At 37.4% G+C, this 144,179-nt stretch overlaps 4 protein-coding genes and 1 non-coding gene across 5 annotated transcripts in view; 2 read left to right on the plus strand and 3 right to left on the minus strand.

The window, feature by feature from the left end:
- Window positions 1-16,564: 16,564 nt before the first annotated feature.
- On the plus strand, window positions 16,565-23,550 carry LOC131163124 (kinesin-like protein KIN-7F). Its single transcript, XM_058119865.1, has 14 exons — window positions 16,565-16,603; window positions 17,082-17,358; window positions 18,089-18,178; window positions 18,272-18,372; window positions 18,470-18,583; window positions 18,809-18,890; window positions 18,973-19,040; window positions 19,134-19,199; window positions 19,330-19,454; window positions 19,839-20,175; window positions 20,533-20,637; window positions 20,713-21,669; window positions 22,100-22,416; window positions 23,055-23,550. The coding sequence occupies exons 2-14, from the start codon at window positions 17,148-17,150 to the stop codon at window positions 23,371-23,373; spliced, it is 2,892 nt and encodes a 963-aa protein (XP_057975848.1). The 5' UTR covers window positions 16,565-16,603; window positions 17,082-17,147; the 3' UTR covers window positions 23,374-23,550.
- A 2,718-nt stretch (window positions 23,551-26,268) lies between these two features.
- On the minus strand, window positions 26,269-70,662 carry LOC131163125 (protein ACCUMULATION AND REPLICATION OF CHLOROPLASTS 6, chloroplastic). The gene is made up of 7 exons (XM_058119866.1): window positions 70,120-70,662; window positions 69,792-70,022; window positions 69,165-69,389; window positions 45,521-45,781; window positions 44,454-45,420; window positions 30,150-30,283; window positions 26,269-26,801 (listed from the first exon to the last, which is right to left on the minus strand). Exons 1-7 carry the CDS (start codon window positions 70,417-70,419, stop codon window positions 26,511-26,513), a joined length of 2,409 nt encoding a protein of 802 aa, XP_057975849.1. The 5' UTR covers window positions 70,420-70,662; the 3' UTR covers window positions 26,269-26,510.
- A 1-nt stretch (window position 70,663) lies between these two features.
- Window positions 70,664-70,736, minus strand: TRNAE-CUC (transfer RNA glutamic acid (anticodon CUC)). The gene has a single exon. It is a non-coding gene; the product is annotated as a tRNA-Glu (tRNA).
- Window positions 70,737-75,070: 4,334 nt separating this feature from the next.
- On the plus strand, window positions 75,071-78,794 carry LOC131162929 (probable LRR receptor-like serine/threonine-protein kinase At4g36180). Its single transcript, XM_058119550.1, has one exon. It carries the CDS (start codon window positions 75,124-75,126, stop codon window positions 78,631-78,633), a length of 3,510 nt encoding a protein of 1,169 aa, XP_057975533.1. The 5' UTR covers window positions 75,071-75,123; the 3' UTR covers window positions 78,634-78,794.
- Window positions 78,795-137,262: 58,468 nt separating this feature from the next.
- LOC131161629 (1-acylglycerol-3-phosphate O-acyltransferase) overlaps window positions 137,263-144,179 on the minus strand; it is a 10,696-nt gene continuing 3,779 nt past the window's right edge. Inside the window, exons 3-9 of the mRNA XM_058117529.1 lie at window positions 142,702-142,748; window positions 141,073-141,191; window positions 140,829-140,989; window positions 138,481-138,590; window positions 138,299-138,398; window positions 137,926-138,049; window positions 137,263-137,604 (exon numbers count right to left, since the gene is read on the minus strand). Coding sequence (XP_057973512.1) covers window positions 137,476-137,604; window positions 137,926-138,049; window positions 138,299-138,398; window positions 138,481-138,590; window positions 140,829-140,989; window positions 141,073-141,191; window positions 142,702-142,748 — 790 coding nt within the window. The 3' untranslated portion in view covers window positions 137,263-137,475. The remainder of the gene's footprint in view (window positions 137,605-137,925; window positions 138,050-138,298; window positions 138,399-138,480; window positions 138,591-140,828; window positions 140,990-141,072; window positions 141,192-142,701; window positions 142,749-144,179) is intronic.

Here is a 144,179-nt window from a genome sequence, read left to right on the forward strand (position 1 = left end):
CCACCACGACGCTTCTAGTGAAGTTCTTTGCAAGTCTGCCGGAGCGGATCGTTGGTGAAAGCTAGTAGGAAATCATCCCTAAGTTGAGGTAAGGCTTTTTAAGCCAAATTTGATCTTATGGTAGTTATAAGAAATGATGTACACATGAAAATACTGAAGTTTAATAATGGCAGTTTTCACTTTTAGGGTATTGGTCAGGAAATCCTACGGGAGTTAGACTATATTATTTTGGGGGCTTTCTCGGTAGCCAGGTAAGGGGATAAATTAAGTTAGTATTTGTTGAAATTATGTATACTGCTATAACATCTGGTTTCAGAAAAAGTAAATATGTGTATATGTATATATGATTTTATTTGGGAAATTATTGTTAAAATGATGATATATTGAATATGGAAAATCTGTTTAGTGTGGCATGAGTATAGAATGCTATGAAATACTGTTTCTGGAATTGTGTTTGATGGGGAAAATCGGCGTACGGGTTGAGATTTTTATACATGATATGATTTGCCGACGTACGGGCCGTGCTATGATGTGATTTGTCGGCGTACAGGCCGTGCTATGATGTGATTTGCCAGCGTATGGGCTGTGCTATGATTTATCGGCGTACGGGCCGAGCTATGATAAAATGTATAATACCGGCGTACGAGTCGATGATTTTCATGATACACATTTATACGCAAAATGATATGATTAATGTGAAAATAAATGATATGAAATATCCATGTATCACAGTTTCAGTATATGCTATATGGTATCATAACCTGGTTGGCTTGGTCTAGGCTAGCACTTGCACGGTACTGCTGCTATGTGTCCATGGTCTTCATGATCATGATATTTGTGTTAACGCCGCTGTACGGAGTGGTGTGAGATTGGATGGTCGATGTGGTTTTTAAAGAAGTGTGTTATGATCGCCCCTAGTGTACGAACCAGGTCTGGCAGATCCATCAGACTTACAGACTGTACGTTTGATTTGGCAGTGGTCAGCCAACCATTGTCAGGTCTCGCCTTCGGGCCACACAACCCAGTCATGTAGGGGTAATACATGACAATAGCCAACTAACCTACCAGGGTGTTTTTATGTTATTATTATTATGATATGAGGTGAGATATGTTATGAAATGCAGTATGTTCTGCCATGTTTTGATATATATATATATATATATATATGTTTTCCCAGATTTGACAAACAGTTACTGGATATGTTATGTATGGTATATGTATAACACGATATACTCATGTTGCCACATACTGATATTAGTTTATTTCCTTTACTAAGAGGTGTCTCACCCCTAAATCTTGTTAACTTTTCAGGAACCCCAGATAAGAGAGCGAGAAAAGCCCCGCTGGTCTAGGGCGGGTTAATTGCCCTTTTTGAAGGGTAAGTTTTTGTAAGGACAGTTAGATTTTTTGGGGAATGTCCCTAGATCTGATTTTTAGGATGTATATATACTAAAATTCAGTAATTGTAGTAACTTTGGTATTGTGATGTATGATATGATGGTATGTATATGATTGTATATTTTTTGCTGCTTAGGCTTCCGTTTTGTGTTCTAATGTATCCCCGGTACCCACGGGTCCAAGTGGATTGTGATCTGCTGAGCTGGAACGTATGATGTTGATTTTATTTTTTATTTTAAATGTGAAAATTAAGAAGGTCGTCACAGTTTGGTATCATTGCCTAGGTTGCTAGGTTATGTAGACTCTAGAATGTAGTGAAAACGATACTAGAGTCTAGGAAGAGATTTAAGGTTGTTCTACAGTCTAGAGGCAGGACTTCCATGGTAGTTTCTTTGTTTTTCCTGGGATGACGATTTCAGGAAAACCATAGTAAGCTATTGTCGGGTTATGTTCCTAGAACATAGGATTGGGGATTAGAAATGAGTTAAAAATGTTGAGATAAGTGGTGATAATAGGTGGGTAAATTATGAGGATAAGATTACTAAGTTGGAACTGCTATTTTTCAGGATGGATCCAGAAGGAAATAGTGCCCATGTGAGTGGCAGTGATGGAGCAGGACCATTAGGTGCAGTTGGGACCAATTCTGACCCAGTATTACGTAGCATGGCTCAGTAGGTTATGGCTGAGATCATTAAGAGCTCGAGGGAGCAGAGTGATCCATCTACATGTCATGGGTGCACTATCGAGAAGTTTGCAAAGATGAATCCTCCGACATTCTCGGGTGGAGTTGATCCTGCAACCACCGAGAACTGGATGCAGGAGACCGAGAAGATCTTGGCTGTGTGATAGTGTACTAAGGAACAAAAGGTCCTCTTCGCCACCTATAGATTGACAGGAGAGGCCGAAAGGTGGTGGACTGCAGTGAGACTGTATGAGCAGTAGAGGGTGACTCCTATAGCCATGACATGGGATCGATTTAAAGAATTGTTCTTTGATAGGTATTTTCTAGCTACTATCAGCGAGGTTAAGGTAGAAGAGTTCCTAAATCTGAAGCAGGGACAGTTAACCGTCCAGCAGTATGCAACACGTTTCATCGAGCTCTATCGTTTCGCCCCATATATTGTTCTTGATGAAGCGAGGAAAGCCAAGCAGTTTGAGAGAGGTTCGAGGCGGAGTATATTCAAGCAGGTGGTGGTGCTTCGAATCCAGGACTTTGCTGAGTTAGTCAACAGGGTAGCCTTGGCATAGATTGGTGAGCATCTTGATGTAGAGGATCAGGGACAGAGAAAGAGATCTGCATCTACAGGCTACCAACAGGGTTATAGACTGGGCCAGTGGAGGAGGGGTAATCACGGTAGAGGACAGAGGCGGGAGATAGGAGGACGCGAGGTACAAACAGGGCAGGGTCCTCCAGTCTGTTAGACTTGTGGTAGGAGACACTGGGGAGAGTGTCGAGCAGGTGGTGTGGTGCGCTATCGCTGCGGTAGATCGGGGTATATGGTGCGAGATTGTCCTACCCCACCAGATGTTTTGGTGTGCTACCGCTGCAGTAGATCAGGACACATGGTGCGAGATTGCCCTACCCCACCAGATGCAGTTCCAACTCCCAGACTATACCGGGGAGGTTACCTAGCGAAACGTGGGGGCTAGTAGAGGAATACAGCCCCAGCCAGGGTGTTTACTCTGATGTCGGGTGAGGCTGAGACGACAAGTGACGTGGTGACAGGTATGGTTGTTATGCTTTCTTTTAAAGTTATTGCATTATTTAATTTAGGAGCTACGCACTCGTTCGTGTCTTCGGGGTGTGTTAGATTATGTGGGGCGGAAACACAATCATTGGATGTTGAATTGTTGGTATCTACATTGATTGGGTCAGCGGTGAGGTGTAGTAGGGTGCTCCGGGGTTGTCTAGTCGATATTGAAGGAAAGACTTCATCTGCTGATTTGATAGTGCTGGACATGCACGAGTTTGATGTTATCTTTGGCATGAATTGGCTAGCAGCTAATTTTTACAGCATTGATTGTCAAGCACAAGAAGTAATATTCAGACCTCCGGGGAAAGCAGAATTCAAGTTCGTAGGGTCACGAGTGCAATCCCCGCCTCAACTAGTTTCAGCTATCCAGGCCAGAAGACTACTGTTGAGTAGTTGTCAGGGGTTTGTGGCTGTTGTGAAGGAGATGTCAGAGAATAAATCAAAACTTGCTAGCACGCATGTAGTAAAGGAGTTTATAGATGTTTTCCCAGATGAGTTATCAGGCTTGCCACTCGATCGTGAGGTAGATTTCCCTATTGATCTACTTCCAGGTATAGCGCCAATTTCTAAAGTACCGTATCAGATGGCGCCCGCAGAATTGGAAAAATTAAAGAACCAGTTGCAAGATCTACTAGATAAAGGCTTCATACGACCTAGTGTATCTCTGTGGGGAGCTCCAGTTTTATTTGTGAAGAAAAAAGATGGGACTATGAGGATGTGTATAGACTATAGGGAGATTAATAAAGTGACAATTAAGAATAAGTATCCTCTACCCCGTATTGATGATTTGTTTGACCAGCTCCAGGGTACACAGGTGTATTCAAAGATTGACCTCAGATCCGGTTACCATCAAATAAAAGTGAAGGCAGAAGATGTCTTGAAGACGGCCTTCAAGACCAGGTACGGGCATTACGAGTTTCTTGTTATGCCGTTTGGTCTGACAAACGCTCCTGCTGTATTTATGGACTTGATGAACAGAGTCTTCCACCAATACCTAGATCAGTTTTTTGTTATTTTTATTGATGATGTATTGGTCTATTCGAGGAGCTATGAGGAGCATGAGACGCACTGGAGGCAGGTTCTGCAGACACTTTGGGAAAAGAAGTTGTACGCCATGTTCAATAAATGTGAATTCTGGCTTGAGAAGGTCGTGTTCTTGGGGCATGTTGTATCTGGAGATGGTATTTCTGTGGACCTTGGCAAAATTGAGGCGATAGTGAATTGGGATAGACCGAGAAATGTTTAGGAGATCTGGAGCATCTTGGGGCTAGGTGGCTATTATCACCGTTTCGTTAAGGGATTCTCAGCCTTGTCAGGACCCTTGACAAGACTGACGAGGAAGAATGTCAGATTTGAGTGGGATGACAGCTGTGAGCAGATTTTTCAAGAACTGAAGCAAAGATTAGTCATAACACCAGTATTGGTTATCCCATCAGGGGGCGAGGGGTATGTTATTTACAGTGATGCGTCCTTGAAGGGACTTGGCTGTGTATTGATGCAGCATGGCAGGGTAGTGGCGTATGCATCCAAGCAGTTGAAAGAATATGAAAAGAACTACCCTACACATGATCTTGAATTGGCTACAGTGGTACATGCATTGAAAATTTGGAAGCGTTATCTGTACGGCGAGCAGTGTGAGATTTTCTCTGACCACAAGAGCTTAAAGTACTTCTTCACGTAAAAAGAACTAAATATGAGGCAGAGAAGGTGGTTGGAGCTGATAAAGGATTTTGATTGTACCATCAGTTATCACCCGGGGAAAGCAAACGTGGTAGCTATGCGTTGAGCAGGAAACCTAAAGAACCAGTGTTGGTAGCTATGAAAATCCAGCATCCGATCATGATGGATCTGGAGAGACTCGGCATAGAGCTGGTGGAGAGTGATCTTCCAGTGTATATTGCCAACTTAGTAGTACAACCTACTCTGCAGGAAAGAATTAAAGTCGCCCAGAAGGAAGACCCAGAATTGGTAGAGGTGATGAATAGAGTATAGAGTGGTCAGGGGGAGAAATTCAGCATTGCAGATGACGGAGCTTTGCGGTTCCGTTCCAGATTATGTGTTCCTGCTGATATTGAGATCAGGAAGACTATTTTAGAAGAGGCTCACAGATCCTTGTATACAGTTCATCCCGATAGTACAAAGATGTACAGGGATCTGTGAGAGTCGTACTGGTGGAGTGGCATGAAGAGAGAGATCGTCAAGTATGTAGCTTAGTGTTTGATGTACCAGCAGGTAAAAGCTGAGCACCAGAGGCCGATAGGGCAGTTGCAGCCATTATTTATCCTAGAGTGGAAGTGGGATCATATATCTATGGACTTCGTGTCAGGACTGCCGATGACATTACATGGCCAAAATGCCATCTAGGTGATTGTTGACCGTTTGATTAAGACCGCCTACTTTATACCTATCAAGATCAGCTACTCCCTCAGCCGTTTGGCAGAGATTTACATTTAGGAGATAGTTTGTTCTCATGGGGTGCCTGTATCTATTGTGTCAGATCGAGACCTGCGGTTCACGTCACGATTTTGGAGGAGCTTGCAGGAGGCTCTAGGGTCTCAGTTTTCGTTTAGCACGGCATTCCATCCGTAGTCAAATGGGCAGACTGAGAGGACGATACAGATACTAGAGGACATGCTCCGTGCGTGCGTATTAGATTTTGGGGGTAGTTGGACTCAGTTCATGCCATTGGTAGAGTTCGCGTATAATAATAGTTACCAGTCCAGCATTGGCATGGCACCATTTGAGGCTCTATACGGTAGGAGATGTCGATCTCCTTTGTTTTGGGATGAAGTGGGTGAGCAGCGGGTAGTGGGGCCAGAACTTGTGTAGCAAGTGCGTGATTAGGTTTGGCTTATTAGAGACAGAATCAGTACAGCTCAGAGCCGACAGAAGAGCTATGTTGACCATCGCCGCAGGAATTTAGAGTTTGACGTGGGTGATCACGTATTTTTGAAGATAGCTACGATGAAAGGGGTTATGCGATTTGGGAAGAAGGGTAAACTTAGTCCTAGGTTTATCGGTCCATTTGAGATTCTAGATAAAGTGGGATCGGTAGCCTACATACTAGCTTTACCACTTGCGTTATCTAGGATCCACGACGTATTCCATGTTGTGATGTTGAGGAAATACGTCCCAGATCCTTCTCATATCATCAGTTATGATGAGTTGGAGATTAGTGACTCATTGGGATATGAGGAGGTACCAGTATAGATTATGGATAGGAAAGTACAGGAGCTACGTAACAAGAAGATTCCTTAGGTAAAAGTTTTGTGGAGGAATCATGCAATTAAAGAGGCTTCATAGGAATCTGAGGAACAGATGAGATAGAAGTACCCGCATCTATTCCAAGAAGTTTGATTGGGTAAAGTGTAAGTAGTTAGGTAGTAGTTTCTTTTGCAAGTACATGTAATGGTATAATTAGTGTAGTATTTTAGTTTTGGGAGAATGGTTTTCTTTTGTATATGTAATCTCTCAAGACTCGAAATGTAACCACGGTATTCCTCCACCATAAGTGAGGGTAAGTAATAAAATAAGTAGACCCTTTTTCTTCTACGGAATGATGGAGAGTAATAGATAAAGATACAGCTAGTAAATTTCGAGGACGAAATTTTATAAAGAGGGGAGAATGTAATGACCCGAATAAAAATGGAATTTAAATAATAAAGAGGGAGGAAAAATGGAAACAGGAACAGATGGAAACCTGCCAAGCTTCGTCGACGAACATAGGGTTTCGTCGATGAATACAGGGTTTTGTCGATGAAGGCTTTAAGGATTTCTTCGACGAACATAGGGCTTTGTTGACGAGAAAATACCGAGAGGCGGTTTGGGCTGCTCTGAATTTCGTCGACGAACACTGGACTTCGTCGACGAATTTACTGAAGGATTCATCGATGAAGTGACGTGTCTCGTCGACGAATTTGGCAGTATAAATAGTGGAAAATCGGGATATTTTGTCATTTTCAGCATCCCTCTCTCTCTCTCTACGTCTCTCCCTCCCTTCTCTCTTCGATTCCGGCCCCGACAGTCACCGGATCGACGATCCATAGCCACCACGACGCTCCTGGCGAAGTTCTCCGCAAGTCTGCTGGAGTGGATTGTTGGTGAAAGCTAGTAGGAAATCATCCCTAAGTTGAGGTAAGGCTTTTTAAGCCAAATTTGATCTTATGGTAGTTATAAGAAATGATGTACGCATGAAAATACTGAAGTTTAATACTGGCAGTTTTCACTTTCAGGGTATTGGTCAGGAAATCCTACGGGAGTTAGACTAGATTATTTTGGGGACTTTCTCGGTAGCTAGGTAAGGGGATAAACTAAGCTAGTATTTGTTGAAATTATGTATACTGCTATAACATCTGGTTTCAGAAAAAGTAAATATGTGTATATGTATATATGATTTTATTTGGGAAATTATTGTTAAAATGATGATATATTGAATATGGAAAATCTGTTTAGTGTGACATGAGTATAGAATGCTATGAAATACTGTTTCTAGAATTGTGTTTATGATACGGATTTTTATGATAGGGAAAATCGGCGTACGAGCCGAGATTTTTATATATGATATGATTTTTCGGTGTACGGACCGTGCTATGATGTGATTTTCCGGCATACGGGTCGTGCTATGATGTGATTTTCCAGTGTACGGGTTGTACTATGGTAAGTTTGCCAGCGTACAGGCCATGCTATGATGTGATTTGCCAGTGTACGGGCTGTGCTATGATTTGTCGGCGTATGGGCTGAGCTATGATAAAATGTGTACTACCGGCTTACGGGCCGATAATTTTCATGATACACATTTATACACAAAATGATATGATTAATGTGAAAATAAATGATATGAAATATCCATGTATCACAGTTTCAGTATATGCTATATGGTATCAGAACCTAGTTGGTTTGGTCTAGGCTAGCACTTGCACGGTACCGCTGCTATGTGTTCATGGTCTTCTTGATCATGATATTTGTGTTAACGTTACTGTACGGAGTGGTGTGAGATTGGATGGTCGATGTGGTTTTTAAAGAAGTGTGCTATGATCGCCCTTGGTGTACAGACCAGGTATGGCAGACCCATCGGACTTACAGACTGTATGTTTGACTTGGCAGTGGTCGGCCAACCATTGTCACGTCTCACCTTCGGGCCACACAACCCAGTCATGTGGGGGTAATACATGAAAACAACCAGCTAACCTACCAGGATGTTTTTATATTATTATTATTATTATTATGATATGAAGTGAGATATGTTGTGAAAATGCAGTATGTTCTGCCATGTTTTGATATATATATATATATATATATATATGTTTTCCCAGATTTGACAAACAGTTACTGGATATGTTATGTATGGTATATGTACAACACGATATACTCATGTTGCCACACACTGGTATTAGTTTATTTCCCTGACTGAGAGGTGTCTCCCCCCTAAATCTTGTAAACTTTTCAAGAGCCCTAGATAAGAGAGCGGGAAAAGCCCCGCTAGTCTAGGGTAGGTTAATTGCCCTTTTTGAAGGGTAAGTTTTTGTAGGGATAGTTAGATTTTGTGGGAAATGTCCCTAGATCTGATTTTTGGGATGTATATATACTGAGATTCAGTAATTGTAGTAACTCTAGTATTTTGATGTATGATATGATGGTATGTATATGATTATATATTTTTTGCTGCTTAGGCTTCCGTTTTGTGTTCTGATGTATCCCTAGTACCCACGGGTCCAGGTGGATTGTGATCTGCTGAGCTGGAACGTATGATGTTGATTTTATTTTAAAAAAAAAATGTGAAAATTGGGAAGGTCGTCACAGAGATGGCACCATATGAAGTGTTGTATGGTCGAAGGTTCCGATCTCCGCTGTATTGGGACGAAGTTGGTGAACGACGGGTTTTGGGGCCAGAAATCATACAGCAGACTTTCGAGAAGATCAAACTCATCAGGGATAGAATTAAGACAGCTCAGAGTTGGTAGAAGAGTTATGCTGATACTCGCCAACGAGAGCTAGAGTTTGGAATAGGAGATAAGATATTTCTAAGGATTGCTCTTATTAAGGGAGTTATGAGGTTTGGAAAGAAGGATAAGCTAAGCCCTAAGTATATCGGACCATTCGAGATACTAGAGAAGATTGATCTGGTTGCTTACAGGACGGCGTTACCCCCAGCTTTGTCTAGGATCCATGATGTCTTTAACGTGTCTATGTTGAGAAAGTACGTTTCAGATCCTTCACACGTGATAAGTTATGAATTCTTGGAAGTCATAGATACCTTATCCTATGAGGAAGTGTCGGTTCAGATATTAGATTGGAAGGAACAAGAACTCCGTACTAAAAAGATTCCATTAGTGAAAGTGCTCTGGCGTAACCAAGCAGTGGAAGAAACTTCATGGGAGTTAGAGAAGGAAATACGTCAAAGGTACCCACAACTATTCAATGAGGTCCAATGCTAAGAAGGTAGGTAAAGCGCTTCAAGTAAGAATTTGATTGTAAATATATTTGTTTTGTGTAGGTGGTTCAGTTAGGTTTGAGTGATTGTAAATCTATAGGTTTTGGGTTTTGTGCTTTGAGTGGTTTTGGGAGAATTTTTTTTGACTATTTGTAATCTCCCAGAAACGTATTATGTAACCACGGTATTCCTCTACCATAAGTAAGGGTAATTAATAAATTTGGGACGAGGCTGCTATATGGGTGGCCGTCGGTTCTTCTTAGAGTCGGATGATCGATTTGGTAATTCTGAGAGTGATGATAAGTACAAGTTAACAAATTTCGAGGGTGAAATTTTTATAATGAGGGGAGGATATAGGAACCCAAACCGAGAAAATAAAAATTAAATAAAATAAAAAAGAGAAAGAAAAAGAAAGGAGATGGTTTGGTACAACACCAAAACACCGACGGTTTTATAGGACTTAGGAAAATCGTCGATGGTTTCAACAACTGAGAGCTTCTAACAAGAGATTTTGGTTTGGTAAGTGGCTAAACCTTTCCTCCGAACTAGCTTACCTATAAATAAATGTAAGCTCATTTTTTTACAAAAATGATTTCTCTCTCTCTCTCTCTCTCTCTCTCTCTCTCTCTCTCTCTCTCTCCTAGGGTTTTGGAGTTCTCTCTCTCTAAAGCTCTCCCGGGTCTCCCTCGTGCTCTCCAATCCTCTCTCCTTCCTCTCGACTTGCCAGTTTCTCTTTTCGCGGTGAGTTTAAGGAAAAGGTAGGATTCGTTCCAGGGAACATGGTAGGCAGATTTTCAAAACCAGGTAAGGGATTAGATTATACCAGTTATTTTTGAAATGTGAACCGATTAAACTGTAGTATATGGTACGAGAATGTTATGTATGATTTCCTGATTTAATCAGGCGAATGAAAATGCTATTTTGGTTATTATACCTGGATTTGGAAAAAAAAAAACTAACTAAAGTGAGTGGGGTGATCATCTCCATTTTACCAGTAAAATATGTATTTTGAGTTGAACTAAATTTTATGGATGATCATACCCTTATTTTCAGCAAAACATATTTTCCCCGGATAGTTTATTATATTATGATTTAATATTCAAATAGTGTGGCATGAGTATGATTATTTAAATGCATAATTAACCAGTGGATTAATTGATATGGTATTGCATGGAAAAATTGGGATTTTCATATTGAATTATGATTTAATATACGAAATATGGGTTTTATACTGGGACCCGGTTATAATGAGCTTTGAGCTTGGAAATGTTGCAAATAATGCAAAAATTGTGAGTCTACGGTGATATACTGATCACGTGGTTATTGAAAAATTATCGCTGAGACGATGGGGTGGAATGCTCACGATATATGTGTTGAGAATTATGAATATGAAGTATGTATTGAGAATTATGAATATGAAATATATGTTGAGAAATATGAACAGATTATCTGTTGTATTATGTAAATTGCAATGTATGTTCTAAAAACCTTGATGAACAGTGGATGTTCGGTACCGTAGCTACAGACGATATATATATATCAGTGCAACCACACTATGTTGAGAGTGTTGGTAGTGGATGTCGATTTGGCTTGCGAAGAGTTGTGGACTGCCCCTGGAGTCCGAACCAAGCTGCGATAGGCAAATTAGACTACAGACGCGTTATGTTTGACTTAGCCTAGTGGTAGGCCAGTCAGGGTTAAGTCCAATGTTCGGATCGCACAACCCGATCTTGTGGGGTTATTACATGATGTGATTATGATAGTCCAATCATGGAGGTTCTTATTTGCATAACTGTAGATTTATATAATGGGGCTACTGCTGAGCTGAGTTGTGAACTAGAAAGAAAATATACGTATTTTTTTTAAATATATAGGTGTGAGCACAATTTATAATACTTTGCATTTTAATATAATTGGATGGATATATTTGCTACACTAAAACTCATGTTAGCCACACACTGGTAATAATCTAATCCGTCTTACTGAAAAGTATCTCACCCCAATAAATATATCAATTTTTTAGGGCCTACAGGAAATTGAGTCTAGGAGCTCTAGGGCGGGATCTAGACAAGCTAGATGAGAGTGAGTCTTATAGAACACTATTTTGTTTATATCTAAAGGTTTTTAGACACTTTGGGCTGTAATATATTTTGGGAAATATTGATATAAAGGTTGAGAGTTAGTACTCTGGTATGTATGATATTAGAAGAATATTTTGCTTCCGTTGTTTGTTTGTTTAAATTAATTATGGGATGGTATTACCCTGGACCCCTTTGGGTTCGTGGATGTTTCGTTTGTGGTATTAGAGATATCATATGATGATATCATTATTATGTTTATTGTGGATTTATTTTTGGGGCGTTACACCAAGCCTACATCCACACCTTGAGACCAACTCAAGGATTCCACAATCCACTAAGGAACTCCTTCACCGGCGGAGAAACCTTACAACGAGAGAACAAATCCCTCAACGCTCACCAAGAGCCTTCACACGGGAATGAATTCCACCGCTCACCAAGAGCCGCAAGGTTCACCAAGAAGCCTTGCAAAACGATTCACCAAGAACCTCCACCAAACGGTTCACAAAGAACCTTACAACTTGGTTCACAAAAAACCTTTACAAGAAGTTGGGTATACAAAGGAATGCTCCACAAATGAGCTAATATCAAATACAATATAATCCTCACACTATTCTCTCAAGGAATGAATCAAACAAGATTAGAGAGTAAGAGAGACATTAAGCATTTGTGAATATGAACTAAAATGCAAAGTGCTTAGGGTTGATGTATGTTTATCACTAAAAACTTGTAAACCCTCAAAAACTTATTTAATCAAGTCTCTGGACTTGTATTTATAGCCAAAGAGCTAAACTATCCGTTAACTAACCATTGGGAGTGATCCCCCTTTGATTGGCTCGAGAACTAGCTGTTTTCTAGTCGTTGGTGTTCAAGTCTCGATGTTAATCATTGACGAGTGCCATCCAATCGTCGACAAGTCACCCTCAATCGTTGACAAATCATGCCTTTTTGTCGACGAGTCACTTGGGCTGAAAACTCATTTTGGCTACTAAAAAAGTTTGTCGACGAGTCAAACCCATTCGTCAACGAGTCTCCCCATTCATCAACGAGTCAAGCCTATTTATCGGCGATTCAACTGGGCAGAAACTCAATTAGGATTACTAGATTAATTAGTCGATGAATACACCCTATTAGTCGACTAATGCTCTGTTTTTCATGCTTAATAAGCCCTTTTATGACTCAGAATATTCTCGGATAAAACTATATGAAATATATTAAGTCTAATAAAGATTTATACTTGTCCAAATGAGTTTCCCTTTGAGTATAAGATATCTTGTTTATGAAAATACATTTGAAAGCTCATTTTAATATCTTATATGCTAGTATGTCCTTTATAAAAATATACTTGACTTTCTTGAGGTTTTAGGACATAAAACATGTTTTGATCAAATTGGGAATAAGTATGTAAATGTTCAAAGATGTTGAAAACTTGTACCTTATGAAAACATGTTTTGAGTATAGGATTCTTTTGTCAAACTCATTGAGTTAACTTTAAAAACCATGAATGTTGAGTTTGTGAGTTTAGTGAAATCCTATAAACTCATATTTCCTAGTATGAATGTGCAAATTGCTCAACTCTTGCTCAGAAATCATGCATGAAACAAAACCGCAAGTGTTACAAAATATACTACCTCAAACATTCCTTATTACACAAGTTTACATTAAGCTTCCCTGGATGTGCTTTAGTCCTTTCCGAGTGAGTGTCTTTTTGATCTTTCCTATTCGAACATCAACTCGGTTCAATCTTTGCCTTTGATCTAGTACTTCATGCATTTGTCATTTGTACCTGAACTAAACGTGATCTGCAAAGATGGAATACACTTGGAACAACAAATAGGTTAATATAATCAAACACATTAAACATGATTATATAGCCACCAAGGCTAACAATTTTAGGTCTACCCCTACCCCTTCTACTACCTCTCATAGTAACTAACTCACTTTTTCTCATTGGTACACTATGTGGCCTACGTTGCAAGTATCCATACCATTTGAGTCGTCCCTCCCTTATTTTCTATAGGAGTTATACCTAACTTATCATGAATATGTTCATTTCTTAATTTATCTTTCAATGTTATACCACTCATTCATCTAAGTATTCTCATCTCAACAAGTTTTACTTTTTGGATATTATGTTTTTTCGTCGCCCAACATTCCGATCTATATTGCATAACTGGTCTTATAGTTGTCCTATAAATATCCAATAAGGTGGTTATAATATTTTCTTTTGGAACAAAGTATAGCCATTGCGTATTTATAAATATATATATATATATATATAGGTTCAAATAAATTTTTTTAAGAGAGAGAAGAAAATTTTTTTTTTGAGTGAATAGAGGCAAATGAAGTTTTATATTCAAAATCTAATGAGAAGTATTATTTATCTAACAAATAGCATTTGATAATGTTCACTAGGAGACATTTAATGTTGGGAATTAACAACAAATTCCTGAAACTTGTGAGAAACAAAATAGAGAAAGAATACATGCCAAAGAAAAATCAATCACACGCACAAGACAGTATTACGTGGTTCGGCAATTTTGCCTACGTCCACGGAGTTGTAGAGATTTCACTATTATCAGGAAAAATACAGAGAGTGCGGCGATAAATGCTCTCTCTCTCTCTCTCTCTCTCTCTCTCCCCCCCCCCTCTCTCTCTCTCTCTCTCTCTCTCTCTCTCTCTCTCTCTCTCTCTCTCTCTCTCGTGAAGTGTGACCACTTACTTTAATCATCCAAAAAATAATCATTTTATATGCTGCGCACAGGGTTCCGAATGGGCTACAAAATGGGCTCAAAAAATTTTTTGGCTCAAGCCACAGCACTCATGGACTAAATCTTAGGATAAAAATCTCTCATTAAATAAAAAAGTCAGGCCATCGTTTAGATTGAACGCCACTAAGCTCCACAAAAGCCCAACATTTAAGTAATGGCACCTTGAGACTTTTAGGTTAGGTATTAAATTCAAATTCTGAGTGTGGGATGGAAAAATGGATTAGGTCCCATTGTATGGCTTAGGCTAGTGTGGACTTCTAATTAACTCAAAAAAATGGATAACTATAATGTTCAATTTAATATTTGATTACTTCACTAAAACAAAAACACATGCTAGATTATCGAAGTGAATAAACTTATCTCATGTTTGAGAGTTTCGAGTTCATATCTTGGATTTGAGCTAGATAAAATACAACATAACACGGTATTGAATTTCATTCAAATTCATATAAATTCAAGTCTAAAACTTAAAATTCATGTTTTCAAATATAATTTTACTACCTTTTATCTTCATACGTAATTACTACTATATCTAGAAGAAACTATTATTAGTACAATATGAATGATTCACATCAACCAAATGATTCAAAAATCAAGAAAAAACATAATGGAAGAAACTATTATCACATCATATATATTAAAATTTTCGAAACAAACTACTATCACATCATATATATATATATATATATATTAAAATTTTCAAAACAATCTTTTTTATAAGTCGTTTGAAAGACAAACAAATTTTACATTTCAATTTTAAAATTAGGGTTAAAAACATTGATCTCCCTTGAGGTTTGAGAAAAGGATATTGATCTCTCTTAAGATTTCCAAATTTCAAAAATCTCTTCTAAAGTTTCAAGAATTTCACAGATTCCCTTAGGTCAAGTTTGGAACTTGAAAAGTATTAAAGCAAAAAAAAATATATATATATATATATATATATATATATATATATATATATCAAAGAACCCACATTTTCATGTTTGGTTATCGATGAAAATGAGAAAGAAAGTAAAAAATATATCAAATCTATGAATAAAATTTTAATTTTACAAATCAATTATATTTGAACTTATCTAATTTTTAATCATATTAAAATAATTTTTTTAACTATATTTCATATAGAAGGAAAATATAATGGAAAATAAGTTTCTAATTTTTCTTTCATTTTTTTTTCTCAAATAAAATCTTTAATTCAAAGGGACTCTTAATATTAACCAAAAAAGCACAAAAACCTTTTCTTACTTTTCGCAAGAGGACAAACCTCTTAACAAGCAGTGTCTCAAATATCAAATGTCAGGAAAAATTTGTGGGCTTCTCTTAAAAAGATCTTTGAGACTTTTGAAATCACAAAAAATATCTAAATTTTTTTACCAAATTTCAGAGAAAATCAGTATTTTTAACCTCAAAATTATTATTTTTCGGATGTGATCAAATGATAATTCGTTTTATTTTGTTTTTTCTAATCTTTCAACTAAAAGGGGCCGGGCCCAGCACAGTAGACAAATAGTTGGCCAACTTAGCCCAACACAGTTCCTTCTTCAAAGGTTGCTTCAACGATGTCGTTTTAACCCATGTTACTCTACATCCTGACAGCATTTGCACATGGAGGGAAGCTCATCATATCATACGATTCCCAGAATCTATCCATAATAAATTTATTTAAAAAATTGAGACGAAATGATTGGCTGTTGGCGGGTCCCACCACGTGGGAAGTCTGTCTTGCCTTTTAACACCCCGGTCCAATTCGAACCTTTTACCTCGAGCCGGTTTGGTTGAGACAACCTAGACCGGTACCCTTTCTGGGGACGAACTTGAGGTTAAATTAGTAATTTCGTATTATGCCTTCGTTATAACGGTTGGCAATTTGGCGGTAGTAGTTTTATTTCAAAGGTCGGTACAGAGCCAGGTCAGAGAGAGAGAGCCATGCGTTCTCTCTGCTCTTCTCTGTTCATATCTGGAAGATCCGTGGCCGAGTTTTCGCCGGATTTTTCAGATTTTTCGGAATCTGATCTTGCTCTCTCTCACGGCTTTCGCGCTTCATCTCTTCTCTACAACTTACAGAGGAAAAAAACTCCCTCTCTGTCTATTTTCTCTCTCTAGAATCCGTAGAGAGAGGATGCAGGCGCAGACATTATCATTCCTTTGGTGTTTGTTCGTCTCTTGTTTAGGGTAAGATCTCTGGTTCTCGCATAATTTGAAGTTCCGAAGCTTGAATTGTTCGTGAGGTAAAGTAGTTTCTCTGACGATAATGTCATTATTTATTACCGAAAAGAGTTATGGACGTTAGAACATTACAATTCGGAAATTTACGATGAGATTTTTGGTGATGTTTCGGTCACAAGACAAATTTGAATAACTGCATTTTAAATTTTTTTAGAGAAATATACTTTTCGGAAGTCAAGAAAATCGACAGGTTTCATTTGAAAATCTTCGCGCCCTTTAATCCTGACATTGTTGGGGATTGACGCGAAATTTAATTTCTGTGAAATTTTGGTGAATACTTTTCGGTATTTAAGAAATTCAAACAATTTTCATTTGAAAACCTTGCAATATGTTTCGCCCTTTAATCCTAACATTGTTGGCGATGAAGAATAAACAATTGAAGAAGAGAATGTGACGACTCACAATGGATCACTTGCTGTTGCAGATATAATTGAACCCTATCGCATTTTTTGTATTGGTTCTGGAAGAAGAGCAAACAGGGGTGGGAAAAATGGGGGCGAGCGGCGGCGAGGAGCTAACGCTGCAGGGAGGGTCGAGCGGCCACGAAGAGAAAATTTTCGTTTCAGTTCGGATAAGGCCTTTGAGTGAGAAAGAAATTGCGAAAAACGATGTATCGGATTGGGATTGCATCAACAATAATACCGTCATGTTCAAGAATAGTTTACCAGAACGATCTATGCTTCCCAATGCTTATAATTTTGGTAAGGAAATGCTTTATCCCTTCATATGGTGAAATTCTATTTCTCTTAAAAGTAATGAATGTCCAGATTTGTGTGTTCCAAGAAATTAGGAAGCCGTAATCAAACAATGTGGATCATAGATTTTTCACATTTGATCTAGCTTATATACTCATTTCATTATTTTTAAGGTATATGCCTGAATTTGAGTTCGATCTTTGGTTGTCATTTGGTTTTCAAATGAGGCCATTTTTTGGGTTTTAATAATGTTATAAGATGCTCCTCTCCAATCAGTCATCAAATGCAAAGTTTTTGAAACGGATCATTTTCTCTTTTTGGTATTTTTGGGTATTGGAGGCTGTACATTGACCAACTATGAGACACTTAGCACAACAACCTTGATTGTCCGAATTAATGGTTCATAGAGCAGCTAACCTATGCGAGCTACCTTACAAGGATACCCCAAAATTTTTATGAAGCTCATAAACCTCTCTGGTGGTTTTTGGAGTAATGTCGGTGCCCATTTGTATGTGTTTTTCCAATTTGAGTCTTGATGTTCAAAAAAGAGTTCAAGCTCGGGTAGGACTTTAAGCATTGGACCCGAGTTTTTCAGGACAAATACCAATACTTTTTCAGCTAAAGTAGCTTGCATCTTCATCTAAGGGCAGTTCATTCAATAGGAATTCCTGAATCATGTGTTTCATCTAATATTGCTTCGCTCCCTTATGTTATTATGGCCAATGTGTTGGCGCAGATAGAGTTTTTGGGTGCGACTGCAGCACAAAAGTGGTGTACGAGGAAGGAGCTAAAAAAGTAGCTCTTTCAGTTGTCAATGGCATTAACAGTGAGTAATCTGTTCGTCCACCTTTTTTTGTTTCCTAAAATTTTTCTTCTACAGTAGCTAATATTTCTTTGCAACTATGCAATATTTTTGCAGCAAGCATTTTTGCATATGGACAAACAAGCAGTGGGAAGACTTATACCATGAGTGGGATAACAGAATGTACAGTTGCAGATATTTATGACTGCATACAAAGAGTAATAAAAAAACTGAACATCTCCTCCCAGTTTAGATTGTCAAGTCATTATTACCTCATTAGCATTAAAATTAACTCTCTTTAATTATTAATTTTAGCATAAAAGCAGAGAATTTGTTCTGAAGTTTTCTGCCATGGAGATCTACAATGAAGCAGTCAGGGATCTCCTGAGCTCAGATAGTACTCCTCTTCGACTCCTCGATGATCCCGAGGTGAATTTTGCACTTACATAAATCCATTTACACTACATTTGAGAGCATGGATTTCAGATTTTGAACTTTAATTTGCACGAATTTGGACAAATTTTAATATAATTTTATATTTTATTTTATCCAAATCTTTTACAAATTCAAATCCAAGGTCTCTCCATGCATAGGCTAAAGTTTAGAAGGGCAACTGATATCATCTTCAATCATACTATTTTCTTACTTGGACAGAGGGGGACTGTTGTTGAGAGACTCACAGAGGAGACTTTGAGAGACGAGCACCATCTGATGGAGCTTCTTTCAATTTGTGAAGGTAAGGGTGTTACAATACAGTATTTTTTTTTTTTTTTTTCAAAATCAGTGATATTTTATCCAAATGCACTGTTTTTTATCAGCACAAAGACAAATTGGGGAGACTTCCCTGAATGAAACTAGCTCCAGATCTCATCAAATTCTTAGACTGGTATACATACCACTAGTTAGTTCTCAATGTATTTATCAGACTAGTACTTGAATATAATTTGCAACTTTCTTACCAAATGATCAATTACTGCAGACTGTTGAAAGTTCTGCTCGTGAATTTTTGAGTGCAAATAAGCCGAGCACTCTTTCAGCTACTGTGGTATGCAACGGTTATTTCATTATCTGTAGTTGGTGATTAGTGAATTGTATTTCTTTCTTAGGATTCTCGGGGATAATTCATGTTTTAAAAGATGTGAAATTCTCTTAACAAAATTAGTTTCTTGGCGCAGAATTTTGTTGACCTTGCAGGAAGTGAGCGTGCTTCACAAACATTATCAGCTGGTGCAAGGTTGAAAGAAGGTTGCCACATAAATCGCAGCTTGCTAACCCTCGGAACTGTTATTCGCAAATTAAGGTTGGTTAATTTTTTCATTTTATGCTTTTAGCGCACAAACTCTTCCAATGTGAATCCAAAGAGTTGACACTATTTTGACAAATATGCATTCTTGTTATTATCCTTCATCAGAATATTGCAATTATTATGATCTATGGAAACTCATTTTGCCCTTCATGCGTTCACTCTTGAAATTTCTTCTTAAAATCAATCTTGCCCAACTATTAGGTTGTCATATTCATACGAATAGGGTTTTCATTGAGTTTCTATATCTTTTGCTCATGGACACAGCTTATGTTGCTGTTTGGGCATATTAATAGAGAGTCGAATGTTTTTTATTCTCGTGTTTTAAACAGCTAAAGCACTGTTGATTTTAATGGCTCTTTTCCATATAATTGGATGCAGCAAGGGAAGAAATGGACATGTTCCTTACAGGGACTCTAAACTAACACGCATACTGCAAAACTCCTTAGGAGGCAATGCCAGAACCGCCATCATTTGCACCATGAGCCCTGCACGCAGTCACGTTGAACAATCAAGAAACACACTCTTGTTTGCAAGCTGTGCCAAAGAGGTGGCTACAAATGCACATGTCAATGTAGTGATGTCAGACAAGGCATTGGTTAAGCATTTGCAAAGAGAATTGGCTAGAATGGAAAGTGAATTGAAGAGTTTAGGTTCGCCTTCTGCCATTGGTGATTCTGCTGCATTACTGAAAGAGAAAGAAATTCAAATTGAAAAGGTGATCAATTCAATTTTCGTGCTGTCACTTCGATTAGATAACATAGACATGCTTGTCTGCCTACAAACAATAGAGGGGCATTTAAACAATGATATTTTTTTCCATCTGCATTTACCGGCTCTTTTCTTCAGCCTCTGAAGTATTAGTTGATGAATGGCACATATTTGCATTATGTTCAATTTGCAAAATGGAAAAGGGTAGGAATGGAATGGAATAAAAAAATTACAATTGAGAACATGAAGAAATGAAGTGATAAACTCAAACTTATTCCATTCCTACCAAATGTGCAGTTAGTTTCATATTTGGCAAGTGGCAAAATTTGTCAATCTTCTTCACCTTGCCCTTTTCTTGGTGCAGATGAACAAAGAGATACAAGAGTTAACTAAGCAGCGTGATCTTGCTCAATCACAGGCTGAGGATTTTCTGCAATCCTTAGGAGTGGATAAAGTTTCACGACCATGGGTACTTGCCCTTGTCTCAAAGATATTATTTCATCTCCTTGAATCTTCACTTGCTTGTTCTTTTTGCTTCTTTTAGGCTGAATCTAATCAACCCTTGGATCCCCAAGTACAAAATGCATGGAGAGATGAATATTCAGCATCAGAATCATCGGATGCAACTGACTTTTCACGTTTGGATGGAGACATGAGAACATTCAATATATCTCAGTGTCCTCAAAGACTTCCGCATCTTAATTCCAACAGGGACTACGTACAGTTTCCTGAAAATTCTGAAGCGAACTTCCTGTTTGACGGTACCTCTCCAAGGCTGTTACTCACTACTCCTAGGTTTCTCAACAGTGATCCATACCAGTGTTGGGAGGAAATTCCTCAAAGAATGGATGAAGATTCCGAAGATCTATGTAAGGAAGTTCGATGTATTGAACCAGAAGAACAAAGCACAAATAAAAACATAGAAACTGATCCTTTATCACCTGGTACTGAAGAAAAAGGAGGAAATCTAGCCCCAATGCTCACTGGGGATGAGTCTGCATTGTCCGCACTCAAGGGTGATGAGGAAATGAATCATATGCATTCAGATCATATTTATGATGCTTTGAAACAAAAAATTCAGGACATGCAAAGGACGATTGACCATCTTGTCAGTGTCTACCCTGCTGACCAATCTCCTTGTTCAACTGAAGCAGATTTGTCAAGCTGTCAAAGCATGAAACTAACTAGAAGCAGAAGCTGTAGAGCAGTTTTTGACAGCAGCCCTTCTTCACCTTGGTTCTATAGGGCAGAACAGGGTGAGAAGACACCCCCAGATGGGTTTGAGAAAGATTTCCCTGGAAGACCAGAACTCTTTCAGCTAAGGCCTACTGGATTAAAGCACAGTGCAGACACCGAAAACTTTTCTAGAAAAAATTCTGAGGCTTCTATCCAGAGTGTTTCTGCGGAGGAGAAAGTAGAGAACACCAAGACATCATATGAGGAGGTTACAACTGACATCTACAATTCCACTCAAGGAACGAATAAATTGGCCAAACCCCAGGTGAGAATGACTTCTCTCTCAATAATTCATTTACTTCTCATGGAATTGCCTTGATCTTCTGTGAGTATGTTTTCTTTCTCATAGAAGTCTAACATTCTCCACCTTCAAGTGCTCTTCTGTTTCTCCTTTCTCCCAATCTTTTAAACCAAATTATTCTCATCAAGTTATTGTCTCTGGGAGTCGCAGACAAGAAGAATTGATGAAGAGTATGCATTTTGAATCTCATTTCCAGCATCAAGATTATAGTGCTAATGCTGATACATTGATTAAGAAATTTGCCTGATATAGTTTTCATTTTCAATCTTGATTTCTTACAAAACAACTAAATTCACTCAAGCAGATATATCCCTTGGGTAGGCAAATGACTGCCATCCAATTATATTTCCCAAGGTATTTCATTTACCATGGTTTGGTTATTCCTGATGTACAGGAGAGAGTGGTTAAAACTGATGAATTGGAGGAAAGTGTAAAAGGAACTGGCTTTGAAAAGGTGCAGGATGCCAATCCGCAGTCCCCTTCCAATTGGCCTGCAGAGTTTGAGAGACAGCGGAGAGAGATAATTGAACTATGGGATGCATGCTATGTGCCATTGGTCCACCGAACCTACTTCTTCCAGTTGTTCATAGGTGAGCCGTCAGACTCTGTTTACATGGAGGTGGAGCTCAGAAGGTTGTCCTTTCTCAAAGACAAATTTTCAGATGGCAGCAAAACTGTAAAAGATTGTCAAACTCTCACATTAGCTTCAAGGTATCGGTTTTTTCACTCCATTGCTCAGGGAAATTTTACTCACAAACACACAGTATTGATTTTGGTTAAAATGCTTTCAAAATTGCACAGTTTGGATTTTCTGAAATCTTCAAATATAGTTTTCAACATTAACTTCAAAAAATGAAAATGTGTTGAAATTATCACTTGATGAGTGTTCAAGATATAAAGGTGTGTAATTTGTGGACCTCGATACAGTTGGAACTAGGTACATCTATCTTCATGATTGAAGATTGCCAATTTTCCATAATATTTTTTAACTCTATAATCCTCTTTGGTAATGTTGTGTCGAGAACATGAATTTCAAAGTTTAGATTTAGATAAAACATAATATAATTTATGTTATATCTCGTCTAATTTCACATAAATCCAAATCCAAGTCTAAATTTCAAACTCTCAAACATAGTGTAAAGGGTATCTAAAAACTTAACTGATTTGAAATGGAGAACATCAATTTTGTAATAAGCAGTCACCATCTTTTTGTCAACAAAATATGACATGTCTACAGAGATCTTGTTGAGTTTTCTCTTACCATGTAACTAGATTCTGTTCTTACTCCCAGACTATGGTCTTAGGAAAGAATTTTAACATCTCTCTTTTTATTTTTGAGGGAGAAACAGCAGGAGGGCTCTGAATCGAGAGAGGGAGATGCTGAGCAAGCAAGTGATGAAGAGGTTCTCACAGAAGGAGAGAAATGATCTTTACCAGAGTTGGGGGATTGGGCTGGGCACCAAACGGAGGAGGCTGCAATTAGCACGCCGCCTATGGACAAACACCAAAGACATGGAACATGTAAAGGAGAGCGCTGCCCTCGTGGCCAAGTTGGCGGGATTTTTATTGCCCGACAAGGCCTCCAAGGAGATGTTTGGACTCAGCTTTTCCCCTCGACCCCTAAATCACAGATCCTATAGCTGGAAAAACATGTCTGCTCTGTTATAATCTTTTGCTGGAGCTGCAGAAGATCAATGTAATTAGAACATTTGGTACTAATTCTTAATGTCTCAGATCAGCTGCTCTATCTTAACACAGTTATCAAAATGCTTTCTTCTTTCTTTTTTTTCCCTTGGTTCCGATTGTAAATTGAGATAGTTTCAATTAAATTTGATTATTTATTGTTAATTGACTTCAATGCATCCTCTTTTGATGGAACTACAAGTGAAAGACGACATACTTTAGGGACAATAATGTGATGGTTAATGTGGGTGCTTATACAAAAAATATAGACGACATCGTTATGGTTGTAAGCAGACAATGTGTATGAAGATTCAAGGGTATAAATTCCCTAACATGTGCAACCCGATTACATGTGGAAAGATAAATGAAGTATAAATAACATCCATTACATGGAATAAGAAGATTATTAACCACCACAAAATAAATGCAGGCACCAAGACAGTTAGGATCATCATACATCTTGTGCTTGGTTTGTCGAAAACTTTTTTATTTTCTATTTTTAATTTTTCAAAGAATTATCAAATACCAGCTTTTTTCAGTTTCTCAAAATTTATATTAAAGGTTAGAAAATAAAGAATTTGTGTTTAGTTGCAGAAAACACTTTTCATTTTTCATTTCTATATTTCCAATTAATTACAATATCACATATTACCTTCAATTTTTTCAAAACTTATATAAAAGATCAAAAATGAAAATATTAAAAGGATGTTTTCCAATTTTTCTGCATAAATTTAAAAATTAGAAAATGAGGTGACATTTTTGTAATTAATTGATTAATTAAAAATAAAAAGCAAAAAAAAATTCGACAAGTGAATAATGTCAAAACTGTTTATTATTCTCTATTACTTTATGCAAATGTTGCAAAATTGAAAAAATAAGTTAAATTTTTTTGTAATTCTTTGAAATAGTAAAAATGGAATGTAAAAGCTATTTTCACAACTATATAGGCCCTCAGATTTTCTATTAACAAATCTCTAGAGCTCCAAGGGCTCAATATATAATGGCGTAAACAAGATTAAATGGAGAAGAAAACAAGAAAAGAAAGAAGTTGGTTAGTGGCTCATGAACTTCTAAATAGCTATCATATCAACAGAGAACCAGGTAGAATTGATTTAAAGGTTGATTTGATGAAAGCTTTTATTTTATGCACTGGGCTTCTATTCCAAATATGCTTCATTGTATTGACACTCCAGAAGTTTTTACTGTTATCACCCTAAATGCAGGTATAGAGCATGCTGTAAAAGAAGGGCAGCTCTCTTATCACCCTAAATGCAGGAAATTGGTCTTAAAAAAACTCTGCTATGCTGATGATTTGCTTATTCTAGCTAATGGGGATATTCGATCAGCATCTTGTATTAAGCATATTCTTCATATCGGTAAAATTAATGGTCTTAAATGTAATAATTCAAAGTTTGAGCTCTTCCATTCAGGGCCAAATGTAAATGAAGCAAGAGAAATTGCTCAAATTCTTGGCTTTTCATTGGGTGCACTTCCTGTGAGATATCTTTGGCTGCCGTTGGTTTTAAAAAAAAAGGATAAATAAGGCTTATTGTGGGATACTTCTGGACAGAATATCAGGAAAGATAAATAATTGGACTTCAAAGCGTTTAGCTTATGCAAGAAAGTTACAAATAGTGAAGTCTGTTTTGCAGAATATTTAAATGTATTGGACTTCTGTTGTTCAACTACCTAAGGGTGTGATAAAAGACCCTGAAATGAAGTTCAAGGCATTTTTGTGAAAAGGTAATGACTGAAACACTAGATCTTGTGAAGTTAAATGGAATGAAGTTTGTAAACCTACTATAGACCCATTGTGGTCTGCCCCTTCCCCAGACCCTGCAGACGCGGGAGCTTTGTGCACCGGGCTGCCCTTTTTTTAAAAAAAAAAAAAAAAAATTTTATAGACTATATGGCTTCATGCTTTTGAGATAAAAGGGGAGATGTATTTGAGATTTAAAAGAGTTACGTTCTGATTCATGGCTATGGAGGAGGGTTCTGAGATTCAAATCTGTAGTTGATCCCTATAAAGTACCAGATTAATTCTGGCTGCTCTGTCTGTCTACCATATGATAATTGACATCCTCAAAGCCCTCTTATACAGCATTATGGAGCTCAACTCAATCTGACTTTTGTATTCTTAAAGTTGATAAGTTGGATAAATTCATTCAAAATAGTGTTAGGAGATGGCCGAGGAGATTGACAAGAAATGATCAAAAATAAAGAATGGATTGTTTTCTCTCCAGCATATGAGTATATCAGGGATAAAAATGAAAAGGATTGGGCTATGATAGACCAAGCATGGAATTCCTAGACATGACTTATTTGTTCACTGACCATTTTTGATAGATTACAAACTCTCGAGAAACTCAGGAAATGGGGAAAGACTACTGAAAGTTGCTGCAGACTTTGTAATCTCAATAGATCATTTGTTTTTTGGGTGTTCTTGTTAAAAAATGATCTATCATAAAGCTTGTGCTGAATTAAAAGGAACCATCTGAAAGCAGGAGAAGAAATATTGATGAATTGAAATGCTCAGCTGGTGGTAATTCAAAGAAAAGTGAGGTTGCAAAGCTCACATAGTCAGCTGTTGTGTATCACAAATGGAGAATTAGAAATGCAGTGGGAGGATTACAAATGCAGTGATCTATTCTGATGCCGAACCAGGCTTTGATTCAGGAGTGAAGGCTATTACCAGTGATGATAAGCTTGATCTTTAAAGATTTCTGGTCTTTAAAGTTTCTTTCTGTCCTTGTAATGCTTTAAAAATATTGAGCAGCTTCTGTTAGCTGTGCCTTCTCTTTGGAAGTATTTTTTCCTATTGATTATATATGAGCTTAATTCTTACTAAAAAAGAAAAGAAAGAAGTTTCACAAGCAGAAATTGGAAATCAAAATTTTCTTATGCTATTTCTGGGTTAGTTGCCCAGATGCTGAAGGAAATAATATATCAGTATATGCTCAAGACAGTGAAAGCCTCCAGGCTCACTACAACCTACTTATACATGTGAAAGAAAACAGAGAAAGAGAGAGAAAGAGTCTTATTTTTTTTTTGGAGAAAAGAGGGGTGGGGTGGGGGTGGGAGGCTATGGAATTTACATGAGAGCATTATTTTCACGCGCCTAATTATGATCTGAGCACAGCTCCTTCCATGATTTTCCATCCTGAATCAGAATATGACATCTCATACCTTGTCGTGTAAGTCGTGCTGTATGAGTCATTGTGCTCTGGATGAATCACATCTGTTAGGTGGGCAGACTCTTCAAGAGTTGCTTCCACCATGGCACGCTGACCATCCAACGACACAGTTACGCTGTCAATAGTCAGGTTTAACAATGTGTAGTCCCAAAACCAACCGTGTTGTGCAATCTCATTTGCACGATCTGCCCATATTTTCAACATCTGACCGTCCAAAACCTGATGATTCCAAGTAAAAATTCAAACGAATATGCATAAAGCAGGTGCCATATTCATAGCTATTGAAGTTAGTTTAAGAGACTAAGATTAGATTAGTAACTTAGAATATAGGGACACTTACAGGTAAAAGCATGGAAATTGTGCACACAATTATTAGAAGAAAAATTAATCTATTCTGCCTTCAAGAAACTAAGTGGGTGGGGGAGGAAACTAGAGAAATTGATAAATAGGGATTTAAAATTTGATACACTGGAAAATAAAAATATAAGAATTGGGTAAGAATCATTGTAAAAAAAAAAATTAAAAGATAACATTGTAAATGTCAAAAGAGTAGGGGATAGAATTATAAAAATCAAAATGGTCTTAGGTCAAGAGATAATAAATGTTATTTGCGTGTATGCACCTCATGTAGGCTTAGCAGAAAACCTTAAGAGGCAATTTTGGAAAGATATGGATAATATTATATAAGGCATATTAGAGACAGAAATTTTTCATAGGAACAGATTTGAATAGATACGTTGGAAGGGATAATAAAGGTTATGAGAGGATACATCGAGAACATGGAATATAGAGACAAAAATGAATCTGAGGAGATGATCTTAGACTTCGTTATGTTATATGGTTTTCTCACAATGAATACTTGTTTTAAGTAAAGAAAAGAACACTTAATAACCTTCAAAAGTGGACAAAATAAAAGTCAAATAGATTTTTTCTTAACTAGGAGGGTAGATTGTTTACCGTTTAAGCATTGTAAAGTTATCCAAGGTGAAAGCTTAACCACACAACATAGAGGTTTAGTATTAGATATATTTATTAAAAAATGGAAGAGAAATGATAAAATAAATCAGTGTAAGGGAACTAGATGGTGGAACCTAAAGGGATAAAATATAATAAAATTTAAAGATAAAATGATCAAAAATGGTGATTGAACTATAGAGGATGGTGTAGATACAAGATAGAAAAAGAGATTTTGGGTAAATCATGAGGAAGATTCTCGACTAGCAAAGAAAGTTGGTGGTGGGATCAAGATGACCAAAAAGCCATAAAACTAAAAAGAATTTGGTGAAACATGGCAAAAATGTAGGAACATGAATAACTTTGAAAAGTATAAAGAGACGAAAAAAGATGCAAAAAGGTTGTTAGTGAAGCTAAACAAAAATCATTTAATAATTTGTATGTCAGATTAGATACAAAAGAAGGGGAAAGAGATAAATTTAAACTTTCTAGAGCTAGAAAAAGAAAGAGTAAGGATTTAGGTAAATGGAGGAAAAGCGCTTTAATACCTATTTACAAAAATAGAGATATTTAGAATTAAAATAACTATCTTGGAATTAAACTTATGAGTCATATAATGAAATTGTGGGAAAGGGTAGTTGAATAAAGGTTAAGGCTAAAAATGAAGGTCTCAGAAAATAAATTTGGATTTATGTCTTGTAGAACTACTACAGAAGCTATATATCTATTAAGAAGATTAATAGAAAAGTTTAGGGAAAAGAAGAGGGACTTGCATATGGTATTCATTGACTTAGAGAAAGCATATGATAGGGTACCTAGGGAAGTTCTATGGTGAGTTTTAAAAATTAAAAAAAAATGTATGTAGTAGGTATATTGATGTAATTAAGGACATGTATGATGGAGTCATGACCAGTGTTATGACTATAGGTGGGGAGACTAGAGAATTTTCAATCACAATAGGTGTACATTAAGGATCTGCTTTGAGCCCTTATCTTTTTGCTTTAGTGATAGATTAACTGACTAGGAGTATCCAAAATGACGTTCCATGATGTATGTTGTTTTCAAATGATATTGTCTTGATTGATGAAATTAGGGGTGGAGTAAAGTCAAAGTTAGAATTATGGAAAGAAGCTTTATAATCTAGAGGCTTTAGGATAAGTAGAAATAACACAGAATATATGAAATGTGATTTCAATAATAGTAGGAGGAATATTGGAGATAAAGCAGGTTGGGTAAAATGGAGAAGTGCTTCAAGTGTGCTTTGTGATCATAGTATATCCTTAAAATTGAAAGGAAAATTTTATAGGATGATTGTAAGACCAGCTATGCTATATGGATCAGAATAATAGGCAACTAAGAAACAACATATCCAAGAAGTAAAAGTTGCCGAGATGAGAATGTTTAGATGAATGAGTGGTGTTACGTCAAAATATAAATTAAGAAATGAACATAGTCGTGTTAAGTTAGGCATAGTGTAATGATCTTGGACCCAACTTTGGAAAGGTATTGTCCAATTTGGCCCATTGACTTCATGAGTTTGTCCTATAAAAGGCGCCCCACATAGTACGAGTCCAAACCATCCTTACAAGCCCAAGAACTCCCTAGTACACCCGTCCAATCTCTGACGCCCTTGTCAAAGTGGTTTGCACCTCTATGTAAGATCCACCCACGTGATAGTACCCCCACGGTGGCTCTGATAGCAAATATAACGATCTTGGACCCAACTCCGATGAGGTATTATCTGCTTTGACCAATTAGCCTCACAGGTATCCATGATCTCATAAATTGGAGGAAAATGATTCATGTAGCCGATCCCAGCTAGAGGGACTTGAGCCTTGGTTTGTTGTTGTTGTCATTGTTTGATTTGATCCAATAGACACAAATTGATAAAGGATGCACTCCGCACCCCGTTATGGTTCTGCTTTCAAACAACAACCAAAGCAAATGCTTGTCCAAGACTCCAACACAAAATCCAAGTTAAGTAGGACAGTAATAATAGAATCAGCGAGAGAGAGAGAGAGAGAGAGAGAGAGAGAGAGAGAGAGAGAGAGAGAGAGAGAGAGAGAATTGAGTGAGACAATAGAAAGAAGAAAAGATGAACCAATGAAGAAGAAAGAACAAGGGAGAAGAAGAGAAAGTAGTAGGGCAAAACAAAGTTAAGACCAAACAGAGATGGAGAAAGAAAAAGAAGGAAGGAGGGGAAGAGAGAAGAAAGATGAGTAAATTCTTAACTGGACATGAGTAAAGTCTTAGTCACATTTTTCTACAAGAAACAACAAAAAACCTTGATTTGTGTTGGTAGCTTTTCTTCCCAAGAAGTAAAACTAATTGGCCAAATAGATGGGAACAACCTCATTAAGAACAAATGCTACAAGTGCACAACTACAAACCATGCTAGCAAATGCTTCTTTGACACATTAGAGAAAAGTTGACAATATCAAGTCCATATAGTGACCGAAGAAAAATGGCAGGTAACCTCATTTGAAGAATAAACATTTTGCTCAGTGATGGGACGTTGTGGCTACTATACCAAATGCATCTTCAAGGAAATGATCAATGTGCTGTGCTCTGATTACAATTGAAAGCAAAAAAATACGCCAGGAATTTCCTCACCTCTGGCAATTTTACAAGGCAATGATTGGGTCCAAGAGCGTCTGATTTAATGTTCTGCCACCTGCGAACCAGACTTTCAGCCAACCTTGCATCCATTCTAGGAATCTCCTCAGATTTCTCAATTACCGAAGATCCTGCATGGTTATATTTGCATTGGTAAATGGCATGATGCTAAATCAATGAGCTTATTATAATCCATCATATGTCGCAACGATGCAAAGGTAATAACACCAGATATTGCACATATTGGGAAGCATTTGACATCCAATTTGCATTTTAAAAACAAAACTCAAATGAATTAGCAAAGACGTAATGAGTAATGCCATATATTGCACATAGTGAGAAGCATCTGACAACCAATTTGCATTTTAAAAGCAAAATTCAAAGGAATTAGCAAAATGGGTAATGAGGGTTAAGCAGAAGTAAACAGACAAAATCCAAAGGAATAACCAAATAGACGATGAAGGTTAAATGAAAATAACTTTGCATTTTGTTGGCTTTTTTTGTGAGGAGGCTGGGGTGAGGAAATTGTAAATTTGAAATAACATTTTTGTAGATGGTTCTACGATGTAATTCTAGACAGAGAAAAGAATGCATAAACTTTAAGATATGTACAGTTGGTGTCAATTGATGGATGAGTGCATGATGAAACTTTTTTTGCTACTGGTATCATCAGATGAAAGCTCCAACAATTAACAAATAGATCTAACCGAATGGTGACAAATGCAGACATGAACAAAAAAGATAATTCACAGCAGATTAAGTAATTGACCATGGTTGGGCATAGCAAAACTTCCAACATTTATCGGAGTACCCGCATATTCAAATAAATATTTAACCTTATTAGAGACAAAGACAATTATATATTCAAATAAAAGCAACAAACTTCTAACACAAAACAGGAATATTTACATATTCAAAAAAATATTCAACCTTCACGCTAGTTTCAGATATAGAAAAGTGATCAATTATTCAACATGAACAGACAGTACACTGCTTGAAACAAAATTTGGTCCATCAAATTAAAACATTAATAACTCCAATAAGAACACACAAACACACACAGAGCATCCTTGCAGAACATTCACAAAAAGAAATATGGCTTCCTAGAAATACTTAAAAGCCCCTTTTTTTTTGGGATAAAAAATCAGCTAAAATTTTAAACCTTCATGAAAAAGATTCTCGCTTCAAGTGATTGAACAAATTAGAAGGGAAGAATTTAGCATGCAAAAATTTTTATAGTTATTTAAAAAGACGAAGAAAGCAAGCAGCTAATAAATGAATAAGAATAAAGACCAGATAACCAAGATAGATGCCAACGGAAAGTTAAACTATAGAAGCAAGACAATGGATTCCAAAGCAGCAATAATGCAGAATCATTCTGCACTTGCAATAACTAAGAGAGTTGCTGATGTAAAACAGAGAAGAAACAGTATTCAAGAGAGAGAATTGAGGGAGAAGCATAGAATGAAGGAAGAGAAAAGACAAAGAAGAAGAAGATGGAAGACGAGAAGAGATGAAAACAGCAAGACAAAAGTAATAGACAGAACAGAGGAGAAAGTTTAGAAACAGAACAGGGGAAAGAAACAAAAAGAGGACAAAACAGAAAAGAAAAGAGAAGGCAAGAAGGAAAACAGAGGGAGGAGGAAGAAGGTGGAAGGAGAAGAAAGGGAGGACTGCATGAGAGAGAGAGAGAGAGAGAGGGGAACTGAACTGCTTTCTGATTCAAATTGATAATTTTCTCAAACAACTTACAAGACAAGTATCTATACCTACAACTAACTAGAGACCATTCTCTTAAATGTCCACGAAATTGTCAAAATTTCCGATTTCCATCACCCTCGAAATCGAAATGGCAGTCAATTTCCATCTTGCAAAATTTCCGCCGAAATCTCAAAGAATCATCTGAAATTTATCAAAATCTCAAAATTTTGGTGAAACTAAACAAAATTTTAAATATACGATGAAATTTCATTAGAATTCAAATAAGAAATTTATGAGTGAAGTGAAATTTCTATCTCAATTTATTTTATTTATTTTATCGAAACAAAAGATTATTACAAGTGATTTTGAAATTATATGAAAAAATAAACTTACAGTAACATTTTATTTAACCATTCATGTCTAAATTATCATTATTTGTATAATAAATAATATTTAAATGATTTATGAATTTCATTTGTATTAACTAAATATGTTTAATGTACATTATCTTACAAATATGTTTGATACACATACTATTTCACAATTTTTCCACCTCATACAAAACATAGATGTATTTAATTTGTAATATATTAGTCCTAAATCTTACATTATTATGTTTGTTAACCATTTCTAAAGCTTCACAAAGAATTTCATGCTTTACTACTAATTTCTGTTATTTTTTCTAATCAAAATCAAAATTGACATTGAAATCGAAATTTTCCATTGAAATTTCCGTACTTTTGGACCTTTGAAATTTGAGTTGAAATCAAAATTTAAGACCTTGCTAAAGACTAATTACATAAAAACCCCAACCAAAAAGCAAAATACATAATATAAAGAAAATTTTAACACAAACATAATTTCCTAAATCTATGCCTAAATAAGTATGCCAAATTGGCAAAAGATGTAAGCAGACATCCATCATACTCCCCCACTGTGAGGAACTCAGCACTGTTGTGACTCTTAACACAATAGCACTATCATGAACAGCATTCTCAGCAAGTCATCTGAAGTGAGATGACCTCTCCATTGAACCAAGTACCTTCGAAAACCATCCTGAGGAGACATCAGAAACTCATCCTCCAGAATATACTTTGTCTTGTGGCTGAGAAATGGATGGAGCCTGAAGAATTGCTGACCCTGCATGAGTGCCAGATGACAATGCAGGAGGCTCAAAGGTGCCTCCCAAAGGTGTCAAATTATTAAAAGCTGGACTACTGGTTATATGCGTAGGCGAATCAAGTAAATATGTGTTAGGCCCAAGCTTCTCAAGAATGGAAAAAGGGCAATCGCACAACCCATGACATGGTCACCCACATTAAAGTCTCAAGCTCTACAATGCACTACTGCAACAAGCTTGTAATCCACTAATCCATATTACTGATGGCAAGTTTTCATCTAACCTTAGCATGCAAATCACGGATATGATGAACAAAAGATTTGGGCTCTAAGAAACAGGCATCTGATGGCAAAGAAACAAGGTTAACGGGTGACAGCATTTGTAACCAAATACACACTTTAAAGGACTCTTACCGTGGACCTACTCACAGAATTATCTTAAGAACACTCAACTAGCACCAAGTCCCAATAGCTCTGTTTTTTTTCTCACTAGACATCTAGGTAGGTAACAAAGACTCTGATTCACAACCTCTGACTATCAATTTCGGGGGCAGCAGGCATATGAGAACATCAAATGAATCCCACACATTTTCCAAAGTGCCTTTCAAAAAGTAACTACAGAACTTGATATCACTATCAAACACTATGGAAGTTGGAAAACCATGCAATCCAACTACCTCTTTAAAGAATAATTTAGCCACATAAGAGGCATCAGAAGTCTTTTTTACATGGGATAAAATGTGCCATCTTGCAGAACCTTTAAGAAAAACAAATATGAAATCACATCCTTGAGCTATTTTATGGAGTCCAAGAGCAAAATCCATACTTGGGTCTCCCCAAGTTATGAGTACCAAGGCAGAGAGGGGTTACAAAAACCAGTTTATGTCTCCTAAATTTGGCCAACGTACAACAATGAAACACTATCCTAGAAACATCCCTCTTCATGGAAGGCCAACAAAACCAGTCCTCAATGCAATTGTTTGATCTCTTTCCATATGACAAGCTAACACACAGGCATGCAACTCCCAAACTCAGAGATATCTAAAAGAAATGCATGGAATGCATAACCTAGCATCCCTAAACAAGTAACCCTCATGGATAAAATCTACAAAATCTCTACTATGCCCTCATTCACCTCCTAAAAGCGGGACAACTAGAATACTCATCCTTCACACAATAAAATCCAATGACCTCAGCTCTCATGATATGGAAAACAACTGCTACTCCACTGAGGCCATGAGCTACCTTATTCTGAACACTGGAACGATGTTTAAGAACAAGGTATACTCATCAGCATGCTTAGGACTCAACTCCTTTTGAAATATTAAAAATCGCAAAGCAAGGAGCTCAAAAAAGAGTACAAACTCCAGGGGTAACAAATAATATCTTAAATGTTGTAGAGATCTCACCATAGCATAAAACTCTTTATCATATGTGCAATATCTATTTTTAGTATATGAGAGTTTTTCACTAAAACATGCTATAAAGGTGTCCGTCCTAACTCAAAATTCCACCTGTACCTACCCCAGAGGCATCACAAGCAACCTCAAAGACTACTAAAGTTCAAATGCCTAAGTACAGTGCTTGACTCATCTTTTTCTTGAAATCTCTAAAAACTCTAAGAGCTGAAGGGGTCTAATGGAACTCCATTTTCTTTACACAATTAGTGTTGGGAGCCATAATGGTGCCAAAATGCCTTCTGAATTGCCTATGGAAAGTAGTTAGGCCATGGAATCTAAGAATCTCAAAATATTCCTAGGTTGGGGTCATTCCCTAATGGCTCTATTTTTATCAGGATCACAAGCTATTCCTTGTGAAAAAACACAAAACCAAGAAAGAGCATATTAGATTGTAAAACTCTACATTTCTTGAGGTTAGCATACAACTTTACTTCACTCGTAGTGACGAAGACCTTGTGAAGATGTATCCTAGTCTTACTATAGACTAGCATATAATTGAAATAGACCACTACGAATTTTCCTATTAATGGGTCAAACATGTGTCATAACACTAATAAAAGTGTTAGGAGCATTAGAAAGTCCAAAAGGCATGACCAAACCACTCAAACAAACCATCCTCATCTCCTAGTCTAACTCTGATTTGGTGATATCCACTAAGCAAGTCAATCTTGGAGTACTAACAAAAGCCAGCTATCATGTCAAGTATATCCTCAAGTCTATGTATAGGGAACTTATAATTGATGGTGATTTTAGTGATGGCTCTACTAACACACATCCTCCAAGATCCATCCTTCTTCGAGGTTAGAAGAGTTGGCATTGCAAAACAACTGAGGTTATGTCTCACAAAGCCCTTGCCAAGGAATTTTCCTACCTTTTAATTCAACATGCTCTTTTTTGTTCATTCTATAGGGAGGCAAATTAGGTAATTGAGAACCTAGAATGAGATATGTAGTGTGCTGAACGTCCCGCTTAGACAGTAGCTCGCAAGGAAGCTCGCCTACATTACATTTGAGAACTTAACTAACAAATTTCCCTTCCTTAGGTGGATACTCACATGAAAACTCTCAAGACTTAACAAGGAATTTCTAGGGCAATGATTGCTAAGAGACACTTTCTTTTCGCTAGGCAAGATACCTATTTTCTAAGTTTTTTTGCTCAAAAGCCCTATGATCTAACAACCACATGCTTTTTGAACTGGGACTAAAGGGGCTATCTTGTTCCTAAACTTGGGATCCTTGTGTGTGGGCTTAGTGTGGATCAAAATGAGATTCTTATCTATATGCCTAAACACATGAGTTTTCTCCTTACCATGATTGGTCACATTATCACCATATAACCACGGGCACCCTAGCATGACATTGGTTAACATCCATTGAGAGTACATCACACAATAAACCTTGTCTTCATGATCTCCTATTTGGATAGGTACAAGGCACCTCTCAATAACAAGTACTTGGCCTGTTTACCCAATTCACTTTAGAAGGATGGGGTGTGGCTCTTCCTTAAGGTTCAATCTACCTAGAGTAGCTTTCGAGATCACATTCATGCTACTACCCCCATCAATAACTAGCTTGCCTTTCCTATCCCCATATCAAATGAAAGTGTGGAAAATAGTGATCTTCTTCTACTACTCACTATCCATGATAGTGGACAAGACACACCAAAACCACATTAACATGGTTATCATCCTCTTGGATATCATCAATAAGCTCACCTTCATCTCCCAAGTACTCAATAGCATCTATGATCCTTACAATAAAGCATGACATCAGTCTTACAATCCAAATCTAAGACTCATTGGAGACAACAAGCAGCTATGTTACCTCTAGGATGGCAAAGATTACACTGCACATATAAGCTACTAGCTTGAGGAATACTAGAACCACTAAAGTGAGCAATGTGATGGGACTATTTTCTTTGTACTACTCTCTTGGGTAGACTGAGGAATGATAGACCTAGAGTTAGGGAAGAATTTGGAATACTGAGACACTCAATTGAGATGATGACCTATGAGGTATTTGAGATACCTTTTTTATGGCAATGGATTTTTTATAAGCTGCCTCTAAAGACCCAAGTGAAAACAATTTTACCTCTCTCCTAACATCCTTCTTAAGACACTCACAAACTTGGTCACTATGTGATGTGTGATCTCAACAATACCACTCCTAAGCAATAGCTCCTTAAGTTGCTCAATATAACTTGCTATAGTAGTGGTTTGTTGATGGCTCAAAAGGTCGCTAAATACTTGGTTCTTATAGGAGGGAGGGATGTACTCATGTACTTCTCTTTCGGTTTCACCATTCTCTCATCACTTCTCAGGTGGTAGGATGTTCATCAAACTTTTGGAGGGTTTGTTGAATAGTTTGCCAATACTTCTTCGTTGGTCCTACAAGTTTCATCTTGGCCTACTGAACTTCATCCTCACCTAATTACGGTACCACCCAAAGTAATCCTCTGTCTCTTTTACCCAATCCATGAAGGAATATTGATCTAATTTCCCATCAGGTACACACATCTACCTTGACCCTCCTAGTAGCATCTCCATAGCCCTCCCAAGCATACCTAGGAATGGGGAATATGCCTGCGGTTACATTGTCAAGCTCATCAAAACTAACCTCATCAAATCTTAACTCTAGGTTAACTCAAGGTCGGGGCTCTAAACTAGTCTGCAAGTCTGTCTTAGGGCCTGACTAATCTTGTTAGGTTCTATAGGAACTCCTAGAGTGGGAAAAATGCCCTCGGCTAACCATATGAGACTCATTGGGGCGCAAGGTGTTTACCCAACAATTGCATGACTTGTGAGAATTGTTCTATGAGATGCTCAAATTTTTCGTCTAAGTCCTAGAAAGAGTCTAACAAACAAAGATTTGACATATCAATTGGTGCAAGTTTAGTGAAGAAAGTTTCAATGCTTTTGTTCGTGGCCATGAATAACACAACATTGTAGAATGATATTGATGAAGAGTAAACTTGTAATATATTGATGAAGAGTAAACTTGATTACAAGTGATATCAATCCGAAACTTACTACAATGCACATACATTAAGTTGACATGGTCCTATTACTCCTATATAATATGAAAACAACGGAGTATACGATAAAGGATAGAATTTTTTAAATGGAGATAAACTTGGAATTATGAAATTTACTAATGCTTCCTAGCCATGCAAGCATTAATCAAAATTAAGCACAAATTTCAATGATTATCAAGCTCTCAGGCCTCAGCATGGTCATGCAATTTCTCAAACTCCCAATTTCTCAAATCCTCAAAAAAAAAAAAAAAAAAAATACTTACTTCAAACAGCACCAAATAGGTTTGAATCCAGTGTTGGTGTTGAGATTCTCCTCCAAAAACATGCAACCAGTGTTTTAAAAGGTGTTATTGGGGTGTACCTCAAGTACTTGTTCTGCCTAAAAAGCACTAAGGCGCAATTAGAAAGGCAAAAAAATCCTCAAAAGCATATGCTCCAACAAAAAAAACATGCCTTTTGCACCTTAGCCATAGAAGCATACACATCATGGACTGTTTACAGAAGGAAAATATTAGGGTTCTTCTTGTTCGTTCATAGACACTCTTTGAAGCACAAAGCCTTCGTTGACGAACACTAATCTCTCACGACCTTTAACAACCTTTTCAAACAGTCAATTAGCTCCAAATCTTCCTACACCAGCAACTTTGTGTTTTGAATGACAAAAATCTGATTCCACAAGCAGCAACTACTGTAGGAAGCAATGTTTTAAAAGGCTCAATCGAGGCTCACCTCAAGGCAATGCATGCCTAAAACGCCTAGAGGCTCAGTCTGAAGTACAAATCCCAAAAAAGGTCATTGCATTACATGCAGAGGTTGATGCATTTGTACAAGAGGCATGCCTTTTGCACCTTTTTAGCTAAAGCCTATCCATTTTAAATGTGTGATTCTCAGGTTAGATTTGGTGAGAAAATTTTTACCTCCATGTTTATATAAATGGAATGTCATGTTACCCAATAACTCTTAAAACTCAACCTCCCCAAAGTAAGTGAGAGTTGTATCTTAGATCTAGAAAATAATTTGAAATTTGTATTGAAGGCTATCTCTTATCACAATTTATGAAATGAATTCAAATTAACAATTTTCTTGAATGGCCAACAACAATTTGCAAATTATATTCGCTATTTTTTTTAACATTATATTTGTGATTTTTTAATATTTCTTAATTCTTAAACTCTTTGTAATTTATTTACATATTTTCATCTAAAAATAAAATTCTCAAAGGACTTACACCCAATGCCTTAAGGCTTAAGCCTTGCCACTTAAGGGTTAAAATGCCTCACCTAATGCCTTCACCTTTTGAAACATTCGTAGGAAGAAGCACGGAGATCTAATTTAGACCCTCAACACTTGAAGTACTTCAGGTCTTCTCCAAATCTTCACATTTACTTCACTCATCTATGCCACCTCTCTCATTCCACAAGCAGCAACAACTATTCAAGGATCTATAATGACCTCTCTTCCATTGCATTTGAAGATTGTTTAACAAAACGACTAAGGGGATTTAAGAGGCAAGGAGAGAAAGAGAGAAGAGAAGAGTCAAGAGATGCTGAGATGAGCGAGACGAGAGGGTAGAGAAAGATAGAAGGGTCTTGCTATAGGATATATATAGCATGAATATCATGAATCCTTATAACACGAATCCTTACTAAATATTCACTAGGGTGTTCCTTACAAGTGAAACTTTGCACTTATACCACTTGAGTGCAATGAGAAACGGACAAGGGTGGAGTAGACGAGGTCAATATAGATGGGAGAGGGCCAAGAAGTTAGCACAGGAAACTAGGATTAGATTAGCATCTTGGAACATAGAAACACTTATGAGCAGAAGTATGGACATAGTGGATACAATGATTAGAAGGAAAACTAACTTAGTCTACCTCCAAGAGATGAAATGGATAGGGGAGAAAGCTAGAGAAATTGACAATTCAAGATTTAAACTTTGGCGCATTCAAAAAGAAAAACATAAAAATACGGTGGAAGTCATTGTCGGGAAAGACCTAAAAGATAATATAGTAAATGTTAAAAGAATAGAGGATAGGGTCATAAAAATCAAGATAACTCTAGGCCTAGAGATGGTAAATGCCACTAGTGAGTATGCTTCGTAAATAGGCTTAGTAGAAAACCTTAAAAGACAATTTTGGGAAGTATTAACAGTATACCCACGTCTGAAAAGACATTTATAGGAGCTTATTTGAATGGACACATTGGAAAGGACAATATAGGTTATGAGAGAATACATGGAGGCCATGGATATGGTGATAAAAATGAGGCTGGCGATGCAATTATAAATTTTTCCATGTCCTACGATATGGTTATATTGAATACCTACTTTATAAAAAAGAAGAACATTTAATAACTTTCAAGAGTGGCAAAATAAAGCCAAAAAGATTTCTTCTTAACTAGGAAAGGGGATCATCAATGATGTAAAGATATCCCAAGTGAAAGCTTAACTTGCACAACATAGAGTCCTAGTTATATACATACATACATACATACATACATACATATATATATATATATATATAAAAGAGAAATAGCAACATAAATCAATGCAAGAGGACTAGGTGGTTGATCTTGAAGAAAAAAATATAGTAAAATTCAAAGACAAAATAATTAACGAGAGTAATTGGATAATAGGGGATAAAGTTTATGCGAACACTATGTGGAATAGAAGGCTAACTCTATTATAATTCATAAAGATAGCAAAAGAGGTTAAGGGTGAATCCTGAGAAAGACACTCAAGTAGCAAAGAAAGTTGGTGGTGGGACCCAGACATCCAAAAATACCGTCGAGACAAAAAGAAACTAGTATAAAATATGGCAAAGTTGTAGAAATATAGAAATCTTGAAAAAGTACAAGGAGGCAAGAAAAAAATGTAGAAAAAGGTTATTAGTGAAACTAAACATAGAGCTTATAATATTTCATACTCTAGACTAGATACAAAAGGAGAGACATTTATAAACTTTCTAAAGCTAAAGAAAGAAAATACAAAGATTTAGGTAATATAATATGTATAAAGGACGAGAATGATAATGTCTTAATCAAAGAAAAAGACATAAAAGAGACGTGGGGAGATACTTTAATAAGTTGTTTAATGAAAACCAAACTGAAAACTTAAGCTTCGAAGTGACAAATGCGAAAAAGACTAAAAATAGGAGATTTATTCATAAAATTAAAGTCCTTGAAGTTAAGATGGCTTTAAAAAAAATGAGAAGTAGAAATCTATAGGACCAAATAACAAACCAATAGAAGTTTGGAAATTTTTTGAGGATAAAGGAAGTATATGGTTAATTAATCGATTCAACAATATTATAAAAACCAAGAAAATACAAGAGGAAAGGAAGGAAAGCACGTTAATACCTTTATACAAAAACAAAGGCGATATTCAAAATTGCAATAACCATTGCAGAATTAAGATTATGAGTCATACATTTTTTTTTTTAATAAACAAAGGATTTATTAGAAGAGAGAAGAACGTACATTAAAAAAAGTTAGGAAAGAGAAAAGAAAAAATGGAAAATAGAACAAGAAAAAATATGAGTCAACGATGAAACTATGGGAACGACTAATTGAACAAAGAATAAGCCTATAAATTAGAATTTCAAATAATCGATTTGGTTTTGTCTCGGACATCGACAACAGAAGCAAATTATCTTTTAAGAAGATTAATGGAGAAGTCTAGGAAAAAGAAGATGGACTTGCATATGGTTTTTATTGACCTAGAAAAAACCTATGATAGAGTACCTAGGGAAGTTCTTTAGTGAGTTTTAGAAAAGAAGTCTGTAGTAGATATACTGAGATCATTGACAATAAGTATGATAAAGTAACGATTAGCATTAGGATTGTAGAAGGGGAATCTAGAGAATTTCCAATCACAATAGGTGTCCATCAGGAGGTTTGAGTCCTTATTTTTTACTTTAGTGATTGATGAACTTACTATAACAACAACAACAAAAAAACTAAGTCTTAAGTCCCACTAGGTGGGGTCGGCTATATGAATCCTTTTTCGCCAATTTATGCGATCGTGGACCATTTCTTTTGATAAACTTACTATGAATATCCAAAACAAGACCCCTTGATATATATTGTTCACAGATGATATTGTCTTGATTGATAAAAGTAGGAGTGGTGTGGAATCTAAATTAGAACTTTGAGGAACTATTTTAGAGTCTAAAGGTTTTAAGATAAAGTAGGAGTAAGACAAAATATATGAAATATAATTTCAATAACATTAAGTGGGCATTTGAGAGAAGATTTTTTTTTTTTCTTTCGAAAGCAAAGTATTTGAGTAAAGATTAAACTTGATAATCAAAAAATTAAAAATACTAATAGATTTCAATATCTTGGATTTATTATGCAAGCGGAAGGGGAAATTGAAGAGAATGTAATACATAGAGTTAAAGTAGGTTGAGTAAAATGGAGAAGCGTGTTAAGTGAGTTGTGTTATCGTAGAACACCCTTAAAACTAAAAGGAAAGTTCCATGAGATGTCTATAAGGTCAGCTATGCTTTATAAATCAAAATATTGGGCAACTAAGAAACAACATATACAAAAAGTAAAAGTTTCCAAAAAGCGAATGTTAAGGTGGATGAGTGGTATAACATTAAAATAAAAATTAAAGAATGAACATATACGCAATAAACTAGGCATAGCACTAGTTAAAGACAAGATAAGTGAGGGACGGCTTAGATGATTTGAGCATTTGAAACGCAGGTCTAGTAGTGCAACAGTGAGGAGGAGTGATTTATTGTTTTTGTTATCAAAAGAAATAGGGATAGACCTAAAACAACTTGGAGTTAGGAAATGAGGAAGGATTTAATAGCTCTTAAGCTAAAGGGGGAAAATTATCTCGATCGGGTGTATTGGTGGAAAAGAATTCATGTAGCCAACCCCGCCTAGTGGGATACTTTAGGCTTTTTGTTGTTATTGTTGTTGTTGTTACGTATATCTATATATGCATGTATATATTTAGGGGCATGTGGCTCTTTTTAACCAACAAATGTATGGTGAGACTTGAAGTTCCAACTTTAGCCCCCACTTTAAGCTATCTAGGGTTAAAAATAATATAAATTTTATTGTAATTATTTAATAAAATTTATAAAGTTTAGTGTTTATAATTTAATTAATTATATTTTAATAAAAAAATTAAATTCCCAAAAGCCTCAATGCCATGAGGCTTACACCTCGTCTTGCCTTACACTTTTGCCTTTTAAAACATTGCATGCAACATACACTAACACTTTGAAGTTCCTCAATTCAGCTTCAAAACCTCAGGGAGAAAAACAAAATATCATGGCTGGAAGCAATTTCTTGTCAATCTAGAAGCAGCAGATGATTCTAGTTCAGCATGACACGTGTCACTATCGTGTGCGCCACCAGCGAGGCTCCTCAAGTGATGATTCTTACGCTGACAGTAGATCGAGGGGAGCTGAGCGTCAAAGCAACTCCAGAAAATGTGGGGTTTCAACAGGTGGTAGCTAGGAAATTTTCTAGGGGCATGTGGGGCCATACCCCTGGTTGGATGAAGGTGAAATTGCAGGGAAAGGTGTTTCACAGGGTTCTGTTTTAATGGAGGAAATGTCATGAATTGATGCCTGGAAATTAAAATTTCTCTTGGAGGGGCACAACTGTAATTTTTAAAAAAATTACAGGTGATAACAGACTCTGCTGCATGGTGATCATGGTTCACTCAGACACCAAATTGATGTAGGACAAAGAAGAAACAGAATTAAAGAGATAGAATTGAGAGAGGCGCACATAATGAAGAAGATAAAAGGAGAAGATAGGAGGGAGAAAACAACAAGACAGAAGTAATAGAAAGAACAGAGGAGAAAGTTCAGAAGCAGAACAGGGGAAAAAGAGAGGAGAAAAAAAAAAAAAAAACAGAACAGAACAGAAAAGAAAAGAAGTGAAGTAAAAGGAGAAAGGAGGGGGGAGGAAGAACGAGAGGATATGGAGGGCAGCATGAGAGAGAGAAGGGAACAGAATTGCAAATTTGATTCAAATTGATTATTGACACTATAAGCCAAGTATTTATACCTACAAAAAACACATATTTACATAAAAACCCCAACAAAAAAGGAAATTACACAATACAAAGAAAAGTTTAATACAGACGTAATATTTTATATATGCCTAAAATAAGCATGCAAAATTGGCAGCCTAGAAGATGTAGGTGGTCCACCCTCAGTTGCAAGTTATACTATTTGGCTGTATCCCAAAACAACTTTCTTTGGATTCAGAAATCAATTGACTTGCATGTCTAAAACAAAATTTGTCTCAAAATACATCTCTTTCAAATGGAGAACATTTACAGAAAGAAGCAAAGCATCAAGGCCAAAAGGTAAGGTCTCCTTTAAGTAAGCAGCAAGTGGATCTCTGAGGCTCAGAATATATACATATATATTATATGTATATGTGTATGTAAGTTCACATGTTCTGAGCCTCAGGTCTGTATGTCTCAGTGTGTGCGCGCACCTGTGGAAAATAATATTTGGGCACCCCAGTTATATACTCCTGAAGAGGGCATCTAGCTGTGCACTACTTTGTGAATTGTATAGCTAGATGGCCTCCTCATGCGTCGCAGCATTGAGAATCATACAATCACTTAACAGCTAGATATTCTGTTAAAGTTTTCACTTGGCTGAATGTAATCATCTTATTCTTGTTATGTGTGTCAAAGTCAAATATTATGATTATCAGAGATTGGAAAATATTTCTTCCAAACACAGCTCATAGATAGCATTTTAATCAATACTTTATTTATAATAAATAACAGTTTTATGATCAAATGGCCATCAATATGTGATCAGCACAATTTTTGGCAAGCATTACAAGCAAGTTAGTGAAACTAATCAAACAGAACAGCTGCCAGAAAAAGGACTGCACAAAAAACTAATTGAGGTGTAAACTTCACAACTTCTTACACCAGATGTAAATGGATGCCTCATACACAAAAAACACATACACAAGTATCATTAGATCATACCGACATTTACGACATCAGATGCCATTGCTGAACCAATATCTTTATGTATAACAGATGAGCCATTTCTAGTTTGTAGATACTTTAAGCCAACCAAAGTCAGTAGTCCAACAACAACCCCAGCACACATGATCTTCACACTAGTATCTTTAATTTTGTCAGTAATCAATTCTTGGTCAGATAACTGATGGGAAACATTTGTTCCAGAAATCTCAGCCACTTTGGCAGAATCAACTTGATTGCCTTTCTCCACAGGCACCTCACTTTCTATGACAATAGCAGAGTTGTTCATCTGATCTTCTTCTTGGCGTTTCATGTTTTCACCCTGGTGGCTAACAGGAAACACTTTCTGCAGTGCCTGAATTGCACTAGCCTTTACACTATCAAGCACTGTAGTTGCGTCAGCCCCAATTCTCACTATGGCTGCTGCTGCTGCCAAGGGAGAACCACCAACTCCGTCTAACCTTTCTAAGTATCTCAAAACTGTAGGATCATCATAGTAATCCCCAAGCTTTAACTGTATGTCTTTAGTATCTCTAAATCTGGGAAAAACCACTTCCATCAACCAGGTCTCCAACAGTTTACAAAGCCCATGAAGGCACTCATTTTCCTTGTCGTCTTTGGAATTCTCCAAAATAAAATCAACAATAGATGGATCTTTATACACTGAGTTGTCACTGTCTAAGCCCAACCAAGTGCGGCAATCATCAAGCTCTCCTACAAGCAGAGAACAAAGACCCCTCTCCAAAGCAAAGTCTATTTCACAGCTCTCTCTGACAGGATAAACAGAGACATCATTCCTTGGAGCCGTTACCTTAATCTGCTGAAGTTGTTGGAACAGGTTATCAGCATCTTGAATGAGATGAGGTTTTTTACCCACAAAGGCTTGAGCAACAAGTGCAACTGCAACTCCATAAACTTCAAAACTTTCAGCTGGAATATTACTTGGTGTGGCAGCAAATAGATCAACCTTGTTATGGGGAGAACAGAGAATAGATAACAAAAGAGAATGTCAAAACAAGCAAGCACCACAATAAATCTGCTTAGACAAAAACAGGGTAGAATATCACCTGCTCTGCTGCTGTCATCCGTAAGAAGGCCTCATTCATAAAATCCTCACGGGTAAACCCCCCAGCAATGGCAGCAGCACCCCCTCCTCCAACGGCCCACAAAATGTTGCGCACACCTTGAAGGCCTTCTTCCCTTCTTTTCCTGTACTCATCACCAAGGGGCAAAGCCAAAAGCTCAAGAACGCAACGTGGGGTGATCTCTTCCAATGTTTCATCAATCTGTGATTGTAAATCTGGTGCAAGACTGCTTGCTCCTTCTTCCTACGATAAAAGATTCATGATCCAGCATAATTATACACATAAACTATATGGCCAACATGGGCCCCTGACCCATTAGCTTTTCTATCCTTTTCTTTTGTCCATAAAGTAATGATTCTGGCAGATTGTAGTGATACTTAATTTCAAATCATAGACCATTTTCTGATTAATTTGTTCCACAAATTTTGTTGATGTTCTGTGGACAGTACATGAAATTTCCAGCTCAGAACTTTTTCTTGTTTTTATTTTTATTTTTTGCACAAGGGGGTCGGTTAACAAGTTTTGCCTCAATAAGCTCAAAATCCAAAAAAAACATTGCAAAATTGCAAAAAATAAAATAAGATTCACTAAAAATGGCCTTAAATTAATGCTCAGAACCTCAACTGGAAACTTTTAATTCAAGAATCAATGCATTCATCTCAAAGGTCTCCTAGATCCAAAGAACCTAACAGTGGAATGAGTCAATCAACCACCTTATTATCATTATGCCATGAGATAAATGAATATGTTCAACACACACAGTTATATGGTCACTGAAGACATTAGGAGTTAGGAACCAAACAAGATATGTCAACAAATTATCTTTGGGATTTGATCATTTGATACTGACTAGGGGATAGGATCATAAATAATAAAGATAGCTCTAGTCCTAAAGATAGTAAATGTCAACAGTGCATATGCTTCCTAAATAGGCTTCGCAAAAAATCTTAAAAGATAATTTTGGAAGATATGGATAGTATTTTACAAGGGAGACCAATACTTGAAAAGACATTCATAGGAGCTGATTTGAATAGACACAATGAAAATGACAATATAGGTTATGAGAGGATACATGGAGGCCATGAATATGGAGATAAAAATGAGGCCGGTGATACAATTTTATATTTTCCCATTTCTATCGATTTGATTATATTGAATATGTAATGATCCCAAAATATATAAATACATATAATAATGATAATTGATACAAGGTTAATATGGGTCCCCTTGGATGAGGGATGAGTGACACGTGTCCACTCACTAATGTGCTTTATCCTCTCACTAATGTGTCTTATCCTCTTACTAATGTGTCTTATCCTCTCATTAATGTACCCTATCCTCTCATTAATGTGCCTTAGCACATTCATATAAAGGGAGGAGGGGTGTCATACATAGGAATTGCAAGAGGGAGAGAAGGAGAAAGAGAAGGAGAGAGAGGGGGAGAAAGGGAGGAAGAGAAGGAGACAGAGAGAGAAAATAAGAGAGTTCAAAATTTTGAGGATTAGAATTTTGGGCCCTGAGAAATTGTAGCGTGAAGGGTAGAATCAAGGTATGTTTCTAAATCAAATTTTGGTGGTATACTTTGATTTTTAGTATGGTATAAGCAGTATCTTAGTTGTCCAATTTCTGAATTTTGAAGGTATCCTAGTATGGTCTTTAGAATTTTCAAGATTTATATTTTGAACCTTGCTGGAATATTGAGTGTCTAAAAGATGAGGATTTCTCTGGAGCTGAGGTCATCCCAAAAATTTTGAAATTTGGTGGGCTTCTAGTTAATATATCAATATTTTTTAGGATTAAATTTCTGAATTTTCTGAAGTCATTTGATATGGTACTTGATTTTTCAAAACTACAGTCGGTATGCTGTCAGTATGCTGTTAGAGCTACAACCAGACTTAGGTTCCAAATTTATTTAACTTCTACTTCAAATCTGACCACAAAATTTGGTAGGCTAATATAAAACATATATAGGAACATATGGATTTAATTTTGTGATTTTTGAAGCTTGAGAAGATGGCTTTTTGATTTTTCAAAGTAAGTGCTGAATTCTAGGATGCCAATTCAATTAGCAGAACTAAAAGTCAATTTCAAAAATCAACTTTAGTGACCAAACAATGTTGTATGGATACAAAATTTATCTTTAAATTCTAAGCATAAAAAGAAGATCATTTCGAGATAAGCCTCATATTTTTTTTTAATAGCGGTTTATTAAATACAATTGAATTTAGAATTAGACCCTTAAGAGGGTTCAAAGCGAAATTATAACTCATTTTCTAAATCATGGATTTGTGGTTATCTTGCGATACGTTAAGGATTTACTAGAAAGTTTTCAATTCCAAAAGAAATCAAGGTAAGTGAGTTTGATTATGTCAGCTTTTTATAAAATATACCCGAGTTTATTTTTAAAGAAAATATTTTAATTCTCTCGGGTAATTTACAGCATTATGATGTTCTATTGAAAATAAATGTTTTGAACACGAAAACTGTGTGACGTGAGCTTATTTTTATTAAAGTACATTACATATTTTATGAAAATGAGCAATGACGATATTTTTATGATGCTATATTTATTGCATGATTTATATATTAGTATGTTTTAAAAACCCTCATAGCTCAGAGATTACAGAGTTACAGAGAGTACACCCACACTGTTCTACAGAGTAGTATTCAGAGCAGCGGATTCTCTTGAGTGCACACCTAGCTTCAGACTAGGACTTAATAGGGAAAATCTCACTTACAATTATAGTTTGACTTAGTTTGGTTGGCGGCCGGCTAAGTCCAGTCTTTGGACCGCACAACCCTGCCATGGGGGTAAACATGGCCCACAGTTTATAGTTTTAACCTAAAGGATGTTTTATAGAACAAGTATCATATATATATATATATATATATAGGTATGTATGTATATATATGTATGTATGTATATATATGTATGTATGTATGTATATAAGTATTACAGTTACAGTTCACTATTTTAAAAAGCAATTACAGTCTACAACTAACAGTTACAGTGTACAGTTACAACTAATTGTTTTCAATTTACAGTATACATTATACGGTTACAAAAGTTACAGCTATAGTTTAATGGAAATAATTTTATGCAGAAATTTATAAATATTTTACAATTTTACAAATGCAGTTTTGAAACTACAATAATAAATGTTAATTGTTACAGAATTATGGTACAGTAAAGCTCATCATAGCTACACACTAATATAATTTTTCTTACTTACTGAGCAACGTCTCACTAATTTATTCTCCTACCTTACAAACAGCTTTGATGAGCATATTGAGAATTAGGCATATCAAGCATGTGGGAGGGATTAGAGAGAGCAGTTTAGAATAAATACTAGTATAGTACCAGCTGGAAATGCTTTTATGTTTTGGAATTTTTTAAGAATGTTAATTTTGATGTTGGATATACTCCTGTAATGCAGTGGTATAAAAGTTTATGAGGTTTTACTTATTTCCGCTATTTCTATTTCATATGTCACATGTGCAATTTTTATAGAAAGTCGCACCTTAGACCCTAACAGGTTTGGGGCGTGAAAGAATACCTGCTTTATAAAAAGAAAAGAACACTTAACAACTTTCTAGAGTGGGCAAATAAAGGCCAAATAGATTTATTCTTAACTAAGAAAGGGAATCCCCTATCTTGTAAGGATTGTAAAGTTATCCTACAACATAGAGTCCTAATATTATATATATGCACTAAAAAATGAAAGAGAAAGAGCAACATAAATCAATACATGAGGTCTAAGTGGCGGAGCTTGAAGGGAGAAAATATAGTAAAATTCAAAGATGAAATTATCAAAGAGCGTGATTGGACAATAGGGGATAAGGTCGATGCAAACATTGCTTGGAATAGAATAGAATTGCTAACTCTATTATAAAGATAGCAAAAGAGATTTTAGGCAAGTCCCAAGGAAGATACTCGGGCACTAAATAAAATTGATGGTGGGATCAAGAAGTCCAAAAAAACCATTAAGACAAAAAGAAACTCATATGAAACATGGAAAAGTTGTAGGAATATAGAAAACCTTGAAAAGAATAAAGAGGCAAGAAAAAAATGCAAAAGAAGCCATTAGTGAAGCTAAACATGGAGCTTATGAAACATTATATACCAGACTAGATACAAAAGAAGGAGAAAGAAACATTTATAAATGTGCTAGAGCCAGAGAAAAAAATACAAACGTTTAGGTAATGTAAAATGTATAAAGGACAAGAATAATAATGTCTTAACTAAAGAAGAAGATAACAAAGAGATGTGGTGGAGATACTTTGATAAGCTATTTAATGAAAACCAAACTGAAAGCTTGAACTTGGAAATGACAAACAAGGAAAAGACTAAAAATAGGAGATTTGTTGGCAAAATTAGAGTCTTCAAAGTTAAGATGGCTTTAAAAAAAGATGAAAAGTGGGAAATCTATAATACAGATAACATACCAATTAAATTGTGGAAATGTTCACGGGATGAAGTATATGGCTAACTAATCTATTCAACACTATTATAAAACCAAGAAAATGTTGGAGGAATGGAGGAAAAGCACATTAGTACCTTTATACAACAACGAGGGTTTTATAAAATCAATTTGGTCTTATGCCTGGGAGATCGACAACAAAAGGTATTTATCTTTTAAGAAGATCAATGGAAAAGTTTAAGGAAAATAAGAGGGATTTGCATATGGTTTTTAATGACCTAGAGAGAACCTATGATAGAGTATTAGGGAAGTTCTTTGGTAGGTTTTAAAAAATAAGGGAGGCTTTAGTAGATATACTAAGGTCATTAAGGATATGTATGATAAAGTAACAACTAGCATTAGAACAGTTGGAGGGGAACATAGAAAATTTCCAATCACAAATGGTACACCTCAAGGTTCTATTTTGAGTCCCTTTTTGCTTCAGTGATTGATGTACTCACTAGGAATATCCGAAATGAGATCCCTCGATATATGTTGTTTGCAAACTATATTGTCTTGATTCATGTAAGTAGGAGTCGAATGGAATCTAAGCTAGAACTTTGCAAAACCATTTTAGAGTCTAAATGTTTTAAGATAAGTAGGAATAAGACGAATATATGAAATGTAATTTAAGTAACGTGAGGAGTATCAGAGAGAAGATCAAACTTGTTAATCAAGAAATTAATAGCACTAGTAGATTTTGTTGTCTTAGATCTATTATGCAAGCAAAAGGCAAATTGAAGAGGACATAATATATAGAGTTAAAGTAGGTTGGATAAAATGGAGTGCGTCAGGCGTGTTGTTCGATCGTAGAATACCTTTAAAATTAAAAGGAAAGTTCTATAGGATGGCTATAAGGCCAGCTATGCTTTTTGGATCAAAATATTAGGCAACTATGAAACAACATGTACAAAAAGCAAAATGCAAATGTTAAGGTGGATAAGTGGCATAACATTAAAAGATAAATTAAGGAATGAGCATATACGCAAGAAATTAGGCATCAAAGGGACAGCTAAGATGGTTTGGGCATGTGAAACGCAAGCCTAGTATACAGAAAGTTAGTTATTGTTTCTAGTATAAAAAAGGGTGAAGGTAAGCCTAAAATAACTTGGGATAAGAGTGAAGAAGGATTTAATAGCTCTTAACTAATAGTGAAAAATGCTCTCGAACAGGTGATTTGGCGGGAAACAATTCATGCCCCACCTAATGGGACTTAAGGCTTGTTGTTATTGTTGTTTTTTTTGTATCATTTGATACTAACTGCACCTAATTTAGAAATTTATGGGTCAAAAGGGCTACATGCAAATGCACGAAACAAATGGTTAGCAAGGAGAAACTGATGAAGAAAGAAAATTTTTAAGCTAAATACAAAACCAGTTTGCCCAAATAGACTAGCAAAAAATATGCTATCTATGCAAGATAAGATTATTAAACGCATTGTCATTGTAAATATATATATAAGGTTGATAAACGTGTTGCATTCTTAAATATTTTTTGGATAAAATTCTAAAATATGTTGCACTTCAATGCAACTCCAGTGTTGTATTGTCTGCTTTGGCCCATCAGGCATCAAAGTTTTGCCATATAAAGGGCACTATAGAAGATTGAGACCTACTCCATCCTTATATGTTTAAGAAAATGCTATCTTTTCAGGATAAGATTATTAAACACATTGCATTCTTAAATATTTATAAGATTAATAAATGTGTTACATTCTTAAATATTTTTGGATAAAATTCTTAAATATGTTGCACTTTAATGTAACTCCAGTGTTGTATTGTCTGCTTTGGCCCATTGCCCCTTAAAGTTTTGCCACATAAAAGGCACTATAGAAGATTGAGACCTACTCCATCCTTATAAGTCCAAGATCTCCCTAGCACACGTGCAATGTAGAATCATAAGAATCTCCCCCTTTGACATCTAAATCCCTCATCATAATGGCACATTACAATACCCCCAGGGTGGCTCTAATACCAAAAGTAACAATCTAAGCCCAATTTTAGCGAGGACTATAATAGAAACCAAGCAACACAAGCTTGCCTTGAGGTCAGTTGAATTTAGGAGCCATTCGACATAGTTTGCTGGATAAATTTGTCCAAAATGACCTTATTTTGAAACCCTTAAACTTTTCAACGTGAGCACAAAAACAGCTTGAGTTGGCTGTTGAGCACTCCATGCCCCTACAAAAAACATGCCATTAGCCTTGACACAAACTTGTTTCAGATCATTTCTATATATAAATGCCAGGATGGCAAATTGGCATTGCATGTGCCAACTATCTTAGTCCACAAGCACGTGTGCATTTTTCTTTCCTCCAACTTCTGTCCCCTTCTTCTCAAGCCCACAGCCTACCCCCCAAGCACTTGATCACCATTACTGTTCTTGCATCGTCCAGAGCAATCATTGTTCTTCTCCTTTTTTCTCTAAATATGTGCGCCCTCACAATCGGTATTAGCTCTGGTGGCTGTAACGGGCTTGTCTGGGGTTACATCAGCCTTGACAAGAAGACGATGAGAACCCCAAGGCCAGTTGTCAAGACGTCGCCCAAGCTCAGACATTCAGCAGCAGCTATGGGCCTATGGCACGCTTAGGAGGAACAATGTATCATGCAGCCACCAGGAACAGTCCCTAAAACAATTGCAGCTTCAGCCAGAAGAGCTGCGGAAGGGTTCCTCTCGCACCATATCAGGAAGAAGATGCAAATCTGCAGCAACTGGCAATTGGTGGCTTGGCTGCAGACCTTTGGTGCGGCTGCTATGGGGGAAAAGAGACGTAGACGAAATGGGGTTTGCGGGCTTGAGGGGGCTATGTTGAAGTGGAAAAAGAAAGTCGGGAGACGATTGACTAGGTAAGGTTGCTGGTTGGCCCTTCAAACCATTGACCTATCCAACCTCCCTTTTTACTTATTCTTTTCGTCTTTTTTTACCTCCTTCTATGAAAACCCATAAAACAATAACAATAACAAGTCTTAAGTTCTACAGTGTAGGGTATGAAAAAACACAAATCAAAATTTTAAAAAAAAAAGTCTTTAAAATTTAAAATATCATACAAATTTCAAAATTCATTAACATTTTCAAAATATTATAAAAACTCATTGAATCTCAAAAAATTCATAAGAAATTATAAAATTCAAAAAATAAAAAATCTGAGAGGAGGGTCAGAATGGGGAAATGTAGACTATGTAATCATCCAGATTTATTGCAGCAATCCAAGAATTTCCATGTTAAAATTGAGAATTTATATTGCTAATGAAGCCATTGCATATAGGTTCCAAGTTATGCTATGGCAAAACTTTATTTATGATATTCAAAAAAAATCCCCAATATTTCATATAAATTCAGAAATTTTCAAAAGTTACATAAAAATTCTAAAAAATTTCATAAAATTTTCAAAAAAAATGTTCATCAACTTGTTATAAAATTCAGAATTCCATAAAAAGTTAAAAATTAAGAAACTTTCAAAATTATTTTAAAATACCAAAATTTCAAAAAAAAATAAAAAAAAATCTATAGAAATAAAGAAAAATGAGATAGCCCAAAGATCCTCATTCATGCACTTTGAGCATTGTTGACACATTTGAGACTTATTATTAAAGGGGCAGCCCGGTGCACAAAGCTCCCACGTATGTGGGGTCCCGGAAAGGGGCGGACCACAATGGGTCTATAGTACGCAGCCTTACCTTACATTTTTGCAAGAGGCTATTTACGTGCCTCGAACACACACACGGTGACAACCTTACCATTGCGCCTAAGCTCCCTTTCATTTGAGACTTATTATTGCATGCTTTAATTTCCCGTTATTGCATGTGCCTATATTGTGTGACTCCCATACAATGGGTGATGAGGGGATTGTTCATAACAGATATCCAAGTAGATATAGCATAATCTCACTCACTCAAGCGTGCACGCGCGCGCGCACACACAAAGAGAGGAGAAGTATAAACAAAACATGAAAACAAAAACATATGTAGAATCAAAACTATTGCATGCTTTACTGGGCACGAGAGAGAGAGGGAGAGAGGGAATGAGCAATTAACTACTAATGATATATATATATATATATATATATATGCACACACAATACATATGAAGAGACTACGTGGACAATTGTAAACAAAACATGAAAACAAAAAACAAACAATGAAAAACATGTGGATGAAAAAAAAGCTTGAGAGAGAGAGAGGGAAGGGGATATTTTACCTTCCATTCTCCAATTTACTTTTACTATTTGAAGGGATCATTTGGAACCATTTATAGAAAAGTACTTTCTAGAAAAAGTACTTATCTAAAAGTAGTTTGAGATTACTTATTATAAGTACTTTCTCAGATAAGTACTTCTTTAAATATATATATATATATATATATATTAAGAAAATACTTATTTTTCCTCAAAAAAAGTAGTTTAGAAAAGTACTTTTTGAAATACGTACTTATTTAACTGTAAACCAAACACTACTTATTGACACAAGTACTTATAAAAAGTATTTTTTTAAAGTAGTACTTGTTTTTTAAGACGTTCCAAACGAGGGCGAACTCTTGAGTAGTGCAATTTCTCTATCATCAATACCGACAATGGAAAAATTCACAAAAAATGTTGAACTAAAGCTCTAGAGTCACAAATAAAAATAAAACAATATTATTGCCAACACTATGAGAGAGAGGGAGAGCGAGAGAATTCTTTGGTTTGTCGGCACTGATGCCCGTACAGAGGCAGTGCTCTTGAGCTGCCATAATCCTATGATGATGGTAATTTCGAAAAACTATAAACAACCTCATAAGCCCACTCAATGAAATCTCCAATAGATCTCCTAAATCAAACAACCCAAGCATCACTAAAACCCACAACACTACAATAATGGCAATGAATCCTTAAATTTGTGTTGATCATTGTTCATCCCATACCAAACCATAGAGAGAGATGAAGAGGGAGAAGAAAGTGGGGATTGAAGGCTAAATTTAAAAAAAAAAAAACTTGTAGTCGTGAGAGAAAGAGAGAGAGATACAGAAACAACAGCATTCACAACCAGATATAGAAGAAGAAGAAGGAGAATATTAAACGAGGAAATCTTTAAAAGATCCATGGTCATGTGTTGATGTGAAGACAGTAAGGCGTCTCTATCTCATAATGGGGAGATCAAATAATTTCACCCATTCTCATTTAGTTGCCACCATTATACCCCTTGACTGCACTTTAGCCATCTTATATCATTTCCAGCATTCTCCAAACTCAGTTTTAAATTGAATGTTTGTGACTTATCCAATTTACATGTAAAAGGAGCATTATAATTAAACAATTAATTTAATTAATTATTTAGCCTTTTCATTTAATCAGGCATTGCCCATTTCTCATTCAAGCTTAGTTCATGCCTTGACTAGATCTAATCAGAATTTAAATGCAAAGCTATGAGATCAAATTTGTTTAAGCGTGCACTTATGTATTGGTACAATATATTATTTTTAGTTAGAAATATTGAGTCTTTTGAACTGTTCTTGTGACAAAAGTATATTAATTTAACCTTGGATATTATTTTATTTTCAGAATAAAAAAAATACGTGTACTATGCACTTACATATAATTAACAAAAACTCAATTATATCTCTACAACAACAAACCAAGCCTTAAGTCCCACAAGGTGGGGTCGGCTACATGAATCCTTTTCCACCAATTTATGCAATCACAGACAATTTCCTTCGACACATTCAAGGCTATTAAATCCTCACTATCTCATTCCAAATTATTTTAAGTCTACCCCTATAACAAATTCAGTCTTCCTCACTAGCGCACTATGTAGCCTACGTTGCAAGTGCTCAAACCATCCAAGTCGTGCCTCCCTTATCTTTTACAAGAGCTATGCCTAACTTACCATGAATATGTTCATTTTTTAATTTATCTTTTAACGTCATGCAACTCACCCATTTAAGCATTCTCATTTCGACAACTTTTACCTTTTAGGTATGTTGTTTCTTAGTCGCCAAAAATTCTGATCCATATAACATAGCTAGTCTTATAGTCATCCTAAAAACCTTTTTAATTTTAAGGGTATTTTCTTATCACAAAGCACACTCGAAGTACTACTCCATTTTACCCAGCCTGCTTTAACTCTATGCATTACATCTTTTTCAATTTCTCCTTTAACTTGCATATTAGATCCAAGGTATCGAAATCTACTAGTGCTATTGATTTCTTTATCATCAAGTTTGACTATCTAATTATATCTCTACTAATAAAAATTTAATATGATTATTCCTGGTAACATGGGCACGTGCAACATCCATGCTACATCACTAATATTAGATAATGAGCCAAATTCAATCTTACTTTGTTGCATCTTAGCACTCTAAGCAGCCAACAAATTAGCATGTTCACAGCCTCGTCTAATTCAGCCTAACCATCACCTCTCAGAATACTGCCCATTTTTACAATAATTTTATCACTGCAAATGCATACAGAGGCTGCATGGGCCATGAGACATAACTACTGACAGGAGACTACAGTTGGCAATTTTCTGGTCACAATTTATTTCAACACGTATTTGCTCCCTCTGAAAGCAATCAGGGATCAAAGGAAATCAAAATGAAAAGGAAAAAAATTAATATATAACTAGAGTTTCCTGATGTTATGGAAGCAAGCTAATCAGATCATTCAGTCAAGATGCAACAAGCCAGTTACAAGACTGATGAGAGAAGCCACACGTGAGGTCTTTTTCTTTTTAGCTTATTATTGGTTATTACTGCCATTAAAAGGTCTCCAATTTTGCATAGGCACTGATCACAAACTAATCAGAACATAAACCAATATCCCAAAGGAGGAAAAAAAAAAACCAGTAAAAGAGAGAACTGTTACGGGACTGATAAGGAAAGTTTCGTGCATAGATTAGAAAATTAACTCAGCCCTATCTTTAACATGTGCATTGTGAAAACAGACGCAAATATGGCACTTCAACATGAGTGCACACCATTAGACATAGCACCTCCCCAAAGTCAAGAAATGACGACACAGCTCAATGCCACACATTTTTCACACATTTCTGCTAGAGCTGATAAGGCCAGTGAGGACCTCAGAATTGCCCAACATAACTTACATAACGATCCTGGGAATGTGGATTTACAGAAGGAGTTGGTGGAGAAGAGCATGTCTGCAGAAAAGCTGGATAAAGCCAACAGGTGTTTTCTATCCCAGCAAGCTAAAATTAAATTTTTAAATAACAGTGACAGGAGCTCTAAATTCTTCCATGCTCTGATGTTGACTATATGAGTCCAATCCTGTTTTGATAAGGACAAATCACTTGGTATTTTACCTACGCATTGAGATTTTAAACAGGATCATGACTTAGCATGCACAGATGGTAAGTACGCTATGGAAGCCACGAGGAACTTGAAGCACATACGACTTGACTTAATCCATGGAAGTAGAAGAGTAAAAGGATAAAGGCAATCCAGATTTTCAGTTTTAATTTGCATTTAGTCTTGATTGTATTTGCATGTCTCATAAGATATGATGGGAAGGTCCAAATGACATATAGACTGACCCTAGGATACAAGTTTTTCATGAAATATTCATATGCATTTGTCATAGGTTGGATCTACATGTTAGAAGGTTAATAGGACTAAAAAACAGGGCACTCGTCGACTAATCACCTCGAGTCGTCGACGAGCAAGTGTAGTACACTCGTCAACTAGTGCGTCATCTCGTCGATGAGAAAATACTGAGACCCTAGTTTTCTCATACAACCCACTCGTCAACTAATCCCTTAGTCTCGTCGACAAGCGACTAAAGGACACTCGTCAACTAGTACAAACATTTGTCGACAAGTCTATCGGGCAGAACCGATGCTCCAGCGCTGATCGGACGAATTTTTCTTAATTAAATGATCCAATGGGTAGAAAACGATCAAATGCCGAGAATACTTATATATACCAACCCTAAAACCTAGGTCAACACCTTTTGCTAACCTTTTGCCTACATTCTAACGTGTTCACATCAAGTCTGGGCATTCTCCCCTCTTATCTTCAAGATCCAAGAGCATCCATTCACATCATCTTGCAAAACTGGTTTGATCTTGAGGTTTGGTAGATAAAGCTTATTTTGTACATTCAATCTCATTGTTAAAGTTTATCTACTCCCTTATTCCTTTTATTTAAAATCTTTATTGGGAGTAAGAACCCTAGTTCTTTATATAACCATTATTTGAGAAATCTTTTGGGAAAAGTTTTTCTAGAGCTTAAATCTTTGCGGTATTCAAGTTTACACTTTTATTTAAAGATATCACATTCTATTATTCTTGCAAAAGGTATTTGAGAGCAAACTCTAGTCTCTCCAACGCTCATATCTTTAAGAGATTAATTTTTAGGGGAATATTGAAAAAGTTTAGATCTTTGAAGCATCTTATACATATATATATTTTTCATACAAAGATCATACTTTTTATTGCAAATACATCATTGGAAAAACCACATATTGTATCTTGAGCTTCATGTTATATCTTGTGTGAGTGCTTAGGCTCATTGTACTCATTAGCTTATAGAGAAGCATCTAAGTGTATTTAAAATCATTGTTTATTACTTGTATTGATGGTTCGGATTGTGAATCATGAGGAGGAAGCTACACCTCTTGTAAGCAACAAATTGTTAGGAGGAAGCTACGCTTTTTGTAAACAGCGGATTTTAACGGGAAGCTTCGCCCGAGTTTAAAGAAGCAAATTAGTGGAATCCTTGGGTATTTTTCCTAAGACGAGGACGTAGACCGAGTTTGGCCAAACCTCGTAAAAATTGTGTTTGCATCTCTCTTCCCTTATCTCATTTTAATTTTCGCTCGCGTTTAATTATTTGTGTATTGTTTATGTATTAAATATTTATTACATTTGTGAGTGATTGGGTAATATTGGTTGTTTGACAAAGCCACCCTTTGAAATTGCTAATTTGTGTAATACTGAACTGTTTGTCACCCAGCCTGTGATTGTGTGGTTACGCTTTTTCAAAATTAGGACTTAAAGACTAAGATTTCTTAAAATACCCAATTCACCCCCCCTCTTCTTGGGATTACACCTAAATTCACATTTGGTATCAGAGTCAGGTTACATAGACTTAACGGTTTTTTTTTTTTTTTTTGGTAAAAAGATTACGATGGCTCATATCGGTGTAACTCCTTTTGGTGAGGGTCACTTGGCCACACGACCTCCTATTTTTTGTGGTGTTAATTACACCTATTGGAAACAAAGAATGCGCATTTTTCTTTAAAATGCTGATTGGAAGGTGTGGAGGGTTATCTCCAAAGGAAATTATATTCCTATGAAAATTGTAGAAAAAGAAAATGTACCTAAGACTGAAGATAAATATACAGATGATGACATGAAGGCAGTCCAAGTAAATGTTACTGCCATGAACCTTCTATACTGTGTTTTAGACGTAAATGAATTTAATAGAGTCATGAGTTGTAAGACTGCTAAGGAAATATGGGAAAAATTAGAAGTCACTTATGAAGGCACTAAGGATGTAAAAGACAATAGGATAGACATGCTCACAAGTAAATACGAAGCATTTAAAATGACTTCTAATGAATCAATTCAATCTATGTACACCAGGTTCACCCACATCACAAATTATTTGCATGCTCTTGGTAAGACTTATCCTACGTATGAAATGAATAGAAAAATTCTTAGGGGTCTACCACCAGTTTGGGAGGCAAAAGCTACTACTATAACAGAAGGAAGAAACTTAAAAGCAATGACGGTGGATGAGTTGATCGGATCACTCATTACATACGAATTGGCGATAAACGAAAGGATGAGTGAGCATAACAAGGCTAAGAAAGCAGCAGCTTTCAAAGCATCTACCAACAGCTCTAGTGAAGAGAGTAGTTCGAAGTCAGAAGAGAATATGGCTCTTCTAACTAAAAAGTTCGTAAAGTTCCTGAAAAAGAACAAGAAGTATGGAAGAAAATTCCAGGAATCAAAAACAGAAAAAGGAAAGTCAAGCAAAAGGAAACAAAAGGATGATCCTCTGATGTGCTACAATCACAGAGAAGTTGGACACATCAAGTCGGACTGTCCTCAACTAAAGAAAGTGTCCAAAAAGAAGAAGAAAGCACTAAAAGTCGGTTGGGACTCACATAGTACCAGCAGCTCAGACTTTGAATACAACGATGATCAGGTTGCAAATTTGTGCCTAATGGCACACGACGATCACAAGGTACAATCATCTTTCTCTGCCTCATCATATTATTCTAGTGATTCTGAAAATGATAATAGCATGCTTTCATATAATGAATTGCAGCAAGAATATTTGTATACTCTTAAAATGCATGAGAAAATGACTAAGAGAAATTCTGAGTTGAAAAACAAAATGAGTCTCACGCTTCTTGATAAAAGAAAAGGAATTGATAATTGTGGAGTTAGAAATGAATTTGGAAGAAAAATCAAAAATTATTTACAAGTTCACAGAAGGTTAATACAATTTTGAAAAACTCCTACGGGCTCAAAGAAATTCTCTGGACAAGGAAGGTCTTGATTTAATAGGAAGGAAAACCTAAAACGGAAACATCTTTACATGAGATACTTTGTGAGAGAGTCAAAATCTTATATTCCATCTAAAGACTCTTATAGGTATACTACATGTTTTAAGTGTAAGAAGTTAGGTCATAAAATTTGACTGTCCTTTTAAGAACAAGGATGTTAGAATTAAGAAAGTTTGGAAAGTCAAAGGAGATTTGAGCACTAACCCCTATGGACCCAAGAAAATATGGGTACCAAAATCAGTTATTTGAATGTCTATTACAGGTGTACTTGGGATCGTCCTCTTCAAAGGACAAATGGTACATGGATAGCGGCTGCTTGCGACATATGACCCGAGATAAAGCAAAATTCGCATCTATCACACCAAAGGATGGAGGATTCGTCACCTCCGGCGACAACACAAAAGGCAAGATCATCGGAGTAGGTAAGGTTGGTAAGGATTCATCCCTTGTTATAGATAATGTCTTACCTGCTGATGTGTTAAAGCATAATTTGTTGAGTATAAGTCAGCTATGTAATAAAGGATATAGAATATCTTTTGAGCATGATAAATGCATAGTAGAAAATATACCTGAGAATAAGATTCTATTCACTATTGAACGAAATGAAAATGATTATACTACTAGCTTTGATAATTTAGCCTCTCAACATGTGAAATGTTTTTTTTGCTATAAATAAGGCTAGTTGGCTTTGGCATAGGAGATTAGGACATGCAAACATGGACTTATTATCTAAACTAGTTAAGGGAAAGTTTGTTAAAGGATTACCTAAGACACAATTTGTGAAAGATAAAATATGTAATGCATGTTAACTAGGAAAACAAATTAAATCTAGCTTCAAGAAGAAGAAAGTTATCTCCACCACTAGGCCACTTTAAATGTTGCACTTAGATCTATTTGGTCCTAATCCAACTCAAAGTCCAGGTGGTAAATTATATGCCTTTGTCATTGTTGATAATTATTTTAGATTCACATAATTGTTATTCCTAGCACACAAAGATGAAGCATGTGAACAATTTGTTAAACTTTGTAAGAAAATTCAAAATGAAATAGGATATACAATCACAAAATTCCGGAGTGATAAAGGTAGTGAATTTAAAAATCAGGGTATGGAAAATTTCTATTAAACACATGGCATATCTCATAATTTTTCTCTGCATCTAGGATACCATAACAAAATGGGGTAATTGAGAGAAAGAATAGATCTTTACAGGAAATGGCTAGAACAATGCTTAATGAACATAAGTTTCCTAAATATTTCTAGGGCTGAGGCAGTGAACACTGCCTGCTATGTATTGAACAGAGTTTTAATCAGACTCACTCTTAATAAAACTCATTATGAATTGTGGAAGATCATAGACCTAATATTTCGTATTTCCATGTCTTTGGCTGTAAATGTTTTGTTCTTAGAGACAAAGAACACCTAGGAAAATTTGACGCCAAATCTAATGAGGGAATCTTTCTAGGTTATGCCTTAAACAGTAAAGCCTACAGGGTGTATAACAAAAGAACATTGACCGTAATTGAATCCATCCATGTAGTGTTTGATGAGTCTAATCCCTTCTCTAAAAATACTGGTGAAGATGATTTTGAAATTAGAAAGGGATTAGAAAATCTATCCATTGAGAATAATGTTGAGAAAAGTACTAAAATAAATGAATCACTTATTGAGGAAAATCAAGTAGATAGTGAGGTACATGAACTACCCAAGGAATGGAAATTTGTAAGCAATCTCCCCATAGATCAAATGATAAGTGAACCATCAAGTGGAGTAGCCACCCGATCATCCCTTAGAAATATGATTAGCCACTTTGCATTCCTATCACAGGAGGAGCCTAAGAATGTAAGTAAGGCAATTGAGGATGAATCTTGGGTGATGTCTATGCAGGAAGAATTAAACCAATTTGAGAGAAATAAACTTTGGACCTTGGTTCCTAGACCTGACGATTACACTGTTACTGGAACAAAATGGGTCTATAGGAACAAGAAAGATGAAAATGGAATAATAATCAGAAATAAAGTAAGACTAGTTGCTTAGGTTTATAACCAGGAGGAAGGTATAGATTTTGAAGAAACCTATGCACCTATAGCTAGGATGGAAGCCATTCGAATGTTACTTGCATATGCTGCTTTTAAGAACTTCAAATTATATCAAATGGATGTTAAAAGTGCATTCCTAAATGGCTATATAAATGAGGAAATATACATTGAACAACCTCCAGGATTTGAAAACCACAAATTCCGCAATAATGTCTATAGATTGACTAAAGCCTTGTATGGATTGAAGCAAGCCTTTAGAGCTTGGTATGAAAAGCTAAGTGGTTTTCTGCTAGATAATGGGTTTATTAGAGGGAAGATAGACACAACACTCTTCATAAAGACTAAAAATGATAATATGCTCCTAGTACAAATTTATGTCGATGACATCATCTTCGGAGCAACAAACAAAGAGTTGTGTAATGAGTTCGCCATATGTATGCAAAATGAATTTGAAATGAGCATGATGGGTGAACTTAATTTCTTTTTAGGACTTCAAATAAAACAAGCTACACATGGAATTTTTATAAACCAATCTAAATACATAAGAGACTTACTCAAGAAATTTAATATGGAAGATGGTAAAATGTTAGGAACTCTCGTGAGCAATTCCAAAAAACTAGATAAGGATAAGCAAGGCATACCAATAGATGTTAAGCCCTACCGTGGAATGATTGGTAGCTTGTTGTACTTGACTGCAAACAGATCTGATATTATGTTTTGTGTGTATGTGTGCAAGATTTCAGGCTGCACCTAAAGAGTCACATCTATTAGCAGTAAAGAGAATACTTAAATACCTAAATGGAATTATTGAACTAGGATTATGGTATCCTAAGTACACCACTTTTGGGATTGTTAGTTATTCAAATACTAACTTTGCCGGTAGTAAAGTGAATAGAAAAAGCACAAGCGGCACATGTCATTTTTTAGGACAATCTCTAGTTTCTTGGTTCTTCAAGAAACAGAACTCAATTACATTATCCACAGCTGAGGCTGAATATATAGCGGCTGGAAGTTGTTGTGCTTAAATGCTTTATATGAAGCAACAACTCATGGACCATGGATTACACTATGACATGGTTCCTATAAAATGTGATAATACTAGTGCAATAAATATCTCAAAGAACCCCATCTCACACTCACGAACCAAGCACATAGAAATTAGACATCACTTTATTCGTGACCATGTATAAAAGGGGGATAGGGTACTTGAATTTGTGTACACAAATGAGCAATGGGCCGATATATTCACGAAACCACTTCAAGATGATAGGTTCGTCCAAATCAGATGTAAATTAGGCTTGATGCATAGTTGAGAAGTTGCCTAGAGCCATATTAGAGTGCATAACTAAGGGGGAGCAACTTAACTTAAAATTAAGTAATTGCTATTCATAAAAAACTGCATGTTTAAACTCTGTTATGGATATTCGATGCATTCTGGACTGTACTGAATTAAATTGTTTGCCAGCTTATATAAATGTTGATTGAAATACTGATTTATGCTCAATATGAAAATTGTTTCTCCAAAACAGGTTTTTTTTTTAAAAAAAAAAACGCCTGGGGGGGGGGGGGGAATATTTAAATATTTACATTTTCTTTGTCTTAGTCCTTTTTGCTGATGTCAAAAGGGGGGGGAAATATCTTCTAGAGCAAAAAGCGGGAGAAATATGTTCTAGCAAAAATTGCAGAACTGAGTAAACAGTTTCTTATTCTACAACATGACTGGATTACATTACAATATCATAAATCATGCATAACCTTATGGGGAGCCTTTTTAGACTTAACCCAATTTTGCTCGTGTATTTGTCATCATCAAAAAGGAGGAGATTGTTGACTTTATGAGTCTAATCCTGTTTTGATAATGACAAATCACTTGGTATTTTACCTGTGCATTGAGATTTTGAACAGGATCATGACTTAGCATGCACAGATGGTAAGTACGCTACAGAAGCCACGAGGAACTCGAAACACATATGACTTGGCTTAATCCATGGAAGTAGAAGAGTAAAAGGATAAAGGCAATCCAGATTTTCAGTTGTAATTTGCATTTAGTCTTGATTGCATTTGCATGTCTCATAAAATATGATGGGAAGCTCAAAATGACATATAGACTAACCCCAGGATACATGTTTTTCATGAAATATTCATATGCATTTGTCATAGGTTGAATCTGCATGTTAGAGGATTAATAGGACTGAAAAATAGGGCACTCGTTGACTTATCACCCGGAGTCGTCGACGAACAAGTGTAGTACACTCGTCGACTAGTGCGTTCGTCGACGAGAAAATACCGAGACCCTAGTTTTCTCAGACAGCTCACACGTCGACTAATCCCCTAGTCTCATCGACGAGCAACTGAAGGACACTTGTCAACTAGTACGGACATTCGTCGACTAGTCTATCGGGCATAATTGACGCTCCAGCGCTGATCGGACGAATTTTTCTTAATTAAATGATCCAATGGGTAGAAAAAGATCAAATGCCGAGAATACTTACATATACCAACCCTAAAACCTAGGTCAACACCTTTTGCTAACCTTTTGCCTACATTCTAACGTATTCACATCAAGTTTGGGCATTCTCCTCTCTTATCTTCAAGATCCAAGAGCATCCATTCACATCATCTTGCAAAACTGGTTTGAACTTGAGGTTTGGTAAATAAAGCTTTTGTACATTCAATCTCATTGTTAAAGTTTATCTACTCCCTTATTCTTTTTATTTAAAATCTTTATTGGGAGTAAGAACCCTAGTTCTCCATATAACCATTATTTGAGAAATCTTTTGGGAAAAGTTTTTCTAGAGCTTAAATCTTTGCGGTATTCAAGTTTACACTTTTATTTAAAGATATCACATTCTATTATTCTTGCAAAAGGTATTTGAGAGCAAACTCTAGTATCTCCAACGCTCATATCTTTAAGAGATTAATTTTTGGGGGAATATTTCAAAAGTTTAGATCTTTGAAGCATCTTATACATATATATATTTTTCATACAAAGATCATACTTTTTATTGCAAATGCATCATTGGAAAAACCACATATTGTATCTTGAGCTTCATGTTATATCTTGGGGAGTGCTTAGGCTCATTGTACTCATTAGCTTATAGAGAAGCATCTGAGTGTATTTAAAATCATTGCTTATTACTTGTATTGATGGTTCGGATTGTGAATTATGAGGAGGAAGCTACACCTCTTGTAAGCAGCAGATTGTTAGGAGGAAGCTACACTTTTTGTAAACAGCGGATTGTAACAGGAAGCTTCGCCCAAGTTTAAAAAAGCAAATTAGTGGAATCCTTGGGTGTTTTGTCCAAGGCGAGGACGTAGGCCGAGTTTGGCCGAACCTCGTAAAAATTGTATTTGCATCTCTCTTCCCTTATCTCACTTTAATTTCCGCTCGCGTTTAATTATTTGTGTATTATTTATGTATTAAATATTTATTACATTTGTGAGTGATTGGGTAATATTGGTTGTTTGACAAAGCCACACTTTGAAATTGCTAATTTGTGTAATACTGAAATGTTTGTCACACAGCCTGTGATTGCGTGGTTACACTTTTTCAAAATTAGGACTTAAGGACTAAGATTTCTTAAAATACCAAATTCACCCCCCCCCCCCCCCGGGCCTCCTCTTGGGATTACACCTAAATTCACATATGGTGAAAAGACACACAGCCAGAAACCATATCTCTAAACTGATGAAAGGGGATTGTGAGTATACAAAGTCTTTGAATCACGTAGCAGAGGAATTCTTGATCTTCTATAAAAGCCTGCTGGGTTCTGAGTCTGAGTGTGCTCCTATTGACCATTTGACCCTGAGATCATTAACAGATGTCAGATATTAAGTGATGAAGAGGCTGATATGATGGTGAAGGAGATTTCTGATGAAGAAATTAAGAAAGCACTGTTTAGTATGGGAGATGATAAGTCTCCTAGGCCGGATGGGTATGCTGCAAAATTTTTCAAAATGGCTTGGGACACTCTGGGTGGTGATGTTGTGGCAGCAGTGAAGGAATTTTTCCTGAAGGGCAAGCTTCTCAAGCAAATCAATCATACGGCCATTGCTGTTTTACCAAATCACAGCATGCTAATTCAGTGCATGATTACAGACCAATATCATGCTGCAATGTAATCTACAAGATCATCTCCAAGATTATTGCAAGCAGAATAAACCCAGTGCTGGAAAAACTAGTGAACCCAGCTCAGTCAGCCTGAGGCATAGAAGTATGATTGAAAACATTTACCTGGTCCAGGAGCTGGTCCGAAAATATGCTAGGAAGAAAATTTCACCTAGATGCATGCTAAAGATTGACTTAAAGAAAGCCTATGATTCCCTCTCTTGGAATTTTAAGAAGGAGATGCTAAGAAAGCTGAATTTTGCTTACAGAATGGTCGAATGGATAATGGAGTGTGTGACCTCAACTTCATTCTCTCTCTCGTTAAATGGTAGCCTTCATGGATACTTTGTAGGGAAGCAGGGATTGAGACAAGGTGACCCTTTATCTCCAATCCTTTTTGTATTATGCATGGGAATCTCTCTAGACTGCTGGGATCTCTTGAGGAGGATGATGAGTTTAACTTCCATCCACGATGCAAGGAACTCAAAATAACACACTTAGCTTTTGCCGATGACCTTATTTTGTTCTCCAGAGGGGACATATGGTCAGTTAAAAAACTGATGGACTGTTTAGAGAAGTTCTCGAGCTGCTCTGGGCTGAAAGCTAACCCCTCGAAATCTAACATATATACTGCTGGTTTGGGTGGGCATGAGCTGGACAGTATTAGAAGCCTAACTGGTTTCTCTGAAGGATGTTTTCCTTTCCGATATCTGGGTATTCCATTAGCTGCTACTAGGCTTAATGTTACCCACAACTCCCCTCTGATTGCAAGAATTGATAGTATTATTGGGTCATGGCCAATAAAGACCCTGACTTATGCCGGAAAATTGGAACTGATAAACTCTGTGGTCCAAGGTACAGAATGCTTTTGGCTTTCGATCTTCCCAATTCCTGTGGCTGTCCTGAATCATGTGGTTAAATTGTGCAGGGTCTTCTTATGGGGTGGTAGATCAAAGCCACTGGTGGCATGGAAAGAGGTATGCTTACCAAAGGAAGAAAGTGGATTGGGAGTGTTTGATCTAAAAACATGGAACAGAGCTTAGCTTACAAAAACACTATGGAACATTCATATGAAAAAAGACACCCTATGGTTCAAATGGATTAATCAGATATTTCTCAAAGGGGAAAGTGTTTGAGAAGCTTCGATAAGGCATGAAGACTCTCCCTTATTCAAGAAGGTGGTGGAGGTAAAAAATTTACTGATGCAGCAATGTGGAGGCAGTGGGGGTGCTGAACAACAACTCAGAAGGTGGTCCTCAGGTGATCAGTTTTCTTGTTTGGATGCATATCAATTTTGGAGAGTCAAGGGAATCATAAGACCCTGGCATGCTTTGGTTTGGAAGATGGGATGTACTCCTAAGCACTCATTCATTCTTTGGCTGGGTGCAAAAAACAAGTTGCCAACTAGTGACAAGGTCTCAGGAGATGCAAAGGACAAGCACTGCCCCCTGTGAAATGTTGAATTGGAGACAGTGGATCACTAATTTTTCAAATGCAAGGTCAATTCAAAAGTTTGGAACAACCTAAGGGATTGGCTTGGATGGAAACGTTCCATGACATCGTTGAAAGCAACATTGAAATGGCTTCATAAGGAAGTTAGAGGATCCAGATTCCAAACTATATCAAAGAGAGCCTACCTGGCCTCTACTGTTTATGGGATTTGGCATTTCAGAAACATGAGGAAATTTGAAGGGAAGAATACACCGATTGATGTTATCATCAAACATATTCAGATGCATGTTTATTTAACTGTTTATGAGAAATTTCCATACATTGAGGAGCTGAGATATGGAGTTGGATGATCTACTCCTATGTTGGAGATTTATTTTTTTGAGAGTAATATGATAGTCGAAATGGCTGGTTGCCCCTGGGTAAGCCCAGGTTAGATTGTATCAGGACTTTTCCCTTTCATTGGAATCCTGGGGATGCCCATTGCCCAGTATACTTGTACATAATATTTTGAGTAATATACTTTACCTTTACCGATCCAAAAAAAAATGAAGACACAGCCATACATACGGATGCTTTTTCCATGCGCGCACACACATACAAATTTATCTAAGTGCATGTTTGCACCCAAAAAATAAGAAGAAGAAGAAAAAGAAGCTGTGCCTAATCATCAACCAAAAATTTGGTCAATCACAATTTCAAGTCATGGCAGCTGATTTCATCTTCTCTACACACAAATAATTAAAAACAAAATAAAATATGTGAAAAATGAAGAAAAATACAACTGAAATAAAGAGAGAGAGAGAGAGAGAGAGAGAGAGAGAGAGAGAGAGAGAGAGAAAGAAAAGTTAACTACATAATTGAGATAAGGTTTAAGCTTTCAACATTTAAGGATAAAATTCCAATGGTTCTAATATGGTGTCTAGTGGAAGATAGAACTGGGTATAAAACATAAAGTTACAGCAGCAGCAAAATTACAGGTGATGTGAAGATTTTCTCTAACCAATTCAAGGAAACTTATTCAAGCCAAGAAAGAGTGCAAGTTGTTTGAGAGTCTTACCTGCAACAGCTTTAAAGCCCTCTCCAGCACCTCACAGCCAATAATAAAATCAGGCGGAGACAATGCCATTACATCCCTAGATATGTCCACATAAGCCAATGCCATTGCCAAAACAACATCTTGCTTGAATGACTTCGGAAGCCTTTCTCTAAGCAAACTCTCTCCAATTTGAAGAACTGCCTCGGTCTCTCCAGCTTCTTGCAAGACACACAAAGCTCCAGGCACCTAACATATATACTCATGAACTAAATAAACCCTCAGAAGAGCTCTCAGCCTCTCGATAAGCATGCAATTCCCATTCTTTCTTTTCTATCACTGATTGCAGAAAACATTTAGGTCCCGTTGAGATCAAAAAATTGCGTGAAAGAAGATGAGAAGCAAATCAATTTTGTCATTGCATTTGCTCTATGTATCTTAAGATCCATTAGGAGTGAAAATTTATTCAATTATGATTGAAATAAAGAAAAATACGTGCAAATAAAAAAAAAAAAAATTTCTCATCTTCCTTGGAAATCAAACAAGAAAAGTAGATTCCTCCATATTCGCTTTTCCTTTCCTTTTTTCAAGTTTTTCAGGTTCCAAACTGAGCCTTAAGGAACAAGACATGTAAACGAACACAAAACATACCTTGTCCCAGGGAACATCAGTGAGTATGGTTTCATGTCCGTCCTCGGCCAGTCCTCCATTGTATTCTCTTCTTGACCTAGGGTTTGCTAAGGTCTCGCAGGCCGCTTGAAGAATCTGTCGCCTGCTAATTAAGGCTTCTTGGGTGTAGCCGTACTGAGGTGGTTTCGAAACCCTAGCCTCGTATGCTCTTCTAATGCCGTCTCCGAGGAAGTGGCTTTCGGCGCCTAAAACCTATGGACCAAACAAAAACAATGTGTGTGTGTGCGTGTGAGAGAGAGAGAGAGAGAGAGTGAGTGAGAGAGAGAGAGGGGGGGGGGGGAAGACGAACCTGGTAGAAGTCGATGGGCATGGAGACGTGGCGATCAGGAGGCGCGAGAGGGGGAGGCGGGAGAGGTGTGAGAGTGGCGGTGGTGGTTGAGGAAGAAGGGCGATGGTGGGGGTCATCCGAGCCGTCGGATGCGGTGGTGGTGGGAAGGAAATGGAAGTCGGCGAGAAGGCGATCGGCCCATTTGCTGGCGGAGCAGGTGGTGCGACTGCCGCGGGGGCTGGGCTTGGACGGCTTTCTTGTTGGATTGTTGTTGAAGGGTAATGTGGGGAGACCAATGCCCAAGTGTATAAGGGCTTCCATTGATGTCTGTCTGCTAAAACATCTCAGCACTCAGTATCTCCTCCAGCTTCCTCTTCCCTGTCCTTGCTGCAGCTCATCCCTCATTTTCCTTCTCAAATTCTACAGATAGAAGACTGTTCAGATGTCGACTGTCCTCCAGTGCTTGCTGCTGAACACAACTTCGGGAACGGCCCTAAAATTTGGAAAATTAAAATAATAGAATAAAATAGAAAATCTTTTGAAAAGTTTGAAAAGCCTAACAATCTTCCGTTGCCGGGACTTGAACCCGGGTCTCTCGGGTGAGAGCCGAGTATCCTAACCACCTAGACTACAACGGATTGATTTTTTGTGGACTACTTTAATTAATTAACCTATAATAAAAGCATCAGATTTTACAATATTTGTTAATATAATCCATTATAATTTTATTTTATATTTGAATAATAATTTATATTAGATTTTAATAAGGTTAATAAAAAAAATTATTAAAATTTATCCAAATTCAAATTTATTCAAAATCCCAAATACAGCCTTATAGGACATTTTACTTGAAACTAATTTCTACAATCCTAAAATAAAAATAAAAAATATTAACATTTACTTTAGGTTAGTAAAAAGGCACCAACCTTACTATGCTTACTAAAATTTTAAATGTTTCTCAATTCTCTAGTTTATTTAATTGTAAAAACTAATGTGTATTTTTTATTTAAACTTTAAGAAAAAAAAAAGTTAATTGATTTTCTTATTAATTTGACATTTATATGAAATAAACAAGCAACAATAAACTCTTTTGACATGCTTATTAAATAGTTTTACTTTTTATTTCGTAATTTTTCAAATAAATTACAAAATATCACTTTAATTTTTATGGTGAAAGACACTAACCTCTCTTGAAACTTTGTAAAAAGTCATTGACTTCCCCCAAGATCTCAAAAATTCTAAGATCTTGCTTGAGATTTTTAAAAAATTTCAAAAACATCTTTTAAAGTTCGTAAAAAAAAAAAATAAATTTCATATATTTTATAAAAAGATAAGTCTTTTGATATGAGGTTTATATCTTTTTGACAAATCTCAATAGAAATTTGCGACATTTATGAAATCTTACGAGAGATCAATAGAATTTTAAAAGTCTCGTGAGAGGTCTATATCCTTGCTGTCAAACTTCGAAGGAAATGAATATCTTTTGTCATATATTTAAATTTTTAAAAAAAATATAAAAAAATTGAAAATATTTTTCATTATTTTTTTTATAGATTTTTAACTCATATTTTGTACAATAATGCATGAAATTCATATATTAAAATATAATTTATATGGATTATGTATAATATTATTTTTAAATCAATATAAATTTAAATTCAAGTATCTTAATCCATGATTCTTAACATTACCATATGGAAATTTTGAAAAATAAAAAAATAAGTTATTTTTATGATTATTTTGAAGTAGAGAATAAAAATGAAAAAAAAATATACATTTAAGCATATTCTTTGTCTCTTACTTTTTTTAATATAATTTTTTAAATTTTTTTTGAAAATGTGTAAAATAAAATAATTAAGAAATGTTTCACAACTAAGCCGCTTAATTTTAAAATTTTCACAAATATAAAAATGTTCATTAAATGTTTACAACCTCAATTTATGCATACTTTACAAAAATATAGGAGAAGACGAGTTTATTAGAGTATTCCTTAAACTCGACAAAGTGGACGGGTCAACTAATCCATGATGAATTAGACGAATTATTAGACGAGGAAATTACAATTCATATTTGGTTCAATTAAGTGATGGATTTATGATAGTTTTTTATTTGATAATTTGTGATAAATGACAGATAATTTGTCATTTCCATCCCTAATTTGTTTTTTTTTTTATCACCCGATGAACAATTTATTTCACATATTAGGTCAAATTGTTTTAAAAATTATAATTTGATAAATTATTAAATTTTAATAATTAATTACAAAATTATAATTTTTTTTATTTTTAAAATTATGAATTTAGGGTGAAACAGATCTAAAGATTCATCCAATTATAAGTGTAGGATTAAGCCTTAACTAGTTTGACTTATATTATCCGAACAAAATGTCTAATAACTAATGGAATATGAGATTATTTATAAAATTTTGATATTAGTTGTTAAAGGAAAATAGATATCCATTGAATAAAAGTTGAAATTAGTCAATTGACTCGTTTTAAATAGTTCCGTTCCAATTTGGTTATAATTAATGAATTTTTATTGGATTTCAATTCCGCTAGTTGGCGTGCGACGCACATGCCCCGAGTAATGGCCCACGGGAGCCCAAGTCCTAATTTTAGAGGACAGCCGGAGAATTAGGGGGCCAGCATGTGACGGCCCATATCGGCCCAATCTAGGGCCTATGTGGCCCAGCACACGGACAAACAACCTTTACAAAGAAGGTCATCTGTTTTTATTTACGCATTTTACGCTGCCACAAAATGCCAGTCCTTCTATTTTATGTGTGCAGCGAAACGGCAGTCGCCCCAATTCCACAGGAGGACAAACAGAGCAGGGTCCCTTTTTTATTTCCCCTGCTTTTGGCCCTTCTTGTTTTTTTTTTTAATTTTCTTTTTATAGAATCTATAGCAAGAATCCAAGTAGGCCCTTTTCAGGCCCAAATCCAGTTCTAAATCCAACTTACCTAAAGACCTAAATCAGATTCATTTTTTTAGGAAATTCAAGTAAGATCCAATGCAAAATTTGAAGATTTGATTCCATTCAATTCGATTCAACAGAAAAATGAAATTTTCTATTGATGTATCATATAGAGAAATTTATAAATAGAATTATGAGCAATAAGGGTGACTGTTTTTAGAAATAAAATCGAACTTTTAAGTGTTATTTGATAAAAAATTATGCTTACACTATAATCTTACCTTCGTTGAATGTATTAACAACTTCTTTGAACAATTTTTGAATTAGTTAATTAAAAACATATTTAAGTCAGTTCCTCAGTAATCAATGTGGAGGTTGGGATTCGAACAAATTATTGTTTTTAAGTAGATGATGGTATTGTCGTGACACTTCTGCATGAGTAATGCTTTTGGAGTGTTTTGTCTTAGCATGTACGGACTCTTTAGTTTGTAACCCTTTAGGTCAAACTTATTAGTGGAAGCAGACTAATAAGATCAAAATATACCCTTAGGAGAAATAGGTTGAGACTGAGTTTAGCCAAACTTACATGTTATAGAAACGGTCATATTCCATACTCAAGGATGAAATGAAATTGACCTAAAAATTACACAAAAAATTGGAATCAATTAAAATTTTAATCGAGACTAAATAAAAAAAAAATGCCCTCATCATTACATCTAGATTACTCTCTTAGGAGACATTTAGATCATTAAAATTTAAAACCTTTATATTAACTATCTAAAATTCAAATCATGCAAGTAATGAAAAGGAAAAAGGAAAAATTAGAGATAGCCACCTCCAATTTGTAGCTAAGGCTTAATATAATCGAGATCCAAGACATCATCTCCGTAATGACAATGATTAAGTTTCCAACTTAGTATTAAAAGTCATAATAGAATAAAATATCCTATAATTAGTATTTGTGAGTATAAATTTTAGACTTTAAAATTTGATTTATGTAGATTTGGACAAATTTTAATACAATTTTATACTACATTTTATTCAAATTCAATACAATTCTAAATCCACGACTTTTTCAAACAAATTAAAAATAAAATAAAGACAAATTAGTACCGTCAAACATACAACAAACTTATAAATAAATACATGGACAACAATATTTTCATTCTTCCGCCCCAATCGAGTGGCTCAAGTAGTAAGGGTGACTTGTGACTTTGTGACCTCAAACTCACAGATTTGATTTCCCCTCAAGAATTTACCCTAATGAATTACAAGAAGTGCGTTAATGGATGGATGATTATTAAAATAATAAAAATAATAATATTTTCATTCCTCCAATTAACAATTTCTATTTTCGTGATTTCGTTCTTACCTATCAAACAAATCATAAATAATTATCTGCAATCCGTTAAGCTAAAATATATAGAATGAAACCAACCGGAATTGAAACAGATACAATAAATGGGGATGCAGTTTAATCACCCAAAAGGAAAAGCAACCCATTTTATTAATGGGTGGCAAAATTGTAAGGGAGGGGAGGGGAGGGGTCAAAGGGGGGTGGGGTTGAACAGGGAAGTGTGCTGTGCAATAATAATATATGCTCTCTTTTCATATGCTTAGCTTTAAAGTGCTTCATCCATCCGGTGTGACTTCTTTCTCATTAACACCTTCTTCAAGCTGTGTGCTGCCGCAGTGCTTGCCTGTGGTCCATGCAGAGAGAGAGAGAGGAGAGAGAGAGAGAGAGAGAGAGAGAGAGAGAGAGAGAGATGCATGCATGGAATTTTCATTTCATTCATGCATGCACGAGACCTTCAAATGTTAATTTCATGGAACTTCCAAAAACTGTGCATTTCATTTTTTTCTGGTTAGATCATCACACTACGTGACACCACCCCCATCAAATTCCCTATCATATGATTTCACGACACCCCATGATTTTAACCATTTGGATTTTGGACTTTTAAAAACAAAAACCCAAAAGATAAAAAATAAAAGCAAAGAAAATCCCAACGTACCCCTTTTTAATTATTTTGTTAAACAAGGGTAAAAAGGAGCAGAGGCCTTTTTGGGGAAGAGGGAACAGAACCCACCTGTGTTGTGGCGCAGCATATGGCGACACCCGCTTTCCAGGCGATCTCTGCAGCTCCCCCAACCCAGCTACGCTCCCCCCACCCACCATCACTCCTCATAACGTTTAGTTTGCCCACTCTCTCTCCCATGGCAACGGCTATTTTTCTCTTCCTCGCGGCGGTGGCGGTCGTCGCTGCCGCCGCGCAACTCCGCTCCGAGACGGTCGGGGAAGTGGAAGCGGAAGCGTTGCTCTCCTTCAAGCGGGACCTGCACGATCCGCTCGGCGCGTTAGACGGCTGGGACTCGTCCACGCCCCTCGCGCCCTGCGACTGGCGCGGCGTCCTCTGTTACGGCGGCCGTGTTCGCGAGCTCCGCCTGCCGCGTCTCAACCTCGCCGGCCGACTCACTGAGCGCATTGCTGACTTGCGCGAGCTGCGCAGGTTGAGCCTCCGCTCCAACTTCTTCAACGGCTCTATTCCTGCTTCCCTTTCTCAGTGCGCTCTGTTACGCGCTGTTTATCTGCAGAACAACTCATTCTCCGGCGCGATACCACCGGCGATGGCAAATCTCAGCAATCTCCAGGTGCTCAGCGTCGCGAATAATTTTCTCTCCGGGGGAGTCTCCGGCCTCCTTCCGAGGAGCCTCCGGTACCTCGACCTGTCCTCCAACGCCTTTTCCGGCGAAGTACCGGCGAACTTATCGGCTCAGCTTGAGCTCATTAACCTGTCGTTCAATAAGTTTTCCGGCGAGGTCCCGGCGAGCATTGGGGGGCTTCAGCGGCTGCAGTATCTGTGGCTGGACTCGAACTTTCTGTACGGGACTCTGCCTTCGGCAGTGGCGAACTGTTCCTCTCTGGTGCATTTTAGCGCCGAAAACAATGCGCTCAAAGGTTTTGTGCCGGCGACCATCGGAGAGATTCCAAAGCTGCAAGTGCTTTCGTTGTCGCGTAACCAACTGTCCGGTACGGTCCCCACTTCTCTGTTCTGCAACGTCTCTGTCAATTCGCCGTCGCTGAGAGTCATCCAAATGGGGTTTAATGCTTTCACGAGCATCGCTGAGCCGCAAAATGCTTCCCCGCGTTTTGGGGCTTTGGAGATTTTGGACCTGCAACAGAATCACATGAATGGAGTATTTCCATCTTGGTTGATTAATGTGTCTACGCTTAGAGCGCTGGATTTTTCCGGCAACTTCTTCTCGGGTACATTACCGGCCGGAATAGGCAATTCATTGACATTGAAGGAGCTCAGGGTGGCCAATAATTCGCTTTACGGTGAAGTGCCTGCCGGTATTCAAAAATGTAGTTCGTTGCAGGTTCTGGATCTCGAAGGAAATCGATTTACGGGTCAGATTCCGGCGTTTTTGGGGGAACTAAGAGGGTTAAAGATGTTATCGTTAGGCAGAAATGGGTTTTCTGGTTCGATTCCGGCGAGCTATGGAAACCTTTCAGAGTTGGAAGCTTTGAATCTCGGCGGTAACAACTTAACGGGGAATGTGCCGGAAGAGTTGATGAAACTGAGCAACTTGAGCACTTTGATTCTTAGCTACAACAAGTTCTTCGGTGGGGTTCCCTACGGTATCGGGAACTTGAAGGGGTTGCTTGTTCTGAACTTGAGCGGCTGTGGGTTTTCAGGAAGGATTCCAACGAGTACTGGGAGCTTGATGAAACTCACGGTTCTGGATTTGAGTCATCAAAAACTCTCCGGAGAGGTGCCGATTGAACTCTTTGGGTTGCCGAATCTGCAAGTTGTTGCTCTGGAAGAGAACGAGTTAAGTGGGGAAGTTCCCGAAGGTTTTAGCAGTTTACTGGGCTTGAAGTATCTAAATCTGACGTCCAATGCTTTCTCCGGTGAGATCCCGACGACGTACGGATTTCTAAGGTCTCTGGTTGCTTTGTCGCTGTCCCGTAATCGTATCTCTGGAAAGATTCCGGCAGAGCTTGGCAACTGCTCTGCTCTAGAAGTACTTGAACTCCGGTCGAACCATTTAACGGGTGCATTGCCCGGTGCTCTCTCTCGACTCTCTCATTTGAAAATGCTTGATTTGGGTCAGAATAGTTTGGGAGGAGAAGTTCCAGAGGACATCCACAAATTATCTTCTTTGAGTTCTCTGTTGTTGGATGCTAATCACCTTTCAGGCCTCATACCAGACTCAATCTCAAAACTATCAAACCTCACAGTGCTGGATCTATCATCAAACAGATTAACCGGAGCAATTCCGGCGAACCTTTCGATTAATCCCGTGTTAAAGTACTTGAATCTATCGCAGAATAACCTGGAAGGCGAAATTCCAAAAATGCTGGCTTCGCAGTTCAATGATCCTTCTGTGTTCGCGATGAATCCGAACCTGTGCGGGAAACCATTAGGTAAGGAATGCAGAAATGTCACTACGAAGAGGAGGGTGAGACTCATTGTGCTAATATGTGTAACAGCGGGCGGAGCTTGCCTTCTCGTGCTCTGTTTCTGCGGCTACGTCCTCGGCCTCCTCCGCTGGTGGCGCAAGAGACTCCGAAGTGGAGCTGCCGCGGCAGCAGCCGGGGAGAAGAAGCGCAGCCCCGGCCGCGCAAGCTCCGGCCGCGGAAGCAGCGAGAACGGAGGCCCCCCAAAGCTCGTAATGTTCAACAACAAAATCACATACGCAGAGACACTCGAAGCCACGAGACAATTCGACGAGGAAAATGTCCTGAGCAGAGGGAAATACGGACTCGTGTTCAAAGCCACTTACCCAGACGGAATGGTGCTCTCAATCCGCCGCCTCCCTGACGGATCCACAGACGAGGGCGTTTTCAGGAAAGAAGCAGAATCCCTTGGCAGAGTAAAGCACCGGAACCTCACCGTCCTCCGCGGCTACTACGCCGGGCCGCCGGATATCAGGCTCCTTGTCTACGACTACATGCCCAACGGAAACCTCGCAACTCTTCTCCAGGAGGCCTCTCATCAGGACGGCCATGTCCTGAATTGGCCAATGCGCCACTTAATTGCCCTCGGTATCGCTCGCGGGTTGGCCTTCCTCCATTCCGCCTCAGTGATTCATGGCGACGTTAAGCCCCAAAACGTGCTCTTCGACGCCGATTTCGAAGCCCATCTCTCCGATTTCGGACTGGGTCGCCTGACGCCGGCGACGCCGGCGGAGGCTTCCTCATCGTCTACCCCAGTTGGGTCTCTCGGGTACGTGTCCCCGGAAGCTACATTAACGGGGCAGGCGACGAAGGAAGCGGATGTTTACAGTTTCGGAATTGTGTTATTGGAGATACTGACGGGGAAGAAGCCGGTGATGTTTACCCAAGATGAAGATATCGTGAAGTGGGTGAAGAGACAGTTGGAGAGAGGTCAAGTGTCTGAGCTTCTCGAGCCGGGATTGCTGGAATTGGATCCGGAGTCATCGGAGTGGGAAGAATTTTTGCTGGGGATCAAAGTGGGATTGCTCTGTACGGCGCCTGATCCTCTTGATCGGCCGTCGATGGCGGACGTCGTCTTTATGCTTGAAGGCTGCCGAATTGGGCCGGACATTCCGTCGTCGGCCGACCCTACGTCTCTCCCTTCTCCGGTGTGAAGAAATTATTAATTTGAACCTTTTTTTTTTTTTTTTTAGAGTGTCGCCATTACTTCTTCTCCATAGAAGTCATTGACCACATTTTCTTCCTTTTTATGTGCTCTTCTGTTTTGCATTTTTTCCATTATTAATTAATTTAAAATCTCTTTGGTTCATTTTAACCTTAATTTTTTCCCTTTTTTTAATTACTGTTTCAAACTTATTATTTTCAAACATATAAGAAAGAGTTATAAAGAGACTTTAAAATTTTAAAATTATAATAATTTTATCAAATTACCTGTGTATAAATAATTTGTAAATATTGTAATTATATTAAAAGATTATTTATCACTCTGAGTACATTTTAGAACTAATAATGTTGAATTAAAGCTAACTTTTTTTTCTTAATTAATATTAGAGATTCTTAAGAAACACAAATATGTTAAATGAGAATACATTTGTCTTTTTAATTCATAATAGAGATTGTAAAGAAAGGAATGCAACTTCTTAAATTGAATTATGACATTTAATTAATTTTTTAAAATAATAAAAAGGTTGTCAATATATTTTTAGAAATTGGAATATTCATATTCAATAAAAATATATTTTGGACTTCATCTTTATTTCAAATATTATTTTGAATTGAAAACTACATTAAATATGATTACCTTTTAGAAATAAAAATACCAATAACATATAAATTAAAAATTTTGTCCATTTATTCATTATACATTTTATTTTATTTTTTCATCTTCCTTTGTGGCTAAACAAGAAAAGATATTGTATATATTTTTTCTCCTTACAATATTTTCTCTTATATTTGGAGAGATCTTAAATTGTATTAGATTTAGATAAGATATAATATAAAATTGTATTGAAATTTATCCAAATCCACTCAAATCTAAATTTAAAGTTCGAAATTTATGCTCTTTAGAGTTAGGGGTGACAATACAAGTCAAAATGTTCGTCTATTTAGATCGAGTTTGGATTTGAAATAAGGCGACTCGTTTATAAATAAGTCAACCTAAAGCCAACCTATTTAATAAATGGGTTAGGCAAGCTTGTGTTGTGAATGACCCATTTACATTTTTTTTTTTTTTTTGCTTTTGGGTTCTTTAGCCTTTGGGCCGTCCACTTTTAAGATATTTTCTTATTTAAAAAATAAGTCAATTTTAATGAAATATTAAAGAAAAATTTAAAATAAATAAATTATATTTTTAAGCAGGTACTTAACGAATATCTATTTATTAAACGTCTGAGTTTGGGTTTATAAATTAGTCATATGTTAATAAACGAGACAATCCAAACTTGAATCTGTTTAACCTCCACCCATTTGTTACCTGCTCAAATTCGACCTGTCAACCCATTTTGTCACTCCTACCAAATACAATATCAAAGTTGCTAACAAGATCTAAAGGTTTGAAAAAGAAAAATAAAAGGGATCTCCCAAAAATTTTAGGTAGACAAGTGGTACCTCCCTTACCCACCCTTATTGATTAAACACATCAATTATTAGGCCCACATTGATGACTTGCGAAAATGTCTTTCTTGTGTTTGGTTCATTTATTGGGAAAAAAAAAATAATTTTAGATAAAATCAATCTCAATTTAAATGGCATCTTTCTCCGCAACATAAGAAATCTTTATCTCTAAATTGGAGCATAGCAAAATGTATCTGAAATCATTCTTTACCTTTTTTAAACCAAAGCTCTTACTTTAGATTAAATCTACAAATATTGAAATCCTTTCGAATTGCACAGCTTAACTCATAATCATCATATCAATGGTTAATGCATTCAAAATATTTATGCTTTAGACAATCTCTTCATCTCCAGCTTAAACGCTAAGAAGTTCAAGGTCTTTTCATATTGAACTAAGTTATTGCTCACAATTGAATCTCATACTTCTTGAATAAAGTCATCTCAAGTCTTCACATCAAAATTCTTAACAATTTTGGTCCTCCTTTCTATTTATCTCTCTATTCTTTTCTTGTTTTAACTAGATATAAGCAAAAATTACATATTTGAAAGTTACTTCTTTAGCTCTCATTAATTTAGCATGTGGATGGAAAATAATACAAGCAAAGATTTAATTTGACCAAAATAAAAATATAAATTAATCAATAATTTAAATATAAACAACTTTCCATTGACACACTAGCACATGTTAGTCAATGTTAAATGGTCACACTATGAATACAAAAATCAAAACATGGAAAAATGAGAGAGAGAGAGAGAGAGAGAGAGAGAGAGAGAGTATAGTGATCCTAAAAAAAGTTAAAAAAATTATTATTATTAAAAATTTAAATTAAATTAAATTTATATTTATATTTAAAAAAATATAAATTAATTAATTGAATCAATAATTAGTATTAATTAAATAATATAATATAATATAATAATAGTATAATATTATAATGATATATATATTATATCCTGAAGGATCTCAGAATCCCTCTGGTGGAAGAAAACACAGAGGCGCCCCTTTCGTCTCCTCCGTCCCCTCTCTCCCACTCTCCTCAGTCTCATCTCCGATATTTGGCCAATCGAAAATTCGAAAATACCATTGGGTTCCTATCACCGCCACCGACAATCTTACTAAAGCGGATTTGTCGTATAAGCGGCGTAAACATATCTCCTGTGGTAAGGTTAATTATCAAACTTACCTCAATTTCTCTTAAACCATAAGCTCAATTAATGAACGAAAATTGTCAGGAAATTCATGGGGAGATTCTCTACAATCTAGTTGGAGTAAGTTTTCGAATTGGAGCTCCGAGGTACCAATCCTAAATCGGGGGTAAGTTTAATAATTTAGGCTTTATTAGGCTATTTAGGGCATTCAGAGCTTAGAAAAAATTTAGGGAAAGTTACTCTAGGGATTGTGATGAGTAATGTAGTGAAATTTGAATTTTAGGGTTTTAGGGATTTGGAACGTAGTGGGGCGTAGGCCCGGGTGTTAACGAGCTTTTTCAGGAATCAGATAAGGGGATTAAGTTAAGTCAGTAATTTTATGAAATTTGAATCAATTTAATTGTTACGTTTATATAAATATATTTATTTATTTATTTATTCATTTTGGAGTTTAAAGGCGATTTTGAAAACCAACCGTTCGAAATGAATTTTACAAACTTAGGATATATGATATGGTATTTTTGAATAAAATGAACGATGAAAAACTTGTTTGTTAATATGGATTTGTTAAAATAAGGAAAAACATGTGGCAGATGATATAATTGGTATTAATTATTGTATATCTGGATTTGGGATGTTGAAATACTAAATTGTTTTTGAAATATTAGAAATGCTTGCAAAAATACTGGAACTGTTTATGAAATGCAGGACTTTGAAATAACGGTCAGTGGCTGGGTATTGTTTGATTGGCCAAGGGTCAGGATTACTATTAGACGGCTGAGGGCCGAGTTATAATTAGCAGCTATATGTCGGATTCTATTTTGCTGCCGGGGGCCAGGTTTTTGGAATAATAGGAAATATATGTGAATTAACGTTTTAAATTGTGATTTCTATTATCTAAATTGCATGATATGCTTTACGAACCCTAGGGACCAATGTATTGTGAGTACGGTACCGTTGCTAAGGATTTGTTATGTGGCAATGTGCGCCTACACCTATGCTGAAGGGTGTAGGGTGACCTTGTCTGATTTGCCTACATGAGGTGAATGCACCCCCCTGGGTGAGGGCAATCGGACCAATAGTTGAAGCTGCGTATACCCACGAAGTATGTTAGCGGAGAGTACAAATGACTACTGTCTGGGTGGATCCTCCAAAACAATAGTCCAGCCTTCGGGCCGTACAACCAGTGCCATGGGGGAAGTAAATGGCGTGTTTATCACAGGGAGTGTCTTATATGCATATCTGTTAATTTATGTGAATACGGATAATTAATAAGATAATTTCGAGAGCTTGCTGAGAAAGGCGAGTGTCATAGTAGCAGTAATGGTATTAAAGCATAAGGAAGCTACTTGTATGAGCGGATAATCTTCCCTATCCTTGGCTAATTGTGTGTGTGAGTGTAAAATAAGAATGTTTTCATAAATGTGTTTATCTACTTAGTGAACTGGTTATTTTCTATACACTAAATGCATGTTAGCCACACACTGACATTAACTTAGTCTTTCACTTACTGAGTTGTGCCTCACCCCTACTTTACAAACTATCTTTTCAGGAAAACCTAGAGATCGAGTCTAGTAAGGTAGAAGAGTCAGGCTAGTGGTGTAAATTTTATGTAGGTAGTGTGTAGATAGAGATTTTATTTTTATTTAGTTTTATGGGATGTAATTATGTTAAAATGGATATATCTGGGTATAAAGATAGTTAGAACTCTGGTAATGGAATTTGAGGATTTTGTATTTTATTTCCACGGCATATATGTGTTTTATATATGATGAACAAGGTATTAGGTACACAGACGTCACTAAAGTAGCACTCCGGGCCCACGTGGCGGGTCGGGGTTGTTACAGGTGGTATCAGAGCCTAGGTTTTCTAAGTTCTGTAGACTTTGAGGATTGATAATTACCAGAGTATAGGTTGAGATAAGATAGGGATAGGAGTGGGTAGGTTAAGATGGGTTCTAGTTTGGAAGCTTGGAGGCAGAAATCTATTGATGGACTTCTATGATTTTCTAAATCAGTCGCGAGTTTCAGAAAACCATGGTAAATCCATCGATGGTTTTGTTTCCAGGTTGAGGGACTAGAACTCAGAAAATTTAGGTTGGAATGTTAGGATGAGTGGGTATGTATGTGAAGTTAATGTTAGGATGGAGATTTTTACCTTAATGGTTTTGTGATAGAATTGGAATATGAATTATTAAATTAGAACATATATATTATATCAATTTCATTATTCCATATTTGCATTAATTATGTTAAATGTGAAATTTCTAAGTCGGGTTATATTCTATTTACATGCTATCAAATAGTGTCATTGTATAATTTGATTCAGGTGCAACCCACTCGTTTGTGTCTTAGAGAATTGTTAAACTATGCAGGTTAGGGACTCAATTGTTAGAGACAGAGTTAGTAGTGGGCACACCGACAGGGTCAGTGCTAGTATGTAGCAAGGTGATCAAGGATTATCCAATAGAGATTCAAAGGAGAGTGCTGCCTATTGGTTTGATAGTCCTTGATATGCATGGTTTTGACATTATTCTAGGCATGGACTGGCTAGCATCCAGCTACGCAAGCATTGACTGTCACAGGAAAAATGTGGTATTCAGACCTCCTGGGGAGCAGGAGTTTGTATTTGTTGGGTGATGTGTGCGTTTGGCACCACGGATCCTTTCGACTATCGAGGCAAAGAGGTTACTTTTGAGGGGATGCCAGGGTTACCTTGCAATTGTGAAGGAAGTTCCGAAAGAGGAGCTCAAGTTGGAAGATATCCTAGTGATAAGGGAGTTCTCTAATGTTTTTCTAGAGGGTTTACCGGGGGTTGCCTCCTGATCAGGAGGTGGAATTTACAATAGAGTTGATTCCAAGGACAACACCAATCTCTAAAGCCCCATATAGAATGGCTCTAGCTGAATTAAAGGAGTTAAAAGAGCAACTACAAAAGCTTCTAGACAAGGGGCATATTAGATCGAGTGTATCTTCCTGGGGTGCACCGATGTTATTTATGAATAAGAAAGATAGGTCGATAAGGATGTGCATCGACTACCGGGAGATTAATAAAGTAACAGTGAAGAACAAGTATCCATTACCCCGAATTGACGACCTGTTTGATCAGCTTCAGGGTACGCAGATTCTCTCTAAAATCGATCTACGATTTGGATATCATCAAGTGAAGGTTAGATCATATGATGTATCGAAAACTGCTTTTCAGACTCGGTATGGCCATTACAAGTTCTTGATTATGCCATTCGGGTTGATGAATGCTCCAGCGGTATTTATGGATTTGATGAACAAGGTATTGCACGAGTACTTAGACTAGTTTTTTATTGTGTTCATAGATGATATTTTGGTCTATTCGAGGAGCTCTAAGGAGCATGAAGCTCATGTGAGGCTAGTACTTCAGGTGCTCAGAGAAAAGAAGTTATTTGCTAAACTTAAGAAATGTGAATTCTGGTTAGAGCAGGTTACATTTTTGGGTTATGTGGTATCCAAGGAGGGGATTTCAATGGATCCGAGCAAAGTAGAGGTTGTAATTGATTGGGCAAGGCTGAAGAATGTGTAGGAAGTTAGAAGTTTTCTAGGTCTTTCCAGATACTACCGCCGATTTGTCGAGGGGTTCTCCAAATTATTAGGGTCATTAACACGACTCACGAGGAAGAATGTGAAGTTTGACTAGACCGATGAGTGCGAGTAGAGCTTCTAAGGGTTTAAGAAGTGTCTAGTCACTGCCCCAATGTTGACCCTTCCATCATGAGGTGGTGGATTTGTAATCTACAGCGAAGCATCATAGAAGGGACTTGGTTGTGTTCTAATGCAACAGGAGAAAGTCATTGTGTATGCATCTCCCTAGTTGAAAGAGTACGAAAAGAACTATGCTACGCACGACTTGGAGCTGGCAGCAGTTATGTTTGCGTTGAAGATCTGGCGACACTACCTTTATGGGGTGAGGTGCGAGATCTTTACTGACCATAAGAGTCTCGAGTACTTCTTCACCTGGAAGGAGTTGAATATGAGGCAGCGCAGATGGTTCGAGTTGATAAAGGATTACTACTACACCATTAGCTATTACTTGGGAAAGACGAATGTGAGCCGATGCATTGAACCGAAAATCTGGGGATACGTCAGCCACAGCAGTTATGGCTTTGCACCAGATTGTGATAGACCTGGATAGGTTAGGAGTCGAATTGGTAGAAGGGAATCATCAGGTATTCATTTCTAGCATGGTGGTTCAACTGACTTTATGGGAGTGATTCAGAACAGCTCAGTTGAAAGATGCAGAGTTGATGGAGATTGTAGAGAAGATACAGGATGAGCAACACGCAAAATTTAATTTTGCTGAGGATGGAGTTCTCATATTTCAAACTCGATTGTGTGTGCCAGATGACGCAGAGATAAAGAGGACGATTCTGGGGGAAGCTCACCGCTCTCTTTATACTGTTCACCCGGGTAGCACAAAGATGTATAAAGACTTGCGAGAATCGTTCTAGTGGAGTAACATGAAGAGGGAAATTACTAAATTTTTAGGTCAGCGCTTGACATGTCAGCAGGTGAAGGAAGATCACCAGGGGTTAGCGGGACCACTTCAACCACTAGACATCCCTACGTGGAAGTGGGAGCATATACTGATGGATTTTGTATTGGGATTGCTTTCAGCATTGCATGGGCAAAATGCCATATCGGTAGTGGTTCACCGATTGACGAAGACTACCCATTTCATTCTAGTTAGAACCTGTTATTCCATGGAAAAGCTGGCATAACTCTATGTTAAGGAGATAATCAGAATACATGGCATGCCCGTGTCCATCGTTTCAAATCGGGATTCGCGGTTCACTTCTCGTTTCTGGAAGAGTTTATAGGGAGCGTTGGGTTATCAACTCACTTTCAGTACTGCATTTCACCCTTATACGGATTGACAATCCAAATGAACCATTCATATTCTTGAGGATATGCTACAGGTATGTGTGTTAGATTTTAGGGGTAGTTGGATCCAAAATCTGCCATTGGTTGAGCTTGCATACAATAATAGTCACTAGGCCAGCATTGGAATGACACCATATGAGGCTTTGTATGGTCGCTGGTGCCAATCTCCGTTGTACTAGGATGAAGTAGGCGAGTGGCAGATTTTGGGGCTAGAACTTGTTCAGCAGGCCTCTGCAAAGGTCGAGCTTATCAGGGAAAGGATTAAAGTAGCCCAGAGTCGGCAGAAGAGTTATGCTAATACTCGCCGATGGGAGCTAGAATTTGAGATAGGTGATATGATATTCTTGAGAATTGCTCCGATGAAGGGCATGATGAGGTATGGAAAGAAGGGCAAGTTGAGCCCTAGATACATTGGGCTGTTCCAGATTCTAGAGAGGATTGATTCGGTAGCGTAAATGATAGCACTACCCCTATCATTGTCCAGGATACACGACGTGTTCCACACGTGTCCATGTTAAGGAGATACATTCCAAACTGCTCATGTAACGCCCTGGACTCGCCACGTGGGGCCTGGAGAGTTAAGAGGTGGACACGTGTCTCCGATACCAATAATGCAACGGAAAATAATAATAAAAAAAACCTCAAACATAATATACTAGAGTTCTATATTTGTACATCAACAACTCATATCATATGATCATGTACTCTATATTACAAAGATGGATAAAATATAAAGAAATATAAAACTAAACGTATCAGTTCCAATTCCACTCACAAAACTACCCTGCCCTGGAGCTACCTAAGCTCGATCACATGGATAACCTGAAAAGATTTAACATATAACGGGGTTAGACACCTCTCAGTATGGAAGAAATAGTTTATAATAGTGTGTGACTGAAGTGTTTATAATACAATTTAAAATATCCATCTAAAGTGTACACACAGTTCACAAGAAGCCAAATAACATGCCCATAATCGTACAAGATCAACGTCTTTATCATCCAGTCACATACCCATAACCATTAGTATTTTAATGTTAGTTTCCGAGAATAGGGAAATCTACCCGCCCATACAAGTAGGTTCCCTCTACTCTAGTGCTAACACTAGGGCACTCACCTTTCTCATTAAGCCCTCAGGTTATGTATTCAGGTAAAGTTACTGAGAATAGGGAAGATCACCCGCCTATACAAGTGGCTTCCCTCTACTCTGGTACCCACAATTAATTATCAGCGTACTCACCTTTCTCAGCAAGCTCTCAGGTGGAGTGATCTACTTTATCCAAAATACTCAATGAATTAATAGTCGTACACAGCCAACACAATCGCTTCACAAAATTTCACGCATACACCCATATCATAATCAATCCACACAGCATCAAATCACACAGCATCAGTGTCCACATAGGACTAATCAAATCACACAGCATCAATGTCAACACAGGACTACTCAAACTACAACATCAACGTCCACACAAGACTGGTCCACACAGGACTAACCAAAATACACAACATCAATGTCCACACAAATCGAACCACACAGGCTACAGAACAACACTCTGTTCATAGTAAATAGGTAAAAAATCTCCTCATACCACTACCAATGTTTACCTCCCAATATAAACGTCCATATAACGATCTCCTAATACCACTGCCAACATTATACGACGGTTATACCATGTACGATATAATGACCTCCTCATACCACTGCCAACTCTATATCGCATTTTACACGAACCACAACACAAGTCAACGCAAACCAATCATGTCACACATCCACAATTCTATCATAGTATACACAACATCAGTATCCGCAATCAATCAGCATATTCAACCAAGCAGACTTCACAGCCAAACAATATTCGCAGTCTCAATAATTTCTCATTCCACATTAATCACAATAATTTAATTATCAAAAATGGTTTCAACCACATGAATTTTTCCAATATAATTTATCTACCTAAAAACATTATTTTCCATTCTAGCAAGGTTTTAGAAAATTATACATGTATGTATATAAGAATTCATACTTGAAACTAGTCGTTTAAAACTATGAAAAAACCATTATAAAATATTTCCCCTTACCTGCTCCTCCAATTTCGACCCAAAATCAACAAAACGAGACCCTGTAATTCAGAAATTACAAATTCCTCAAATCTTAGCAATACACCCTTACAATACTTCCTAGGCTCCAAATAACAATATTTGCTAAAGAAATTCCAAAATAATTTACTTTGTCACGCCCCGAACTTGCAGATGGGTCCCAGGTGTGAATATAGTAACCTAACCTGTCTCTATATTAATTAAAACATACATGATACAATACAATAAGAGGGTCTGACCCCGTGGGGTATACAGATGCCCATACAATCATAACATACACATTCATACTCATCAGATACACAACGAAATATGGTATTTCTATACATGTACAGTACCATACCAGGATCTATATAAAGTTAGGATATACATTCCCATAGATACAAAACATACCTCGGGTGTCTACAAACAAATCCATCACGATAACCCGGTTACAAAAACTCATACCTAAACAGGCACTAATAGCAGCTAACGACACCCCCCGCTTCCGATTACTAGGATGCTAATTATGACTACCTGAAGGACCTGAAAACATTTGTACGTACATTAGGGGTGAGACACCTCTCAGTAAGGAAGAAAATAGGTTATATCAGTGTTATTTTACGTAAAACATAACACCATACAATACGATACAGTTCAAAAACATTTTCATACAGTTTCAGTATTTTCACAAATCCATTCCAGTACATACGATACCCAAACATACGGTCAGTGTCGTCACACTAATACGCAACTACTCTATGAAACATGAAACTTTATAGCGATTACGTTGCCAATACGATGTAGCTCACACTAATACGCAACTACTCTATGAAACCCGAAACTTCATAGCGATTACATTGCCAATACAGTGTAGCTCACACCCCTCGGTGACCAGTCGGGATACAGGTGATATTTCACACCCTTGGATATAGAGCCGGACACTCTCACCCACGGTTTAGACACCGGTACATGGCGCAGCGTACAGTAATTAGCCGCCACATAGCTATTTTGGTGTACGGTAATTAGCCGCCCCTAGCCGATTTCACAAAACCTGGAATCATTTTGAAACTTATGTTTCTATACTCGTCAGCGTATGGTAATTAGCGCCACATAGCTGTCTTACAAAATACCTAGAACAATTACATACAATACATACCACACTTATTTGGTTTACGGAAAATCATATCGTTTTCCAATTCAAGTATACAGTTTTATACAAATATGGATAACAGACATCTCAATAATACAGTTTAAACAAAACAAACAGCTTTCCAAATAAAGCAGAGATGATACCCGAAATCTCCAAATTTTTCTGAAAACTGTAACCCGAAAATCCCATATTTTACCTGATAGATTTCCCTAAATAAGTTACTAAAGCATGCATACAATCGTATCCTATAAGTTTACTGATCCCGATTTCAAAAAGTAATTGATATAAACTGAATCCCCTTACCTTAACTTGAATTCCAACTACGAAATCTACGGTCCCAGAAACTATGAACTGACACTCCAAAACCTACAAATCATGGTACAATATATGCTTACAACTCATACTACTACATATTTCGAATCAGAAAGGAAAACCGAGCCTTACCTCGATTTTGGTCTGAAACTCGAAAATGCTCAAAATGAGATTCCGATCCGCTAAAAAATCCTTCCTTGATCCTCGTAGTAATGTTATATTTACGAATCAGGCGACATACAATGAAGAAATCAAAAGAGAGAGAGAGAGAGAGAGAGAGAGAGAGAGAGAGAGAGAGAGAGAGAGAGAGAGAGAGAGAGAGAGAGAGAGGGAGAGGGAGAGATTTTAAAGCTAGCTTAGCTTGGAGGCGACTCATTTGGATATTTATAGCCCTTTGACTAGGATGGATTCGTTGACGAGATGACGTCTTTGTCGATGAGTTCACCAGGTTTCTCATCGACGAGATGGTAGTTTTGTCGATGAGCCGGATATTACCAATTTTTTCGAACCTCTCGGCATTCCCTTGTCGACAAGCCTCTGAATTTCATCAATGAGGAGCCACTAGCCTTCGTTGACGAATGATAGCCTCGTCGACGAAGTCTGCACAATTACCTTTTTACCCCTCTCTTAATCAATTTAATCCATTTATCACGAATCGGGTTTTTACACACTTACCTTGGTTTTGGGATGTTTCCCAAACTACTTAAATCAAAGATCTACTCCACCTATATTGCAGAGAATCTTCCCAAGAGTCTCGTGGTAGCTTCTGATCCTCGAACCGAGCTAAATCCGGCTCGGAATCGAAGAGAGAAGGTGGAATGGCTGAAGGTTTTAGAGAGAGAAAGAGAATTCACTATTTATACACAGGGATTCATCGACGAGACATGTTGATTCATCGACGAGTCCTTGTACACAGTTCGTCAACGAGATAGCCAATTCGTCAATGAATTTCAGTCACGCGAAGAACCCCTCTCGGTAATTCCTCATCGACGAGACACATACCCTCGTTAACGAGCTAAAAAGAACATTCATCGACGAGACCAGTCTATTCGTCGACAAATTTTTACTGCCACCCTTTTCGAAATTATTCTTTCTTCCCTTTCTATCTTCTTTATTATCGTAAATTATTTAAAATTTTTCTGGGTTGTTACACCTCACATGTAATCAGTTATGAATCATTGGAGATCGGGGATATTTTGGCATATGAGGAGGTACCAGTTTAGATTTTGAATCGGAAAATACAGGAACTGCGTACTAAGGATATACCATTAGTGAAAGTGCTATGGCAAAATCATGCAGTTGATGAGGCTTCTTGGGAGTTAGAAACGAAAATACTCCAGAAGTACCCACAGCTGTTCAGTGAGAGCTAGTGCCAGACGGGTAAGGGTATTGTTGTATATAGAGGGATTATAGTAGGTTGTGTAGTTAGTTGTGTATAGTTTTAATTATGGATAGTCTTAGGAAAAATTTGTTATGGTTATTGTAATTTCGCAAAGGCAGTATTGTAACCACAGTATTTTTCCGCCATAAGTGAAGGTAGTTAATAAACGTGGGACGGGGCCGCTGTGTGGGTGGTTACCGACTCTTCTGTAGATAGGGGTAGTGAGTTAAGAATGTGATTGGTAATAATTAACAAATTTTGAGGATGAAATTTTTGTAAGGAGTGGAGAACGTAGTGATCCTAAAAAAAATTAAAAATTATAAAAAAATTATTATTAAAAAAATTAAATTAAATTAAAATTTTAAAAATATAAATTAATTAATTGAATAAATAATAATTATTATTAATTAAATAATATAATATAATAATATAATATTATAATGATATAAATATATATTATATATCCTGAAGGATCCTGAGGAAGAAAACACAGAAGCGCCCTCCTTCATCTCCTTCGTCCTCTCTTTCCCACTCTCCTCAATTTCGTCTCCGATATTCGGCCGATCGGAAATTCAGAAATACCGTTGGGTTCCTATCACCGCCACCGACAATCTTATTGGAGCGGATATGTCGTAGCAGTGGTGTAGGCATATCTCCTGGGGTAAGGTCAATTCTCAAACTTACCTCAATTTCTCTTAAACCATAAGCCTAATTAACAAATGGAAATTTCTAGGAGATTCGTGAGGAGATTCTCTACAATCTAACCAGAGCAGGTTTTCGAATTGGAGTTCCGAGATACCAATCCTAAATCGGGGGTAAGTTTAATAATTTAGGCTTTATTAGGCTATTTAGGGTATTTAGAGCCTAGGGAAATTTTAAGGAAAGTTACTCTAGGGATTGTGATGAGTAATGTAATGAAATTTGAATTTTAGGGTTTCAGGGATTTGGAACGTCGTGGGGCGTAGGTCGGGGTGTTAGCGGCCTTTTTCAGGAATCAGGTAAAGGGATTAAATTAAGTCAGTAATTTTATGAAATTTGAATCAATTTAATTGTTATGTTTATATAAATATATTTATTTATTTATTCATTTGGGAGTTTAAAGGCTATTTTGAAAACTAATCATTCGAAATGGATTTTACAAACTTAAGATATATGGTATGGTATTTTTGAATAAAATGAACGGTGGAAAGCTTGTTTGTTAATATGGATTTGTTAAAATAAATAAAATCATGTGGCGGATGATTTAATTGGTATGAATTATTGTATATCTGGATTTGGGATGTTGAAATACTGAATTGTTTTTGAAATACTGAATTGTTTGAGAAATACTAGAAATGCTTGCAAAAATACTAGAACTATTTATGAAATGAAAGAGTTTGAAATAACGGTTAGTGGCCGGGTATTGTTTGATTGGCCAAGGGCCAGGATTATTATTTGATGGCCAAGGGCCGAGTTATAATTAGTAGCTATATACAAGATTGTATTTTGTGGCCGGGGGCCAGGTTTATGGAATAACAAGAAATATATGTGAATTAACGTTTTAATTGGTGATTTCTATTATCTAAATTGCATGATATGTTTTAGGAACCCTGGGGACCAGTGTATTATGAGTACGGTATCGTTGCTAGGGATTTTTTATGTGGCCATGTGCGCCCACACCTGTGCTGATAGGTGTAAGATGGCCTTGTTCGATTTGCCTACATGAGGTTAATACACCCCTCTAAGTGAGGGCAAACTGACCAACAATTGGAGTTACATATATCCGCGGAGTATGTTAGCAGAGAGTACAGATGATTATTGTCTGGGTGGATCCCCTAGGACATTAGTCCAGCCTTCGGGCCGCACCACCCGTGCCATGGGGGAAGTAAATGGCGTGTTTGTCACAGGGAGTGTCTTATATGCATATCTGTTAATTTATGTGAATATGAATGATTAATAAGATAGTTTCGAGGGCTTACTGAGAGAGGTAAGTGCCCTAATAGCAATAATGGTATTAAAGCAGAGGAAAGCTACTTGTATGAGCGAGTAATCTTCCCTATCCTCGGCTAATTGTGTATGTGAGTGTAAAATAAGAATGTTTTCATAAATGTGTTTATCTATTAGTGATCTTGTTATTTTTTGCACACTAAATGCATGCTGGCCACACATTAGCATTAATTTAGTCTTTCCCTTACTGAGTTGTGTCTCACCCCTACTTTACAAACTATCTTTTTAGGAAATCCTAGAGACCGGGTTTAGCAAGCTAGAGGAGCCAGGCTGGTGGTGTAAATTTCATGTAGGTAGTGTGTAGATAGAGATTTTATTTTTGTTTAGTTTTATGGGATGTAATTATGTGAAAATAGATATATTTGGGTATAAAGATAGTTAGAACTCTGGTAATGGAATTTGAGGATTTTGTATTTTATTTTTGCTGCATATATGTGTTTTATATATGATGAACAAGGTATTAGGTACACAGACGTTACTAAAGTAGCACTCCGGGCCCACGTGGGGGGTTGAGGTTGTTAGAGAGAGAGAGAGAGAGAGAACTCAAATAAAATAAATGGGAACTTAACTAGAACGAAAAATAAGTTAATCAAAGAAAAAAAACATTATAATTAAAAAAAAAATGATAAGATCGAAGAGGACAGGACAAGGAAAGAATCGAGTAATGATATAAATTTTAGGCCTTATATTTATATTTAATTTGAAAGTATTGTCGTGACGTTCCCGCAGAGCGGAAAGGTGCCCTGTGGTGGTGCGAATTGAAAAAGATGGTTTTGATGTTTTCGTGGAAAATATGGTGTGATGGAGTCGCCACTAACCTTTTGTAGTGTGGTTAGAACACTTGATTACTATCCAATTAAGGGTAAAATTGGTTTGCGATACCAAAGTAGGGATCGGGAGTTCGGTTACGCGAGGGGAAGGTATTAGTTCCCCTCTAGTAATTAACTTTGATCGAAACGAAGTACGCAATCTTCGTAAGCCAATCCACAATAACCTAGATAGTATTTTGCCCATGCACCCCCAAAGGTAATCCCGATAGAATGGGTGATCTCTATTTTCATGTTAGACCACCAGAAAGATCCTCGCAGATTCGTGTACATCTTTGTACTCCCTCGATGCACCGTATATAGAGAGCGATGTGCCTCTTCCGGGATGGTTTATTTAATCTCAGCATCATTCGGTCCGCAGATCTTGGTGTGAAATCTCAATGCCTCGTCATCTAAGACATTAAAGTTTGCATTCAACCACTCCTACATTCCACTCACAAGCTCTACCAACTCTGCATCTTTCATCTAAGCAAATCTAATCCTATCTCATGAGGTTGGTTGCACTACTAGGCTAGCAATGAACGCCTGGTGATTTCCTTCTACTAACTCTTTACCCAACCTCTCCAAATCCATCTTGATCTGGTGCTGAATCTCAATTGCTGAGACTGCTGCAGGCATTAACTTCCGACTCAAAGCATCAGCTACCACATTAGCTTTCCTAGGGTGGTAACTAATAGTACAATCGTAGTCCTTAATCAATTCAAGTCACCTACATTGCCTCATATTCAACTACTTCTGGGTGAAGAAGTATTTAAGACCCTTATGATCAGTAAAGATCTCGCACTTTTCACCGTATAGATAGTGTCGCCATATCTTTAGTGCACATACCACTGCTGCCCACTTTAAGTCATACGTAGGGTAGTTCTTCTCGTACTCCTTAAGTTGGCGAGAAGCATATGCAATAACTTTCCCCTGTTGCATTAAAACACACCCAAGCCCCTTTTTAGGATGTGTCACTATAGATCATGTAACCACTATCCCCTGATGGAATGGTCAACACTGGGGCCGTGACTAACCGTTGCTTTAGTTCCTGGAAGCTTTGCTCACACTTCTCAGTCCACTCAAACTTATTGTTCTTCTTTCTAAGTTGCATCAGAGGACTTGACAATTTAGAAATGTCACGCCCCGAACCCGCAAATGGGTCCTAGGTGTGAATATAGTAACCTAACTTGTCTCTGTATCAATTCAAACATACGTGATACAATACAATAAGAGGGTCCGACCCCGTTGGGTACATAGGTGCCCTATACACATACACATATACATCCATACTCATCAGTCACGCAGCGAAAAATGCTTCATCTATCTATATAACATACCATACTAGAGTCTGTACAAAACTAGGATACACAAACCTATACAATACCAAGGTATACAATCCCATAAATACCGTACATACTCCACGTGTCTACAAAAACCATCACGACAATCCGGTTACAAAATCTCATACCTAATCAGGTACTAACAGCAGCTAATGACACCCCTGCTTCCGATTACTAGGATGCTAAATATGGCTACCTGATGGACCTGAAAACATTGTACGTATATTCAGGGTGAGACACCTCTCACTAAGGAAGAAAGTAGGTTATATTAGTGTGTGACATACCTGTGTTATTTTACGCAAAACATAACACTATACAATACGATACAGTTCGAAAACATTTCCATACAGTTCCAATATTTTTACAATTTCATTCCAGTACATACGATACCCAAAACATACGGTCAGTGTCGTCATGCTAATATGCAACTATGCTATGAAACTCAAAACTTCACAGCGATTACATTGCCAATACGATGTAGATCACACTAGTACACAACTACTCCATGAACCTGAAGCTTCACAGCGATTACAATGCCAATACGCAACTACTCCATGAAACTCGAAACTTTACAGTGATTACATTGCCAATACAGTGTAGCTCACACCCCTCGATGACCAACTGGGATACGTAGTGATATTTCACACCCTCGGATATAGAGCTGGCCACTCTTGCCCACGGTTTTCACACCGGTACATGGTGCATCGTACGGTAATTAGCCGCCACTAGCCGATTTTACAAAGCCTGGAATCATTTTGGAGCTCAAACTCCTATGCATATCAGCATACGGTAATTAGCCGCCACATAGCTGTTTTACAAAATACGTGAAACAATAAATACAACCATACATTCCACACTTATTTGCTTTACGGCAAATCATATCGTTTTCTAAATCAAGTATACAGTTTATACAAATATGGATAACAATCATTTCAATAATACAGTTTAAACAAAACAAACCATTTTCCAAACAAAGCAGAGATGATACCCGAAATCCCCAAATTTTCTCAAAAATTGTAACCCAAAAATGCCGTATTTTACCCGATAGATTTCTCCAAACCAATATAAACTGAAAATAAACTAATATAAACTGAATCCCCTTACCTTTACCCGAATTCCAATTACGAACTCTACGGTCCCCAAAACTATGAACCGAGACTCCAAAACCTACAAACCACAGTACAATACATGCTTACAATTCGTACTACTACACATATTTCAAATCAGAAAGGAAAACCGAATCTTACCTCAATTTTGTTCCGAAACACGAAACTGCTCGAAATGAGATTCCGATCTGCTAGAAACGTAGAGAATCCTTCCCTGATCCTTGCAGTAACATCATATTTATGAATCCAATGACGAACGACAAAGAAATCAAGAGAGAGAGAGAGAGAGAGAGAGAGAGAGAGCTTCAAGTTCTAGAGAGAGAGAGTGAAGATATTAAGCTAACTTAGCTTGGAAGCAACCCTTTTGGATATTTATAGCCCTTTGACTCGGGTGGATTTGTTGACGAATTGGCGTTCTTGTCGACAAGTCCACCATTACCTTCGTTGACGAGATGTGGCCTCATCCACGAGCCGAGGTTCTAGATTTTTCCAAAATCCCTCGGGATCTCCTCGTCGACGAGACACTGAATTTCGTCATCGAGAACAGAAGGGACTTTGTTGATGAACTCTGGCTTCATCGACGAAGCTTGCCCAAATTACCACTTTACCCATTTTTCGAATATTAAATCCATATATCCTGGTTCGGGTTCTTACAACTTCCCCTCCTTACAAAAATTTCGTCCTCGAAATTTGCAATCTCTTAATACGAACACATTCATACTACCAAATACATACACACTCTAAGAGGAACCGGTGGCCATTTATGCGCAGCCCCGTTACGATACATACATACTCTAAGGGGAACCAGCAGCCATTTATACGCAGCCTCGTTACAATATATACATACTCTAGAGAAAACGGAGGCCATTTATACGCAGCCCCATCATGATACATACATACATACATGCATTCCCTCGCTTATGGCGGAGGAATACCGTGGTTACATACATACACGGTCTCAGGAGCTTACAATATACAGGACTCTCCTAGAGAAAGACCACCCAATACTAATACGATAACAGAGTATTACATACATACATACTTACATACCTATACCAACCCTTCTATCTAACTACTACTCAAAACAACTGCGGATACTTCCGGCGTATTTTTGTTTCCAGTTCCCAAGAAGCTTCCTCAACCTCGTGGTTTCGCCACAATACCTTCACTAATGGTATATCTTTGGTACAAAGCTTCTAAACTTTACGGTCTAGAATCTGAACAGGTATTTCTTCATACGTTAAAGTGTCCTCAATTTCCAACTCATCATAATTGATAACATGTGATGGATCCAACACGTACCTTCTCAACATGGATAAGTGAAACACATCGTGGACCCTCGAGAGTGCTGGGGGTAGTGCAACTCTGTAGGCTACTGAACCCACTCGCTTAATAACCTCGAATGATTCGATGTACCTCGGGCTCAACTTGCCCTTCCTACCAAATCTCATCACCCATTTCATTGGAGCGATACGTAGAAATACCTTACCCCCCACCTCAAACTTTAATTCATGGCGGCGAACATCTGCGTAACTCTTCTGCCGACTCTGAGCCGTTCTAATCTTCTCACAGATCAAACCCACCTTCTCAAACACCTGTTGTGCGAGTTCAAGTCCTAAAACTTGACGTTCACCAACCTCATCCAAATACAAAGGAGATCGACACCCCCGACCATACAAAGCCTCGAACGGTGCCATCCTGATACTAGCCTGGAAGCTGTTGTTATAAGCAAACTCCACTAGTGGCAGAAACTGAATCCAGTTACCACCGAAGTCTAATACATAAGCCCGTAACATATCCTCCATGATCTGTATCGTCCTCTCCGATTGTCCATCTGTATGGGGGTGGAACGCTGTACTGAAAGTAAGTTTCGCCCCCAGTGCTTCCTGCAAGCTCTTCCAGAATCGAGAAGCAAACCTTGGATCTCGATCTGAAACAATGGACACTGGTATTCTATGCATTCTCACTATCTCATGCACATACAGGTCCGCTAGCCTACTTAAAGGGTAGTTAACCTTCGTCGGTACAAAGTGAGTAGATTTCGTCAACCTGTCCACGATTACCCAAATAGCATTCTGCCCATGAAGCACTGGCGGTAATCCAGTAACAAAGTCCATGGAAATGTGCTCTCATTTCCACATCGGAATAGGCAAAGGCTGTAACGGCCCTATCGGCCTCTGATGTTAAGCTTTCACCTGCTGACACGTTAGACACTACTCCACGAACCGACCAATATCTCTCTTCATACAGCTCCACCAAAAGGACTCGTGCAAATCTCGATACATCTTCGTACTACCCGGATGTACTGTATACAAAGAACGATGCGCTCCCTCTAGAATCGTCCTTTTGATCTCATCGTCGTTTGGATCACACAGCTTGGTCCCAAACCTCAGCACACCTTTGTCAGAGATGTTAAAATTCGCAGCCAATCCCTGCTGCACTTTCTCCACAATCTCCACTAACTCCGCATCATTAGCCTGCACGGCTTTAATATGCTCAAATAAGATCGACTGGATCATCAAGCTAGCAATGAAAGCTCGATGATCACCAGACACCAACTCCATGCCAAGGCTTTCCAGATCCCGCCAGATATGATGTTGAGTTACAACCGCAGATACTGCTGCATGCTCTGACTTCTGACTCAACGCGTCGGCTACCACATTAGCCTTCCCTAGGTGATAACTGATTGTGCAATCGTAGTCCTTAATCAACTCTAGCCACCGCCTTTGCCTTATATTCATCTCCTTCTGCGTGAAAAAGTACCTGAGCCTTTTGTGGTCAGTGAAAATCTCACACTGAACACCGTACAGGTAGTGTCGCCAGATCTTCAATGCATAAACTACAGTGGCCAATTCCAGATCATGCGTAGGCTCATTCTTCTCATACTCCTTAAGTTTCCGAGAATCATATGCTACTACCTTACCCTGTTGCATAAGCATGCATCCCAAACCCTTCAGGGACGCATTGTTATAGATCACAAAACCATCATTCCCCGAAGAAATGGTCAGTACTAGAGCAGTAACCAGACGGTGCTTTAACTCAAGAAAGCACTGCTTAGAATCACTATTCCAGTCAAACTTCACCCCCTTCCTGGTCAATCGTTTCAGAGGTCCGGACAATTTAGAAAAACCCTCTACGAACCGACAATAGTAACCCGCCAGTCCCAAAAAACTTCGAACCTCCTGCACACTCTTCGGTCTCGTCCAGTCGACCACAACTTCAATCTTACTAGGATCAATGGAGATACCATCCTTAGACACCATATGGCCTAAGAATGCGACTTGATTCAACCAGAACTCACACTTATTTAGCTTAGCATACAACTTCCTCTCTCGCATAATTTGTACCACCAACCTCAGATGGTTTTCATGCTCTTCCAAACTCCTCGAGTATAGTAGAATATCATCGATGAATACCACTACGAACTGATCCAAGTACCCATGGAAAACCCTGTTCATCAGATCCATGAACACCCCTGGCGCATTGGTCAAACCAAATGGCATAACTAGAAACTCATAGTGGCCGTATCTGGTTCGGAAGGCATTCTTCGTTACATCCTCAGATCTAACCCTCACCTAATGATACCCCGACCTTAGGTCAATCTTTGAAAAGACCTTTGTTCCCTGTAGCTGGTCAAAGAGATCATCAATATGAGGCAAAGGGTAACGATTCTTCACCGTCACTTTGTTGATCTCATGGTAATCAATGCACATACGCATCAACCCGTCCTTCTTCTTCACAAACAAAACTGGAGCTCCCCAGAGAGAAACTCTCGGTTGAATAAAACCCTGGTCCAGTAATTCTTGCAACTACTCCTTCAACTCTCGAAGTTTTGTTGGAGCCATCGATACGGAGCTTTAGAGATCGGTGCCTTACCAGGCAGCAACTCTATCGCAAAATCCACCTCTCATGATCTGGAGGTAAAATAGGAAAATCATCAAGAAATACATCCAGAAACTCGTTGACTACCCGAATATCCTCGAGTCTCAACTCATCCCGCGGTGGTTCCTTTACGCAAGTTAGGTACCCCTGACATCTGTCCAAGAGTAGCCTCCTCGCCTGTAATGCTGATATAACCTATGGCGTCAAACACACACATGATCCTACGAACTCGTACTCCCGCTCCTTAGGAGGTCTGAACACCACTACCTTCTTACGACAATCAGTCACTGCAAAACTGGAGAATAGCCAATCCATCCCCAGTATGACGTCAAAACCATACATGTCGTATGCTATAAGATTTGCTGGTAGCAGTCTCTCCTGAATTACAGCTGGGCAGTTTCCTAACATCTTACTACATATCATTATACTCCCAGTTGGCGTAGCCACAGACAACCTCTCATCCATCACACGAGTTTCAGCCCCACATAAATTCACAAAACTAGCAGAAATGAATGAATGGGTTACCCCCGAATCAAATAAAACGGTAGCTGAATTCAAAAGCAAAGACATGGTACCTGTCACCACGTTCCCAGCGTGTTCCGCATCTGCCGAAGTTAGTGAATATACCCTCGCTGGAGCCATGGTTGCTTGGTAGTTCCCGTGAGGTATCTAATTACTTCCACGGTTCTGGCTCTGTGCAGGCGTATCTTTCCTCGGTGCCTGACAACTCTATGATATATAACCCAGCTTGCCACAGTTGTAGCAGTTACCCCAAAACGACTGACACTCCCCATTGTGTCATTTGAGGCACTTGGCGCACAGTACAGAGGATGGATCCCCCGGATAACTCTGCCGCTCGGTATTCTATCGATAACTTGACCTGTAGTTCTTCTTCTTTTTCCACGGTCCCTGCCGAGGACCATACTGAGAACCAGAAGAAACTGGCCTCTTCCTCCGTTCCTGCGCCACCTCATCGGCCCGAAGGTCGATCTCAACTATGGTGGCTTTATCCACCAAGACAGAGAACTCGCGGATCTGTAGCATCCCCACTAGAGGGCGGATGTCTTTCCTCAGACCCCTTTCAAACCTCTGAGCCTTCTTGTGCTCATTCGGAACCAAGTACGATGCAAATCGAGATAACTCGATAAATCTAGTGGCATACCTCTACACCGTCAGAGTTCCCTACGTCAGGCCCATGAACTCATTGACCTTCGCATCCCAAGTGGAGACCAAAAAGTATCTCTTGAAAAATACCTCCTTGAAGCGGCCCCACGTCATACCAGATGGACCAACTCTTTGCCTCTCAAGTAGACTCACTGCAGTCCACCAATGCCCTGCCTCCCCAGTCAGCTGGAAGGTAGCATACAAGACCTTCTGCCTCTCAGTGCAGTGGAGGACTTCCAAAATCCTCTCGGTCTTCTTAACCCAGTCCCTTGCCACTATTGGATCAGGTCCTATCGTAAAATTCAGAGGGTGCATGCGTGTGAACATCTCGATGGTACACCCCACATCTGTAGGAGAGCATTCGTGTCTCCTAACACTCCGCTTGATCTCTTGGATAACCTGCCTCGCCAAACCACGAGACACAGAAGGAGACTCATCGCTCGTCTTCTCCTCGGAGCCACTCTCCAAGTTATTATCCTTGGGCTCCATTCTGAAAACAATAGGAATCGGTTAGAATTCCTATATCGTACAAAGTTAACACAATCAAACACTTAGTCTTGTTAACTACCAGTCCCACGGGTCTAGGCCTGTCCCGTCACACTGACACGAATCCATCAATGGTTTGTTGTGATCTTTCTGAAATCATCATTCTAAGGACACAAAACACTGCCAATGAGTCCCCATCTAGTAACAACACAACCTCGACCTACATTACCCATTTCCTACATCCTATACTCTAGTATCTACACATCAATACATCTAATCAAGTCTACAAGACCTAACAACCTGATTAGCTCTAATACCAAGCAGTCACGCCCCGAACCCGCAAATGGGTCTCAGGTGTGAATATAGTAACCTAACATGTCTCTGTATCAATTCAAACATACATGATATAGTACAATAAGAGGGTCCGACCCCGTGGGGTACACAGATGCCCTATACACATACACATATACATCCATACTCATCGGTTACGCAGCGAAAAATGCTTCATCTATCTGTATAACATACCATACCAGAGTCTGTACAAAGCTAGGATACACGAACCCATACAATACTAAGTTATACAATCCTATAAATATCGTACATACTTTGGGTGTCTACAAAAACCGTCATGACAACCCAGTTACAAAATCTCGTACCTAATCAGGTACTAACAGCAACTAATGACACCCCCGCTTCCGATTGCTAAGATGCTAAATACGGCTACCTGATGGACTTGAAAACATTGTATGTATATTCGGGGTGAGACACCTCTCACTAAGGAAGAAAGAAGGTTATATTAGTTTGTGGCATACCTGTGTTATTTTACGCAAAACATAACACTATACAATACGATACAATTCGAAAACATTTCCATACAATTTCAGTATTTTCAAAAATTCATTCCAGTACATACGATACCCAAAACATACAGTCAGTGTCGTCACACTAATACGCAACTACGCTATGAAACTCGAAGCTTCACAGCGATTACATTGTCAATACGATGTAGTTCACACTAGTACGCAACTACTCCATGAACCCAAAGCTTCACAGCGATTACATTGTCAATACGCAACTACTCCATGAAACCTGAAACTTCACAATGATTACATTGCCAATACTATGTAGCTCACACCCCTCGGTGACTAGCTGGGATATGTAATGATATTTCACACTCTCGGATATAGAGCCGAACACTCTCTCGCCCACGGTTTTCACACCGGTACATGGCACAGCGTATGGTAATTAGCCGCCACATAGCTATTTCGACATACAGTAATTAGCTGCCACTAGCCAATTTCACAAAAGCTAGAATCATTTTGGAGTTCACACTCCTATACATATCAACGTACGGTAATTAGCCGCCACATAACTGTTTTACAAAATACCTGGAACAATTATATATAACCATACATTCCACACTTATTTAGTTTACGAAAAATCATATCATTTTCCAACTCAAGTATACAGTTTATACAAATATGGATAACAATCATCTCAATTATACAGTTTAAACAAAACAAATGGTTTTCCAAACAAAGGAGAGATGATACCCGAAATTTCCAAATTTTCTTGAAAAGTGTAACCCAGAAATCCTATATTTTACCTGATAGATTTCCCCCAATAAGTTACCAAAACATACATATGATCGTAGCCTACAAGTTTATTGATCTCGATTTCGAAAATAAACCAATATAAATTGAATCCCCTTACCTTTACTCGGATTCCGACTACGAACTCTACGGTCCCCAAAACTATGAATCGAGACTCCAAAACCTACAAACCACAATACAATACATGCTTACAATTCGTACTACTACACATATTTCGAATCAGAAAAGAAAACCGAGCCTTACCTCGATTTTGTTCTGAAACACGAAAATACTCGAAACGAGATTTCGATCTACTAGAAACGTAGAGAATCCTTCCTTGATCCTCACAGTAACGTTATATTTATGAATTCGGTGACGAACGGCGAAGAAATCAAAAGAGAGAGAGAGAGAGAGAGAGAGAGAGAGTTCTAAAGGGAGAGAGTGAAGATATTAAGCTAACTTAGCTTGGAAGCAACCCTTTTGGATATTTATAGCCCTTTAACTCAGGTGGATTCGTCGACGAATTGGCGTCCTCATCGATGAGTCCGCCATTACCTTCGTCAATGAGACGGTGGCCTCATCGAGGAGCTGAGGTTCCAGATTTTTCCTAAATCCCTTAGGATCTCCTCGTTGACGAGACATTGAATTTCGTCACCGAGAAAAGAAGGGACTTCGTCGACGAAGCTTGCCCAAATTACCACTTTACCCCTTTTTCGAATATTAAATCCATATATCCTAGTTTAGGTTCTTACAAGAAAAGCCCTCGACGAATCGGCGATAGTTATAATGCCGTGACCCTCTAAGTGGGCCCGGAGTGCTACTAATCCCTTCATTTACCAGCTAACCAAAATTCTAATATCATTTATAAAACATAAAATAATCTTCCACTAATACCAGAGTTTTCTACATCTAACTACATTCAAAACAAACCATACATCCACATGTATCTACATATACATATATCTCCAAAAAACATAATCTACAACTTCCAGAATTCACAACCATCCATTTCTCATAAGACTACATAAAACATAAAATATATACATCCCAAAATATCATCAAAATTATACCATTTTTCGCAAAAATGCTACAACAGCTCGAGCTCTCTAAGCTCAATCTCGTGAAGGTCCTAAAAAAGATAAGTTCATATTTGGGTCAGACACATCTCAGTAAGGGAAGAAACAATATATTAAAATAGTGTGTGGCCAACATGAGGTTTGTATATTACATATTATTCATCATTTGCAAATCATTATCATAATTTTTGAAATCATTTTCTAATCCTATTCAAATACATGTAAGGTATTTTACCAATGAGATTATCTAAGGGATGGACTGGCTGTCTTCCAGTTATGTCAGTATCGACTACCATAGGAAAGAAGTGATGTTTAGACCTCTAGAGGAGCAAGAATTCAAGTTTATAGGGTCGTGTGTGCGTTCTGCCCCATGGATCCTTTCAGCTTTGCAGGCTGGTAGATTGCTCCTAGAGGGATTCCAAGGGTATTTGGCATTTGTGAAAGACACGCCAACAGAAGAACATAAACTGGAGACGATTCCTATAGTGCGCAAGTTCCGTGAAGTTTTTTCAGAGGACTTGCCAGGATTACCTCCGGACCGTGAAGTGGAATTCGTTATAAAGTTAGCTCCAAGTACGATGTCGATATCGAAAGCTCTGTATCGTATGGCTCCAGTTGAATTGAGAGAGTTGAAAGAATAGCTTCAGGAATTGCTAGATAAGGGGTACATTCAACAGAGTGTTTCTCCTTGGGGAGCACCTGTGCTATTTGTGAAGAAGAAGGATGGGTCAGTGAGGATGTGCATCGACTATAGAGAATTTAACAAGGTAACGATAAAGAATAAATACCCGTTACCCAGGATCAATGATCTATTTGGCCAACTACAGGGCACGTAGATTTTCTCTAAGATCGATCTATGATTTGGGTATCACCAGTTGAAGGTGAAAATGGAGGATGTTCCGAAAACAACTTTCTAAACTCGGTACAACCATTACGAATTTATGGTTATGCCATTCGGCTTGACTAACACACCTACAACATTTATGGATCTGATGAATAGGGTCTTTCATGAATACTTAGGCCGGTTCGTCATGATATTTATTGATGACATCCTAGTATATTCTAGGAGTGTTGCAAAACATGAAGTTCATCTGAGACTAGTATTGCAAGTACTTAGGGATAAGAGGATATATACTAAACTAAAGAAGTGCAAGTTCTAGCTAGAACATATTTCGTTTCTAGGGTATGTAATGTCCAAAGAAGGAGTATCTGTGGATCCAAGTAAGATATAGGCAGCAGTGGATTAGGCGAGACCGAAGAATGTTCAGGAGATTAGAAGTTTTCTAGGTCTTGCAGGTTACTACCGACGGTTCGTAGATTGGTTCTCCAATTTAGTAGGTCCTTTGATGCAACTCACAAAGAAGAACATGAGGTATGATTGGACTGATGAGTGCGAGTTGAGTTTCTAGGAGATGAAACGGCGATTGGTTACTACTCCAGCTCTGACCATTCCATATGGGGATGACGGATTTGTTATCTATAGTGACGCCTCTAAGAAGGGTTTTGGTTGTGTTCTAATGCAACAAGGTAGAGTAGTTGCTTACGCTTCTCCTCAACTTAAAGAGTACAAGAAGAATTACCCAACACATGATATAGAACTGGCAGTTGTAGTGTTTGCATTGAAAATATGGAGGCACTACCTGTATGGTGAAAGGTGCGAGATTTTTACTGATCATAAAAGTCTTAAGTACATTTTCACCCTAAAAAGAGCTGAACTTAAGACAACATAGATGGCTTGAGTTGATAAAGGACTATGACTGTATTATTAGCTATCACCCAGGAAAAGCAAATGTAGTAGCTGATGCTTTGAGTCGGAAGTCCGTGGATGTGTCAGTCTCTGCAGTGGGAGTTCAGCATCAAACCTGTATGAACCTGGAAAGGTTGGGCTTGGAGGTAGTGGAAGGAAATCATCAGGCTATTCTTGCTAGCTTGGTGGTACAGCCGACTTTATAGGAGTGGATCCGAGCAGCGCAGAAAGAGGATCCAGAGCTGGTTGAGATTATGGAAGGAGTCCAGAGTGGGTTAAAGCTGGATTTCAGTACCTCCAATGATGGGATTTTGAGATTCCATAACAGGCTATGTGTACCGAATGACATCGAAATTAAACGGGTCATTCTGGAGGAGGTAAACCGTTCGCTCTGCACCGTACATCCTGACAGTGCCTGACATGTCGGAAGGTCAAGGCAGAGCACTAGAGGCCAGCAGGACCACTTCAGTCACTTGGCATCCCCAAGTGGAAGTGGGAGCACATCTCGATGGATTTTGTGACGGGATTACCTGTAGCAGTGCATGGGCAGAATGCAATATGGGTTGTAGTTGATCGGTTGACAAAGATTGCATATTTCATTCCTATCAGAGTCAGTTATTCCTTGAATAAGCTGGCATAGTTATATGTGTAGGAGATTGTATGACTCCATGGTATCCCTGTTTCTATTATTTCAGATCGAAATCCACATTTTATGTCTCGTTTCTAGAAGAGTTTCCAGGATGCCTTGGGATTGCAGCTCACATTTAGTACGCCTTTCCACCTGCAGACAGATGGGAATTCTGAGAGGACTATTTAGACGTTGGAGGATATGTTGCGGGCTTGCATACTAGACTTTGGTGACAGTTGGATACAATATCTACTGGTCCTTAAGTTTGCGTATAACAAAAGTTACCATGCCAGCATAGAGATGGCACCTTATGAAGCGTTGTATGGTCATCGATGTCGATCTTCGTTGTACTGGGATCAGGTAGGTGAGCGGCAGATACTGGGTTTAGAACTGATTCAGCAGGCCTTTGCAAAAGTCGAGTTGATTAGGGAGAGAATCAAGGTAGCTTAGAGTCGGCAGAAGAGTTATGCTGATACTCGTAGACGAGAGCTAGAATTTGAGGTAGGAGACATGGTGTTCCTAAAGATCACTCCAATGAAAAGGGTGATAAGGTTCGGAAATAAGGGAAAACCAAGTCCTCAATATATCGGTCCTTTCGAAATCCTGGAAAGGATAGGTTCGGTAGCTTATCGGGTGGCTTTACCCCCAGCACTATCCAAAGTCCATGGCGTGTTCCATGTGTCGGTGCTGAGGAAGTACGTGTCAAATCCAACACACGTACTGAGTTACAAACCTCTAAAGATTAGTGATGCTTTATCATATAAGGTGTTGACCCTATGTGTGACAACCTGAATAATAATGAGATTTAAATAATAAAGAGGAAGAGAAATTTAAACAGTAACAGAAGGAGGAATTCAACGACATTGCACTTTGGAAGGAATAACCGAGGGGAATCATTAGGGGTTCATCGATGAATACAGGGAATTCGTCGACGAGAGCTTAAGAGAATTCGTCGACGAAGACTGAATTTCGTCAATGAAGAAATATCGAGAGAGGTTTTGAGCCGACTAAATTTCGTCGATGAAATTATTGAAGGATTCGTCGATGAATGACATAGGTCATTGACGAATCCAGTTCTATAAATACAAAAAATCCAGATTTTAACTTCCCCATTAAGCTAATCACTTCTCTCTCTCTCTCCCCTCTAGCCCTTTCTCTCTCTTTCATTGATTTTGGGCCAAATTTATGCCGGATCGACAATCCGAAGTCACCACGACGCTCCTAGGGAAGTTCTCTCCAAATCTGCCGAAGCGGATCGTTGGCGAAAGCAAGTTGGAAATCATCTCTGGGTTGAGGTAAGGCTTTTTAAGCCAAATTTGGTCTTACGACAGTTATAAGAAATGATATACACATAGAAATACTGAAATTTAATACTGAGAGTTTTCAGTTTCAGGGTATTGATTAGGAAATCCTACGGGGATTAGATCAGGATATTTTAGGGGCTTTCTCAGTAGCCAGGTAAGGGAATAAACTAAAATAGTAATTTTCATGTAAAATTATTATTATTTATGAGAGAAGTTATTTTCTGAAAAGCATGTATTATAGCTATAAATTACGAAGGAAATGTATGTTTGAGAAAAATACTGTTGATATGTTGAAATGTATATAAATGTATAAGATGCCAGGAAGTATGATTTTAAAATGCAATGTATAGTTTTATACAGTAAATGTGTGGCATGAATATTATTTTCCATGGAAGAATATCATGATACGACGATGATATGAATGAAATATGATTTGTGAAATTATGAAAGAGTACAGTATATTATGAGGATTTTGAAATGCATGGTAATTGATTTAATTTTAGAATGATATGTATATATGATATGTTCGGCACTAGGCCGTAATTATGATATGTTCGGCACAAGACCGTAATTATGATATGTTCGGCACGAGGTCGTAATTATGAAATGTTCGGTACAAGGCCGTAATTGTGAAAGATGCTATATAATCATGTACTATATGTTATCAGAACCCGGATGTTAGTTTAGTTCAGTTCAGGAGCTCGGTAGTGTAGCTTATAGATCAGATGTTTATAATCAGATTAGTGTTAACCATCCCACGAGGGGGTGGGAGATGGATAGTCGATGTGGCTTTCAATAGAGTGTGGACATCCACCTGGTAGTCCGAACCAGGGTATGGCGGGCTCATTGTACTTACAAACATATTTGACTCGGCAGTGGTCGGCCAGCCATTGTCGGGTCCTTCTTTTGGGTTGCACAACCCGTCATGGGGGGTAATACATGACATTAGCTAACTATTCATCCTAGGTATGTTTTTAGTATTATTAGTTATAACAAATGTTTTATGTATGTTATGATTTATTAATAAATATAAAAGTTTATGAGAATTTAGTATGTTATGATAAATGTTTACCGATATATGAAATGAATTGTATATGTATAATTGCACTAAATGTTCATGTTGCCACAGTTGTGTATTTAGTTTATTTTCCCTTACTGAGAAGTGTCTCACCCCTAAACTAAATGTATTTTTCAGGAGACCCTGAGTGACCGGTGGGTTGTAGCCGCCGTAGAATCAGTGGTATTACCCCGCTAGGAGGGTGAGATTTTGTACTAGGGTCAGAATTATTTTGTGTTTGATCCTAGAGTTATTTTAATGTTTATGAGGCTGTATATAAATACCGTTATATGATGTTGTAGTAAACTCTAGTATTATGCTTTATGGATGGATGATTTAGATTTTATGCTTGTTACTGCTTAGGTTTCCGTTGTGATTGACAGGTGTCTTCGTTACCCACGGGTTCGGGCTGACTTTTCAAATTATTATGTTACATTTCATATTAAGAAATTGAGGTCGTTACACTATGGGTCATACCCTGTTTTGATTATGATAAATACTCTAGTATTTAATGGTTTGATGAGTTTATGTGCAAGACCAATCGAACGTATCATATGGTGTACGCACATGGATTTGTAGAAAACGAAGACTCAAAATGTGTATTCATTGTAATTTATATTTATCATATTGAGTCTGTAATAGTAAATAGGAAATGGTCTATAATAATTAATACCTTACTTGCATGGTAAGATAGATAAGCTCATGATCATAGATGGACCTTAGGGAACACCCTTCGGTCGACCAGCACCAGACTTTTTCGGTGTCCTCGAACTAAAAAGGACCTAAAAATGACCTTAGGGCACTCACACATGCATATATATGAATGGTCATTTGAATAAGGTGTTTGCATGCTTAAACATGACCAAAATGCTGGCACATTCGGTTGACCGTACTTCACAGTACATATAATCCTGGTCGACTATACCCGGACCAGGTCAACAGTTTGACCACAGTCCGGTTGACCGAACTAATATAGTTCATTTATGCTCGGTCAATAGAACTCCCTTTGAGTCAACTTGTTGACCACTTGGTCGACCGAGTCCAAAATGAATTCCGACTGTCTGGTCGACCGAGGGTCCTCGGGAGATGTCCCAACGGTTTGGTCGACTGAACCATCTAGTTCAAATCTTCTTGGTCGATCGAACCGCGCCGTTTGGAAAAATCACCCTTTACAGTCGACCGAGACCATAGTTCATTTTTCTCCTGGTTGATTGAACCTTGAAAAACTATCCTTGACATATATATCCGATCGACCGTGTCCCCAGTTCATTTTGGGCCTGGTCGACTGAACCATATGAACTGGGTCGACCGAAAATGTTTCTAGTCGACCGAACCTCTCGTGTTGCCTTAATTTTTTTACCGTGGTTAAATATTTTAAACAAGGTTAATTATTTTAAAATGATTTAAAACTTTCCTAATTATTCTTAATAGGTCCCTAACGATTATATTTTAGGGGTTGTCTATAAATACCCCTTCATTTGAAATAATTAGTAACAAGATTAAAAAAACAATTAGCAAAAATCCTCTGATTCTCAAAAGCTCTATTTCTCACATCCACGCCTTATTTCTTCATTCTTACTCATCCTCATTGCAAATCTTGTTAAGTAAGAGTGCTATTGTGAGTATCTAGTTAAGCTTACACTCTCGTTTGTTCTAGTTGATTGATATATATTTTTATCCGAGAGTAAGCTTGAAGTTTTTCTAGGAGACTTCATTAATAAGTCTTCCGTAGGAAAACTTCGTAAAGCTTGTGAGTTTTGCATCATCATTGCAATACTCAAGAGTTCGTATTGCTTTTTGTTTGTGAAATAAATTTTTGTAAATCCATTTCAAATATCTCGTGTGATTTACTTTGAGAAATATTTTGTTGAAATATTTGTGCATACGCAAAAAGATCTTTGTTGAAATAACCTTTGATTGATTTTATCTTCTTGAACACAAAGATCAAATTACTTTATAAATTAAATATGAATATCTCTTGTGGTTTATATTGAGAAATATTATTTGTTGAGATATTTGAAGTGTGCTTATGATCTTTGGTTGTGCATTGTGATTGAATATATTGTGTGATACAAAGATCATATCATTTGTACTCTCACGCACTAATTACATCGCTCATATAATCATTTGAGAGTAGACACTTAGATTACACTAGGCTTATCAAATCCTATCTTTTGGTAGTGCATTAGTTATACTGTGCGTATTGGGTACATATCTGCTTTACACGAAAGCACAATCACTGTACCATTTGATTGTATTTCAAATCTATTGTATTTCTAGGCACGGGCCTGAAAAGGGAGACTAACCCTTTGAAATAGTCTCGGACTGGCTTAGACCCGGTTAGGAAAGCTAGGTGCGCCATCCTGGTAAGACGTGTTAGTTGAGGTCAGCCCCTTAATTGACCTAGTTGTAAAGGTTGAGGTCAGCCCTGTGCGAATTGACCTGGTTGTTTACGTGCCGCTCCACTCGTTAAGTGAGCCTATAGTGGTAATCCTTATGCTTGTTGGCCAAGGCGGGGACATAGGCAATTTGGTCGAACCTCGATAACATTTCTAGGTGTTATCTCCTTTATTGCTTTATTGTGCATGCTTGGTTAAACGTTTACTATAGTTCATATTTCATTGTATATTTACATTGATTTATTTTACATGCACTAGATTGACCTTAGGCTTGTGTAAAACTGTTGTTAGTGGATTAACCTAAGGCAATAAATTTTAAATACCAATTCCCCCCTCTCTTAGGATTACACCAGAGCTAACAATTGGTATCAGAGCCTCGTAACTTAGACTTAGACGTTATTTAGTTAAAAGATCATGATGGCTCATGTTAGTGCATCCCCTTCATATGAGGGAAGATTGGTCACACACCCACTAGTATTCTATGATGATAACTATGCTATATGGAAATTCAGAATGACTGTGTATGTGAAAGCTTTAAATTTGAAATTTTGGAAAGTCATTGATCAGGGTAATTATGTGCCTATGAAATATACTAGGTGTATTGATGTTCCTAAATCTGAGTATGAATTAAATGATCATGATAGGAACTTAGTGTAGGTAAATTTTGATGTCATGAATACTTTACTACATGCTTTGGATTCTAACATTTTATGTGTAGTTGTGACGTGTAGTAATGCTAAGGAGATATGGGAGGAACTTGAAAAGATATATGGAGCAACTACGCAAGAAAAGGCGATCATTCCTTTTGATTCAAGCTCTATGGATCTTGAAGGAGGTAAACCGTGCTTCATAGCTCTAATTGACGATGAGGTAAACCCGTCTCCTTCTGTGTTATTAGATAGTTTTGGCAATGATTCATGTGATGGTTTGAATGATGCATCTGATTTTGAATCATGTGATAGTAGTGATAGTGAGAGCATGCCTACTTATGAATAACTGCAAATTGAATATGTTAGAATTCATAAGTCACTTGTTCAAGTTAACAAAAGATATACTGCTTTGAAAAACAAGTATGAGGCATGTGAGAAAGAATGTGAATCAAAAGTTCTTGTTGAAAGAGAAAATAATTTTAAAATCCAAGAGTTAGTAAACAAGAATGAAAAATTAGAAAAAGAATTGAATGCAATAAGATCTCACACTTCAAATGAGAATAATAAAGATCTTCTTATTGCTGAACTTGAACAAAAGGCAAACAATATGACTAAGGAATTCATTAAACTTCAAGATATTTGCAAGGGTCTTAATAATTTGAAAATGAAGGAGCTAGAAAAGAAAATAGAAGACCAATCTAAGATCATCTACACGTTCACTAAAGGTAAAGAAAATTTTGATAAATTGCTCGGTCGCAAAAGATTACCTTAGATAAAGAGGGTATAGGTTTTAATAGAATTGAAAATAAAAAAAGGAAGAACCTATACATGGGGCACTTTGTAAAAGAATCGAAACATTATGCTAGTACCTTGTCCGGTCCATACACTCACACCACATGTGTTTTATGTAAAAAGAAGGGGCACGTAAAATTTGATTGCTCGTTTAAAAGAAAAGGTGTGAAACCCAAATGAGTATAGAAAGCCAAAGAATCACTAACTCCTAACCCATCAAAATTCAAAGATAAAAAAATGATATGGGTTGTTAAGAAAGAAAACCCCTTGAAATTCAAGGAAGAATTTACTCAAATAGGAATTACATGATCACATAATTCTTCCTTAGCGTTTAGGATTAGACATAGGGGGTGGTGTTGACTAAAGGCTTGGGAAGTGGTTTAGGGTTGAAAATGTAAAACCTTAGTATATGTCCACTATTTAAAATCTTACATACTAAGTATTTTGAAAAATCAAGTTAATCTGCAAATCCAAGTATATAACCAATATGAACTTAATGCATATATTCATTGGTTAAAATATGAAATTATTGGCGGCTTGAATAAAAATCCACTTCCAAATGGACATGACATGTTTGCCTTGTATTTAAATTTCAAATTGCTTAACTTACGCTTAAATATGAATATCTTGAGTTAAGCATACATTATCCATTGCACAAGCTTGTGGTTTAGGGAATCCATCTCACACTATATATCATTCAATCCTAAACCCATAATTGAACTTAAAAGCCTAAATCATAATTTAGTCATCACTCTAGGCTTGAAGCACTATTGATAATAAATTCCAAATATTTATGGTGCTTATTAAAAGAGATCCTTCCATAATCAAAATTAGAGGCAACCACAAAGGGATTTTAGTTTCACTGTTTAATCAAAGTATTCCCTTTTGTGCTTAAAATATAAAAATCTTCCAATTTTGGTTCACCGTATCCTCCACAGGGAATCTTTGCCAACCACGATCACATCAGGTAAAGATCCACCCTCTTATTGGTTTGTATCCTTGCTCCAAATTTGTGATCATACTTAAAGGATACTTTCCAATCACCAAGGAGCTACAGCCAAAATTCATATACTTTAGAGCTCTTTGCTAAAATGGTTAGGACAATATCTTTAGACTTCCTATCCCGAAAAATGTCCTGCCTATCTTAAATACTCTTATAAACATAATAGAAATTTACTTATTGAGAGTATTCAATTTTCCTCCAAGCTCTCAAACTTTATATAAAATCATTTAGAGCTTTATCCTCATGAATTAAGTTAAATGGCTAAAATGTTTCATATAGGTTTCAATCTAGATGATAGAACAAAATTCAAAGAAACCTATGCACGAATTCAAAGCCATTTGAACTTAGGCCTCTCACGTGCATTAAAATTCATATCAATAGAGGTAAATATAGGCTTAGAAATCTCAAAGAAAGATCTATTGTGACCTTTTGGTCCTCTAAGCTGAAAGAATCTAAAGCCATGATATATATATCATTGAAAATCTTAATACACTTGGCTAAAGAACCTGATAATTAAGAAAAGTCATAAATTGAATAAGTGCATAACTCAAGGGGAGCATATATTCTTTCATGATTATATACATTAAATGCTCTAAATTTTTATATATGCTTATATGTCTGTGTGCTCTTGTGAGAACAACTCTGCACTGATCTCATAACTATCCATTATTAGTTATTGTTCATGTCATATGTTGGATAGTTCATTTGTTTTATGAGTTGTTGATTGAACTACTGGAAAACATGCTTGTGTTGAAAGCCTCCTGCATGGCAGATGCAGTTGATGTGAATTGCATGCTAGTAATGGATTATAGGTTCTTGTGTGCCTTGAACAAAAATATAAATTGCTTGTTTGAACTTATCAGGTACAAGTTCTATGGGAAAAATGTCCTATATACAAACGGTATGCTGCCAAAATTTCGCCAGGATTTTCCCATATAAAACCATGTGATAAATTAAATTTCGCTAGGATTTTTGAAAGGGTGTGTGAAAAATAATTGAAAATTAAATTTCATCCTTGCATAATCATCAAGCCTTAGAGAGCTGAGCACCTACCCTATAGAAAGAACTTATAGGACTCATATGCATCACTATCATTTATTGAAAAATTGAGGCTCTTCTGATATCCATGAACATTATATCCTGCATGTAAAGTTCTATGATTTGATATGAAATGTTCTTGGGTCATGAATTTCCTAGAATGCTTTAATATCTATTTCCGATGCAATTGTTGTCTATAGGGATGACTATACTGATTAGTGATAAATATTGTTAATAAATATCCAGTATAGTTGTTGAAGAATGGTTTGTGTGCTCACTTATACTTTGGCATATTCAATGAAATTGATCCCTCGCAAAGTATAAGTAATTTACAGTATCTAAGCATTAATTCAAATTGATAGGGGGTGCATCTGAATTTAAAATGCTTATCATATATGCTTACAAAATTTTTAGCTTAGATATGGTGTTGAATCAAATGTGGCATGTGCTTAAATGAAATGATCTTTGTGAAAATCTTAAGTTGACAATTATTATTTTGCCACAAGTTGTTTGTGTTTGCCATATGATTTCACATGTGAACTATTAAATCTTTAGGATCATCATGGTTATATTATTGTATGTGCTAAATTGATAAACTAGAAAAGTTGTGCTTGCTTGTTGTAAATTAAAACTTTTGTTTCAGCAAGCACCCCCCTAGTACTTTTTGCAAATATCATAAGGGAGATATATATTTATATATATACATACATATATATATATATATATATATATTTATTGTAATATGTTATGGCAAGAACTTTTTTCAAAACTCAAACTTTTTCTCTTGCCTCATTATTATTATTATTATTATTATTATTATTATTATTATTATTATTATTATTATTATTATTATTATGTACATATAAGTTAAAAAATTGCATAACTGGTTCGGTAACTTCACATAAAAATGCATGGGAACTAGTTAGACTGTGTCTATGCTCAAACCTTCTTTTTGGTATCATATGTCGTATGTTTTTAACTCAAATCTTTTACGGGTCGTATGATATGCGGCAGTTGAAATAGTCTGTGCATATTTACTGTCTAATTCTATTATTCATGTCATTTAAATCATTTAAATGACCAGTTGTGTTGTTTGTGTGCTAAATTACTGAAGTTATTTTTTGTCATTCATTTTGCATTATATGACTATTCCATCTCTTGAATGACTAAAAGTTAAACTTCTATTTCATGTTTTGAGAATACTGAACTATTTGATTACATACTTGTGGATATCTTGAAAATATTTTACTCAATCAGGTCACTTGCATACAACTGTTCTATTTTCAAACGGCATGCTGCCGAATTTTCTAAAATCCTTTTCCCAAACATTTCCTGTATTCATATGATTATTTTTCTATACTCTTAAATGTTTATTTAGGCCATTTTTTTTGTTGCCAAAAGGGGGAGAAGTAAGCAAGTATTTGTCATCATCAAAAAGGGGGAGATTGTTGACCCTATGGGTCATACCCTATTTTGATTATGACAAATACTCTAGTATTTAATGTTTTGATAAGTTTGTGTGCAAGACCAATCGAACGTATCATATGGTGCACGCACATGGATTTGTAGAAGACGAAGACTCAAAATGTGTATTCATTGTAATTTATATTTATCATATTAAATCTGTAATAGTAAATAGGAAATGGTCTGTAATAATTAATGTCTTACCTGCATGGTAGGATAAATAAGCTCATGACCATAAATGGACCTTAGGGAACACCCTTCGGCCGACATCGGATTTTTTCGATGTCCTTGAACTAAAAAGGACCTAAAAATGACCCTAGGACACTCACACATGCATATATATGAATGGTCATTTGAATAGGGTGTTTGCATGCTTAAACAGGACCAAAATGCTCATAATAGGCACATTCGGTCGACCGTACTTCATAGTACATATACTCCTGGTCGACCGAACCCGGACGAAGTCAATAGTTTGACCACAGTCCGGTCGACTGAACTCATATAGTTCATTTATGTCCGTTCGACCGAACTCCCTTTGAGTCAACTTGTTGACCACTTGGTTGACCGAGCTGAAAATGAATTCCAACTGTTTGGTCGACCAAGGGTCCTCGGGAGATGTCCCAACGGTTTGGTCGACCAAACCATCTAGTTCAAATCTTCTTGGTTGACCAAACCGCGCTGTTTGGAAAAATCACCCTTTACCGCCAACGAGACCATAGCTCATTTTTCTCTTGGACGACCGAACCTTGAAAAACTACCCTTGACACATATATCTGGTCGACCGTATCCCCAGTTCATTTTCGACCTGGTCGACCGAACCATATGAACTTGGGTTGACCGAAAATGTTTCTAGTCGACCGATCCTCTCGGGTTGCCCTAATTTTTTACAGTGGTTAAATATTTTAAACAGGGTTAATTATTTTAAAATGATTTAAAACTTTCATAATTATTCCTAATAGGTCCTTAACGGTTATATTTTAGGGGTTGTCTATAAATATCCCTTCATTTGGAACAATTAGTAACAAGATTAGAAAAATAATTAGCAAAAATCCTCTGATTCTCAAAAGCTCTATTTCTCACATCCATGCCTTATTTCTTCATTCTTACTCATTCTCATTGCAAATCTTGTTAAGTAAAAGTGCTATTATGAGTATCTAGTTAAGTTTACACTCTCGTTTATTCTAGTTGATTGATATATATTTTTATCCGAGAGTAAGCTTGAAGTTTTTCTAGGAGACTTCATTAATAAGTCTTCCGTAGGAAAACTTCATAGAGCTTGTGAGTTTTGCATCATCATTGCAATACTCAAGAGTTCGTATTGCTTTTTGTTTGTGAGATAAATTTTTGCAAATCCATTTCAAATATCTCGTGTGATTTACTTTGAGAAATATTTTGTTGAGATATTTGTGCATACGCAAAAAGATCTTTGTTGAAATAGCCTTTGATTGATTTTATCTTCTTGAACACAAAGATCAAATTACTTTATAAATTAAATATGAATATCTCTTTTGGTTTATATAGAGAAATATTATTTGTTGAGATATTTGAAGTGTACTTATGATCTTTGGTTGTGCATTGTGATTGAATATATTGTGTGATACAAAGATCATATCATTTGCACTCTCATGCACTAATTACATCGCTCATATAATCATTTGAGAGTAGACACTTAGATTACACTAGGCTTATCAAATCCTATCTATTGGTAGTGCATTAGTTATACTGTGCGTATTGGGTACATATCTGCTTTACACGAAAGCACAATCACTGTACCATTTGATTGTATTTCAAATCTATTGTATTTCTAGGCATGGGCCTGAAGAGGGAGACTAGCCCTTTGAAATGTCCCGGACTGACTTAGACCCGGTTAGGAAAGCTAGGTGTGCCATCCTGGTAAGACGTGTTGGTTGAGGTCAGCCCCTTAATTGACCTAGTTGTAAAGGTTGAGATCAGCCCTGTGCTAATTGACCTGATTGTTTAGGTGCCGCTCCACCCGTTAAGTGAGCTTGTAGTGGTAATCCTTGTGCTTGTTGGCCAAGGCAGGGACGTAGGCAATTTGGCCGAACCTCGATAACATTTCTGAGTGTCGTCTCCTTTATTGCTTTATTGTGCATGCTTGGTTAAACGTTTATTGTAGTTCAAATTTCATTGTATATTTACATTGATTTATTTTACATGCACTAGATTGACCTTAGGCTTGTGTAATACTGTTGTTAGTGGATTAACTTAAGGCAGTAAATTTTAAATACCAATTCACCCCCCTATTGGGATTGCACCAAAGCTAACATGAGGAAGTACCAGTACAGATATTAGATTGAAAAGTACTACAACTACGAACTAAGGAAATACCGCTAGTAAAGGTATTATGGCAGAACCATGCGGTGGAAGAAGCTTCATGGGAGTTAGAAACTGAGATACGTCAGAAGTATCCTCAGTTGTTTAGAGACGATTAAGTTCGTTAGGTAAGTGAATGTGTTTATGTTAGTGTGTTTAGTAAGTAGATATGATCTTCGGGAGAATTTTGTATATATATTGTAAGCTCCAAAAGCTTTATGTTGTAACCATGGTCTCCATCATAAGTGAGGGTAGGTAATAAATTTGGGCAGGAGCTACTTTATGGGTAGCTGCCGATTCTTCTATAGATCTCTGACGTAAGGTAGAGCGACCTTTGTCAGCTCGTCAACGAGAACTCCTACTCATCAACGAGGTTGGCCGGGTCAACCTAGTTATAAATAGAATATCCTTTTCTTCTTCACTAAGTTATTCCATTTTCTCTCTCTCTCTCTCTCTCTCTCTCTCTCTCTAAAACAAGAAACCAACACACACTCTCTCTCTACGATTTCATGTCGTCTGTTGTCAGAATCAACAATCTGACATCACTACGTGGATTAGGAGGAGAATCTCTACAGTTATAGTGGATCAGATTTTTGATTTGAGGATTTTGGGTTTTTCCCTAAAATCGAGGTAAGGATCTAATTTCTTTTCTGATTCGGTAGTTATGTAGTGGTCGAGATTATAGTGAAGTATTGTCCTTTGGTTTTTAGGTTTCAGGGATCCCGGATCGTTGTTTTGGATCGATCCGTTCATATTTCTATTTTCGGGATTAAGGTAAGGGGATTTGTTTACATCAGTATTTTTAGAAAACTAGATCACTAGAAAGATAGCTTATGTCTTACTGCACATTTTGACTGCTTATTTGTAGAATTTTACCAGGCATAAATGCTGTTTCTTACGATTTTACGATTTTTGGTAAAAATAGGGGTTTTGGCATATGAACTCCAAATTTTCCAAAACTACTTTCACTGCTTTAAAACTAAGGTAGGAACTGCTTGATACCCATGTTTGCGGTCCAAATGGTATTTTTCAAATTATACACTGATTAAAGCGGTTTTTGACGAAACATACGTGACATGTGATATGAACTGGAACATACTGAACTGTTATATTTTTTAATGAACTGTGAAAACTGAAATTCCATTCTGTTATCTGAAAATGTGGAAAACAGGTGTCGGTTAATCACCGAACCAGTTTGGTCGACCATCCAATTAAGTCCAGTCTTCGGACCGCACAACCCAGTCATTGGGGTAAACATGACTTTCGGCAAATAGGCCTAAGGGTGATTTTTACAATATATGTTTATACATATTTAATTACGTGTACAGAGTTATTGATGATTTGAAAGAAAAGTATATGTTTATATGAAAATGGTCATTCTTGTGTCTAAATGATGATTTAAAGGAAACGTATAAGGAAAAGTATATATATAATTAAATATTTTTATAATTTTAAAGTTAAAAGTTTAATTTAACAGTCACAGTATATAGTTATTAAATTTTACTATTATAGTTGATGGTAAAAGTTTTAGGCACAAATTTTTCAATTTATATTTATTTTAGAAGCAGTTTTGAAGTTATAGTATTAAATATTGTTTTACGAAATTTTAAAAACTCATTTTGGCCACACGCTAATAATAATCTTATTTACTTACTGAACGTCGTCTCACCCCAATTATATTTTACATTTCAGATAACTCTAAAGGGCATATCGGAAATTAGGCATAGCAAGCATGCGACTGGGGATATAAAAATAAAGTTTGATTAGAAATATTAGTATGATACCAGATGATTATGCTTGTGTAATTTTTCTTCTTTTGAAAATAATGATTGTAATACGGTTAATTAGCACTCTGGTTTAATAATAATCGAGTTTATTTACTTCCGCTGTAATTCAATGATAAAAAGTAAATATCCCAGATCCTTTGGGGTTAGGGTATTACATACGCAGCGGAAAACATAACTATAATCCTCAATCATACAAATAATACCAGAGTTTCCTAGTTCTATCCATAATCCATAATAACCATCTATCTCCTGCATTTCCATATATACACATATCTCCAAAACATTTCAGTGTTCACAATCATTCCTTTCTCAGCAAACTTAAAACATAAAAATATAAACTTAAACTTTATACAATACAACAGTCTTATCAAAATATACCCTTTCTCTTTACAATCCTAAAAAATGCCATAAACCCCCGAGCTTTCTAAGCCCGACCTCGAGGATGTCCTGAAAAAGAAATATTCATATTCGGGTGAGACACATCTCAGTAAGGAAAGAAATAATATATTAAAACAGCGTGTGACTAACAAGAGGTTTATACATATCATTTTAATAACATTTTCAAAACGTTATCATAAACACTGAAATCATTCTCTGAGCCTAACCAAACACATGTAATGTGAGGACCTACTTAATTTCCACTTTTTTTTTTTTTACATTCAATATCACAAATCCCAGATTAGCAGACCATAATCTACCTGGACCTGTGGATACCAGGGATACATCAGAACACTTAACGGAAGCCTAAGCAACAGGAAACATACAATTATATATATCACATTATTCCATACATCACAATACCAGAGTAACCACAATCACTATACACCTATATATACAACACTCATCCCAAAAGAAGTCTTAGGGTCATTCCCACAAAAATCCAACTGTCCCTACTAAAACTTACCCTTCAAAAGGGCAGACGACAACTCTAGATCAGCGAGGTTTTTCCCGCTCTCTTATCTAGGGCTCTGAAAAGTTTATGAAATTTCGAGGTGAGACACCTCTCAGTAAGGGAAATAAACTAATACCAGTGTGTGGCAACATGAGTATTCTGTGTTATACATATACCATATAGAACATATTCAGTAATTGTTTTGTCAAATCTAGGGAAACATATATATATATATATATATATATATCAAATCATGGCAGAACATACTGCATTTTCATAAATATATCTCATCTCATATAATAATAATAACACAAAACATTCATGGTAGGTTAATTGGCTGTTGTCATGTATTACCCCCACATGACTGGGTTGTGTGGCCCGAAGGCGGGACCTGACAATGGTTGGCCGACCACTGTCAAGTCAAAAGTACAGTTTGTAAGTCTGATGGGTCTGCCTAACCTAGTTCATACACTAGGGGCGCTCACACACTTCTTAAAACCACATCGACCAACCAATCTCACACCACTCCGTACAGCGGCGTTAACACAAATATCATGATCACGAAGACCATGGACATATAGCAACGGTACCGTGCAAGTGCTAGCCTAGACCAAGCCAACCAGGTTCTGATATCATATAACATATACTGAAAATGTGATACATGGATATTTCATATCATTATTTATCAAATCAATCATATCATTTTGTATATATACGTATATTATGAAAATCATCGGCGCGTAAGCCGGTATTACACATTTTACCATAGCTCGACCAGTACGCTGGCAAATCATAGTACAGCCCGTACGCTGGCAAATCAATCCATAGCTCGGCCCGTATGCCAGAAAATCATATCATAGCACAGCCCGTACGCTGACAAATCAATCCATAGCTCGGCCTGTATGCCGGCAAATCATATCATAGCACAGCCCGTACGTTGGCAAATCACACACATTGCACGACTTGTACGCCGAAAAAACATATAAAAATCTCGGCCCGTACATCGGTTTTCCATTATAAAAATCTGTATCATTCACGTTCCTAGAAAACAGTATTTCATATTAATTTCTACTCATGCCACACTAATAGATTTTTCGCATATTCAACATACGATCATTTTCAACAGTATTTCTCAAATATAAATCATATATAAATATACTTATTTTCCTGGAATTAAAGGTTATAACAATATACATATTTTTCATAAAATACTAGTTTAGTTTATCCCCTTACCTGACTACTGAGAAAGCCCCCAAAATATTCTAGTGCAACACCCGAAGGATTTCCTGGCCAATACCCTGAAAATGAAAACTCACAGTATTAAATTTCAGTATTTCCACGTGTATATCATTTTTTATAACTATTGCAAGACCAAATTTGACTTAAAAAGTCTTACCTCAACTCATGGATGATTTCCAACTTGCTTTCATCAACGATCCGCTCTGGCAGATTTGGAGAGAACTTCCCCAGGAGCATTGTGGTGGCTTCGGATTGTCGATCCGGCGTAAATTTAGCCCGAAATCGACGAAAGAGAGAGAGAGAACTGAAAGGGAGAGAGAGAAAAAAGTGTTAGCTTCATTAGGAAGTTAAAAATCTAGATTTTGATATTTATAGAGCATGGGATTCGTCGACGAGCCACGTCATTCGTCCACGAATCCTTCAATAATTTCGTCGACGAAGTTCAGTCGACTCAAATCTCCCTCGGTATTTCCTCGTTGATGAACCCTGTCTTCGTCGACGAATCTCTTATACCTTCGTCGACGAATCCCCTATATTCGTCAATGAATTCTCTTAAACCCTCGTCGACGAATCCCCTGTATTTGCCAACGAAGCCCTGATGATTCCCTCGGTTATTCCTTTCAAAGTGCAATGTCATCGACGAAGTTGACCTCCTCCTTCTGTTACTGTTTTCCATTTCCCTTCCTTTTTATTATTTAAATCCCATTATTATTCAGGTCGTTACATGCAAAAGATTTAACCCACAAGATTACCTAAAGATGGGGATGATTACCCCCCATACAAGTAACACCCCTTTGCTTTGATACTTAGGCAACTCGAAGGTTACTACTGAAGCATATCAGAGCACTCACCTTACTCAGTAAGCCCTCTATTATCTGCTAACACAACTTCTTTTAGTTGTCATTAGTTAGTCCACATAGAAATGCGCTAGAATCTGCTAACATGACTTTTAGCTATCATACATTTACATGGTTGCATTAACATACACAAACAGCATAGTTCATTTCATATTTTATTCTCAATGCATTACTTACTTAGCCTACATCTCATACATATAATGTACATTTGTACAGAACTTACATTTACTCATGCCACACAATTTAACAATAAAATTCATACATATTCCTTGTAAGATAAGCCAACCCACATTTAGCATTTAAATACTGAATATATAATTTCCATTTCTTACATAATTTCCCAGAAAATACCTTTGTCCATTTTCACATATACATAGCTAAATAAGCGGACTTAAGCTTAAAAAACATAATTTACATGGTTGGTATTTCTAAACGCATCCCAAACCCATATACATAAGTATAACATAATTCATTATCTTTATTTTACAAAACCTGATTTAATATATAGTTTTCCCTTACCTGAATTCTGAACTATGCCGGCAGGATCCTCGAACCTATACCTGCGACGTTCCCTTGGACCTTGAATCAAAACCCTAGTTTGGTGAGATAAGCCCCAAATAATCTACTATTTCTACGTTTTTCAACTTAATAACCTTAAATAAACTTATAAAGACCCAAAAATGAGAATCCAGACCCTTACCTTAACTTAGGAGCATTCCCTAAAAAGCCCAACTTAAGAAACTGATTCGCTATATGTGTAGAGAATCCTCCCTAGAACACCGCAGCGGCTTTCGTTTAGCTATTCGGGCTAAATTCAGGTCGGATTTGAGGAGAGAAGAGAGAGAAAATGACTTCCTAGAGAGAGAAACGAAGAAAAATTGTTTTCTTCACGTGGAAGCAACCTTGGATCCTTTTGTAGACGTTGCTGCCACGTGGATTCGTCAACGAGAAGGTAGGGTTCGTCAACGAACTACTGAAGAGACTTTGTCGATGAGAAAATACATTCGTCAACGAAATTCAGAGTTTCAAATTACTCTCTCGAGATTTCTTCGTCGATGAGGGACTGGAGTTGATCCATGATCTCTAGAAGGACACTCGTCAATGAAAACAGAACATTCGTCGACAAGGCTTGCAATTCCTCCCTTAAAAATCTTTTCTTTTTCCTTTTTATCCGTTAATCCATTTCATTTATTATACTTTCTAATTATTTTAATAGTTTTAATTTTTAGGTCATTACATACACTCCCAGTAACAATAGGGACAGCCCCATAGCAAATCACTTCATTAACGGATTTCCTGGTGGTCGATCGGCCATTGGTATATAACATCATACTAGGCCGCCCCTCGCTCAATGCTTCCTGAGCCATAACATCTACATATCACCTAAAGATGAAATTCCCTACTCTGTATGGGATAGGGATGGTCAAGGGAGATCAAGTAGTAGCTCAGAATTGCTACGTGATGGTGTTAAAAGGTAAGACGGAAGCAAGAAGACCTTGACCGTAGAAGACCTAGAGGTGAGAGGTGAATACCCTAAAATTAGCACATGGGATGATGACCTCACATGTATACCCATAAACGGTAATCAGGAGAAGTGTGTACAGATCGGGAGTCGCCTGCCTGATACTTTGAGAGTAGAACTAAGTGAGCTATTGAACGAATTCGCAGATGTGTTCGCCTGGTCGGCCAAAGATATGTCGGGGATTGGCCTTGCAATCATGGAGCATAGGTTACAGGTAGACCCCAACCATAAGCCCGTAAAGTAGAAGAAGAGGAGCTTCTCAATGGAGCAAATCAAGGTGATAGATGAAGAAGTGACGAAACTGGTACAAACCAAATTCGCCAAAGAGGTCAATTATCCAGAGTGGTTGAGCAATGTAGTTCTGGTAAAGAAACTGAATGGAAAGTGGCGGACGTGTATTGATTTCACGAACTTGAATAAGGCACGTCCTAAAGATAGCTTTCCCCTTCCTCGAATTGATCAACTGGTGGACTCGACATCTAGGCATGAGCTCCTAAGCTTTATGGATGCATACTCGGGATATAATCAAATCCCAATGCATCGAGCAGACGAGGAAAAAACATCTTTCATCACTGAAATGGGGCTCTATTGCTACTGAGTAATGCTCTTCGGGTTAAAGAATGCGGGGGCAACATATCAGAGACTAGTGAACAAGATATTCAAAGACCAGGTCGGAAAAATGATGGAGGCGTATGCAGATGACATGCTGGTGAAAACCTTAAAAGCAGGGGAGCACTACAAGGACATGAAGGAAACATTCGAACTGTTGTGCAGGCATTAAATGAAATTGAATCCTTCAAAATGCGTGTTTGGTGTCTCTACAGGGAAGTTTCTGGGCTTCATGGTGACGCATAGAGGGATAGAAGCCAACCCTGACAAAATAAGGGCGCTGCTGGAGATGAAGGCTCCTCGAACGAAGAAGGAGATCCAAATCTTGACAGGAATGATAGCCTTCCTCAGCAAATTTGTCTCCTATTCAGGAGACAAAGGTCTACCCTTCTTCAAGGCGCTAAGAATGAAAGGGGTATTTGAATGGGGGGAGGAGCAAAGTAAAACTTTTATCAGCTCAAGCAGTACCTTGGCTCCCCCCCCCCACTACTAACAAAGGCGAAAGCATGAGAAGACCTCTACCTATACGTGGCTTCGACTCCACATGCGGTCAGCGCGATCTTAGTTAGAGAAGAAGAAAGGTAGCACAAACCTATATATTACACCAGCAAAGTGATGAGCGGGGCCGAAAGGAATTACAACACAGAAGAAAAGGTAGCCTTCTCAATCACCTGTGCTGCTTGAAAATTAAGACCCTACTTTCAGATGCACAAGATAATTGTGCTGACGAACTTACCGTTGAGACAAATCCCCTAGCAACCAGAGAGTTCAGGAAAAATGATGAGGTGGTCGATTGAGTTAGGGGAGTTCGACATACAATACCAGCCAAAGCTCGCCATCAAAGCTCAGGTACTAGCTGACTTTACAGCCGAACAATCCTACGAAATGACAGAAAAATTAGAAGTATGGACATTGCATGTTGACGGGTCGTCTAACGCAATTGAAAAGGGAGAAGGGCTAATCCTCATGGCACCAGATGGTTCGGAGACACTATATGCATTGAAATTAGAGTTCTCAACAATAAACAATGATGTCGAATATGAAGCCCTGCTAGCAAGGCTACGCTTGGCGGAGGCACTAGGGGTAGCACGAATTCAGGTAGTATGTGATTCCTAATTGGTGGTTGAGTAGGTGAAGGGAGATTTTGAGGCTAGGGATCAAAAAATTAAGAAATACCTAACCAAAGCCCAAGAATACATCAAGGCATTCACTCACTTTGATATAGAGCACGTGCCATGGGCGGAGAACGTGACGGCTGATGCGCTCGCAAGATTATCCTCAGCTACAAATCCAGAATGGAAGAATGCCATCCACTTGGAGCGAGTTTGAAAACCCTTATATAAGGAGGTTAATGTTAACCTGGTGGTAGCTGAAGTCAGCGAAGGGGATTGGAATGCTCCTCTGATGCAATACCTCCGCAACAGATCCCTACCAGAGGACAAGAAGAAGTCTTTAAAGGTAAGGAGGAGGGCGACAAGGTACACACTCATAGATAAAGAGTTGTATAGGCGATCCCTAACATTGGCATACCTATGGTGCTTGAGTATTGAAGAGGGAGAATAAGTGCTAAAAGAAATTCACGAAGGAGTATGCGGAATCATCTGACCAGTAGAGCTTTAGCCCACAAGGCCTTACGGCAAGGGTTCTACTGGCCCATAATGAGTAAGGACGCGATCGAGTTGATCAAACGGTGTAACAGGTTCCAACGGTGTGCAGGAATACCACACAAGTAGTTCAGTTTTCTCTCCCCCCTGACTAGTCCTTGCCCCTTCGCTCAATGGTGACTGGATATCTTAGGGCCACCACCTCAAGCGAATGGGCAAAGGAATTTTTTGTTGGTGGCGATCGATTACTTCACCAAGTGGGTAGAGGTTGAAGCCTTAGCTCACATAACCAAGCAAAACATCACCGGATTCATGTGGGCGTCTGTGGTTTGCCGATTTGGAATCCTATAGGCCATAGTCACGGATCATGGGAGACAGTTCGACAATAAGCGCTTCAAGAAATTTTGCACCAACCTGTCCATAAAATTTCTATTCGCATTGGTTACGCATCCCTAGAGCAACGATCAAGTGGAAAACATGAACCATACAATACTGCACAGTTTGAGGACGCGACTCGAATCTTCATAGGGTAGATGGGTGGAAAAGCTCTTGTCCATAATCTGGGCGTACCACACAACCCGACGAGCAGTAATAAGGGAAACCCTATTCATGCTTGCATTCAAAGTAGAGGTTGTTATTCCTGTTGAGGTTGGGATCCCCTCTTGGTGGAGGCAACATTTTGACAAAAAGCGTAACAGTGAAAAGCTAAGGGCGGAGATAGACCTCCTAAAGGAGAGACAGGAATAGGCACATATGAGAGTTGCCGCATACCAACAAAAGGTGGCGAGCTACTACAATGCTCGCGTAAAAGTTCGAACGTTCCACCTAGGAGAGCTGGTCCTCAAAAAGGTGCGAACAAGCCTAGTAGAGCCTGGACCGAACAAGTCGAAGCCGAACTGGGAGGGACCATACCGAGTTGCAACATAAATAAAGCCGACAACATACATATTGGAGGACGTAGAGGGAAGGGAGATAAAAAAACACATGGAACTCTGACATGTTGAAAAAATACTACTCCTGAAGTTTCATTCCTCAAAATGTTGTACAATATAATTGAAACCCTACATTCATGAGGTTGTACCACAGAGAAATTCAAAAGTGCATTATCAATGCTTAATAAAACCACAAGATGAACTATTCAATAATCAGTCAGCTTTACTTCCTTTAGCAACCTCCTCCTCCTCATCCATTTCATCCTTGGACTCTGGACTTTCACCGCCGTAACCATGCAAGCACATACCAACCAGAGAAAGGTCAGGGTGCATTGTCCTGACCTGCTCTCGGCACCTCCTAAAGCCAACACGATAGGTATTGGTGGTGTCAAAGATGAACTGTTCAGAATCTTTGTACTTTTTTACTGTGACTTTAGTGGCATTAGCAGCAATAGCAGCAATAGCAGCCGGAATCTCCTCCCTTCGTATCTTCTCTACTTCCTCTCGGAGCACCCTCTTACGGAGTTCAACTTCGTGGAGTTCGTTCTGAGCAGTTACATACTTATCTATGGCCTCCAAGGTCTGCCAGTACATCTCGGTTATCTTCTCCTCCTAGGCCAAAACCATGGTTTCCAGTTGAGAACAACAGAAGGATAGAAGGAGTTAAAAGTTAAAAAAAAAAAAAAAGGGGGGGGGGGGGCCAGCAAACACACGGGTTCTAGAGGTACCTGGTACGTAGTATGTCATATGTAACGACCTGACAATAAAATAAAATCTTTTTCCTTAGTTTTGAATCCAAACATTAATTTAAACAGCGAAAGGCCAAACTTATAAAATAAACCCACACGTAATACAATACCAGAGTGTCAAATCAACACATAATATACAAACATCACTGTTCTCTCGAAACTAATTTTACTGATACCAAGGGTTACAAAAAAAAAATGCCACCCAAAAATACTCACCCTCAAAAAGGGCAGTACAACAACCCCTCTACCTGCGAGCCTGCTTCGCTTGCCCAGTTGGTTCACCTGAAAAACAATTCAACACTGGAATGAACCAACGCTCAGTAAGACGAAACATATTATTACTAGTGTGTGGCCACTGAGCTATAGTTTGGTAAAAATAATCTGATTTAAGAATAGTACGATTAACTGAACCTGAAAATGCTGATATTACATAACATATAATAAAACCATTAACTACATAACTTAACATGACAATCTGTATGAAATTACTTTTCATATTAATACTACTATTCCTGAAAGTCTGATAGTACTTATAATATCTGACAAATTTTCCTAGATAGCTGTATGTCATGATTTAACCTCTCATGGCAGGGTTGTGCGGCCCAAAGGCGGGACCTACCCTGGCTGGCCTACCAGGGTAAGTCAACTGAACTCCGACAGTCTGATCGACCCCCTCAATCCATATCTGATGGAGAGCCTATCCCAACGGGGGCACGATCGACCTCATACCACTTACTATCTGAGTAAAGTGGTTGCACTCCGAACTGAATGTCTGTAGCTACGATACCGTGCTTTGCTGTCTGATCCATCAGGGTCTGATACTATATGAGTTGTTGATATCTATAATATACTACTTTTATTATGGTTTCTAAAATAACCATAACCCTGTAAAGTGTGTCTGAAAATCTAAATAAACTGTCAGATATTCTGATTTAATATATATATATATATATATATATATATATATCTAAACTACTGTCTAAATAACTAAATTTTAGGGCATTATGGTACTATAAACATAATATTCTGGAACCACTGCGAATGAATATTTCCATGGTATTTCTGTTAGCAAACTGTAAACATAGTATTCATAATACATAGTAGTACAGTACTTTTATATGAATAACTCATGCCACACAAATAAATATTAATATTATCAGGCTCTGAAAAATGTATATTTAGTTTGAATAATAAGTTAATACAAGCATATAATTTGTACTGAAATCATATATAGTTGCCTAGCATAGCATGTTTCCTTTACCTGACTATTGAAAAGCCCTTATTGTATACTGGTCCAACACCCGCAGGGCTTCCTATTCAACACCCTAAAAACAACATTTGCCGAAACAGAATATCATTATTTCTTTGTCTTCATCATTTCCTACAACTTCCAAAAGGCCAAAAATTGAATAAAAGACCTTACGCTGATTTTGAGGAAAATTCGACTCAATCCCACCAACAATCCGCGCCAAGAGACTTGAAGAGAACTCCGCCAAAAGCGTCGTGGTGGCAACAGATCGTCGATCCGGCATCTGACGGGGCTGAAATTGAAGAAAGAAGGGAGAGGAACCGTAGGAGAGAGAGAGGGAAAACGATGCTAAATTTCTGCATTTAACCGAGACTTTACACTATTTATACTGCAGCCTTCGTCGATGAGCCACGTCATCTCGTTGACGAGGTTACGAAGAAGGATCATCAATGAACACTATATCCTCGTTGACGAAATTCAGAACTTGAACACAGTCTCTCGGTATCTTCTCCTCAACAAAACTTGTTTCGTCGACGAGGCCCTCTTGTACCCTTGTCGACGAATCCCCTATGTTCGTCGAAGAGGACCTGATAAATTTTCTTGGGTCACTACATCATATATTCGCAGACAAGTGATCTGGAAGGGAACACTGAGCTGCCACTAGATCCTCCACATGTACTGCCCGACGCAGTGTAGGACTATAACGGGTCGGCTCATGAAAGATGGCCTTGCTAAAAATTGCCGAACCAAGTGCATTCGATGTAGTAAGGGGCTCGCTCTTGGCTACAGGAACTGCCTCCCTCTGGGAAGACTCCCCTTCAAGTTCCCTACTTTTCTTTTTGCTCCTACTTGATCTATGCTTCTTTGCCTCGCCATTAAGGACTCATACTTGTTGAAGTCCATATCTGTGAAAAGAGAGAGAGAAAGAGAGGAAGATAAGGGTACAGAGAATTACTGGGATATACAAATAGACACATCCTGAGATCAAGGTTAAGATAAGACTTAGAGAAATGAGGCTAAGCCCACACTGCACAAGAACTCGCTCCTTGAGCAGCTCCTCGTGAGGGACAATCCCCTGCTGATCAATAGCCTACAAGTCTTTAAGGATGGTCTGCTCATGGGGAGACAACATGGGGGGTATATGACACATCCGAGCTAAAAGAAAAAGAAGAAAGAGGTAAGTAACAAGTACCCACACACAGCTCATGCATACACAATAAGTAAAGAAAGCGAAGAGAATATCACCATCGAGAGGGGTAGACCAAATGCGAGGCCTAGGATAGTTTAACTCCCCAGATGCAAAAAAGTAGTGGAACTTTCAATTGTGAATGGAAGAGCTACCCAGAGTAAATAGCTTATAGCCAGGCAATGAGTTGAAGTAGTACAGTTCCTTTTGTACAGAGTGCGTCCTCATCAGGAAGCAGCTCCAAAAGAGAGGCACCGTGGGTTGATGACCTCGTTGGAGCAGGAGAATAGCAAAACATACCAACGACAAGTAGGAGTTGGGGACAAGTTGTGAGGGGGCTATGTGATAAAAGCGTAACACATTAGAGATGAAAGGGTAGAAAGGTAGCCTAAGTCCTAGGTTGAGATAGTCGGTATATACACAGATTTGATTAAAACCTAGGTCGAGAGCAGACTTGGAGCTGGTAGGCAACCTAATGTTAATGTTTGAAGGGATAGCAAAGAAGCTACGGACATTTTGTATATCCAGGGGAGAAAGATCACATCGAGCACTCCTGACAGTGATTGAAGCCTTGACCTGAGGCATCGAAGACTCCATGAGAAAATCAAAGTGCGAAACAAACAAGGCAAATAACTTACACTATTATATAAATTAGATCAACTGGGCAAACCTTCCACAAGAACACAAAAGCTACTACGCAAAGGTGGATCAAACAAGCAAACTTTTACAAGAACATGAAGAACAAAACAAAAAACAAACATACAATGCCAAATACAAACAGAATAAAGCAACCAAGACAAAGGCGGAAGGAGAGCGTATCTAGTAGAGAGAATGGGACCCTTTGGGTGAGACAAGGAGCAAAAGAGCGAACCCATGTCCTTTATAGAGAAAACCTACACAGATCCCTAAAAAGTTAGCATCCCAAGGAGGCGGGATCTCATCAATCCGGGTGTGTGTCTTAAGGGAAAGAAATCTAATCCCCGTACATTTGCTGACGTGGTGTTAATTCCAATGAGTCCTGATTCTACCAAGGTATGACACAATTAACAAGAGATTATTAAATCTTGTAGCGAACATCAGGGAAGGACTCCAACGTCACATTATAGCGGCCGAACTGATAGGCAATAATGATGAGGCCAGAAGGGAGCCCAATAAATGATCACAACTCATCAGGCAAACAAGACCCAACTAACGAGCACAACTCATGAGGCTATATAATAGCCCAATAAATGAGTACAACTCATTAGGCAAAATAAGGCCCAACTGACGAGCACAGCTCATGAGGCCACGCAACAGCCTAATAAATGAGCACACTCATTAGGAAAAAAGGGCCCAACTAACAAGCAGCGCTTGTGAGGCCAGAAGCACGCAAAGACAAATAAGCACCACTCAGATAGGCAGGGAAGGCCCAACTGACGAGCACAGCTCGTGAGGCCACAAAGCACATCAACAAAATGCCACGAAGAGTAGCTCGGTGAACACAACTCGGCCAAAATGGCTCGAAAAAACATGCCACAAATAGCAGCTCGGTAGAAACAGTTCAGCAAGAAATGCCACTAAGGGCAGCTCAGCCAAAACAGCTCGACAAGAAATGCCATGACGAGCAGCTCAGCAGAAACAACTCGACAAGACATGCAGCAAAAGAGCAGCTTGGCAGAAACAGTTCGGCAAGAAATTCCACTAAGGGCAACTCAGACAAAACAGCTTGGCAAGAAATGCTACGAAGAGCAGCTCGTCAGAAATGGTTCGACAATAAATGCCACTAAGGGCAGCTCAACCAAAACATCTCGGCAAGAAATGCCATAACGAGTAGCTCGGCATAAACAGTTCGGTAAGACATGCCACAAAGAGCAGCTCGGCAGAAACAGTTGAACAAGAAATGCCACTAAGGGCAGCTCGACAAGAAATGCCAGACGAGTAGCTCAGCACAAACAACTGGGCAAGACGTGCTGCATAGAGCAGCTCAGCAAGAAATGCCATGGGAAGCAGCTCAACAAGAAACGCCTAAGAACACAGCTCGACAGAGAATAGCTCGGTATGAGCTGCTGCGAAGAACAGCTCGGCAAGAAATGCCATGGGGAGCAGCTTGGCAAAAGCAGCTCGGCAAGAAATGCCCAAGTACACAGCTCAACAGAGAACAACTCGATACAAGCTACTGCTAAAAACAACTTGGCAAGAACGTCTCAGCCGAACCCCGTGGACATCGACTCAGCAAGCATTGGCTCGAACCAGCCGAACCCTTACATCATCATCCCGACAAAAAGCAGCTCGGCATGTGAACCAATTCAGAAAAATCGAATGAGAGCCCAACCGGCTCGGACTAGCTTAACCCTTGGGGCATCGGCTCGATAGAAGGCAGCTTGGCACATGAATCGGCTCGGCAAAGCTGAAGGGGAGTCCAACCGGCTCAAACCAACCGAGCCCAAAAAAAAAAAAAAGAGAGAGAGAGAGAGAGAGAGAGGAAGAACCTAGTTTGAAATTTCAAGAACAAGTCCCGAAAATTCGAAACTAAGGGGGGACAACTGATATGCCCAAAATATATCAATAAATAAAATGAAGTCAACACCTAACACCACTCCCCAAGTCAAACCTTCTGACGAGAGCAATCAACTCCAACTCAATAAAGAGGGTAAAGATCCACATTGGCGCCTTATACGCTCAGAGTGATACATGCTGACGCTTTATGACCCGGGAGCGATCTGCGCACCTACGTCATAATGACGAATCACTTCAAGGGTCAACCCTTGCCACTATAAAGAGGGGGACGCAAACAAGCGAAGGTATCTCATTCTTAAAATACTTTTACTATTGCATTCAACCTCTTTGAAACATTCCCCTTACTTAGGCATCAGAGTGATCCCCCGGAATACACTCTGGGTCCTCCAAACCTATTCTGCTTTCACCCTTTTTAGGTCATTGGAAGTCGGAGAGCATTCTTGCAAGTCATTGCCATTTTTATTCTACAAAAATAAATTTTATAAAAATGAAAGATTTTTTTTTTATTTTTATCTTTATTTTATTTTATTTTTTACCATTTTCTTCCCTTATGTAAGAATCAACCACTTACTTTTCTTTGGCTGTGTTGGGATATGAACATTGGAGACGATGTTTTATGATTTATTTGACACAGAAAAATAAAATTAACCTATATAAATTTATATATCCAAATGTACACAATATTTTGGTATAAATATTGGGCTAAATAAAAGTGCACCTCCTGACGTGGCTGTTCCGTGGGGGATTGCACACGTTCACTTTTTAGAATGGGAATGGTCCAACTAGGATTATCCATGTTGTCGGTGCATCCGATTTCCGGCGGGTCCACACGGAGTCAAAAGGGGCAAGTTTCCCTTGACTCCGTCGCCGGCGATGACGCCGGAAACGGTTTTACGAAACAAACGCAAGCACCGGAAATGAAGGGAAAGCCAAATGGGTCGGGTAAGGGCCCACCGGCAATTTCCCGCCAAAACCTAAGAATCTAATCAGGTATGACACGTGGCAATTATTTGGGAGCGGGGGAATTAGCCGTTGGGCTGCAGACTGCAGTAGTCAGCTCGGCTCCAGGATCCGTGAATATGTCGGAAGAGTGTTTTTTTTTTTATAAATTAACAAATAGAATAAGTCCAATGAAAAATGGGCAACACCCCAGGGTGTAGTTCAGGTGATAATGCGAGCTGCGGGAGTACCTTTCACGAGGTCAAGTATCCAAATTCTTTCGGACTCTCTTTCGTCCCTGAACTTCTGAATTTACCCTCTCTTTAAAATTATGGGGTCAACTTTAAGGGCGCAGGATTAGTTACGTGGAAAAAAAAAAAGGGCAACTGGGTACGTCGGGTTTTATGGAATGGAGCGTTGACCGGCACGTGGTTCCTGACGCCCAAACTTTTCCGTCTATTGCTCATGATAAGGCTGGGCCCACCGCGACTGCGTGACGTGACTGAAACTCGTCAGTGTACGCTACGCACGGCTACTGCGCGTGTGCATTTAGTGCTCACATCTTGTGGACTGCCACCGCGTCGTCCAATGCGACACTGTATTTATTTAACTTGTTATAAGTCCCCACTTTCCACACTGACCTTTCGGCATTGGCCAGTGGTGTAATAAATAAATAAATAAATAAAATTATATATATGATTTTTTAAATATAAATATATTATATGTTTTTTTTATATTATAAAATATACACAAAATCATAGGAGCATCATATATTATTTGATTTGATGACGGTACAAAATTGTATTTTATTCTAAAAGAAATGTTCTATAACTTACTTGCATTTAAAATACAAAACATATAATTGTATAATCAATTATACTTTTTTGTTATTATTTTTCATATATTTTAATATTATAAAATTCTTAAAGGTTTCTTTTTTTTTTTTTACAAAGAATTATAACCCTTTTCCACCGATTCATTAGATCGGAAGCATTTTCCTTTATTAAATTAAAAAAAAATATTAAATCATTTCAAATTATTTTAAACTTATGATTATCCATTTTCATATAAGGAATAATAATTTACTCCTCCTTATGGATGAACATGCATTTCAAATGCCCAAATCATTTAAATTGCTTTTTTTTTTTTTTTTATTACATAAGAACTCCAGCCACTAACAAGTCCTTCAGATCCTCTGGTGCGGCGTCAAACCTACGAATTAGCGTCCTCCTTTTAAGTATCGTTGATCAGGTAAAGTCTAAAATGCGGATACGACTTCAGTGCATCAGTTGGACGTTCAACCAACCCGACTCTCGGAACACATCTCCATTACCATCCATGGTCCCCGCTGGCTCACAAAGAACTTTCACGATCCACGGTCCCCGTTAGCTCACAGAGCGAACTCTCACCATCTACGGTCTCCGCTAACTCACAGAATAAATTCTCACCATCCACAGGTATTGTTGGTTCCGTGAGTGTAATCTACCTAAAATTGAATCCCCAATACTCCTTACTTGCAAAAGTCTCTCCACCGCGCCATGCCCGTGAAGGCTTAAATTGCTTTTTCTTTATCTTGTTTTCAATTGATGCTATCTCTAAATTATTACATATATACTCTTTTTTTTACTTTATATTTTAATATTATACCACTCACCCACCTTCACATTTGCATTTCTACATTTATAAAATGATAATTAAAAATAATTCTTTTTTTTACTATTAGCTCATCTATTTTCCATTTTTTTAATTTGTAAATAATGACAAAAATGTAATCCAATTTTTTAATTTTCTAAAATTGAATACAAAAATTGAACTCTTATGAAATTAATACACAAATAAGTAACGTCTAGTTATTTCATTTTGTTGAATGAAATAACAAAAAGAAATGAAATAACAAAAAAATAAATAATAAAATATAATTCTTTTCTCTTCTATTTTTATATAGCTAAAAAAGAGAAGGGCGTGGACAGAAAGAAGCAATAAAAAAGGAAAAGCGGATCCGGGCGTGGCCAGGAATTGGGACAAGAATAGAATAGAAATGAATCAAAAGGAATAGAAATGTGATATATCACTCTTTTTGTCATATCATTAACTCATCAGCCCTTGGCTTTTTTCACTCCCACTTGCATTAGTGGGGTTTCATCTCTTCTCTTTAATGACTGCTAATCACATCAATTCATAATCTCTTCTCTTTTATCCTACTCTGGATGCAAGAGACTTTGCACCAGGCTGTCCCTTTGTCATAAACCATAAAACTTGAAAAGATGTATAATAAATATGAACCTAGCATTAGGGCAATGAATCATCCATTCCATTCTAGTAAGAATGTACATTCGTTAGACGTCTACAGCGTTGATATAAAAAAATAAATATATACAACATTGTAAAAGAATGACTTCATCAAACATAACATCATTGAGGAAAATAGTCCTAATCAGGTTCTAAGATTTTACCACATATACTCTCTCTCTCTCTCTCTCTTTTAGGCCAATGTCAGTCCTTGGAGAAGCGACTGATGCTGATCTTCTGCAATGGAGAGGAACCTACGGCATGCATATACTACGGCTGAATGGAAACGCCCTGGATTGTCCAAGAATACAAAATGCCCTCCCTGCAATCATTTATCACCCACCACATTAGTCTCAAAATTCAAAATTTCAGAAACTTCACTTTTCCCATGTTCATAAACTTGGTTCCCATACTTGAATTTGGATAAAAGTAGAGTATAAAATTTGTACTTATTTTTGCCCAAACACATCCAAATCCAAAACCAATGTTGGGCTTGAAATCCATACACAACCTGATGATCAACTCAACTAAAACTAATTCAATCTTGGCTAAACCAACCTTCTGCAAAATGTTTCTTCACGCATTGCTTAGATGTTAAAATTATCAAAAGAATGAGAAGTGTATAGCACACAGAGAGACTAACCCGAGGGACTCGAATGATTTCACATGGAACCTTCATTTGCTTGCAAGCTTCTTGGGCTCCTTGGTAGTTCATCCAATCTTGAAAACCATATATAAAAGTTGTTGGTACTTTCCATTCTGGCGCACTGTAGCCCCCCCAAAAAATAAAAAACCAACACAATTGAGCAATGATTATTTACACATCATACCAGCATTTGTTAGATGGATAATATTGAAAAAAAAAAACCCCAAAAAATACAAGGTGTGAAGAATTTTAATGGCTTAAAACCTAGTTCCTACTGAAATACTTCTAAATAATTCTTCAGATAAATTCAAGTGACGTGCATTGACAATAGAATTTTGAGTAAACAATCTCAGAAGCGGGATCATCAAACCTGTGGAGAAGGGGCATCCGAGCAAATGCTCCAAAGGCAAATATATATTTTAAGCACAGCTCTCCACTAGCTTTAGCCGCAAGAGTATGGTATACGTAATCTTCAATCAAAACAGTAACTGTTAGAAATCAACTAAATGGTATGTGCTCTTTGCAGATGAATTTATCTGAGACTGACACTACCTGTTAACAGTCTGGACTCCTCTTCATTCAACCCATCCCCACTTGAATATGCACCAAATCTATTAGTCGTGTAGTTGCGAACTAGATTTGGACCCCAAGGGCCTAAACCTCTGCACAAAGTTATCAAGATCAACAGTGAAATTTACAACCTGATTCTGATGTTTGAAAATTTTAACGAAAATATTTCAAATGCTAATTAAAACAATCCAATGAATAAGGCAGAAGAATGAGCAAGGCCCTACAACCCACCAACTAATGCACAAGGAGAAACTTCAAGTGTGACTGATACATTATTTTTTTACACATGCATATGCAATGGGCAAACACCTAATGCACAAAGCTCCCATGCTGTATTGGGGGTGGGGAGGACATCATGTACACAACCTTACCTCTAGGGTTATGCAATTGATCGGTTCGGAACAAATTCTAAGGGAACCAAACTTTTTTGGTTCAGCAGAAAACACAACTGAACTGAACTTGCCCCTAAAACAGAACATTGAACTGCCTGAACTGAAACAAGAGAACCAAAATGAACCGAATTTTTTCCCACCAAATTTCCTGTTACCTTAGCTCAGTATAGTTGTCGTCCCTTTTTTATGTTCACAAGTCGGCTCATGTATTCTTGCACATAACAGTAAAAATCCCAGCTAGAATGGGAATCTTACATAGAAGTATCTATTGCTCCATATCATTATTTAAGTAATAAGGTTTTGGTTTTTTCATTTTTTTGATTTGCAAAACTGAAAACAGAACAAAATAGAACTAAGCTGTTTCATATATGTCACCAAACCCTTTAACTGGAGTGGTTTGGTTTGGTCGATTTTCAGGTTTGAACTGATGTGTGCACAGCCCTGCTTACCTGTGCAATTGGATAGGGTATTTCCATGAACATTTGAAAGAAACCTCTTACCATTGGGTCAAGGTGGGGCACTGGCTTAAAATTTCAACTCTTACAATTATAACAATCTTTGATATTAAAAAAAAATATTAAACAAGAATAATGAAGTGTCAATTGAGAATAATAATCAACAACATGAACACAACCTTACTTAAGTAGGGATTCCATTGCTCTAAACATTACTAGTTAGATCCATGTTCCTAGAACAATAGATACACACAGAGACTGTGGCGTAGAACTCAAAGTTGATCCTCCAGATATTAGGCACATAAGACGTACAATAACTTAAACAAATTCTATTATTTTATTAAATAAAGTAATAAAAATTTAATAAATTTACACTGATGAGTTGCATTGTATAACCTTATCTCTACAATTATATTATAATAATAAATTTGATCATACAAAGATAAAGCATCAACAACTTGGACATAAAAAAACCATTAAAGAAAAGAAGATTGAAGTTGAACAATATAGAAAGCAAAATATTGGCTTTTATTTTCCTGACAATAGATTTGTATCATTATCATTCTCATTATAATCTTCTCTCTCCTCCCTTCACATAGATTGATTTATGAAAGAGAAATGCAAAAAAAAGACAAGACAAAACACACATGGAAAAAACCACAGCAGTCCTGTAACGGATCTGTAACAGCCACTATGATTTTTTTTTTTTTATTCCCACCAATTTAACAGCGTGTCATTGCATAGGAAACCTAAAAATCCCACCATTACCTAACAGTTGTAACTGCAATTTAAAATGATGGCATCCATTAAAAAAAAAATGTAACACAAATTATCGAAGACAACACTATCAGGAGAACAGATTTGTAGTAAAAAATTATGGCACGCAATCAACATTAGGTTTTGATTTTCTTAAAGTGACATTTTCAGAAATTTTTATCCTATTTTGTAAGATGTCTGCCATTTTTTTTTTTTGCAATGGCTCCATTGAGCATGATTCAATGTCCAGCTACAGTCCAACCATAGATGCTAGTTAAAATACAATTGGAAACTTGAATTTCAGGCCTTGGTATTGGATTTGTGTAGATTTGAACAAAACATGGTACAAGATTCTATTGCATTTGTCCAAATCCTTGCAAGCCCAAATCTAAGGCCAAAAATCCATTGTCCCAAATACAACCTACGAGCATTTTTTTGGAAGTCCTACTCAAATAATATGCTGCTTATTTTCAATATTTTACTCAAAGAATTAATACAAAATATTCTCTTTTAACTATAGATGGGATATGAGACCTGCATAGACGCAAAACAGCAATATGTCTGGATTCTTGGGTACATTAATCTATTTGTGCCTCTCTGCACATGCATTTTATGAGCTCAAGGACCTGAATTATCAGATGATTCAGATGTCTACATTTGAAAAGGGGAGAGAATGTACGCAATGTTGAGTTGGGCTGCCATCAACTATTACAAAAAAAATAATTACCTGACTAGTTTTTGAGGAGTAAAATTTGACTCCCACAAATGATTCAAAAGAGCTCCTTTCCATGTTGCTCTGAATTTAGTAAGCCACTCAGACTTACCATCTGATTCTGAGGAAAATCCAGCAGGTCCAACTAAAATCAAGTGTTGAACATGCTCTGGATGCTGTTAAATAAAATTGACATAATAATATTAGGAGGACATTATAATCTGCCATAATTCAAACATTGACAGGGTTAAGCAATTACCTTCAGAGCATATTTAGCTGCGACATAGCCTCCAAAAGAATGGCCAAGTAGTATAAAGTTGCTGAGGTTTTTGGCTTTACGCCATTCCTCGAAGGAATCAATGAACCACGCCTCTGTTTCTGCATTTTGGATTATAATAACACATCTATATATGTTCTATAGACCTCATTCTTATAGGAAAACAAGACAAAGAAGCTTCAAAAAAGCATTTCGAATTCTAAGAGAAGGGATTGTCAGTGGACAAACTATGATCCAGACAGCTTATTGAGGCAGCATCGTTTGTTCACAAAAATCTTTCATAAGTTGTACATCTCTTTGGAATTTGAAATGCTTTTTGGACGACTTGACAAGAAATACAAAAGGAATAATCTATCCTCATGCACTTCCTCATGATCAGTAACAACCTTGCTTCCTGAAAATTAAATGGCATCCCAATAAAATCTGTAAGATTTAAAATGAGGAATATATTCCAGGATCCACCTAATGTTAGAAAAACCTCTCCAAAGAAAGAAGTTATTCTCAAATCTCTCCCGCAGGGCCGCAACAAACAAAGAAAAATTAAAAGGCTGCAAAGGTTCATTTTACTTTTAGTTTTTCGTTTTCATGCTGTAGAGTGAAGAAATGGTTTATGACAACTGTTTGTTTATGCTGATAGTTTCATCTATGTTGTCAGTTTTTCAAAAAATTTGAAAACTAGACTATGATTTTTCAGTTGTTGCGTTGCTTACTTCAATATCTAAAATTACTTTTCTGGATTTAACTCATTCATGCTAAACAAAAAATTTAATTAAAATTAAAATTAAATTATCACGTAAATTTAAAATATAATTTAAGCATTTTCTTTTCTTTTCTTTTCTTTTCTTTTCTTTTGTTTTGTTTTTTACTAATGGATAGAGCCTTGGAATTATAATTTTTTACCTTCGCCACCAAGCACTATTAAGTAAATTAATAAAACAAATGAGTTGTAAAATACTATTTTTAATTTTATAGACTGCCAATTTCTTCACATCAGAGAGGTTTAAAATCATCGTCTCATAAAGAGGAGAGTGGCATTTGAAAATTTGAAGTTCACAAGAAAAGATATCCTTTCAAAATTGTATTTTGGAAGAATTTCCCATGGAACGAAAGTCCATGGGTCCATTTGATGGGAGAGAGTGGAGAGAAGAGAAAGGAAACTTAATAACTTATAGGAAAATATAGAGTAAGAGAAAAGAAATTAATTTCTCTCCACATTGTTTGGTTTAACGAGAGGGATAGTGAAAAGAACATGTGTAAAAATAGTAGAAGTCAATTTTCATTTTCATGAAAACCTATTGCTGGACTACATTTTAAAGCTGGCTCCTGGTGTTTTGGCTTCTTTTTGCCTTTTTTCTATCAATTTCTCTCAACTTCTTCTCTCTTTTCTCCATTTTATGTGAACCAAACAAGAGAAGTGAAGAGAAATCCATTTATTTTCTCTCCACTTCTCTCCCACCAATGAACCCTATGATATTCTTTGGAACAACCTACAACTGGAATTTCTAAGATTTGCACAATAGTGTTATCCAAATGCGGAAAAAACAAACCCATGCTCATATTTACTAAGAAAAACAACATTTTAATGACAAAGCAAGATCAATTTTGGCTAACCTTCAGTGCTTTTGCATGTGAAGTCAGGCCTGCTTGATCCACCCCAACTGCCAGCATAAGAAGACCAAAAAATTAAGCCTATTGCCAATTGTGTCATAAGAAAACATAAATAAACTATGCCTTTGTGTATTATAAGCATATCATAAAGCTATAAGCCAATAACTATCAATAATTTTTGTATCGTAAACATCAATATAACAAAAATATGGAAGTAGACAAAGAAATAAATCACCAAGAAAGATCATGAAGTTCATGCAACATCCAATGGGGAAAAAAATGTAACACCAATTACACAAGGTTCCCACACCTTATTGAGATCTAGGAGGCATGACACATGCCCATGCAAAAGCTCATGGAAGCTCGCGCTAAAATTATACTAAATAATATTTAAATGCCAGATGATCTTCCCAACAAATTCAAAAATTGAAAAGAAAAAAACATATCAGCCCTGCCAATTTCATTTAACACTAACAACAATGCTTGCAGTTGACACCATATCAGTTAAACATTTTTCTTGTCTCCAATATAGCATTCTTCTACCTATTTCTTACGAAACATCTAGCCAAACTATAAATAGTTCATCTTTAAGCAGAGGGAAGAACACTTAGTAACTCTCAGGAGTGGACAAATAAAAGTCAAACAGATTTCTCCTTCGCCAGGAGGGTAAGCCGTTTATCATATGAGGATTGTAAAGCTATCTCGACATAAGTTTAACCATAGAACATAGAATTTTAGTGTTAGATATATGTATGAAAAATGGAAATGAAAGGGTAATAAATCAATGTAAGAACTAGGTGGTGGAACCTAAAGTGAGAAAATATAATAAAATTCAAAGATAAAACAATCAAAGATGGTGATTGGACAATAGGGGGTAGCATAAAAAACATTCTTTGGAGTAGGATAGTTAGTTCCGTTCTGTTAAAAAGATAGCAAAAGAGGTTTTATGAGAATGAGGAAAATTCTTGACTAGTAAAAAGAGTTGGTGGTGGGGTAAAGACATCCAAAAAGCCATGGAGACAACAAAAAAAAAATGTGGCTTAAGACATGCCAAAAACATAGAAACGTGGAAACTTTCAAAAGTATAAGATGCAAAAAAGGACATTAGTGAAGCTCAATAGCATATAATAATTTATATACTAGATTAGATATAAAAAATGGGAAAGCAACATATGTAAAAATTACTAGAGCTAGAGAAAGAACGAGCACAAACTTAGATAATATCAAATATATAAAAAATGATCATGATAGTGATTTGGTTAAAGAAGAAGACATAAAGAAAGGTGAAGTTACTTTAATAAGCTATTTAATAAAAACCAAGTAGTGGACATAAACTTAGAATGAAAAATGAGGAAAAGGCTAAAATTTTGAAATTGATGTGCAAAATCAAAGTTAACAAGTTAGGTTTTTGCATTAAAAAAATATATAAAAAATAGAAAAGCTACAAGACAATGACATGGGAATGCCTAGGTGATAATAGA

This window comes from Malania oleifera, chromosome 8 (genome assembly GCF_029873635.1).
Source record: "Malania oleifera isolate guangnan ecotype guangnan chromosome 8, ASM2987363v1, whole genome shotgun sequence".
Lineage (NCBI taxonomy): Eukaryota > Viridiplantae > Streptophyta > Magnoliopsida > Santalales > Ximeniaceae > Malania > Malania oleifera.

Coding starts and splice junctions, on each gene's coding strand:
- LOC131163124 (XM_058119865.1), top strand. CDS start 17,148: ATGGGGGCGAGCGGCGGCGAGGAGCTAACGCTGCAGGGAGGGTCGAGC. Junction 18,891..18,972: donor GCTTCTTTCAATTTGTGAAG/GTAAGGGTGTTA, acceptor GTTTTTTATCAG/CACAAAGACAAATTGGGGAG. Junction 20,176..20,532: donor AAGAAATTCAAATTGAAAAG/GTGATCAATTCA, acceptor TTCTTGGTGCAG/ATGAACAAAGAGATACAAGA.
- LOC131163125 (XM_058119866.1), bottom strand. CDS start 70,419: ATGGAAGCCCTTATACACTTGGGCATTGGTCTCCCCACATTACCCTTC. Junction 45,782..69,164: donor GGGCTTTAAAGCTGTTGCAG/GTAAGACTCTCA, acceptor CTTTTATCGTAG/GAAGAAGGAGCAAGCAGTCT. Junction 45,421..45,520: donor GGATGACAGCAGCAGAGCAG/GTGATATTCTAC, acceptor CCCCATAACAAG/GTTGATCTATTTGCTGCCAC.
- LOC131162929 (XM_058119550.1), top strand. CDS start 75,124: ATGGCGACACCCGCTTTCCAGGCGATCTCTGCAGCTCCCCCAACCCAG.